The 138,021-nt window shown below is 38.8% G+C and overlaps 7 protein-coding genes and 8 pseudogenes across 7 annotated transcripts in view; 6 read left to right on the top strand and 9 right to left on the bottom strand.

Annotated features, from left to right (window-relative positions):
* The window catches only part of LOC131788613 (uncharacterized), a 1,801-nt gene extending 258 nt beyond the window's left edge, over positions 1-1,543 (top strand). Inside the window, exon 1 of the mRNA XM_066168672.1 lies at positions 1-1,543. This exon is cut by the window's left edge and continues 258 nt beyond it. Coding sequence (XP_066024769.1) covers positions 1-505 — 505 coding nt within the window. The 3' untranslated portion in view covers positions 506-1,543.
* A 28,076-nt stretch (positions 1,544-29,619) lies between these two features.
* Positions 29,620-30,814, bottom strand: LOC136281880 (uncharacterized; annotated as a pseudogene).
* A 433-nt stretch (positions 30,815-31,247) lies between these two features.
* On the top strand, positions 31,248-32,530 carry LOC131776113 (P2X purinoceptor 7-like). The gene is made up of 4 exons (XM_066168918.1): positions 31,248-31,323; positions 31,371-31,553; positions 31,693-31,825; positions 32,350-32,530. The coding sequence occupies exons 1-4, from the start codon at positions 31,248-31,250 to the stop codon at positions 32,528-32,530; spliced, it is 573 nt and encodes a 190-aa protein (XP_066025015.1).
* Positions 32,531-37,900: 5,370 nt separating this feature from the next.
* Positions 37,901-39,153, top strand: LOC136281879 (uncharacterized; annotated as a pseudogene).
* A 2,355-nt stretch (positions 39,154-41,508) lies between these two features.
* On the bottom strand, positions 41,509-44,708 carry LOC136281878 (uncharacterized). The gene is made up of 5 exons (XM_066168917.1): positions 44,540-44,708; positions 44,185-44,372; positions 43,512-43,987; positions 42,539-42,964; positions 41,509-42,085 (listed from the first exon to the last, which is right to left on the bottom strand). Exons 1-5 carry the CDS (start codon positions 44,706-44,708, stop codon positions 41,509-41,511), a joined length of 1,836 nt encoding a protein of 611 aa, XP_066025014.1.
* A 4,175-nt stretch (positions 44,709-48,883) lies between these two features.
* Positions 48,884-49,642, top strand: LOC136281877 (uncharacterized; annotated as a pseudogene).
* Positions 49,643-51,481: 1,839 nt separating this feature from the next.
* Positions 51,482-54,805, bottom strand: LOC136281876 (uncharacterized; annotated as a pseudogene).
* Positions 54,806-54,937: 132 nt separating this feature from the next.
* LOC136281875 (uncharacterized) lies at positions 54,938-55,705 on the bottom strand. The gene has a single exon (XM_066168916.1). The coding sequence runs from the start codon at positions 55,703-55,705 to the stop codon at positions 54,938-54,940; it is 768 nt and encodes a 255-aa protein (XP_066025013.1).
* Positions 55,706-58,943: 3,238 nt separating this feature from the next.
* LOC131779837 (ras-interacting protein RIP3-like) lies at positions 58,944-63,552 on the top strand (annotated as a pseudogene).
* Positions 63,553-63,747: 195 nt separating this feature from the next.
* LOC136282055 (uncharacterized) lies at positions 63,748-65,250 on the bottom strand (annotated as a pseudogene).
* A 12,769-nt stretch (positions 65,251-78,019) lies between these two features.
* LOC131778762 (mRNA export factor GLE1-like) lies at positions 78,020-80,595 on the top strand (annotated as a pseudogene).
* Positions 78,877-79,519, bottom strand: LOC136281602 (uncharacterized). Its single transcript, XM_066168265.1, has 2 exons — positions 79,507-79,519; positions 78,877-79,448 (listed from the first exon to the last, which is right to left on the bottom strand). Exons 1-2 carry the CDS (start codon positions 79,517-79,519, stop codon positions 78,877-78,879), a joined length of 585 nt encoding a protein of 194 aa, XP_066024362.1.
* A 285-nt stretch (positions 80,596-80,880) lies between the features above and the next one.
* On the bottom strand, positions 80,881-82,068 carry LOC136281816 (uncharacterized). Its single transcript, XM_066168838.1, has 2 exons — positions 81,405-82,068; positions 80,881-81,293 (listed from the first exon to the last, which is right to left on the bottom strand). The coding sequence occupies exons 1-2, from the start codon at positions 82,066-82,068 to the stop codon at positions 80,881-80,883; spliced, it is 1,077 nt and encodes a 358-aa protein (XP_066024935.1).
* Positions 82,069-92,601: 10,533 nt separating this feature from the next.
* On the bottom strand, positions 92,602-125,034 carry LOC131779838 (uncharacterized). The gene is given in 23 exon segments (XM_066168471.1): positions 92,602-93,390; positions 93,793-93,892; positions 93,978-94,074; positions 94,251-94,291; positions 94,472-94,542; positions 94,754-94,876; positions 95,571-95,761; positions 96,191-96,301; positions 96,468-96,771; positions 97,458-97,488; positions 97,622-97,640; positions 97,761-97,871; positions 98,028-98,206; positions 98,540-98,595; positions 98,788-98,870; positions 100,847-101,137; positions 102,102-102,368; positions 106,697-106,945; positions 107,828-108,002; positions 108,005-108,102; positions 110,985-111,239; positions 120,485-120,832; positions 124,903-125,034. Coding segments are annotated over 23 exon segments (3,333 nt in total). The 5' UTR covers positions 124,970-125,034; the 3' UTR covers positions 92,602-93,324.
* Positions 125,035-137,309: 12,275 nt separating this feature from the next.
* Positions 137,310-138,021, bottom strand: part of LOC131798505 (uncharacterized) — a 23,430-nt pseudogene continuing 22,718 nt past the window's right edge.

Here is a 138,021-nt window from a genome sequence, read left to right as displayed (position 1 = left end):
TGTAGACTGCACTGAGTTCCAGATGGAAAAGCCATCGTCACTCGATGCCCAATCTGCCTGCTATTCATCCTATAAGAGCACTAACACAATGAAAGCTTTATTAGGAATCACACCAAGTGGAGTTGTCTGTTTTGTTAGTGAACTATTTCCAGGAAGTACTTCTGATCTAGAAATAACAATGCAAAGTGGCTTTCTTGGCAAACTTAAAAGAGGTGACGAGGTAATGGCTGATAAGGGGTTTAATTGTCAAGATGAGTTAGCATCAGTTGGAGTTGTGCTAGTTAAACCTAATTTTTTAAAAGACAAAAAGCAATTTTCTACCAAAGAAACAGAACATAGTAAAACAATTGCAAGTCTCCGTGTCCACGTGGAAAGGTTAATGGAACGTATTAAAAACTGGCATATTTTTGATCGTAAAATTCCCATTTCAATGTCACCTGTTGCCTCTGATATATTAATTGTGGTGGCTGCTCTATCAAATTTTCTTCCTCCCTTAATAGACTAATTAGATTTTTTGTACATGTTCATGGTAGAGTGCATTTCATTGTTGATGTGTGAAACACTTTGAAAGCAAAATTGTGCAAATTAGTGCATGTTTCACTCTTATAATGAAATGCACCCAAGGTGTAAGATAGAGCAAAAACATGAACTTTGAAATGATATTAAATAGTTATTGACAAATATTTAGTATGTAGTGACAAATTAATGATATCACTGGACCAGAATAGTTTTTAGTCTTGCTATAAAACAAATGCAATTGACAGAGACCACTTTAAATATATGGTACTGTCATTAAACTGTTCAGGATTGAGCACAAAGCAAAATGAAACAAAACTATTTATTCTAAACATGAACAAAAGCTGCAGAATATAATACATTACATGATAATATATTTGCTTGACGTTTTGATCTGATAAATCTTTAAATTGTTTTCCACACATGTGCAGTCTACACTTTGATGCATTAACTTTAACTATAACTAAATATATTATACTTTGCCTCTTTTGTATTCTTTTGTCCAGTGACAACTATTGTGGTTTATTAAACTTTGAAATTACAATAACTGCACAGGTATTTAAAAGCCACTTATTTCAATAAATAGTGCCTGTTATTGTTGTTAGTATTTAAGCCTTTTTAAAGGTTACACTATATGTAGACCCATTATGTCCAAGATAATTAAAATTGTGCAACTTATATTCAAGACTGCAAGGTTTTCTTTTACACTGTTCTAAATGAATTCATTTAAATCAATTTAGGCACAGTCTATTCAAATCTCAACTGACATCTTGCTAACCCATATTTGACTCGAGGATATGACATCTCTGGTAAAACTTGTTGTTGAAAGAAATTGCAAAGTTTAGGAAGAACACTTTCCCAAAACTCAGAGTTGAAGTTGACTCGCTCAATGTATAGCTCATTTCCATTTGTTTGAGGTTCTTTCTTATCAAGCAAACCAAGATCTGCTTTTTTCTTCATAATATTAGCGCCGTTGTCGGGGTCTCTAAGATATTTCTTGTCAAGGCCATTTTCTACATAGTGTTTTACCCTATGCAAAACGATTTTAAATAATGTTAATGGAGTTCTAAGCAGACGATTTAATGTATAAAATATTTAAGTGAATGTGTTTTCCATCAGAAATATTAATGGTTTTTATGTAAGCAAAAGAAAGAGCTACGAAAAAGCTGAATTTGACCCTTTACCTGCTGACTAAAGCTGACTTTTTACCACTTGTTTTCGCTCCCCTACAAATCAGCCAGCGCTTTAGCTGTACCACACTGCATGCCTCTACATTTCTGTTTGGCAAAACAGCCCCAGGTATATCGTCTTCAGTTAAAATAAAGCCTTCTTCTTTAGTTTCTGAGAGCTTACTATCATTCGCAATGGACGCCATTTTGATTTCTGTCCAGCCAAACAATCCATGCATGCTTTGCGATCGCAGTTTCAGTCCCAGGCCCTTTTTCGTTTTGTTACCGGCGAATTCATGAACGCGTCACGCGTTGTGACTCGGTGTTAAGTTACGAGAGGAGCTGCACGTTATAAGGAATAGTATAGGGAACGAAGTATGGTCGATTTACAACGATACATATTTCGAAATATGAACATTTTTCTCGTAAATCAATAAAACTTACTCAGACCCTGTGTATCCGTTGTATTTTCTGGCGATTTCTGCCGTTTTAAGCTTGCTTAACATCACTGTTATTCACGTCATCTACTTTTATTAGGTTGGTAAAATCTGTACAGACATCACACCAACCAACTCGCGCGCAAAGTAAGAAGACTATATTGAAGGCTTGAAATAATATTGCGATCGCTTTTCATCAAGAAATGGGCCAGGAATATTCCACAATAGTGCAAATAATCGTGAAGGCGGATCGCAGAAAAGCGATTGCGTGACGCTCGGTAAGCTGTAAGATGACATGTTATTATACACCAGACGTAAAAACTCTTCAGATTCTTAGTCTGCATTTTATACCCTCTCTGCAGTCTGCAGTCTATATTTTGTATCCGGTCTGCAGTCTGCTGTCTGCATTTTGTAGTAATAGGTATCCGTGGCACCAATACAGTTTATTTTTGGTTACATTTATTCGCAAAACACACATAATCTACCACAAAATACCTGTGAGTGAGGTAATTCGACATTTTCGTTCTTTCCCACATTAATATTCTTCTCTCCTTTTGTAAGAATGTAGACATCACTCACAATGTTTCAAGTAATCCACCCACCCTACAAAAAAGTAACTCTTGCATGCATAGCATGCCTATGTTTTGAAATAGGTCTATGCCCTTGGCCAGACTTGAGCGCACTATTTCAGTATACTAGTCCGACACCCGTAGTATCACTACACTTGATTCCAAGGATCCACTACCATCCAGGTATCTCAGTTACCCTGCTCACAGGGTCTAGTATTCCCCTAAAATGTTGACTGGAAAGCCTCACTTTCGTGCACTCTGTAACTAATACATTTGTACTATGGTTCAACTGTAATAACAGCCATTGCTATATGACATGATATTGGCGGGAAATGTGTCTACTTCTAAAGAACAGCTGAATGCAGATTCGATGATTTAGGATACTTGGGACATAAAAACTGAAAGCATGTTTTGAATGAAAATGTTTAATGGATTGAAGAACAACCAATTATTAAACTATTAAATAAGTATGGTAAACATGAACTTTATTTTCTAATACTAGCAGGTTACAACTTACAAATTTCAATGTGCACAGTAAAAAATAAGAGGTTAACACTTTGAAGACAATTATGGTGCAGTCAAACTAATGGTAAAAACTGAGAGACTAGTTTAGCACTTTTATCTACTATCATCTTTTAGTTCCCAGCGGTTAACAGGGTAGTGGACACAATCACAACTGATTTGATTGAGAAATAGGGTTCATTTTTGTGACAGCAAGGAAGTTTTGTAGTGCATTGTTAAATGCTGTGTAGCTGTTAATTGTATCATCTGACTTGATTAGCAGCTGACCAACGATTTTGGTGTCTAAGGTTTTTGAAGCATTCTTATCTTGCAAGATGGACACTGGATGATTTTCACGCTATCTTTTAGGTTTTCTAATGTAGTGTTGCATGCAATACAGGACACAGTTTCCTTAACCCTTTGACTCCCAAGATCTGATTGTTAATTCTCTCCTCTAGTCGCGACTCATTTCCTTGTTAATTGGTTACGAGAATTTGATGTTCAATCAAGATATCTTATACCTGATGAGTTTGAGTAATCTCGCTACCTGTCTGCTGGATAACGTATGGATACTATGGGGAGAAGTTACATGTTTATCACTTCTGGGAGTTAAAGGGTTGATTTGTGCACCCATATATTGATCTACAATATATAGTTGCTGGAGCATTTAGGGAGTGTTGGTTGAGGATCTCATGAAAAATTTCTCCCTGGGTTAAGTCATTGGTATTAACATGACATCATCATTGATTGCAGTGGTGACTTTTTCCTGTTTTATCACATTTTGCCATGTTTCACTTTGGGATGTTACTTGTTTGACTGAGTGATAAAGTAAGTAAGTAAGTATCTTTATTTGAGTGTCAAATACATCTAGCGTCATAATGACGCTAATTGGGGACACTATATTAAGAAGTAAATTTAAAAAGAAAGGATAAACATTAAAATACAATTCTAAAAATGCAAAAAATATATGCTAGTAAAAAAAAGATGTGTCGTAAAGATACTTAAACCATATAGTAAAATGTGAATAAAATATTAGCTGTTACATAGAATACACGAATTACAGCCACTAGATTTTAAAATTGTTATGTCCATCTTACGAATGTTTCTTTTAAGAATAGCTAAAGATGACGATTCCCTAGTTTTTTTTAGATAATTTCGCCCATAGATGTGGTCCCAAGTACGTAATCGACTGTTTTCCAAACCTAACTGTTTTAAAACGTGGCAAGTCAAAGTCGGAGTTTCTCAAATTATACTTCTTATTACTCAAGCTAAACAGATCACATAGGAAGCTATGTGCCTTACTATCCTTCACTTTATACATCAGTATTAGTATATCCTGTGGTCTTCTGTTGTTTAGAGATGGTAGGTGTGCCTTAACCAATAGCTGCTCATACGTGGATGTTTTGTTGAGGAAGACAGCCCTTAGGGCTTTCTCCTGCATACGTTCCAGTTTTCTTTTGTCGGATGCCCTTGCAAAGTGCCAGATTTTCTGACAATATGTTAAGTGTGGTAATATTGAAGACCTATAGAATACTAATTTGGCTCGTTCAGGTACTAATTTCTTCATTCGCATTAATACACCGACTTGTCGACTCGCCTTTTGACATAGTTGACTGATGTTTTCTGAGAAATTTAGTTGATTGTCAATTGTCACACTCAAAAGCTTAAATTTATCAGAATGACCAACAATTTCATTTCCACATAAGATATCAATAGAGGTGCCATTTTCTTTTCCTCCAATATTCAGCAACATAGCTTGGTATTTCTTGCCATTTACTTGCAGTAGATTCTGCTCGTACCATTTTTAAATTTGATTTCCAGCAGACTGAATGATGATCGGCATACATTGATATGTTACAGCTCTTCATATTGTAGTTGAGATCATTTTGATAAAGGTTCCACATACAGGGACCAAAACAGGATCCCTGTGGGCATCCACGTAAATATTCTTTCCACTGGCTATAGACGGGGCCTTGCTGCACTCTGTTTTTTCTTTGGTTGAAATGTGATCGCATAAGTTCTAATGCTTTAGCAGAGAAGTTCTACGCTTCCAGTTTCTTAATTGGCAGAGGAGAATAGAGCAAGTCGAAAGCCTTGCTCATATCAGTTGACAAAACTGCTATGACTTTTCCACAATCTAATTCCTTTTTCCATTCCCCCACAAGCCGTAACAAGGTGGTGTCACAACTATGATTTTTTCTGTATGCTGTTATGTTTGGACTTAAAATAGGGTCCATGTGATTACTAATTTGATCACAGAGAAGTTTTTCATAGATTTTTCCAGCAGTTGGAATCACTGTTATCGGCCCATAGTTGCTTACATCTTGTTTATTTCCCTTTTTAAAAACAGGTGTCCAGGTGCCTCGCTTCCAATCCTCTGGCCATTTCGATGACTCTATAGCAGTGTTGAATATTTTGCAGAGGGATGGAGCCAGTTCGTTTGATAACAGTTTCAATATGCGAGGGGATATCTTGTCCTGTCCAGATGCTTTTCTTGGGTTTAACTCATTTAGTGCTTTTTGTACCTCAGCTGGATGTATTGTATTAAAACTAAATGGCTTGATACCAGTAATTGTAGATACAGCAGATCTTATTGCTTGAATACAGACGTGTATCAAAGTCATTCTCCTCAAGCTTTAAGATATTTCTGGCGGTACCATTGAGGGCCATTGTTGAAAAATAATCAGCAAATCGTTCTGCTACAACGGTTTGATCAGTTTCGACAAGATTGTTAATTTTCAAATGTTTTTCGTTCCCAGTCAACATGTCTGATTTCCTATTTAAGAAGGGCTTAAAGGTACTGTAGAATTTTCTTGGGTTAGTAGCTAGATTTTCAGCCACCTTGTTCCAGTACGCTTTAAGAGAGAATTTTTCTGGAGACCGCGTGAAATCAAAAAAATGTGGCACATGCCTAGAAAAAGCCCTACCTTCATACTTCGCTCAAACATACCTTAGGGTAAGTCTATAAACGTGGTATAATTTTTTTGTTCAGAACTGTTTTTATTTTCTAGAAAATCACCAAACACTGTATCGAGCCCCAACCGCCATAACAGTGGCCGAAATGAAGCCGACGAGTAGGGTAACAAAAACGTTATTCTTCAAAAGTGCAAAAGAAAGCAAGTCTTTCCGAATATTACCTATTTGTATACGAGGTATTAACAAATGATTTGAATCTAATAACGGGATTATTGACATAACTATGAATTATTGGCGAATATTTGAAAATCGCCAAAATTTGATTGATTAAAAATTTCATTTTGGAGCAGTGTTTCAATAAAAATTTTTCCTACTCGGTATAACGCGGAATCACTTGAGATGAACATTTCTGAAAATTGGAAACGATGTTCTTTTCAAGGGTATAAAAATTAATTTGGGGCTCTTAATTACTGCGAAGAAATAGCCCGATCTATTTCGTGCAAATCGCAACGCCGCCGTGTAAACAACCGCAGATAATCCAATTATTCTTTTATTATCGAAGCCATAATTTCTGCAAAATCTTACCGCTTTGAGCTGAGCTTTATCAGAAACTCAATATGTTACCCTTACCTTTTGAAACCAGTGATTAAGGAGTGATGTTTCCATTGTTTTTGTTTCAAATCGCCATGTTCACTTGAAAAGTGTTTACAACGTCCGGCTTGACCATTTACAATACTCGAAGCTGTTCATAAATCATCGCAGACCATCGCAACTCTTGACTTATTTCTGCTTCCATACAACTCCAGTATATACAAAAGTCTTTTTTGCACGATAAACCAATATGCTTTGATTGCTTACAGTTTCAGTTAAGAAACGTTTGGCTCCCCAAATGGCACAACGATGTTCACCAACGAAGTCGTGTGTCATCACTCATGTTTGTCACGCAATCACGCTAAACGTGCACAGGACACCCAGACAGGCATTCGTCTGCAGACATCGCTGTAACGAGTGCAGGGCCAACTAATATTTCTTTCTTAGTCAGTGTTCTGTTTTAAACAAAAACCTGCGCGAATTCACTTAAAAAACGCTGTAGATCTCTTTTGAGTGTTTTGAATCAGTGCCATTCTGAAAAACTACTTTTTGACGTTTTCGTAAATTTAGTCACCCCCTGGTACTGACTATACATGCGTTGTTATCGACTCTATTTCCACGACTTCGCGCTTGCAAAGATTATATTTATCAATAGGCACTTTAAGCATGACGTTTAACGGCAAACGGCAAACGCAAGCTTGCCTTTCATTTTGTTACCTATTTATGGAATTCTTAAAAAAATCCTGCACAAAAAATAAAATAAAATAAAATGACACGACAAACACAAACCTACTTAATTCCGTGTACACACGCCTTAAGACAGACGACAGAAATTGAATTTTTGACGTTCGCGGGAAAAACAAACGTCATGCGTAACCTCTCAAATGACGAACTTCCCAGTTAACTAAAACAACTGAAAGTTAATTGTCTAGTGCTCCGTGATTATATACATCACCTACGTGTCCCTAGTGGATCGATAAGGTCTACCATGACCTTCAGTGGCAGGCAGACAGGTTCCACGGTGGGGCGTTCTTTTCTAATGACACTGGAAAAATTCTACCGACTATGTAAACAGAACAACAGACTAACAATTTCGTGCTTTATCTAAGCACTTTGAACATTAAACTTCACTAAAAACGTAAATCTTCGAATCACAAAGTCGGCCGCTTGTATCAGGCCGCGAGACATTACGTGTTATTTGATATCGCCTGACTGTAGGTCATTACAATTACATTTTTTAAAGCTTTGGACTTACACAATCTCTGTTTTTTGTTTTTGTTGTTGTTGTTGTTGTTTTAAATTTTCCTTACGATAGCGTGCTCATCAATTTAAACCTTTCGATTTTGTACCTTGATTGCTACGATGATAATGGCCATCGCTAGAAACTTGACAGTTTTCTCAACTCGAACTCGGAAAAAGTTGTTTCCCGTCCCTTAATCAAACAATTAATCGGCCATTCTTTGAGATCCCGAATTCTCGACAAGACAGAGGCGGCGTACCCTCGGAGATTCAAGAAATCGGGGAGTTCCTCCATACCAGCTAACTGAATGGGTTTTATAAAGCAAAAAAAGAAAGAAAGAAAGAAAGAAAGGAAAAGAATACAGTGTCATATACTTTAGGTGTTTTCCTGGTCAATGAAACCAATATTCAAGCTACATGTAGTTCGTCACTGCTGATAGGTACAGCTAAAACAAAGAGCTTCGATCTTGCTCACGTAAGGCTGCTTACGATGAACGGAGATATTTAATCAAACTCACACCTTCGACCTTCAAAGATTGCTCAAGAGGTGTGGCTGATTCACACAGAGTAACGTTAACCGCGGACACTCCCCCGGAGGAAAGAATTGCATCAGACATCTGAGCGGGAGTCTCAATATCGCTGCCAGAATTTAGGTGAACTCTCATATGTGATTTGATCGTAGCAGCCTTTCTATCGCAAGGCCCTTTTCCCCCTTGGGGATCCGAGAAATCAAGGCGCTTTATGGATACGCCAAACTGCTCGCCGAGGACTCTTGCGCACACAGTGGTTGCTCCACAGTGATAACATCCGGCATTGTCCTGCCGATAATACACGGACGCTAGATTGGGTACTGTGATCTTTAGCTGCCGTATAACATCTGCCATCACTGCGAGTACAGCACAGTTGTCTTGATTGCACGGTTTAAAAATGTGTACAAATGTAAGCATTTGCATCTCATCCCCTTCGCGCTTTGTCGCTACTGTCACATGCCAGGGGATACCACGTTTCCCAAACCAGTTGGTCTGGCTCTCTCTGTACTTTCTGGGCAATATTTCATGGCCCAATCTTGCACCTGCAGCACTGAAGTTTCATCTAGTTGCTCCAAAAGCTCCACTCGAGCAGAATCTTGGTTGACAGAGCGAAGAAGGTGTGACTTCCAAGCCCAGATGGCTTTGTTGGCTTGCTTCACCCTGAAGAGAAGATCTTCCTTTTCCACAGATGATAGATTTTCAGTCTGCGCCGCCAGGCCTGCCTCAATTTGAAGTAAGGTCTCAGATAGTCACATGCGTCATTGTGGTCATGCTCGCAGACAGACTGATATGCAGGATCCTTGGGGTCGCTTAAGGCAAACGGTCTGCAATGATCGGGCACTGACGAGCTTTTAGACACATGCACCTGTGAATTTAAGCCACAGAATATTCGGATTTTTAGTGCAGGAGGTATTTCGATCAGTACAATTACTTTCAGTACAGCAATCAGGGGAGTTATTTGACAAATATCCAACTTCTGAAAGATTGAATCAATGGCAAACAACAGTTCTCTTTGTATTAATTTATTCCATTGTGTAAAAGCTAGCGTGCTGCAAAGTTATCCATCAATTCGCAATAAAGTGCGTGAATTACGTTGTTTAAGATTTTTTTTAATTAGGCCATCTTTTTTTCTACCTTCAGAGCAGCCCGACGAACTCGGCTAATTTTCGGTTGGTGTAGCCGACATACTCTGCATCACACATTTTTACAATTGTACACAACGCATTGTTGGCTAATTATAGGTGGTTTGGGCTCGCAGATCTCGAGGCCTTCACATATTTTGCGACTCTTAAACACAAGTTGAAGAGTGTGATCTATTTTTTTGCTTAGATCTGATAATTGCCTTTTCGCTGCGTCAGCTGACTTTTGATCTTTAAAAGGCAAAACCACTCGATGAACAGCATTTTCGTTGGTGGATAATTGAGCTTGCACTCCGGTTTTTAGTAAAGTAACGAATAAGAAATTTTACCTTAAATCTAAGAAAAACACTATTTCTGCAAAAAAAAAAAAGGATTAAGATACGGAATTTCTAAACGCTGCATAGAATTCGCAGTTTTGGTGGTTTTTCCTTTTCCGCATGTTTCGTATCATTTGTGACCATCGCCTTCTATTTCCAGGCTCTATGACAATGGCGCTTGGGTACCGGGCCTCCCAGCTCAGACTTTTTTCTGGATTTTTAACTGCTAGCAGTCTATTTCGTTTCCTAGCCTGCGACGTGATAACATTAATACGAATTGAGTAACAGCCAGCAAGCGGCGGCGAGGGGTGAAGCTGCCCTATTCCCTCCTAGTTTCCTCCCCTTATTTTCGTAATTTTAACATTCTTAACCCTATTCAGACCGGGGGTGCGGATTCGCCCCTTCCCCCCCCCTCCGTAATTTCCAGAATATTTGAGCAATGACAATGAAACTTAGAGGGTATATAGTATGTCTGAACATCTATCTTTTGGTATACGTCACGTGGTACGATGACGTCATATCTTGTGACAATTATGACATGTCCAAACAGCCGCCATCCGCCATCCTGGATTTCAAACTTTTTCAAAAACCTCAGAAAACCGCCACAAATTACTGAAAAGTCCTTAAAAACTTTAAACAAGAGAGGATAAAATTATCCTCTCTTGCTTTAAAAGGTTACCAAAAAGGCCTAAAAAGGTGAAAATAACTACATTAAACCTAATTTCCATTACTAAAAACACAAAAATTACAAATTTAGAAAAGATGTCTGTCAAAATGACATTACCATGGCAACGTTAAGTTCCCGAAACGACAACCTGTCATACCAAATTATTTCCAGATAAATTTTAGATAAAGCTGCCAAGTTTGGCAGCGTTTGGTTGATTATTGAAAAAGTTATAGACGCTCAAAGTCAGCGCGGGCACTCCCCCCCTGGTCTGGATAGGGTTCAAAGACCATAAACCGACTCTCGCCGTCTATTCTTTTTATCAGAATGACCAATCCAAAATCAGCAAACTCGTTCGACTCTGAACGAATAAGAAAGGGTATTGCTTTACAAATAGAAGCGTCCACCCATTGAACATAGGGGGAAGCAAAAAATATCGGCTACCTTCATGGAATAATCAAACGGCGACATAATAAATTTATACTGAACAAACGCGCTTGGAGCAGCTTATTAACTTGCAAGCTTGATCGCAGTAGAAAAGTTTGATCGCAATTAAACAAACAAAGTAATAAAACGTACCTTGTAGTCGCTCTTTAGATAGCGCTTGCTTTCCCTTAGGTTGGTTTCTTGCTGTTTTGCCCACCCCATCCCTTGCCCAGCGTCCCCAAGCATCTCGGCCACTTTGCATAAATCGTCAAATGCCTCTGCCCCTGAAGAACTAATGTAATCGAGTCCTTGCAAGGACTTCCTCACAGACGCGGCGCAGACACTTAAGATACACAATAGGGTGCTGCGACTGAGGGCTTTAAATCCTGTCTCCTCACAATACGCGAGGTACTACTTTACTAATCGTTCTGGAACCATGGTTCGTATAACGTTGGGAACTTTGATTGTCTCTTTTGATGACAACGTTATAGTCCTTTCCCCGAAGGGCAAGTCCTGGATAACATGTGCACTTGTGATAAATGTGATAAAGTGATCTATTTGTGCAGTGGAAACACGCATCATAGGCGCTTGCGCTGACGATACAGGTGCTCCTCTCCCGTGTGTCAGGCAATGACGTTTGGCCCCGGTAAAACAACAACTTGACAGGTCTGGTATCCAAAGTCGCAACTTCTTAAACAACACTTTATCGGCCATGATAGACAGAATTTGCCGACGCGTCTCCCAACATCCAGCAGCGTGGTAGCAATCAGCAAGCGCTCCTAGTAGGGTTTCCTCGTCACTTGACAAAGTTCTTTGGATGGCTTGCGAGGAACACATTGCCTGGAACAACTCAGCAGGACTTTTGGGCGCGATATCTTCCATTATGGCGGTCACACCTTGTCCAGCTTTTCGTATGTAGTAACGCTTCGTTCTCTCACTTGCGATCTCCCACTTGCGATCTCCCACGGAGTGTTAAGCCTAGAACGGACTGGACTGGTATCTCGGGATTGCAAATACTCGTTAAGGGCGTCAGCAGGTTTGTGTTCTGCCTGTGCACCGCGAAGATCATCGAACGTTACTTCAAAAGAAGTGCATGTGTCGTCACTTTCAGGAATGTAGAAACTTCCTCCTGGTGTTATGGGAGTACTGTGAGGAACACCAGCGTAATCCTCCCCCTCGTCCTACAAATGTAACCACGCGTGTACAGTAAACACCTGAATATAAGAACGTTGATTTCGGGCTTCTGGCTGATCGTGTTTTTGTTTAATGGGTGTTTAGTGGAAATCAGCCTGAAAGTGTTATTAAAGTGTTATTAAATTGTTCTTAAAATTCTTTCAGAAATAGTATACATTATACATCACTAGAGGTGTAATTAGCATACAATGTTTCATTACTTGCACTAAAAAAAAATTCAAATTCAAAATAAATAAATACTATCAATGATATAAGTAAATACGAATTTTCTTAGTTTTTCTAGACCAGCTTTCTTTTTCTGGTATCCTTTTTCTTTTTTAAACATAAAGAACATGTTTATTTTTCAGGCTGAATTTGTTCTTCAGTATATAAATGGTGTTTAATTGCTCAATTTTTAGCCTGATGTTCTTAATCCACGTGTTCTTTTATGCGGGTGTTTACTGTTAGTATTACTTTGCGTTTCTGTTTTTCTCAGAGAAATAAGAAAACATAAGTATGTAACTTGGTAGAAAGTCATATCGTGTTTAATTCCAAATGCTTTATTTGACTGGACTACACTGGCGCTCAAATTCTGAAGCATCAGGCACGGTGAGAAGTAATAGAAAAAACGAGATGGAGGCCAGCACAAATAGGAAGTCTGAACTTACATAAATTGACTTCCAATGTCGTGCATCGGCTTGAATGTAATTATTTAATATTGATAGCGCTATTCATAAATGATGGAGATTGTTTTGCCAAACAAACGAAACTGCTGGATAACTCCTTACGTTGAAATCTCAACGTGATCAAATAAGATACAACCCATAGTAAGTTTATGCAAGTCTACACAAGTGGGTGTCTATCAGAAAACAGGTCATGTTTAATCACAAATTTTCTTAAAATCGCAATTGATAATGCCCTTTCACCAATCAATCAATCAATCAATCAAAGTTTATTGTCTAACGTGAGGCATGGTTGCCCAATTGCCCGAGCCAGAGGCTCATGTATAAAACGGTAGACTATAAATTAACTATAATTAAAGCTACATTATAAGAAGTACTTATAAGTCAAAATAAATTCCAGCATGTAACTAACTCAATTAACACAGGCAAAAAGGAGAAGACTTGAACTGAAGGCAAAAGCCCAAACACAAGCGACAATGTCAACTGAATCAGATAAAAAAAAAAAAAAAAAAAAACTTTATAGGTAAAAATACATAAGTTTAGAGTATGAACGCGAAAATACATGTGAAAACTACTGAAACTACTTACGTACTGTCACTAAAGTGGCTCACCAAAGAAACATTTTCAATTCTTTTTGTAATGCCAGCTATGCTTGAGCTACAGGCTTCTGTAACCGTTATCTTGGTATCCGGAACAATGGCCGTCCTGCAGTCACGACAAATTCCTACACACACAAAAAAATTATAAATTATAATCGAACTGTTCGTAAAGTAAAACTAATTTATCAATACTAATGGCTCAGTCAATTCCAAGCCCGCTCATCCCCCGGGGCATTTGTCTTTTGATTTTGAAAATGTGGAAAATGCCCCACGGTGAGGCAAGCTCACGCATACAAGTAATCATTCCCAAATAAATGTAACTTCATTAGAACGACTGGAGCCTGCAACAGCTTCAATCGCTTTTTAATATCTAAAACTGCAACTCTTTTGCTTCCCGGCGTTCTTCTTTGCTTCATCTCTCGTTTGCACACGGAAACAACAGTGCAAATATTTGTACAGTGTTGGGGAAGAACCATTTACAGTAAACTCTCGCTTTGCGGACACCTCGCTATTACGGACATTCGCTATTACGGACAAAATTCAGATCCCCGACAAAAGAGGTTTGTCTGGAAATGACTCCAAGCATTACGGACTCTCACTAAAGTGAAAACCCGATATAACGATAATGCTGAAAAATAACCAAACATATCGTTATGTAAAAGGAGTCAAAGAGAAGCTGTCGACGGAAACTTTACAGATGCTCGGTTACTGTATTAATTCAATGTTTTGCTTAAATTGTGACTGTGTACTGTGTACTCATTCTCATCGTTATATCGGGAATATCGTTATATCGAAGATCGTTATATCGGGAATATCGTTATATCGAAGATCGTTATATCGGGGTTCTGTCCCATACAGTTTACTGTAACATTTGCAGGGACATAGAATATTCATCGTTATACCGGGAATATCGTTATATCGAGGATCGTTATATCGGGGTTCCACTGTATTACGGACACTAAACGACGTCCCGAGGGTGTTCGTTGTAACGAGAGTTGACTGAAAAGATCACGTTGTTTCTGACAATGCTTCACTAACCGGGCTGATCGTCTTTGGAAAAGGCCCCACACCGGGGTAGGGGAATGAGAATTAATAAACGAACGAACGAACGAACGAACGAACGAACGAACGAACGAACGAACGAACGAACGAACGAACGAACGAACGAACGAACGAACGAACGAACGAACGAACGAACGAACGAACGAACGAACGAACGAACGAACGAACGAACGAACGAACGAACGAACGAACGAACGAACGAACGAACGAACGAACGAACGAACGAACGAACGAACGAACGAACGAACGAACGAACGAACGAACGAACGAACGAACGAACGAACGAACGAACGAACGAACGAACGAACGAACGAACGAACGAACGAACGAACGAACGAACGAACGAACGAACGAACGAACGAACGAACGAACGAACGAACGAACGAACGAACGAACGAACGAACGAACGAACGAACGAACGAACGAACGAACGAACGAACGAACGAACGAACGAACGACCGAACGAACGAACGAACGAACGAACGAACGAACGAACGAACGAACGAACGAACGACCGAACGAACGAACGAACGAACGAACGAACGAACGAACGAACGAACGAACGAACGAACGAACGAACGAACGAACGAACGAACGAACGAACGAACGAACGAACGAACGAACGAACGAACGAACGAACGAACGAACGAACGAACGAACGAACGAACGAACGAACGAACGAACGAACGAACGAACGAACGAACGAACGAACGAACGAACGAACGAACGAACGAACGAACGAACGAACGAACGAACGAACGAACGAACGAACGAACGAACGAACGAACGAACGAACGAACGAACGAACGAACGAACGAACGAAAAGGGATAACAATGAGAATGCCTGGGGGAATTTTCGGGCTTAGAGAGGCCCTTTTACAGTTGCGTGCTTAGATACCAAGCTTTTGAGTGGAAGCGAGGCTCAAGTTGACCTTGTTTTGATACAAACCCTGTTACTTTTGATATGCAAATCCTTTAATTGTTATGCTAACCAGTTTTTTATCTCTATCGTGTCAAGGTCAACACAAACCTCGCTTTCATACAGAGACCTGGTTAAATATCACAGAACTGTAAAATGGTCTACTGACAGAGACAAAAACAGTTTTTTAATCCTATCCTCCCTTTCGCTTTTCAAATCACCTGCCCGTCCCCTCGCACCAACAACGCAACAACGCAACAACGTCCCCTAAATCTATCCATCACTCTTCCCTGAGAGCGGTTTTGCGGTGTAGTAAGTGGCCCTGAGCCCCTGACTAAAATAAATATCTCGGTCCCAGGCCGCATGGTGAGATAAGGAAAGAGGTGTATTAGTTTTTGGCGACAAGAAGTAAACAAAACAAAAAAAACACACACTGATAAAAAATAATTTGATTAAACTAGCTCACGCTACAAAATTAAATGGCTGGTTAAATGTGTGCTTCAGTGGTAGTACTAATTTAAATGTGCCAATTTTGTTTTTACTAGTAACTTCTTGTCCTGTTTGTCATAGCGTCCTATTGTAAATTAACAACATTACAAAGACTTACCAGACCCAACAGGGAGGAATATTCCCGTGCGTCGAAGGATTGCCTTCGAAAGCGCTTTGTTTATACCACGGTCACCCTTTCGTGATTTCCCTTCCTTGGCATGCCTCGATAATTCGGATGGAACACGACACCGTTGCGAGCCTCTTCGCCATCCAATGCCCAAAGAGGAGCGACGGGCTGGGCAGATAGTCATGTCCGAAATATTGGAAGGCAACGTGAATATCGATGCCCGTGCCCGTGCTAAAATGAGATCGACTTCCGATTCAACATCATTCACGCCCACAGCCTGTTTGTGTGCTGAGATGTCTTTCTCACATAAGCGCAGGGGGACTATAAGAGAAGCTTTTCCTGCAACTCGACTTCGCTTATCTTGGGAGCAGCATCCCCCAACTAGGAGCAATTGATTTCCATTTGGTACGCTCACCTCTTAAAAAAATCGACGGCCAAACGAAAACACCATTTTAGTTTGCTTTGGAAAATTTATGGCGCGACGCTCATTATATGGTTAGAAACTGTGCCTAATCTAATTTATTTTTTTAGCGCTGAGCATTTTAGAAAGCTACTCCCAATTTAATTTTTCCACTCCCGCACCTGTCTATCCTGCAAGCCGTCACAATTTACAAAATAGGATAACACATTTTTTTACGTCGTTAAAAATTAATGCAGTGAAATTTCCTCTATGCTGTAGTAACATACCTAATTCATTTAGCAGTCTAGGGTGACGCATGAGTGGTATCGCGCTTAAAAAATGCAAACAACGGTAATTTTAAATTCTGGATTTAAAAAATAGTCCCGGAAATAAAAAATAGGGGATAAGAAGGAAAGAAAATAAGAGCGTATTGGTAACCGAGCCTCCTTTCGAGTGACATGTTATTGCGTGACACCATCGCAAAAAACGAACGTCAGTGATTCATTTCATCTGTCAGGATGCTCTGGCTCGTTCTATAAAAAACAAACTTCCATTCTTATTGTGAGAGGAAGACTTGTAAATGTGAGTGTTCCAAGCTGAAATATGGTTATAACTGTCCAGCAATGCGACGTTTCCGGCAGGAACCTTCGTGAGATGTTTTCACTTTGATTTGGTATACACCGCCTGTAGTGCTGTACTATCGAAGCTGTTGTCAAGTCTCTTTATAACAAGATTAAGGCAAGAAACTAATCTTAGAAAGGTGTTTTTCGCCAGGTGAGCTTAAGAAATCCAGTTTACAATCTAGTATAGGTTAAAGCGATAAGATTTTGTTGGAATTATGGCTTCGATAATAAAAAGCCTAATTGGATTATCTGCGGTTGTTTACGTGGCGGCATTGCGATTTGCACGAAATAGACCGGGCTACTTCTTCGCAGTAATTAAGAGCCCCAAATTAATTTTTATATCCATGGAAAGAACATTCTTTCCACTTTGTAAAAATGCTCATCTCAAGTGATTCCGAGTTATACCAGGTTGGGAAAAATTTTTATTGAAAAACTGCTCCAAAATGTAATTTTTAATCAATCAAATTTTGGCTATTTTCAAATATTCGCCAATAATTCATAGTTATGTCAACAAGCCCGTTATTAGATTCAAATCATTTTTAATACCTCGTATACAAAAAGGTAAAATTCAGAAAGACTTGCTTTCTTTTGCGCTTTTGAGGAATAAAGGTTTTGTTGCCCTACTCGTCGACTTCATTTCGGCCATTTTATGGCGGTTGGGGCTCGATACAGTGTTTGGTGATTTTCTAGAAAATAAAAACAGCTCTGAACAAAAAATTATACCACGTTTATAGACTTACCCTAAGGTATCTCTGAGCGAAATATGAGGATAGTGATTTTTCCGATCATGTGCCACCTCCCACGCGGTGATAAAAAAAATTCGCTCTTAATTGCTTTTCTCCTCTGTTTAGTCGCTTCGTTCCTCCACTTCCTTTTTAACCTAAGATTAACCTGAGATTTACTCCGACTGAACCTTTTCGCAAACTTTCTCTTGTTCCTTATAGCTTCTCTCTATGCTCTTGTCATGTAGGGAACATATTGTGCTCTAGTTTTAATTTTTTCCATGGTACCAGTTAAGGGGATTTTCTGTAGCATTAATGGATGGCTCCTTCTTGTACTGAGAAACCTCTGTCTCGCAAATATCCTGTTCTGACTTTTGCTCTTGTACTGATGTAATTTAAACATCTCCAAAGAGACTTGACATTGCAATTGGCTTATCCTTAACTGATTCAGAGTCCTTAGTTTCCAGTCTTATTTTCTTAGCAGGACTGGGGAGAGGTCATCATAGCATTCATCAGGTAGAGTTGGAAGTGCTGGATGCTCTGGAGTAGCCTCTGACTGGGATACTTCTGCTTCATTAGCCTTGACAGCAGCTTTTGAATTGGCAGAACTAAAAGCAAAAACTGCTTTCACAATTAGTTCATGATATGCATCTAATATATCTTTATCACTTAGGAGGGGTGTTGATTTGAAGCATGGGTCAAGAAGTGTTGCCACTGTCAAATCTTTCTTGGTATATGTGTCCTGATATCTTTTTGAGAAATCATACACAACTTCTTTTTTCTTTCCTGCTCTATCAATGCAGAGTCATCATCCTTCTCCCTCATTAACTCACCATTTGGTGCTGCAGAGGTAGAATCATTGACAAGGTTGGCACACTTTCCTCACACAGTGCCGTTGTTGCAATTTTAAGTGGTGTTAAAACTACAACCAATTCTTCAGCAGATGCAAGATCTCTTTCAGACAATGAAGGAATATCTTTTTCCCTTTTACGGAGTTTCCTAAACGTCAGATCTACATAAATAGCAGGTTGCTGCTCAGGCTACCTACTTATCATGTCCAGTGCTGAATTCCACCTTGTCGCAACATCTACCAGCGGATTATGTTCTGGTAATTGCAAAAGCCTCTGCTTCTCTTTGAGAATTTCAGCTGCAACAAGACTTCTGTGAAAATAACCCACAACTCGTCTCATTCTGGCAAGGAGATGACTCACAGCGGTAATTTTCAAAGCTTTTCCACAAGCTAGGTTCAAGGTATGAGCTAAACAGCCTACATGTAAAGAAGTTCCTAATTCTCATGCTGCCACTGTCATTTTTGAAGCATTGTCAGTTACAGTAGGTGGACTAGGAGGAAGATTCCACTCTGTCACTGCTTCTCTTAAGACATTGACCATGTTAACACCAGTGTGGCTTTCTGGCAGGGACCTTGTCTAGAAGAAGAGATAAGGATAACATTTGAGTGTTCACAGTGACAGAAAAATATTTACCATTCAGTATTTATGCATGTCATATGACCACAATGGCTTGCTGGTGAATATCGCCTTCCCCAGGTCACTTCAGATCTACAGATAGTTTGTATTCTAAGAGCTAAACTCAATTAAAATTTCATGAGGAAAATAAAGTTGTTTTGTTGCCATGAAAATAAACTCCAAATTAATGATGATTTTAGATATATGAAATTCATATATTTGCACTGCGGTGAAGAGATGAAATTAAGAGGTCCTTGCAGCTAAGAACACTACTGAAACGAGTAGTTGAAAATAGGACCTGAAAAAAATTTTCAGGCCCGTACGGGATTTGAACCCACGACCTCTGCGATACCAGTGCAGCGCTTTACCAACTGAGCTAACAAGCCAACTGGGAGCTGGTCAATGTGTTAGTTCCAAATAAACCATCCAAATAATGAATGATGATTTTAGATATATGGAATTCATATATTTGCACTGCGGTGAAGAGATGAAATTAAGAGCTCCTTGCAGCTAAGAACACTAATGAAACGAGTAGTTGAAAATAGGACCTGAAAGTTGGCTTGTTAGCTCAGTTGGTAGAGCGCTGCACCGGTATCGCAGAGGTCACGGGTTCAAATCCCGTACGGGCCTGAATTTTTTTCAGGTCCTATTTTCAACTACTCGTTTCAGTAGTGTTCTTAGCTGCGAGGATCTCTTAATTTCAAACTCAAAATTATTCAACCACTAGGTGAAATGCACATAACCCTCTCTGCAATAATAATTTTTCGGAAAAAAGGACAAAATCCTTTCAAACACTTTGCTGAAATGACCGATCATTGGAAATAATATTATTTCACTGGGTTTCAATTTAATGGAAAGTTCATACCTGTAGGACGTTACTTTGCAACTTCCAATCCTTGTCAATATAGTTGCAAGTGACTGTCAAATACAATTCAGTGGCATGACTTGTCCAGCCATCTGTCGCTAAAGCCAGAGCAGCGGCCTCAGCAAGTTCACTTTTCAGTTCAGTTTTCTTTTGTTCGTAGAGTTCCAGCAGTGCCTTATCTGAGAAGTGCTGTCTGGAAGGTATTGTATACCTAGGCTCAAGAACATGAACTAGGTTCTGAGATCCTGAATTTTGTACAACACTGAATGAGCATAGATCTTTGAAAACAAGTCACAGAATTGGACCAGAAATTGCGTCTGCTCTGCTTGAATTTTGTGGCAGTCTGGCAGCAAGTAAGGTTAAAAGAGCCTGCTAGCCTGAATGATTACTTTGCTGTTTAGAAGCTGTCTGAGCATTCTGAGGATGTTGACTCTACGGCGTGCTGTGTTTTCTTCGCACGTGATCAGTTAGGTTTGTTGTATTTCTGCTATATTTCAATATCATTTGGCCAGGGCACAACTTGCATGCAGCTCTGGTCTTATCCACAAGGCTGTTTTCCATCTCTCTCTGGCCTTCAATGTGTTCTGTCCAACAGGTGGTAAGTTTATCAATGTCAACAAAGTATTTATGTGTGTTGGGCCGATTCTTGCATGTAACATACCTTTACAGAGATAATATTACATACTGTATTTTAATTTTGATTGAAGAAAGGATTTGTGTTCATTTCCATGTGATGAGAACTAAAAGTTCAGCTAACATAGTTGTTGATATTACAGGCAACCTCTTTCTTCTTGCATTATTTTTTTATATCTTCATTCTCTATTATTATATCAGCCTCTTGGAATATTCTTTTAACATGGATTCGTTTTGCTTCCGAAAAATAGCCTATGTAATCTCTTGGTGGGAAGATTGTGTGTTATTTATTGATGTTTCCAATTAAGGATGTGGTGGAGAGTTATGCAGTGCAAAACAGGGGAATGACCACAAGTTAGGGTTGTTTTGAAACAAACACAAAGGTGGAGGTACACATGAAAAGGCAGATTGATGGTAAAGAAGTAGACATGTAAAGAATTATCTGTAAAATCTGAAAAGTTCGGAGACGAATGATTCCAAAATTTCTACCTTGAAATGTTCTGGTATATTATTGGTGTAAATGTGCCTTATGGTTAGTGGTTTTACATGAAATTAACAGGTTGTATCTATGATCTTTAACAAATAAATCATGGAGAGAGGTTCCCTCTGAATTTTTTTAGCCAATTGCCATGAATTCAAATGAAAACACCGAATTGTCCTGGTTGGAACACTGGTGTATTAGTGTTCCAATCAGGATAAAACCTTTGACGCATTTGTCTCAAAGAGACATTTGGAGATTCATACATACCAAATATGTGTTCCTGTGGCAGAGAAATAAATCTTATGGCAGTAATTTCGATACCGTTGAAGTTCCTAGAATATGGGTAGCCAGGATAGAAATCAAGAAGAATGAATGAAGAATGCCATACCACCATGTGATCTTCCATTGTTATTGGTCATTCTGTCATCATTCTTAAACAATTTGTAATTATTTAAAGCATACATGTTGCCATCATCATAGTTGCTGAATCTTGTCTTTGAGAAAATATTGACATTGGTATTTAAGTTGTTCATATCATAAATAGTTGTTCATATCATGTAATTAGGAGATATGCATAAATCTAAATTGGCATTTCTCCATAACCGGTGCATTTCTCTCTGTACATCAGTGTTGACGGCTATTTTGTCTTCACAAAGATCTGTTATGTATAAACCTTCTATAGTTGTTATTCTACTCAAACCCATAGTGTGAATATGAGGTAACGTTCTGTTTGTTTAAAAATCTACATCTTTCTTTCAGGTTTAATCAATGTCCACCTTGGCCAATGCCTTCTACCAAGAGATGTCTATTCTCGTATCTTTCTTTTTACCTATATCTGCCTTGTCAAATGGTACCCATGTGATGCCTGATTTTTTACTTATAAGATGCAAATGAACTAATTTAATTACATCATCAGCCCCATTCGTTAAACCATCACCTGTTCTTACATTCATGGGAATGTCTGTCCCCTCACCCTCTGCAAGATTTAAAACTGTGTACAATTGACTGGTTTTATTTGGCTGATTATATGGAAATCGTTTCAATCTATTCTCCAGCCGCATTGAATTGTCATGTGCTTTGATTGAGTACTTTGCTCCAGACATGATGCAATAAACTTTTTTGTTAAATGCATTTACTTTGGTAAAGAACACTGTATTCAGAATTATCTATGTCTTTGAATATGTTACCATCCATAACAGGTCTGAGTTGGAAGAGATCACGAATGGCAATAATACACTGTACTTACTTCACTAAATGGCAATGAACTGCCTTTAAAACAATGGATTAAGGATTGACAATTTCAATCCTGCATGCCTCAGGGCATGGAGAGCTAATATGGACATACAATTTGTTTTAGATGTTTATGTTTGTGCTGTTTATATTGTAAATTACATGTACATATCAAACGCTCAAAAAGGAATAAGTGAACTCTTGTGACAGGCTTGTGCTAAGGCAAGAAAAGGAAGTTTTACTATTAAACAGCAAGTCTGAGATATTGGAAACAAGTTTATAGATAATGATGAATGAGTGCCCATGAAACTGTTTATCTTGTTTTACAAATTCCAATGAAGGAGTCGTCTTGGCAAGTGGTTTCCACAAATACCTCGTTACCCAGTAAGAATAGAATTTGTAAAGCCATTAAATGATTGGGAAGATACATATGGTGGTGGTGGTTTGATTAAAAGATACACTAAATGTCCACCAAGTCTTGAGAACGACACTCTAGCAAACTGGGCTGCTTAGTATGACTGTGAAAAACAACTCACATTAGATCATTAAATGAACTCGATAGTGATAATATTCCACGGAGGACAATGTTAATGGCATAAATGATGATGAATAAAAAATAAAAGAAATTGAACACCAAAAAAGAACAGAAAAGGAACAAAAGATATAATTTTTAGAAGTGTATGGTTTAATGAGGGGATTGATTCGGGGAAACATTTTCCTGAGCTTATTATGCTCTTTACTGCTTGTAGAGATGAAGGTCTCATAGATAATTTCTCTTCTTTAAAGAGTACTACTCTCTATTTTTGCTCCTAAGATACAACAACAAATGAGTTAGTACCTGAAATGCAACGATTATTTCAAAGATATACAAAAATATATTTATAGCATGGAGGACACTGAGGAACAATATGATTTGGTAATGTTATTTTTTCGGGTTAGAAGAGTTCAAAGACGGAGCACACGCGAGATGGCACGTCCCACAACGCGGATTGTATTAATATGAGCCATAGTAATACACACAACCGCTGTACACCAGGCGGGCTTATAGAATCATTCCAAAAGCTGAACAGTCGATATAAAAGATCTCGATCACTATAACACCTTTCCTGAAGACTTGTTGCACAGGATAACAGAATAACTCTCTTATAATCAAAACAGAACAATAGTAAATGCTCATAAGTCTCAAATTCAGTGTCCCTAGAACTTAACACCAGTAATCTTGTTAGCTAACAATCTGTCAACAGCAACAACAACAGATTTGGGAGAGTAGGATGATTGACGCAGCATAGGACTTGTGGAGGTAGGAGCTGTCTTCAATTAAGCTGAGTCATCAGGCGGATGTGAGCTTGGTTCAGGAGAGATAATTGGTCTGGGATCAGGATCAACTGTGGTTGCTGTCTCCAGGGATGGAACTCCAGATTTGTCTAGCTTAGACCCGGGATTGTTCTACAGAACATCATTCACGTGCCGCCCTCAAACTTGCCTGTTCCAAGTGAACTTGGCAAGAGTGTGATTAGGGGTGTTGTAACACAGTTCTAGGTTGCCACTTTTGCCTTTACAAGTGGTCACACAAGAATTGTCACCAACAGCAATTTTTCAGAACTTAGCATGCTTGTCATGGTGCATCATCACCTTTTCTTGCTGACAGGAAACACGAGTGGCGAGGTCTGGTCTCACCAGAGAGAGGGATGTGCACAGGTCTCTTTGTAGGAAAAGCTTAGCTGGGGAGGACCCAGTTGTGGCATGTTGAGTGCTTCTGTAAGACAAGAGGAAGTTCTGAATTTTCTGCTGCAGTGTGCAGGCTGGCTCAGATGCTGAGGATTCCAAAGAGTGCTTGAAGATTTGCACTAACCGCTCTGCTAGACTGTTTGAAGATGGATGATACAGGGAAACCAGTGGTGGTCTTCAAGGGACCAATCACTTCTGGCTGCTTTTAATGAGCATCAACTGTAATGAGGTAGTGGTTAGACTGATGGGTGGAAAAGTCTAAGTGTATGCACTGCCATGGAGCTGTAGGACATGACTGAGGGAAAAGTGGTGCTGCTAATGGAGCCTTCTGGCTCTGAAATGCTGTTTGCACTTGTGTGCTCTCTCCTTGGTATTTCTGTCTATTCCAGGCCACCATACATGACTGCAGGCTGCTACCTTCATGCGTGCAACTCCTGGGTGCACCTTGTTTAGCTCACTTAAAATCTGCTCCTGTAGGGAGGGAGGTATGGTTCACAGGCCTCACATTAGGCAGCCTTGGTCGACAGAGAGCTCATCCTTACGAAGTAAGAATCGCTTGAGCTCAGGAGTGGTGCAGAAGTGGGTAGGCCAAACATTTTGGGTCATTGCTGGATTCCGGACAGTTTGGCGTGCAGTTTCCAAGACAGAGAAGTGTGTTTGCTAACTTGCACCATTGACACCTGGAAGATTTGGCCTTGATGCTGGCATCCTTCCTGTATTGCGGTGGTAATCTGGACAAAGCATGGGAGGTGGCCACTTCAGTAGAAGGCTTGAATTCAATTTCACACTGGTATGATGAGAGGAGGAGGAACCAATGCTGAAGGCGCGCTGCTGCCAGAACGAGTGTGGTAGTGTCATCTTTAGCAATGGTTTGTGACCAGTTCGAAGGGCGAACGTTTGCCCAGACAGGTACATGTAGTACTTGGTCATGCCAGAAAATGATGGCTAGGCCTCCCTTCTCTATTTGACTTTAATTCTTTTTGGCTGAATTCAAGGATCTTGAGGGATATGCGATGGGTCTGTATTCTCCCTTGGGGAAGCATTGAAGCATGACAGCTCCTATGCCATATTGGCTTGTGTCACTTTCAAGAATCACTGCAAGGCTTGGATTGTCATGCACCACGAAATGTGAGGAAGAGAGGGATGCCTTTGCTTTGTCAAAGGCCTATTCATGACTTGAGGCACCACGGGAACTCCTGATCTTTCTGAAGGAGCTGGTTGAGTGGCTGGAGAATTGAGCTCAGATTGCGGATGTTGATAATTCTGTGGAGGGCTCTAAGTTGGGTGGAGTTTTCAGGGCATGGTGTTTTCTTGATGGCTTCAATCCTTTCCTCTGTTGGGGAGATCCCTTCAGCAGATATGACACAACACATAAAGGTTACTGGCTGCTTCATAAACTTGCTCTTGTTGAGATGAAGTTGCGAATCAGAACTGATTAAGCAACAGGGTTCAGATTCTGAATGTGCTGTTCATAATCCTGTCTCGTGATCAGAGTGTCATCTAGAATGGCTGCAACATGCTCAAGACCTTGAAGAATGATGCTCATTGTCCGCTGAAAAATTGCCGGGGATGATGCAATACCAAAAGGTAGCCTTGTAGTCCAATACAGACCAAAATGTGTATTGATGGTTACAAACTGCTGACTGTCAGGTTCTAATGGGAGCTTTTGATGAGCATTCTTTAAATCAAGCTTGATGAATCGTTTTCCTCCTTGCAGCTTGACAAAGACATTGTCAGGCAGGGGAATTGGATACTGAGGAATATTGAGTTGGGGGTTGATAGTAACAGCAAAGTCTCCACACAACCGCGTTGTGCCATCAGCCTTCGGGACATGAACCATAAGGGTTGCCCACTAGCTAAATTGGACCTTTTCCATAATACCATTGGATTCAAGTTGGTGATATTCGGCCTCATTTGCTTCCTGGAGAGCATAAGGTACTTGGCTTTCTTGCAAAACTTTGGTTCAGCACCAGGTTTCTTCTCCAATTTGGCTGTGATTCCTCCAGTGTGACACTGGATTGTGGTGTGCAATTGTGTCTTTACATCATGTGGGAGGTCTGCTCCTGAGACACGGATACTGCATATTGGCTTCCAATCCAGTTTGATACGCGAGAGCCAATTTCTTCCAAAAAGGGATGGTCGCAAGCCTTTAACCACAAGGAGTGGCACAGTGACATTGTGATTTTGGTACTTGAATTGGACAAGGAACTGACCAAAACTTGGACGCAGTGCCTCGTATAGGCTTGCAGACAGGTATTGGAGGGTTGAAGTGGAATCTCCTTGGAATGCCTGTTGTAAGTCTCCTGGGATATAATTGACACTCCAGCGCCTACGTCTAATTCCATTAGGAGAAGGATTCTGTTTAGTTCAATAGGTACTTCAATGCCATTGTTCTTTGTACTAATAATTTGATAATTTAATACTTATATAGCACAATATATGTATGGATATGATCTAACACGCTTTAACACAACTGAAATAAAATAAGTAAACCTTACAACTAAAAACAAAACATAAATTTGTGTCTGCAGATCTCGCCATCATCGAAATTACTATCTCAAAATAACCTTATCTAATACTTGCCATTTGAAAACTAATATAAAATACTTTGAAAAGCAAAATATTGATTATAAAATTATTAATAATATGATAGTATGATATGATAGCCAATGTAGCTCATGCAATACTGGCATGATGTGACAATAACGCAAATAGTTGGTATAAGTCTAGCAGCCACGTTCTGTACTCTCTGTAACTTGTCGATTTGAATTTTAGGGAGACCATAAATATACTTTCAGATCCTTCATATGTTATGCAGGTGATAATATGCTGCATTACACATTTTGGTAATGCGGGTATCCAGTTTCAAGTGTGTGTCCAGCCAAACCCCGAGATTCTTTGCAGTACTTACCGGGACAACCTTAGAATAACCAATGGACAATTCACTAGCACTCACTTTACCAAGCTGATGACGCGTCCCAATAACCATGAATTCAGTTTTATCGTCATTCAGTTTCAGTTGGTCTGTTAACATCCATATCCTGATGTCGTGAATAAATCTCTCCATTATTTTCATAGCATCTTGTTCCATTAAAGAATTGTCAGGTTTAAACGATAGATACAGCATATGCATGTACTGACGGCAAATGACGTTTGAGCACTTCAAATAGCTTACTAATGTACATGGTGAGCAATAACGGTCCCAGACAACTAGCTTGTGGGATACCGAGGGGGGAATGAAGGCTATCAGAGAGCCCTTCATCAACAAACACATGCAGAGAACACCCAGACAGATATGACATTAGCCACTTAAGGGTGTTACCAGTGATGCCCAAAGCTTAACAAAATATCATGGTCCAACAAAATGTCATGGTCCATGTTGTCAAATGCAACACTCAAATCAAAAAGGACCAGCAGCGTCACATTTTGATGATTGATGTTGATGCAGACATCATTCAAGACTATTAAAAGCACTGTCTCTGTGCTGTGGTCTTTTTTTTTTGTAAGCTTTTTTCATTGAATCAATTTCACTGTGAATTCCATCAACCTTTGTCATCAAAAACTTAGCAATTTCATTTGCGAGTTTATTTTTATCCAGGCGATCAGGGAATGACAGTTTATTCTCTGCTGTAAGAAGCTTCTTTGAACTTTCTTTGATCCTCGCTGTTTTCTTCCATGAATTGCGTGTAAAACTGAAGTCTTGCTTTATTCATTTATTTTTGAGAACTCTGTGGAAGTTGTGTTTTTCGGTTTAAACTTTTTCTGGATGTCCTTGCTGCGAAGGCCACAGACGAAACAATCACTTAGTGCTTCATTTAGATGTGTGCAGAAGTTGCAGTTAAAAGCGAGGTGTTTGAGTTTGGCGGCAAAAGTGGAGATTCTCTCTCCTTTCGGTTGGATGCAATTTTGAAATCAGGATCGTTCAGTGATAACAAGTTTTTTCATAGTAGAGTGGCCTTTGAGAACGGTTGCAAGATCACTATTTACTCTCTTGGACAAGTACTTGCCTTTATAAAGTAACATTCCCAGTAGATGCAAGTGACAACTGCAAAGATGTCTTGTTGTGAAATATATTGGCCTGACATAATCCGCAATTTTTATTGAATGGGATTTAGGGGTTACTGAAGGAATGGTTACTAAGATGAGCAACTGGTTTGGGATTAAAATGGATGTTTTAAGAATCTGAAACTTATAACTTAGGGTCTTGTATTTTGTCAGAGAAAGGCTGCTGGAAATTAAATTGAAGCGCATTGGGTGTAAAGGAAACTGACAGTAAATAATAACGACAAAGATTATGCTAGACTTTTTACACAACATGGATAAAGGGGTAAGTTTCTAAAGAAACTGTGGTGCTGCGTCGGTGGGAGAGTATAACAGGTAATTTAGTGTAAACAACTGGGTTGAAAACGTAAATTAACCACCGTAAAGGGTAAAAAAGCTGACGTTTCGAGCGTTTTCAACCCAGTTGTTTACACTAAATTACCTGTTCTTACACAACAATTTGTTTATTGGTATTTTAAAAAATTTAACTGTACTGGATATTACAAAGGTAGTAAATCCTAACAAGAAACGTAATTCAGTGACTTATCCTGACTGGGAACCAGATAAACATTTTCTATATTTTCCACCAGGACACTTTAATATACTAAACGGACATGTCGTCGTTGAGTTTTTAAATTTTATCAACTAAAAATACAGCAATTTTATTGCATTGGACATTGACTTGGTGGCTCCCAAAGGAGCCGTTGTTTTTTTTGTTGACGGAGCCCTCTAGGGATAGCAGGCATCATCTAATGCTAGCAGCAACAGCTTCTTCGTGAGGGGAAGTCGCTTCACGATCGGCAGCAGTTTCAGTGTTATTGGACGTTAAATTTCCATTCTTTACGCAAAAGTTAAAAGTATCCTACACAATACTGCCGCAATGACTGCAAAACATCTTAAAAGGACTAAAAGACACAAAGTTGCATAAATTTGCCAACTTTTTCGAGTGAGATTTTCATCCCCTCATGACCGGAATTTCCGAAAATGTTCCGGCAACTTCCGACGATTCCCCGAAGACTTCCGAAGACAACCGAAGATGTCCGAAGATGTTGCGATGAGTTACGAACACTTCCAAAGCTATTTGAAGCTTTTTCGATGGCTTTCGAACGTAATGAAGACGTTTGAATAGCAAAGGAAGTTTATTTTAGACGAGGAGGGAAAATCAGGCTCAAAACGTTTGATAAGTGAAACTGCTGTCCGTGCTAGAGCTAGCCTAGTAAGTTGTAAGTACAAAATGACCTCGACATTGAACCAATGCTGGATGTCTACTGTACATCGTTAATGTCATTGTATTTGTGGTTGCTATATTTAAAATTTTTCAGTACATGATAATGAGTTATCAATGATTAGTTACAGTTTCCATGTCACTGATTCCTATTTGAAGATAGAGGTGCAAGGGTGGCATTCTTAGCCTTATGAAGAACGTCTTTGCTGGGTTTGAAATGATGGCATTTGACGCTACGGAACAGGTTAACCTTTACTGCAATCAATGCCGAAAGCGTGTCTACCGTCATGGAGGAGCGCAACTCAGTTTTTTTCTCTCGTACCACTGAAAATAGCCTCTCATAGTCGGAATTACTTTTCGGAATAACAAGGAGGCCAGTGATAAACTTTCCTAGTAAGGAAATCTCTGCTGTCCTGTAACAGGATTTTTCATATTGAAAATTTCACACCACACCAGGTCCACCCTTCTGTTCACGAATGCTCCACCTTCTAAAACAGTGGATGTTTCTGGTCGTTCACTATCATCAAGAAGCTGGTACTCTAAGAATTCGTTTTCGAGGGAAGCCAACTCGTCTTCCTCCACCAGTCCTTAGAATCTCTCTAAGAGAGCGTAGATATTTGTGACATCTACTTTCGCTCTCTTTGTCACATCTAAAATTACGGCGTAGTTAACCACTATATCATTGTAAGGAAACTTATCTTTGATGTAATTCAAAGCTGTTGTAAAAAAGTCGCGGACCTCTTCATAAAAACGCTGCATTGCTAGCGTCCCTTCAAGGTCTTTACTTTTAATAAACTGTGTAGTTGCGAAACCCTGAGCTGAGCTGATGGTTACTAAGTTGAACACCTGGATTGGTATAGTCTATGTCAAGCAAAGATTCTGCATCACGGATGTATTGGAGTTTAATAAACCTTCCCAATAACTCTCTTGCCAATCAAGTATTTATACATTCGCCATCTTTGTGGATCATTGGCTCCTCACATTCCAACAGGCCTGTAAAAGAGTCAATAATTGGCAACACACTATGTAAGAAAAGCATGTAAACATTGGTCATGGGGTCGTTCAACCTATCCAACAAAAGAGTTACCTTGGATTCTTCCTTGTTCTTTTTTTCAGGTGCACAGGAAGAAAAATATGAATTTAGGGCATCATATTGTCTCAGAATTCGGTCTACATACTGCTATGCTTTAAAATTTTACCGTTTTGACACTACAAAACTCCTGGTATTCTTTCAGTAGATCCTTGTGCTTGGAGCTTTTATCGAAGTGGCAACAAAGGTCGATCACCAGTTGTTCAACATGTATGGATATTGGGAATTGGGAGTTGGGAAACATTTGCTTGAAAAGTGGACCGGCATGATCAGCCGCACTTAGAAGTATGTTGTGCTCAATCAAGAAACTGGTAAACAGCACTTCTGATTTGATCTGCTAAAACCGAAGAGACGAAAATGCTATAAAATACATAATCGTTTTGAAACCCAAACAATCTTGTCAAATTCTGACAACTGCTAATATTATTATGAAGCAGCGAAAATGTAAGCGGTAGATGCCGTTTTATACTTAAAGGGGAAGTACGGTCTAGAAAAAGTTTACCTATATCAAAAGTTTCTGACTTGTTTTTTCATAATTGGCAATTCATTTGAGCTTTAAGTGTATTTGTTGCCAGAAATTACGTTGAAAAAATTGACATTTTGGAATTGAAATCCGCCATCTTTATTATGACGTAGCTATGACGTAGCAATAGTCAAGCGTTGTAATGTCGACTAAGATGGATGAAAACATAGAAAACAGCGGCGAGGAGAGCGATAATGACTCAATTCTCGACTTGGATCTTAATCCAGACGGTGTAATTCGTCCATTCATGTTTGTGTGCAACATAGCTCATCTTCAGGAGAAGAAGAAATTTCTGTTGACAAAGAAACTCAGGAAGAGATACAAGAAGAGACATTTACGCGCTCACGTCTTGGAAATCGCGAATGGTGCTCTTGCGGCAACTGTCAAGAGATGCCAACAGAAAACGAGTGTATATGCTGCCAAGAAATGGATGTACTAGGTGATCGACTCGATCTGGAAGGTAATTAATTCTTCTCAAATAAAATCTTTGTTTCTAAAGTGAAAATTTTTTTTTTTTTTACAAAAGAACGGCGCAGTGCCCGCAATGGATTTATTTCACCCTGCTAACTGAGTGATATGAACTATCACTGAAATTGCAGGCAACAAGCTTCAGTGTATTACAGAGCACGGATCATTTGGACCCGTGTGTTTACTAGCGGACGTCTTGAGAACAGCCCTAGTTGGCATGCACCATGTGAGAAATGACAGACTTGAAGATTATCCGTCAAATGAGTAAGCACCGACAGAATAAATATTTTTCACAAAATTCATGCAAATAAAACGCTTTAGTTGTTTACGAGTTCGTGTGACGCGAACCCTAAGAAACAAATGCAGTGTTGTCAGCCCTTTAAATACAAGTGGTGTTGTAGTCTTTTGTCTGAAGGGTGAACTTCATCGCTATATTTAATTGTAAAGAGCCAGTACACCTCTTCAGTTTGTGCGCTTTGTTTTCCTAATGGAGGTAAATTATGAGTAAATATGGACGTGGACGAGACAAAATTGAAAGAAGGAGTTCTTATGAGAATCATCACATCACTTAATGAGGGAAAATAAGAAAGGGAAACTTGCTACATGTAAACAGAGCCTTAGTCAAACGGCGAGCCTCAGGAAGTCTCCCTTTGTCACACAATGTTAGCTTAAGATATTGATCTCATTACAAATGAGCCCCTGCTTGGCGAAGTAGAATTTGTTCGTTTCAACTGCATTTGTCTGGGTTCTGTACCGAGCATGTATCAATGTCTTTTGTTTTTTCCTAGGAGTATGCGATTGGCAGGTTATAGACAGTTTACTTGGTGGACTTATAACAGACTTGGTAAAGGGAACAGACGCGTGATTCCTTCGTGTGTTGTGGCATCAATAAGACCTAATTACCCAGATGCAGCAAGAAATTATACAGGCTTTAAAGATGCCGAGGACAATGACTCATGGCCGGGATAGTCACGTTTAATTAATAAACTTGTCTTTGTTTTTATTAAACATTCAAGGAGGTCCACGGCGCTATAAGGGTATCGGCTCCAGTTCCAATCATTAAAATACCTTCAACAGTCTGTTCCAAAAATAGAAAACTGACAATGTAAATGCTAGTGCCATTTTAGGCGGACTATTCGATTTTTGTATTTCTTTTTTTTTTTTCACTTGCTTAATTTTTTTCCAAATCTGGATACATGCCGTGCGAGAAGGTCCTCTTTTGGTGGTCGCGATTGAATTTACTTCACGTGGTCAATCACCAATGCGAGCTTCAATTTGTTTTGCTGCTATTACAGTGGTTCTTTTAAATAAAATTAAAGAAAAAAATACAATTCGAGTATGGGAAAGGTAAACATAGCTTTCAGTTTGAAGCAAAGGTCAAATATTCATACCTGAATATTCCGCTTGAAGTCGTCCTTGATAAAGTGATCTGAGCAGACGTAGCAGTTCTCGGGTTTCGGCAGAGCGTCCTCGCGTTTTATTTTTGCCAGCCAAATTTTCTTTAAATTTTCATTTACAGGTAGCTTGTGGAAGCTTACTCCTTTCCCTTTTGTATTTTTGTAAGTATTATGGCAGTTAACCACAAGACAGTTGACCATAGTTAAACCCTCATTAGAAATACTCGTCAGAAAGGTCAATCAAGTCAACCAGGTCAAAGCGATGAACAACAAGGTTTGACTATTGCTACGTCATAGCTGACGTCATGTCCAAGATGGCGTTTTTCTAGTCGCGAAAGTGGTAGATAAGAGCAACTTCAAAGCGCTGTTGTCGTAATTGCAAAGCAAACTGGACAAAACGGCAACTATTTTCGAATTCCTGTGGAAAAGTTCTATTAATAGAAGTAAAATTTTTCTAGACCGTACTTCCCCTTTAAAAATAACAATGCAATGAAGCAAATCCAGTTTTTCCAATATTAATCGAGAATTACACTAAAACTGTTAGATTATTCGCTCTAGATTTCTACGCGGGATAGTTGATACGAGTTGCACCCTCATCAGCTATCACGCGATAGAAATCAAGAGCGAATAATCATAGTGCTCGACCTCATAGTCAAATTGTTAAACAGACCTTTTAGTCCTGCTGTTATCCACCAAAAAAACACTGAATTGTTCAAATTAATGATAAAAGCATGAAACTTTACCACAACACTTATGACCCTAAGACTAACATTTTCTGATATAGGGCCAATCCAAATTAACTTCTGGAGACGAGAACCACGCATGCCAAAAAATTCGCTAACATGGAAACGAGGCCAAGCATAAAAAATCCCCTTAAACGACATTGCTTGGGGAAATTTGCGACAAAAGCTTTCTAACATAACCAATGAGTCATTTTCCTATCCATTTGTATTCATCTTATGCCATCACGTGACTATCTTCTTTGATAATTATCTTAATATTTGGGTACCCTTTGGTTAAATTTCGATGATGAGTGGTGTGTGAAATATAGAAAAAAAATTGTAGGAATACAAAACAACTCTACGATAGAAGTCCCGCTTATGGGTCACAAAACTTTAGTTTTATCATCAGGGCTGAGGAATCGCACAGCTTTAGAGATGTAACACTGTCTTTACTTAATACAGCTATTTTACTTTATTAAGTGCGCTTTCGATTCTTCACTTGAATATTACTAATTGTTTTAAAGCATAATTAGAGAGTACAAGGTTTTACCCTCAGCACAAGATATAAATGCTCTCAAAGAAAAATGAATGCCAGAAGCAGCATGGTCACAGGCAACCTTTTAGAGATTTGTTAGGTATTAGTACCCAGGACTCGACTCTTCTTAAAGATGGCAGCCTCCATGTGTACTTACATCTATTTCAGTTAGGTAGAAAGTATTTCAGATTTCCAATTTTAATATCTATTATTTTCTTAGATTACTGCCATACGAAATGGGTTATTTGATCCTTATCACAAAATGCCATTGTTAAAATTTGATATTTTTTGTAATGTTTTTATACCAGTAGATGAATAGATTAGTTTTTCATTGTATGGAGATTAAAAAAGTAAAATAGGGAATTTCGCCTTTTTAGTTAACCATGGATTGGAAGCGTTGCATCATTTGTCAGAAATCAACAGGAGAGAGCTTGCAGTGCCTTGCAAATTCTAAAAGGAAAAATGCTGGCACTGGTTACGTTTCATTTGTTCATAATGTAGAGGAATTCCAGAGGCTTGGAATAAAAGCGACTGACTGTGAGCCGCCAATAGATGAACAAACACTACTGCAGAACAAAGTCTGCTGGCATAAATCTTGTAGAGATCGTTTTAATAACACTAAGCTACAGCGTGAAAAGAAAAGAAGACTTGATGAAGATTCAGAAGTGGAAAGACACGAGGTAGAAGAAACCATTTCATCGAGTCCGGTTAAAGCGAGACGATCTAGTGTAGGACGTTACAACTCTCAGACACTATGTTTTTTCTGTGACGATTATGATAGTTCCAGTAATCTTCATTGTGCATCAACCCTTAATGTTGACAAGAAAGTCAGAGACTGTGCCGTTCTTCTGAATGACAGAAAACGCATTGCTTAGCTGTCGGCTGGTGACTTAATTGCCATGGAGGCAAAATACCATGTCAAGTGCTTCGTTGGACTTTACAATAGTGCCAGGCCTTTCAAACAACACGATTCAAAACCTGCCGATGATACGTTAATGGACGTTGAGGAGCTTGCATTTGCAGAGCTTATTGTTTATATTGATCAATGTCTAGAAGTTGAAGAGCCTGCAATACTATTGCTTTCAGATTTAGTGAGATATTATACCTCCAAACTACAAGAGCTAGATGTTGAGTATGGCAAAGTTAACGCAACATGGCTTAAGAAGAGAGTGCTAGCACCATTTCCCGACCTTACGGCGCATGTAGAGGGCAGGGAAATTCAACTGGTGTTGCAACATGAAATCGGCGGGATGCCGTCAAAGGTTAAAAAGATGGATTCAGATGCAGTTTATCTGGCTAGAGCAGCAAATATTATAAGGAGAGAGATCCTGAAAATAAAAAACTCCTTCAACGGCACATTTTTACTAGAATGTCAGGAGAATGCTGTTCCTGTCTCCTTGGTATAACATTAGTTGGTATGATAATCAAAGGTCCCACCACTAAGGCCGAACCTTCGGAAAGCCAGGCCTGTCTCTCTATCGCGCAGTTGATCGTAATCAACAGCATTTCAAGACCTCGCAATCGTCCTGAGGCCACTGGCAGCATACATCATATAAGATCAAGAGAGTACCCGCTGCCAATTTGTACTGCTCTGAAAATACATGGAGCGACCAGAGAATGGTCTCTCATTGGTACCTTCTATAACCTAGGAATGTGTATTTCATACGACAGGTTCCTCTCCATGTCTTCCGAAATAACGAACAGTGTAATTGAAAGGTATCTGCATGAAAGAGTTGTATGTCCATCTAAACTCAGAGAGACACTATTCACCACTGCAGTAGTTGATAACATTGATCACAATCTGAGTTCCACCCCCTCTCAGGGTTCGTTTCATGGTACAGCAGTTCCTCTTGTACAGCATCCTTCCAATGATGAAATGGGATCACCAAGAGATATCGACGTCTTTGATCCTAATAAGTCTCCATCACTAAGACCATCTCTCATCTGCCGTCAAGTTACAGCGAAGCTACACCTATGGCAGTACCAGGCGGTGATTCAAATGCACCCGAGGTACCAAAACAATAATTAGTATCCCGCATTTCCCTTTCAAATGAATGTGACCATGATGAAGACGACTGGCTCCGAAATACCCAGGAACTAGTTGCAAAGGAGAAACTTGAACCCAGAGATTTTGTTTCATGGGCGGCATACAGAGCCTCTAAATCTTAACTTTAAGCCTGCGATAATCTCCTTGCTGCCAGTGTTTGTTGAAAACGCAAATTCGTTTGCTATGATAGCGCACAGTATGCGTGTGGTTAAGTCTGCTGTTGAACATGTCAATCCCTCACAGACACCAGTCATCGCATTAGATCAGCCACTGTTTGCCTTAGCAAAGCAAATTCAATGGACCATTGCCGAGTTCAGCGAAGCGAACCTTGTCGTAATGCTTGGGGGATTGTACATAGAGATGGCTTCCTTAAAAATGCTTGGGAAGTGGCTGAGTGGCAGTGGATGGACAGAACTTATGCAATGCTGGAGTAGCAACACAGGGGGTAGCTGAGTCATTCCTGTCGGCCAGCCATGTGACCCGTACACGACGTGCACACCAGGTGACAGCTGCAAGTCTACATATTCTGATGAATAAAGCCTACAGTGAATATCAAGCCAAATCAAGAGAGAATAAGCAAGAGAACATGTTTTCGAAAGAAGAGTGGAAAGATGAAATGACAAAGAAGTCACCGCAGTTTCAGTAGTGGTCTTCAGTGCTAAATCTGGAACTAATCTGTCAGCGCCTTGTCAGAGCCTTCTGAGAAGGTGACTTCCCCATGTACATCAATGTCTTGTGAGAGATAGTGCCATGGATGTTTTTGATGGACTAATTACGCCAGGCGGTTTTCAGTTCACTACAGAGACATGCGTGTCCTTCCATTCATGCATGCAGGTGTGTACAAATATTTCAACAAAGGCTACTTTGTTGTGCACGAGACCACGAAGCTGTTCTCGGCTATAGCCTTTGATCATGCGCACGAGAAGGAAAATGCCAATGTTAAAGGGGAAGGAGGCTCAGTTGGTCTCACGGAGAACCCATCAGCTTTGAGAAGATGGATGGTAGCAGATCTTGAGCTCTCTAGGATGATTCAAGAGTTCGAAGGTAGCAACAATGAAACAGAGGAAAATGACCATCATGAGCAGAAGTCAGGTATCCAGAATGCATTCTGCAAAAACGTACTGAATACGCCATCGTCATTGAAGAACTTGGCAACCCGTTTTTGGAAGGAGGAGGAAACCTGATAGCGATCCATACCAGGGATATCATGGATGATACGGTGATGAAAACCGTTTGCAATGTTACAAAAATTGGTGAGGAACAGTTCACTTTGTTTTTCAGTGAGCGGTTCGTCGAGAGAAGCAAGCCTGTTACACAACCGCTCAAGAAGGATAATCTTCCCACTTTCACGTCCAGGAAAAAAAGACCGTTTCAAAAGAAAGGGCGAAAGTGGAAGTTTTGAAGGAGGACTGTGCTTTATTTTTGCGGCTTTAAATAGCATGTCAACTTCGTGATGGAAACTTGGAAGATTTCTTCAAGTATGAGAACCAACCATGGCGGCCATCACTTTCACAGCTTGGCCAGCTGAGAGGAGGACAGAAGGCAGACTTAGTGAGGTGTTTGCTCAGCACATCAGCACAGATTGCAACTCAAACAGTCGCTGATGCAGTTATTCTTGATGGAGCAGTTGCTGTGCAGATGCTACAACCAAGAATAGCACGCACGTTTGATGAATACTTTAGTATCGTGATCGCCCCTTACATCCTCAAACACTTTGAAACAGCGAGAGGGGTTGACCTAGTCTGGCATGTCTATCAGGATGATTCACTGAAGAGATCATCGCCAGAAAAGAGAGGTTCTGGACAACGGCGTAAAGTATTACCATCAACAAGAATTCCTGCTGACTGGAAAGGCTTTCTGCGAGTTGATGATAATAAAGACGAACTTTTCAAACTCATTGCAAACAAGGTATGTACTTGGTATTATCTACTTCTATAACAGAAGTGGGTCTTTCTTAACTGACTTCAAACACCTTATTATACACGGTTTAATCACAAATATTTGTATCTATTTTATTTGAGGTAGTTACGCTGGTGGTTCCCAAGGGTAAGAGCATCTTCTCTACCTGTGGTGAGGGTGTCATAGCGCGTAATGAAAGAACGGAGATCAGCTTACTTGCGTCTTGCACATATGAAGAGTCAGATACTCGCCTTATGGTCCATGTACTTGATGCAGCCTCAAGAGGACATCGACGAATTAGAATTAGAAGCAATAATAAAGATGTTGTTGTACTTGTTATTTCAGTGGCTGGCACTCTTCCAACAGATGAACTCTGGGTCACCTATGGACCTGGAAAGAATGTACAGAATATCCCTGCACATGCCATAGCAATGTCCCTTGGTCCTGATAAAGCCTCAACCCCACCAATGTTCCATGCACTAACAGGGTGTGATACTGTTTCGTTTTTTGGAGGGCGTGGAAAAAAACGGCTTGGGATGTGTGGAAAGTGTTTCCTCAACTGACACCAGTGCTAAAATTCCTCAAAGCGTCGCCACAAGAGATCGCAGAGGAATGCATGGCTGTGAAAGTAAACCAGGCGCGGCAAAAGCTCTTTTCAAAAAGAGCTAAAAGCTTAGACAGCATCCCTCCCACTATAGCCTCACTTGAGCAGCACGTCAATACCCTAAGCAGTGTTCCAAGGAGGCTACGTATGGGGCTAAACCCTCCTTTGTCAGCCAGGGCTTCCAAGCCCATCAGACTGGGGGTGGCAACAGCTCAACAACTCATGGTCACCATTCTGGACAGCCCTACCGTAAGCAAAGGAATCTTGTCACGAACTCATTCGATGTGGATGCAGAGCCTCATGTAGTAAAGGACGATGCAAGTGCTCAAAGGCTAATTTGACATGCACTGGTTTGTGCAACTGTGGCGCCAACTGCCAACAGCTATGAATATTAATTTACAACGATTTCAGTAGCGACTAGAGTAGATCGACCAAGAATTATGCATTACATCAATCGATTATTGAATTTTAGTTATATAGGAGAACATCTTAGGATTTCAGCTGAAGCACCGTTCAGAGAAGTGTAGCTGAGCAATTTACCACAGGTATCCCAAATATATCAACCAAAGCTTATTTAAAATAGGTGGTAAGTTTTACTACAGTAACCTAAGAGAATGTCAAATCAAGCAAAGATATAAGCGGCATGTTTCTAGGATAAACATGTTTTACCAATCGTGATTCAGAAAATAATGTAAACAGGTATAGTTAACGTTTAACCGCAGGGAACCCAAACATTATGACAAATGTCAAAGAGGATAGTCACGTTATGGCATAAGATGAATACAAATGGATAGAAAATGACTCATTGGTCATGTTTGAAAGCTTTTGTCGCAAATATTCTCAAGCAATGTCGTTTAAGAGGATTTTTTATACGTAACCTCGTTTCCATGTAAGCGAAGTTCTGACATGCGTGGTTCTCGTCTCCAGAAGTTAATTTGGATTGGCTCTATATCAGAAAATGTTAGTCTTAGGGTCATAAGTGTTGTGGCAAAGTTTCATGCTTTTATCATTAGTTTGAACAATTTTGGTCGATAACCGCTAAACTATTTCTTGCGAAAGGATCTTGCTTGGATGTAAATGGTAATTTGCATAGCCCTTCAGCTCCCTTCATCTTGCTTTCATGAAGAATACTTTTCATGAGGCGCTCAACATTGGCTCTCCCTGGGTGTGGACAGGTAACGTCTCGGTTGCCTATTACACAGTGAAAACTGTGTGGGTCGTTTAATGCCACAATGAAGCTCCACCCTTTGGACCATGCCTTTTGGAAACAACTGCGGTACTTAGCCGCCCCTTGACTTGCTTGTTTTGGCTTATCGTCAGATGGAATACGTGTTGATATAGATGCATGAGGTTTTGCAGAGGATTGAAGCTTAGATGATGGCGGGGGCGTACGTGATGAAGGAGGCGTGGTTGGTGACGGAGGTGTGGCGGTTGACGGGAGAGGTGTGGTTGATTGAGGTCTGGCGGTTGATGGCGGAGGTGTGATTGATAGCGCAGGACTAGCGTTTGATGGCGAAAGCTTGGCGGTTGATGGTTGAAGTTGATGGTAAGTGGTTCTTTCTGCTTAGTCGGAGAGGCAGAGTTTCCTGGGGTGCCCACCTTCCGTTTTGTGCCTCTAGACGTGGCTGTAAACCATTCTCCGCTCTCTCTCGGCAGGTAGAAGGGGCACAAAATAATTTGGACCCCATCGAACAGATACATTGGTTACAAGTGGACTTCGCGGATGCCGATGGTGTCACGTTAATGTTCCTGAGGGCCCTATCTGTGCCAGCATTTTGTACAGCAGGGTACTCCGAATGCACAGGAAAACCAAGGACATTGACAAGAGCAAAAATATGCCACATATTGGCAAAGGTACTGGATTAGATAGTTCTTAGTGCTTCGTTCCGGTAGCATGAAGAAGAATTCCTTGAGATAAAGTGGACGGAGCTTGGCAACAAATTTTTGACGACTGCATGTGCGCCCGTTAAAAATTGCAGATAATTGTCGTCTAAATCCTTTTTTTCTTTATTTGCTAACTCCAAAATTGACCGCATACGGAGTTCGGTGTGATGGTCTTCACTTCCGAATAAGATGGTGGAAACCGCCTTGAAAAGGCAGTTCCCATCTCCAAAGCACATCACTGGCCTCAATTCTTTTGGGGGTATCATCCAGATACAAGGTTGCCGCTACGATGTCAATGGCGAATTGGTTGGTTGCAGCCAATGTATATAATATCACGAGATAAATTTCATTTAGGCAAATATAATTGAACTTTTCTTTTACAATTCATGTCATTAAGAACCGAGAGGAAATCACCATGCTCCTCTCCTCGTAAGAGAGAGGATCTGCATTATTTAGCAATAATTTTAAAGGAAGATAATGATAAGGCAGCAGTTTCCAGAGCACGTTGTTCTTGTAAAGGAGGAAGCGGTGGACATTGCAATCATGTTTTGGCATTGTTATATCAACTAAATGATTATTCGTGTTTAGACATTCAAGATATACCTGTTATGTACAGTATCACTCGACAGCCATATCGAATCTAAAACCTCATGGTTTATTGCATCCCATGATGCTTATCATACTTTCGTGATAGCATACATGACATCTCCCTTTTTTTTTTAAACAATCAACAAAGAAACTACTGTGACAAACTGTAAACAACTGCATGCCAAAAAAAATAAATAAATAAAAGAAAGCTTAATCATAGAAAGCAAATGAATTCATGGTCAACATCTTTAACTTAACAGTTCCTAAAAGTTCACAGTTCATAGTCTTTCAGGTATTTGGGTTGCTTAACGACCCGACCTGACCGAGTACGAATTTCTGCTGGCAGACCATGGTCTGTACTTGCTCCTGGTCTACAAGGTCTGCTTTGGATACTAGTTGGGGTGGGAAGAGTGGCTTTCTGAGGTTGTGCGATCTGTGTTGCATCAGTCCCTTTTGCTTGTGAAACTCTCATGCGAAGATGACTTCGATTTCTTCGGTAGAATTTACCCTTAGGTGTCTGAACAATGTACGACCTTGGTTTGTGATGCCTGTTTACAATTGTAGCTTGGATCCAATTCTCATGATGCACTGACACCTTCTCACCTGGAGTTAAGGGGGGTAACTCTTTCCCACTGTGTTGGTCATAATAGGACTTCTCTCTCTCCTTTCTCTTTTGAAAGTGCTGCTGAATTTCTGGTGATTGTTGGGGTTTAAGCAAATCAACCTTTATTGGTAGGGAAGTTTTTAATCTTCGACTCATGAACAGCTGAGCAGGTGAAAGGTTTATACCATCCAAAGGAGTGTTTCTATAGTTCAGCAATCCCTTGTAAGGATCTTTTGTGAGTAGTCTACACACAGCGGGTGATGAACTCCATAATATTCAAACAGGTCAGTTCCAACTTTCGACCACATTCAGTCAGGGAGGTCTTGAATGATAATTGGCTCTCTTGGTTGAGCTCTCTGGAACTGAGTGCACAAGGAACACTGCGACACTTTCTCTTCAATTTGGGATGACATCCCTAGCCAGAAGAGAATGTCTCGGCCACGCTTCTTACATTTTACTACGCCTTGGTGTTTCTCGTGGATGAGCTCTAACATTTCTTTTCTCTTACTCTGAGGAACAATAAGCTTCTGTGCTTTTAATAACAACCCATCAATTTCTGAAATTTCATCAGCACGACCAATACTCGTGGACAGCTAATGGTAGCTCTTGTTTGTGACAAGGCCATCCATTACGAACTACTGTACTTAAGACTTGCAGGGTTGGATCAGCTGCAGTAGCTTGCTGGAATTCACAGTACCTTTCTTGTGAACTGGGAAGGTGAGCTGTAAGCTGAACTTCATTTACTTCCAAATCTGGGATGAGGCTTTCTTTAGTCTCTTCCAAGTATGCTCTGCTTAGTGCATCAGCAACAGAGAGTTCAGATCCTGGTACGTATTTCACCTTTAAGTCATACCGCTGCAATATCAGCATCATCTTCTGTAGCCTCAGTGGTGCTTCATGCAAGGGCTTGTTTGAGATGTATTGCAATGGCTTGTGGTCTGTCTCGACGTCTGTTGTTCTTCCATAGATGTACTGATGAAATTTCTGCACTCCATACACAATTGCAAGGGTTTCCTTTTCTATTTGTGCATACCGCTGCTGGGTTGGCGTGAGGGCTCTTGATGCATAGGCTAGGGGCTTCTCATCTTGCAAAAGGACAGCACCTAGCCCTTTGAACTTGCATCTACAGAGAGGCATAGTGGCCTACTGGGATTATAGTAACCAAGGATTGGTGTTAAGGAGACCATCTGCTTTAGCTTCTGAAAGCTTTCTTCTTGCAGGTGATCCTAGTGCCATGCAACATTCTTCTCTAATAATTCTCTTAATGGTGCACTTTCAGTGGCCATATTTGGCATGAACTTTCCCAGATACTGAATGAATCCGAGGAATGTTTTTCAGTTCCTTAGCATTCTCGGGGGTTTCATTTCTTTTACAGCCCTTATCTTTTCTGGATCTGGTTTTAAACCATCTTTACTTAGGACATGGCTAACATAGGGAACTCTTCTTACTTAATTTTTTATTTCTTTGCATTGAACTTGAGATTGACTTCTCTTGCTCTTGTTAACGCTTGTTTCGGTCTTGCATCATGTTCTTCATCATCTTTACCCCATATTAGGAGGTCGTCAACAATCACTTTTATACCTTCCATATCCGCGAGCAGCTCTGACATGTGATTCTGAAACACTTCAGGGGCTGATTTTATTCCAAAAGGTAACCTTGTGAACTGTTACCTTCCAAAGGATGTATTAAATGTGCAAAGCTTTGAGCTAGCTTCATCTAATTTCACTTGCCAATATCCTGAGGTGGCATCAAGGACTGAAAACACTTTTGCTTGAGGCATATCAGCAACAACTTCTTCTATAGTAGTCATCGGAAAGTGTTCCCTCCTGATTGCTTCATTTAAATCTCGCGGGTCAATGCATATGCGACGCTTGTTGGGTTTTACGACTGCTACCATGCTATTCACCCAGTCAGTAGGCTCTTTCTGCTTAACTACCACTTCTGCCTTCTCCATCCGATCAAGCTCTTCTTTGATTTTCTCTTTTAGGGAAACAGGCACTTTTCGTGGTGGATGTACCACAGGGGAAATGCTTGAATCAACTTTGATTGTGTGTTCACCTGGAAGGCAACCTAGGCCTTGAGATAGATCTGAGTATTGCTCATAATCTTTTGAGTCATTCCCCAAGGACACGTTGAGAGACTGTTGCTGAAGTAGGTGCACTCGGGCATGAAGACCAAGGTCTTTGCAAGTTTGGGCACCAAGTATCGTAGGGGGGCTTCCATTTCAACTACATGGAAATTTACTTGAAAAGTGTTGCCTTTACATTCACAAGGTAATGTCACTACTCCTTTGGTAGGAAACTGATGGCCTTAATAGGATTTCAGTTTGACTTGAGTCTTCACGCAGGGGTAGCGAGAAGCAAAGTCTTGCAGAACTTTAGCACCAGTATCTAGTTGGACCTTTACAACTTTGTCTTCTATCTTAAGGTTTTCACACCATTCACTTGTGTCTTCAGAATTAACTGAGGTGATGCATCCAATAAAGAACTCATCATCACTACATTCATCTACACAGTTCACTCTTTTCTTATCTGAGTTTTTCGAATGGCAAAAACTGGCAGAATGGTTGAACTTGTGACATTTTGAGCACTTCTTTCCTTGAGCTGGGCATTTGCCTTTGTCATGTTGATAGCCACATCTACCACAATCTTTTCCAAACTTCTTTTGAACAGGGGTTTTTATTTCTTTGTCTTCACACCATTTATGCTTGGATTTCCTGTTGCCATGGTCTGCAACTGAGCTTGTGATATTTCTTCCGTTTGGGCAATGTCAATAGCATTTTCTTGGGTCAGGTCCGAGCCTTCGTGAATGAGTTTTTCTCGTCCTTTTGACGAATAGCAGCCAATCACAACTCGGTGTCGCACCATTTCATGAGGGTCAGCGTAACCACAATCTTTAACTAATAGCTTCAACTCAGTAAGAAACTGTTCAAATGCTGTTCGGCTTGTTGCGCTCTCAAATGAAATTTATACCTGGCAAACACCTTGTTCGATCTGGGCTTCACATAGGTTTAAAATCTTGTGTAATACGTCTCGAGTTTCTTCGCTTCATCTGCAGTTAGTTCCCACGTATTGCATATGTCACGACCTTTGTCTCCTGCCCAAATCATCAAATAATTGCACTTTTCTTCTTCGCTTTTACGCTTTAGAGGTCCTCCAAACGTGAACTCGCAATGCTGCCTTAATGCTTTCCACGTAGTTGGCAGATCTTTGCTCGTCCAATCCATCTTTGGAGCAGAGTTTCCTTCCATGTCGTCTCTCTCGTCTGATGGAGAGTATAGCGAATCACTCTTGTCGTTTAGTGCCGTGTTAACTTTGTGTTTTGGAGGAATTCAGATCTCACTTCCGACACCATGTTATGTACAGTATCACACGACAGCCATATCGAATCTAAAACTTCATGGTTTGTTGCATCCCATGATGCTTATCATACTTTCGTGATAGCATACATGACAATACCTAATGACGTTACTTGTACTAGTCGCCCTCAATCGTGGCATATCCGCAGGGCTTCTTTCATCTGCCCTTTACCTGTGATGGGGATTCATTATGCCCGTGCTAAAACCGATTGTGATGAAGAAAGAAAGAGAGATCCTGTAAAATGTAAACCGGACGATGCAAGAAGCCCTGCCACGAGAAAAGGTCTTCCAAAGTGCCATATGATGGAAAAGGTCGATAATTTGACACGGAAAGAAATCCCTCCTCCATTTTCTTATTTATCAAGTGATCAAAAGCAATCCTTCCTGATGAACACAGTATTTGGAAACGTTCTGCTTGGTGCTTGCTTGGCATATCAGTTACAAGACCATGGTCGACCCAATACAAGGTTTGTTAGTAGCCTCATAAGGGGCAATTTTGTTGCAGACAATGTAACCGTGCAATGTTCTGAGTTTACTGATCTCCCAGTCGGTATTGACAACAGGACATCCTTCGATTTGACTGAACTGAACATGTTAAACCAGCCTGACTTGACTTCTATCTTCACTGACCACATAGTGATAGATAAAAGTGAATCTAACTCTTTAGAACAGAGAACAGTGTTGCAAGGTGAATCTGCTGAATGTTTAAAAAAGCATCAGTTCAGACTTACTGCATCAAATTTTGCAAACGTTAATTCAAGGATTCAGAGGCCTTCAGAGTCAAAGCTAAAGAACATTTTTTGCCCCAAGGATTTGTCTAACATACGAGCTGTTTCGCATGGGAAGGGAAAAGGAAAGATTGCATGAACAATATATGCCAGAAAAATGCAACAGCAAGTACCAGGTTTTGCAATATTTGATGCCGGCATCTCTGTTCATCCAAAATTTCCTTATCTCAGTGCAACCCCAGATGGAAAAGTGTTTGATCCATCATCAAGAAGCAAATTTGGATTGCTGGAGATTAAGTGCCTTATTCAAAACGAGGGAATATCAGATCCAGGCTTTTACATTGAAAAAGGCAGAGCTGATTTTTTTCTTGAGAAAACCCATTTCTATTAGGCTCAAGTACGAGGGCAGTTGGCCCTCACTTGGTTATCATGGTGTGATTTTTGTATAGATTTGTCAGACGTTAATGAAATCTGTGTTGACAGAATTAATTGTGATTCTGAATACTGTGAAAATGAGCTGTTGCCCAAATTGAAGAACTTCTTTTTCAATTATGCACTTTCATTCATTGCTGGGCAAGCAAAGAGAGCTCAAAGCTGTTGAGGAATCAATAAAGAATTAGCACTTGTAGATAGCCATACATAATCCTCAAGTAAAGCGAGTTTCTTAATTTTCATTTTTAAGCAGTACAGATACATCTATTTCATTGTAACATTCAACTGGTGTATAGTTTATCAATAAACCAATTTCAATACATTAAAATTCATACTTGGCTGCGAGGCTTGGGGGAATCAAACAAAAGAGATCATCATGAGGCTCAGTAATCAATAATACATTTCTTTTGTTTTATTCCCACAAGCCTCCGAGCCAAGTATGAATTTTACTACATCAAAATTGGTCTATTGTTTATGTCTTGTAACATGTTCAACTCTGCTAGCTGAATTAACATTTGAAAAAATGATCTATCTTTTGTTAAATTAAACTGTAGATAGAACGTGACGAAAAACCGAGAAGTTTTCTTAGAATACATTGTTTACTTAAATAGCTTTTTTAATGATATTATTAGGTCATGCAAGAACAGGGTTTTGAAAATTTGAACATAGGCAAGCCACTGTCCATATTTGGTTGATACATCCAAACATAGAAACTGGAATGATTGAATGAAAGATTCAAAACCCTCTAACTTTGCAAATAGTTCTCTCCACATGTATGCGATGCCTTGCAATTGTTTGGGTTTTAATGAAATCATCTTCTTGAAAACCAACCTTGTCTTTCGAGAATGGAAGGATATTAAGTTGCAAACCTAGTTTCTTTAAATCATTTTGAATATCAAAACCTTTGTTAGCCATGAATGCATCCCCTATATTTATTTCATGGACCATTACTTTTTAATCTAGGATATCTATGCAACCACTTCTTTGAACTATTTGCCTATCACTAATAGAACCCTCATAGAGTTGAGATATAAACATGATCCCCGCTTTAGGATCGACACCAAGAAGACAATTTAATGTTGTGTGAGATTTATATGTACTGTAACTTTCACTGTGCTTCTGAAGTGCACTTGGGACTTCAATCATCAGTTCAGTTGCATCAATAATCGCAATTTTATTTGGATACTTCTCAAAGAACTCTGCAGGTGCGTTTTTGTAAAATAATATCTCTGTGTGGCCATATTTTAATGCTTCCAAGTGTGACATACAGATAGTTTATCCAGGTAAGGAATATATTGTTAACCGTACTCTCGGCAATATTAAATTTTTCTCCCAGATCAACGACGCTTACACCCGTTCGAAGTTTCATTAGTACAAGAAGGTACTTATCCTCGACTGGCAGTTTGTGTGCTGCAGGAGGTATTAAACTAATGTAATTTTGCTCTTCATCGTTAAAATCATCTGGGTCGTCATAATCACCATCAAACATTTGTTTCTGTATCGGTGACAGTACTTTTTCTTGCTTCACTATCCCAGTAAATTAACAGTTTTCTATCTAGGTTTGGCAATAAAAACTGCAACGTGTTCATGGACTCACCATGAGAATTAAATCCAGTATAGTGAGTAAACAGCTTTTCTTAACAGAAGCGTCTTTTCTTAGACTGATTTTTATCTTTATTCCACGCAAAATGTGAAGGAACTGCACCGTCCTTGAGTCGTTTTTTCACTGAATAAGGATTCAGGTAGTCTTCTATCACGAAGTGTTCGCCGCATATCTTGATGTGCTCGTTGACGTTCAAATATCGAGGATCCCGTCTCATTTTTGTAATCCAAACAGACAATAAGGTCGGCCGATCTGGTGGTAATTTATGCTATGGAAGACCGTTTTGATAAGAGCTATTATAGCATTCTCTGGTGCAACAATAGTGAGGCATGGTTAATTCTGTTTCGGTCAAGCTACATAGCTTACCAACACATGTGTTTGTTGTTTTACTCAATTCAGGTCACGTGACAAATGAGCGCGCGTAAACCGAATTTGTTTATGATGTGTTGTTTTGTGGGCTTTGATTTTGAGGGAATGATGAGGGTGGGATATGGTTCAGTGGCTTCAAAGGGAAATACACTTTTCTCTCTATTTTTTTTTTCACTTGTAACTTGGCTGTTACTTTCTTGCGACTTCGCTGCGAATTTCCTGCTACTTTCTCGCGACTTAGCTGCGACTTTCCTGCTACTTTCTCGCGACTTAGCTGCGACTTTCCTGCTACTTTCTTGCGACTTACCTGCGGCTTGCTACTTTCTTGCAACTTAGCTGCGACTTAACTGCGACTTAGCTGCTACTTAGCTGCTACTTTCTTGCTACTTTCTTGCGACTTAGCTGCGACTTTCCTGCTACTTTCTTGCGAATTAGCTGCCTGGCAACCTTGCTAGGCCGCGTGTGTCGGCGCCCAGGTTGTTTTATTTGAAAAGAACGTGAACTCCTATCAATAATCGGTAGTCTGTTTTGCCTTGGCTGTACAGTATAGCTATGAAGTTTTTCGCCGTTTTCACTTTCATTATGGTGTGCTCTACGTCGCTGGCAGTGCTTCCATCTTACTCTCCTGCAATAAGGAACAATGCAATAATGCGTGACGAGATAATCGAGAACTATTTAAGTCTCGGGCTTACTGCACCAGAAATCGCATTATTTCTCGTAAGTGTACATGGTATCGGGATCTCGTTAAGACAACTGAAAAGAATACTCAGACGGTTGGGATGTACAAGACGCTGGCGTCGAAGTAATTTGAATGAAGTGGTAGAAGCAGTCGAGGAGGAACTGAGGGGGAGTGGAAGCCTTCTCGGATATCGAAAATGCATCAATCAGCACGGTCTTATTACTACGCGGGAAGTCGTTCGACATGTTTTGAGGGTTTTAATCCTAAAGGGGTGAAGCATAGGTCACAGCATAGATTACGTCGACGAATTTACAGGTGTAAAGGGCCAAATTACTTCTGGCTCATTAACGACAAACTAAAACCGTTTGGATTCTGCAATTAATGGCTTTAGTCGAAGGATCCTATGGCTGGAGGTTGCATCTTCAAACAACGACCATCGTATAGTAGCTCAATATTTCTTAAACTACGCAAGACAGTTAGGAGTTACGGCAAGGATTGTGCGTGGAGATAGGGGATCTGAGATCGGGAACTTAGCAGCTTTTCAACGGCCAATATGGCCATTGGGCTGTGTCAGGTTCGCAAAATATTCAGTGTTCTCAAATGTACATCGCAAGTCCATCTGTTGTAAGTAAAAATGAGTTTACCATAGAGAATACTGTGGAGTCAAACCAGGTCAGTAAAATATCCCACTTGAGGTGTAATACGAATAGGTAAAATATGAAAAAAATACTTGCAGGTCCTATGGGTATATTTCCCAAGGTAAGAAACACAATAAGGAAAAAAAGTCAACATATACATATAGAATGATACGTGGACATACACAGATATGGAATTTCTCTGCATATTTCACGCAGCAAACAAGTAAGATCTTGAGTTGAATACAAGAAGAGAAACTCTATATCTACAAGCAACATTCGCGATATATATCATGTTGAACATATATATGCCATATATCAGTCCCAACATTTCCCATACATCATATTCATCTATTTTGGGATGTTACATAAATCAGAAGGTAAAGGACTACATACATAATTTCTATATAGTGCTGAGCTGCATGCTAAAGGGAATGTGTCAACATGTCTGATACTGTATTACTTATAAAGTCTGGATTTGAGGTAGGGATTGAGGAATGGGCAGGCAAGAACCCAAAAACAGTGCTTTTAAAGACATCAACCATGTTTATTTCAAGTACATTTCATGGTAGGTATAAATTGTAAGGTAACATTTGACGCAAAGAAGTTTACTCTAGTTCCATATTTGGCAGTTAGCTTAAAAGACATACTCACCTTGTCCACTAAATAGGCAAAGGCTGCCATGCCTCCTCAACATAGCAAGTGCACGATAGATAAGCGTATACATATATAGGGTGATGATAATAGTGCCAAGATAGCCAGAACCACTTCCTGCCATAGCTACCATTTCCTTTCCCCAGTTCAGAACCTGTTGAAGAAAAAAGACAATTTAGGGCATGTGTTAAAAAAGACTTTCAAATGGTCTTAGCCCATTCATCTATTTGATTTTTTCCCAAATAATTGAACACAAAGTTGTGGTCATCATGAACAAAATCATTACTTTTTATCTCTATTTTATATAGTTCTGCTCTAACCTTCTCTTCTAATTTCACTAACTTTCCTTCTGTCAGATTCCTGTTAAGGTTTCAGAGGGATCTTACGATCTCTGCGCCTCCGCCTGCGCGTTAGTCGCACGACACGCCAGCCCGATACTTTGGTCTTAACATTTTCCCCCTCCCCACGCTGGGAGGTAGTCCTAGTGTGTTTCTAAATAAGTGATTAACAATTAATTCCAAGCGGAATCAGTTTATTTATTGGTCTCACGACAGTTTTGACGCCACACGGCAAAGGTGTGGCCATCACGTCCAGGATACACTTCAGCAATTCGTTCTAACGGCCAATGACCTCTTGGAGTATCAGGCTGAATCACAAGAACTACATCTCCAGCTTTTAGGTTTCGGAATTCTGAAGTCCACTTTGGTCGGCTGTTAAGGGCAGGAATACATTCCTTGAGCCATCTCCTCCACACTCTTAAAATTATGTCCTGGACTTTTCGCCATCGTTGACGCGGATGCAAAGGAGTGGTTTCAACGGACACAGGCGCAAACTGTCTCCTCATTTGGCCGAGTAAGAAATGGTTAGGGGTCAATGGAACATCGTCTCGTGGATTTGAACTCTGATAAGTCAACAGACGGGAATTAAGAAGGGATTCCACCTTAGCGAACACAGTGATCAGCTCTTAATCGCTTACAGACAACGGCATGAATGGCTTTCTTAGCAGCTTTCACCATTACTTCATGGGCTCCTCCAATATGTGGGGCACCTGGTGGATTGAATCTCCATCAGTCCAAGCTCCGCTGTCTTGCTCTGAAGGTGTCGTTGGTCTAACTGGCTGGCTAGTTTCTTTAACTCGCCCACTGCACCCACGAAATTTGTGCCTCTGTCGCTGATCACCTCTTAGGAACTCCATGACGACTGATGAAACGGGCGAACGCGTTTAAGAACGTAAATGAACTGCTCGAGTTTTCAAGCAAGTAAAAAGGCACAGCCACCTCTTCTGTCGTAGATTTCTGCGTCCTTGAACAGTGTACAAAGGAGCCTCGTTTTCGGGAGTGATGCCATAATCTGACGAGCTGTCTTCTCCTACATTCATTACACTTGGGATCCCACTCGCGAATCTCCTCGCGTGCGGCGATGATCCAAAATCTCTCACTCAACTGGCAAAGAATGAAGTTTACTCCAGCGGCATGGTTTCCTCTCTCGTGATAGTTCTTCGCGTTAAGTTTCATCACCCAGTGTACACGAGGCAGAATGATTGGAAATCTAGTATCACATGGGAGAAATCTGTGAACTTTAATAATAATAATAATAATAATTTATTTCTATAGCGCATTTTCCTAACGCCCAAATGCTCTACAGTGTTAAATTATTATAACCTATAATTAGATAAAAATTTAAAGTCTAAAAATATCCTTGTCGAAAAAGATAGGTCTTAAGCTAAGCTTTAAAAATAGAGACAGATACACTGCTTTTAATCTCAAATGGAACCGAGTTCCAGAGGTAAGGCGTGCACACTGAGAAAGCCCTCAGGCCAGTCAATTTGAGCTTGTGTGTTGGTTGCTCCAATAGAAGTTGGTCAGCAGACCTGAGAACTCACCTAGGAACATAAGGACTGATGAGCTCAGTCAAGTACGTTGGAGCCACACCATGGAGTGCCTTGAAGGTGTACGGTAAAATCATAAAAATAATACGCTGATGGACGGGGAGCCAGTGTAGCTCAATAAGTAGTGGTGTGACATGATCAAGCTTTTGCTTGCAAGGGATCACTTTTGCCGCTGCGTTCATAACATATAGTAGTCTCTGAATAAGATAATCAGGTAGACCATAAAGAAGCGAATCACAATGATCTTAGCGAGACATTACTAATACATGCACTAGTGATTTGGTTGAGTCAATACTAAGGCGTGGACGTATGCGACTGATGTTTCTGATGTGATAAAAAGCAGTCTTGCATAGATCATTGACGTGTTCCTCGAAACTCATGGTATCGTCGAAGATGGCACTAATGTTCCGTGCGCCAGTTGTGGGCTCGACAGTAGCATCACCCACAGTAATCGAATCTAATGGTGACTTAGGGCGATGTTTAGCATGCAGAACCAGGAGTTCAGTCTTGTCGTTGTTTAACCGGAGATTATTTAAAAGCATCCATTGGTTCAGCTCGAGCAAACAAACTTTAACCCTAGTGCGCGCAGACACAACATCGTCCATTTTAGTGGTCTTCATGCTAAGGTACAGTTCAGTGTCGTCCGCGTACATATGAAACCTGACACCATGGCGACGCAGGATAGCTCCGAGAGGAGAGGTATAGACCAAATGTAGGATTGGGCCCAACACAGACCCCTGGGGAAGACCGCAGGTCAGTTGACGATCAGAAGAACCAGTATCTCTGATTTGGACGAACTGTGAACGACTGGACAGGTAAGACTCAACCAAGTGTAGGCAGAGCCATGAACACCAATGCACTGGGAGAGACGCGATAGTAGGATGCCATGATCCACTGTGTCGAACGCTGCCGACAGGTCCAACAGTACCAACATTACACACTTTCCATCATCCAGTGCACGTAGCACATCGTTATGCACTCGCAACAGTGCTGATTCAGTGCTATGGCCCACTTTATAAGCGGATTGGAAATTTCTTCAAGTTTACTTTCTCGCAGAGGGGAAATGAATTAACTCGCGACTACCTTCTCGCAACATTTGGAGAGAAACATCAGGTTGGAAATCGGTCTGTGATTCTTATATAGTCGATAGCAAGTGATGGTTTCTTGAGAGAGGGCCAGACAATGGCTCGTTTCATGTCTGAAGTCAGCGTGGAGTTCTGCAGAGAACAGTTCACAACCTTCGTAATAAATGGAAAAAGCAGATCATAGCAGTTTTTGAGGAGTGACGCGGGTATCGGATCTAGCATGCAGGACTTCAAAGTCGATCTAGGAACCAGGTCAGACAGTTCATCACATGATACTGACTTGAAGTGATTAAACCCAGGGCCACTGTACAGCAGTTCAACTTGGGCGTGGTTTGTAGTACCCCTTTTTTTCCTGCAACTCTTCACGTATTGTGGTGATCTTTTCAATAAATTAATCAGCAAACGTATTTGTTTGGGACTCATCATCCATAGAATCAGGTAGTTTAGGTTCACTTTTACGATGAAAAAGTTTGTCAAAAATAGAGAACAAGCGTTTGGGATCATATTGGTTCTCGTCAATAATCCTCGAATAATTGGCCGTCTTTGCCTGCAAAATTGATTCATTTACCACCTGACACTGGTCAATGAAACGCTCGCGATCAACCGTAAGTCCAGTCCTTCGCCAACGTCGTTCAGTGCCCTTCTTTTTTGTTTCTCCTCACGGATGTCTTCAGTGTACCAAGGTGCTGAAGGGCGATTCGTTATAGTGCGCGTTTTCAGGGGTGCGTTCTTATAGAGCAGGCCAATCAGCGTGGTATTGTAAAGCGTTAAGGGAGACTCTAGATCATGACCGGCTTCATCGACTGTGCTAATTAGAGGTGAATCAGAGATGTCGTCTCTCAACTCTTGGAGATCAATTGACTTCAGTTTTCGATAATTGACTTCTTTACGCTCGAACGCTTTTTTAAGTTGTACCAGAGAACAGCTGACAACGTAATGGTCAGAAATGACAGGATCAAAAACATCAAAGTCCCGAGCTGTACTCTCATCATTTCTGGTGATGACCAGATCTAGGGTGTTACCACTTCTGTGGGTGGGAGCCCAGACGTGTTGCTTCAAGTTAAAAGCTTCAAGTAGACGGAGAAACCGTTGTGCAGATCGATCACTAGCGTCATTTACGTGCAAATTAAATTTTAATCAACCATCACTCCGGATAACTCCATCGTCGCCGATGCAGGGGTTAAGCTTTATCAACTGGCTTTTCTTTGGTATCGGTTTCCTTGAGCTCAAAGCGGCTTCCTCATTACGGAAAGCTTCGCACTCTGCTACGCGCAGTATTTCCTCTTCAGCATCCTTTATTTCTTCGAGCAACAGTTCCATACTTGCATTCCTGTTGTCTCTGTTGCGCATGTTGTGTAGTACTCTTCTCACTCTCGCGTCAACTCAAACCAAACGCATCCAACTGGAATACCGTTTCGGATCAATTTCTTTCCGAAGGTTACACGTCATAAGGGTTGCACAGACATTTGTGTCCTCTTTCCTCTTTGAGGTTCTTATCTCTGGCATTTTACTAGGTCTATCCGGGACTTTCATCTTTGACCACTCACTGAAATAATTTAAAAGCCAATTAGGGCAATTCCACCACAAGGAACATTCGGCTAACTCTGAAGGCGAGACCCCTCTTGTGCATAATTCGGCTGGATTCTCTACGGTAGAGGCATGCTGCTACTGCGACGGTTCAGTGAACATCTGTATTTCACCAATGCAGTTGGCTACGAACGGTCGGAAGTCTCTTCCGCGCCCTCGAATCCACCATAGGACATCTGTACTGTCAGAGTAGAACGTCACGCTCTGCATTAGTGCTTCTAAGACCATCAGCAAGGACTGTGTTAAATGCAGGCCTAAAATCACACCCATGAGTTCCAGTTTGGGTACTGTCATCGGGGTCAACAACGCCACTTTACTCTTAGCTGCAATCAGGCGACTGGTTACGGTATCATTATCGTATTCGCAGCGCATATAGACAGCTGCACCATAAGCTTGCTGAGAGGCATCAACAAATATCACAATGCACTTCGACTTGACAGGCTCTGGACGTCGTAGACACCGGGGAATCTTCACCTCTTGCAGACTTTTCAATTGCTCCAACCAATCCCCGCATGCAAATCCCAGCAGGTCAAAAATCGTTGCTACTTTACGCAGGACATTTCGCTTCGTTGTCTGAAATTCTGGGGGAACTGCGGAAGCGGTGACGGTAAACACATCTTTAGTACTGTTCCACGAAATTCCAAGTCTCTTCGTTATCGGATCTTGACCGCTGTTAATCACGATCTCTGTGGTGCGCTCTTCTGTCGGTATCACTTCAATAACTTTCGGTGAATTAGAGATCCACTTCCTGGCTTGCATGTCGGCAACTCCCCATAGTGCTTTCAATTGACGGTACAGCTCCATTCCTTCATCAACATTTTCAACACTGTCAATAGAATCGTCCATATAGGTTGACTTAAGGACGGTCTCAGTGCCAAGGGAATAGTGGTCTTTACTGCGACTCCATAGGGGCGGAATTCTTTCCAAACACTACACGGCTCGAATACGTCTGGTTCTTGGAATACGTCTGGTTCTCGATTAGGGTCGAGGTCTCTCCAAAACAGTCGGAAGTGGGATCAGTCCTCCTCCTTAATATCCATCTGGAGATACATTTCTTTTATGTTGCAAGCGACACGAAAAAGATTTCGACGGAAACGGGTAAGGACGTTGAAAAGATCTTGCTGTAATTTCGGCCCAACACGGATCAGTGGCACAGTAGAATACGATTCAAACCTTCGATGTCAATTTATCCATTCTCACGACCAGAAAATGGGGCAAATACCATACGTTAGCTGGCGGCTGTTCTTCTGAGGGTACCTTTCGTAAGTATCCCTTTTCAACATAGGCCTGAGTAGTTGCTTGATATTCTTCAGCAACGCGGCTGTTTTTCTTGAGATTTCTTTTAGTGCTTCGGAGGCGAGAGAGTGCCATGGGTTCAGTGTCAGGGAGATCGGGTTTGTTTTCTTTCCAAGGGACGGCTACAAGACATCTTTCATTTTCGTACTTGAAGGAATCTTTCACTTTGCTTAAGGCTAGTCTTTCTTCGGTGAGTACGGGTCTGTCATCGCAGTCTGTGCTAGACATCTCGATTTCCCATAATCTCTTCAAGCTGTTGTCGACTTCACAACAGGATTCTTTTCCCTCGCTCCATGAAGGTTCTCTAGTGAACAAGGAACGGATAACGTGAGATCGTGTTCTCGCGGTCTCGTTTTCGTCAGGCGCACCAATACAGCTCCACCTAAGTGGTCCGAGTCGGGTGATAGGTCCGCCATTTTTTCCACGGAGATCAACGTGTGAATAATGGACTTCAGCTTTATCAATGCCAATCAAAAGATCGACGAGTCCATCATTTGCCGGCTTGGGAAAATTGCACTGTGTCAGATGCAGCCATTTATTCTTATGGTGGTTCCAGTTCACAACTCTGTAATTGCCAGTGACTTTCTGCGGACACGTTTTTGCTCTTATTTCCTTTGAAAACCTGCCATCTACACTTTCGATTTCAATTTTTATTGGCATGGACTCTTATGTTTTGACGGTGTCATTGAGCACATAAACTTGAACTTTTTCGAATATCTCTCACGGTCTGTAACTTTACCACTGTAATTCTAACAAGGTCAGCAAACTTCTCCAATGCGTAAATGTCGTTAGTTCCTATTAAAGGCGCTTGTTCTAGTTGATCCAAGTAGGCTCGCAGAAGCCGGCGCGTACCTCCACACTTCGTTTTTAATATCTCTTTGGCTTCCTCGCATTCGTGGACGGTGACTCCGAAACCATGGATGTCTTCCCAGGTGTTCCCTGTAAGGCATTAGAGTGGTTTAGCAAGAGGACGGGAAGGTTATTTCAGAACGGGAAAGAGCGCGGATAGTCTGGACACGAGTCTAATACGACTTCCGGTGATGGCGTTGCCGGTCTCGCACAAGTTTAGGACAGCATTTGGTAGGTTTTCCCGTCCTCATCAAGACGCCTTGAATTTGCCTTCATTAAACCAGTTTAAAAGGTAAAAGAATCGCATAGAATTATCGAAAAATAATTTCCAGGATAGGTGTTTCTCACTGTAGTTTTTTTTTTCTGGGCGCGTTGTCAAAAGTGCTCTGCTCAATTAATTAACAACCCATCATTAATATCAGGCCTCTCAGATGGTTTTTTTTCCCGAGGTATGGGTTCTTCTCTTTCACAGTTTTTGTAATGTTTAAAAAACGAGCAGGAGTGTTTTATCGGGTTTAAAACCACGAGGCGTGACCGAGTGGTTTTTGACCCGATAAAACACGTGCTGCGAGTTTTTTGAACGGCTTCAAAAACATTCTTGGAAAAGCGTGTGTCAAGAGAGTTCATAACAATTATGCTTTTGTGAACGTTAGAAATTAGCATACGAGAAAAACATTAGGGATTAAATTAGTATGCAAGAAAATCAAATCTCACACGTGTTTTGTACTTTTCTTCTACAAACCGAAGAGGACATGGCGTCCTTTTCCAGAGCTTTTCGGAAGCCTAAAAATGCGGAGGAAGAGAGGAATTTAATCGAGAATGCTATCCCAAAGTCAACACGTACAGTGACAGTGACATTTGTTGTGTCAGTTTCTGTGTTGATAATTAATTAATATTCATTAGTCACGTGCATTGTCTTTATATCTGATAAAACACCGCATACTAATAAGGATGAGGTTTATCGATATAAAGTCACTGCACGTGATGTATTATCTACCATTTGATAGGTTAATGAGCTTATGAATTATTAATGAGTTTTTGAACATCTTTTAAAGGTACTCTGACAAATCTTAGAACAATAACTTTCGCAATTTATCGTGTTTTAGTATAAACAGCATGAGAAGGTCGAGCAGTCGATACAATAAAATCGATGCAACTTTTTTTTCAGTGGTTGTTGATGCTATTTTTACAATGGACGCAAGCAGCTCAGAAAGCCCTGGCCTAAAGAAAAAGTGAGGATGAAATTTAATGTCTTATAAATAAGTTTAAACTTTTTTTTAGAGTGCAATTTTGAACGCGAAGAAATTAAAATATACAAAACAAATTGAAAATATAAAATAATGCAAATTAGCCATGTGTTTTACCAGATGACACAGTATTTGATAATAGGAGTACTTTGGCAGAATATTTAGTTGTTTTAGCCAATCTTTTGTTGGAATGTTATATTTTATTATACAGCTTCCACATGTACAGGTCTCATCACAAAATCTTAAATATATTTCTGATTTATTGTCAGGAAGATTATATCTGATTTTACACATTTGTGTTAGTCTGTTCTTCATAGTCTTTTTTCTAATGTGACCCATCCTAGTTCTCTAATCATATCTGTTACACTGGCTGTGTTAAGGTTAGACAAGATGAGAGAGAGAGTGGTGGTGGAGATAAAGAAATGAGTGAAGCTGAAAAGCTGGTGGAGGAGTTGGTGGAATTGGAGATGGAATCTGAGAAGACAAAGGAGCAGAAGGATGAGGCCAACAAACTGGTAGAAGGGAAGAAAAAGAAGGCAATAGAGATGAGGGAGAGAGCAATGGAAAGGTTCAGTCAAACCAAAAAAAGACAAGAAGAAACAGAAAAGGATGAAGGGAAAAAGGAGAAAAAAAGAAGAAGATCAGGAGAGGCAATAGAGTAGTTGAGAGAAAAAGGAGAGAATATGCGAGAGATGAAGGAGCAAGAACTTCAAGAAAGAAGGGAAGAACGAGAAGCCCAAAGAGCTCAAACTGAACAGTTTATGTCTAAAATGCAAGCTCAAAATGAGCAAATGAAATTATTTCAACAACTGCTGCAACAAATGCAGCAACAGCAACAACAGCACAGCCAACAACAACAACAACAACAACAATTTGCCATGTTGCAGCATCAAATGATGCAAGTTTTGACACATCAAACTGTGTTTCAGCAACAATTTAAGATAGATTAAGGGTTTGGGTTTGATGTACATCAGCATTGAATGCAATGTCATTATCTGAGTTTTGTATGTTATTTAATTTTTAATCAAATAGAGTATATTTTGTATTGTAAAAGCCAATTATAATGATTATCTTTATTTATTAAATAAAATTTTTGGGCAGCAGGCCATTTTACAAATAAAATAGAAAATTACAACTTTTATCATTAAAATACACTGTATACAATCATAAAACAAATGTTGTGTTTACCAGATAAAGTAATTGGTACACGTTAACCAGGGGCCAGGGGTAATACACTTTTGAGCTATGAAAATTTCCATTACTTTTCAAGAACTTCCATGACCTAAGGTAGCAAGTGAACTAATTGATTAAATCCACGATGGCACAAAAATTTGCATAAATGTCACAAAAGTATTAAGTGTAAACAGAAATGTCCACACATGTAGATTGTGCTGATGTTTATTTCTACTGAAGAAAGTATTTTTTCACTTGTCAGCTTATTTTACAAATTTGGATCTACAATCCTTTGCACTCATAGAAAGCCCTAAAAAAAAGGTTACAATATACAAGTTATTACTTATACAATTTTCTTTAAATTTTTAACCCTCCAACATCAGTATCTGTAACTCTTCTATTGGCTAAAGTACAAAATGAAACAAATTCAAATTATTGGAAGTAGTCCTGTAAAGAAGGCGGTTGAACTTTAAACTTTTCTGACATAATGTTACTATACAGACAGGTCAACGCATTTTCCAAAGGGCACAGACAATGTTAAATTTCCCCACTGAACTCAAGTTAATTTGTAATTGGCTTTTAAAATCAATAAACTTAAAATAGTTTGTAATATTACCAAAAAGCCACTCAACTGCAACTCTTACTTCACTCATGGCCGCATTGCACAAAACCATTTGTGGAGTGAGTTGAATGTTTTTAAAAGGGGCCTGAAGGTGAACACCCAACGGGTATGCAGGATCACCATAAAGACAAAGAAGATTCCCATTATGAAACGCCACCCTCCGAAACTCATTGAGAATGCCTGTTTGTTGAAGCATTGTGCTGTTGTGTCTTTTACCATCAAAGGGGCCATGAAGGTTTGCAATTAACCCGTTTGGGATGACAACACTGAAATTTATGGAATGTATTCTCTTGTGGCAATTGCACATAACCCTTTGGTTTTTCTTGTGGCCTCGCTATTCCACGCACAGTACCATCAATAAATCCAAAACAATTTGCCTAATGGAGCACCAAGACGTTTAGTCGATGCTTATGATTATCGTAGATAAAATCAATCGTAGTGTTGAAGATTAAGCAAAGCTCGGTCGGATTCCTGCCAAAGCGGGGTACCATGTCTGTGTATCTACAAGGGTATGCCAACCCCTTCAACAAAATGCACAGGCCCTCCATCCCACTACATACTGTTCTTTGCACGCAAGTAATTTTTTCCGGAATTCCTAAAAATTCACATAATTCAGTCAGATGTTTCTTCGCAAATCTAAGCTCGATCTTGCACTCCACATCGCTCCTCTCGTCTTCACTGAATCTGGGGAATTTCCAGTATGGGAAAATAGGTTTTGACGAATAGGCGTCATATAGAAGAACAAATTCGTCATCGTCAATAACATCATAGAAGCTGCCTGTTAACAAAGCATCGCGCACGGAGCTTAAACCACCACTTGCCATGATCTGCGATATGGGAAGCTACCAAGGAGTCGCATTACAGAGATCACGAAAGCCGTTCTCTCGAAAACAACTCGCATGAAAAGATGACGAATATTACACAAATTTCACAAGAACACATTTAATGGGCTAAATTCTACAGAAATTGAAATAAAACTGCCCTCCCAAATGTTGTTTAAATAAAAGTAGAATTTTAAATTCACCTCATTTGGTATCCAAACCAAGTTCTAACGAATAACTCGTGCCGTAGTCGTCTTCGTCGGCGTTTGACCAGTGGTATACAGTAACATTAATTTCGTTGCCCTAAATTGTAGCTGATTAACTTAAAATTTACGACAAGAATTTTAACGATAGTCAATTGATATTCTAGAACAAGAATTTGCTGCACGTTTCCCTTGCTAAATCACTAGGGACTTTAAGAACCGAGGACGCGGTAGGTCGGAGACGCGACCGGAAGTGACTTTTCCAATTTCGGATGAAGAGCGCATGTGCGTGGCGTTTTCTCCCGCTCTCGAGAACGCGGACTGAAGAGATTTGGCGTCGTCTTGAAAACGTAAGTAATGAGCCTTGTTATTTAGAGCAAAACACTATAATTAACCGTCTATCGCAACTATTCTGTCAATTGGAACTTAAAATTTATTGCCTCTTCATGGGTTAGGCATCATTTTTGAAACTAAAAGGACCAAAGTTGAATGGTTTAAAACGTTTTCTTTCCTCAAGGTGAGCAAGCTTATGGTGAAGTGAATGTCGTCTAGAAGATCTTCAAAGTAAGTCATCTAATTATCCTTGAAATATTTCCCAAAGTCTCATTTTCCTTCACAGTTAAAGGAAATTATTACTGCATTCATGCGGCTATTCTCATGCATGATACAATTTAGTTATCAGGCGTCTTATCATTCTACTTGGTCTTCATTTTGTTTTGATTAATCCAAAGAGCTCCAATGTGAAATATCAGAATAAAACTTTATCGGTTGTTCCATCAACGGATGATCGATTTTAGCTTCATAAATAATTTATCTAAGACTATTCTGTTTATCAGTTGAGTCTCTACCAGATCCAGGCTTGATAATTCATGATGATCTGAAATTGAATTTCCTGATATTGTGTGATTAAAACTCAACTAGACACAGCGTATTAAAGCTAACTTTCAAAAACGCCCACTATACTGACTATAAGAGGAAACATAAGTTTAATTAGTTCTTTACCTTGACTACTGTCATAAAGCGTAGCATTTCAAAAGGTAAGACTTTGACATTTCTGCCATTGTGTTATTTTCATATTTTTATTTCTTTGAAATTGTTACTAACGAGCCAAGTTTTAGATAATACTCTGAACTGAAAACAAATCAAGAAAAATCAGAACTAAAAAGAGATTTTATTTGAGGTTAGATGTTGTTGCCCATCTCATGTGAAGTTTTGATAATTGATAAAAAGTTGAATGCATTATTCCACTGCTGTTAATCTTAAAAGTGTAAAGTTATGGGTGAGGTCCCCCTCACTCAGCAAGGCCGCTCTTTAGATTTGTGAGCTTTAGATGTCATTAAAGAAAAATCTCACTTTTTTGAAAAAGCATAAAAACTAGCTTTGAGATTAACAGCATTTAGTTTCAATTCAAAAGAAAGGTTTTTTTTGGAGTGAATTTTATTCTAATATTCTCTTTGTTTTTGTTTTCACATAGCAATGTAATGTACTGGACTGAACAGCACAATATTATACTGTGCAGAGAAGGTGTTTGAAAATCCTTACATATACAAAAAGGGGACTCCCTAGCGCGGTGAAACTTGGAAGAAAATTGTAGATGTTCTAAACAAATGTGATTCCCCACAATTTAATTTTGACCACAGAGCCATCCGGGACCACATAAATGTCTTGGTAAACAAGTACAAGAAAAAAATCAGAGCTGAAAAAAAAAAACCTTCAGGAATATCCCCAGATGAGCCAAATGAATTAGATGACCTAATACTTAACAAATAGATTCCAAGTTGCCGTGTGTCTGTTCAGTAATAGATCACAGATGACGTCAAAATTTGGTAAGAACAAACACATTTTGACGTATTTTGTGATCTATTATTGAACAGACGCACGGCAACTTGGAATCTATTTGTTTTATGTAATAAAGAATTGAAAAAAGTTTTAATGATGACGTCATCTATACGTCTGTCCTCCAATAGATCATAAGTGAGAACCAATCACAATGCGTGCATAACTGAGCTTATTATATAAAGCAAATAATTGCACTTGAGAGAGTTCTCCCACAGATACATGTAGTAAGGATAAAGCTGACAAAGGTAAAGCAGAAGATGCAAGAATGAAAGCTATGGAAATGCTTTCCCAAAGCAAAAAAAGGGCTTCAGAGGGAGCTGAAGAGGGTGAGGACAAACCAAAACGAACAAGAAGAAAAACTGGAGATGCCATGGAGTTTCTAAAGGAAAGAGCACAGAAGTGTGCAGAAATTAGAGAAAAGGAACTTGAGCTGGAAAAGGGAAGACAGGAACAACAACAGGCTAATATGCTGAAGCTAATGCACCAGCAACAACTGCAAAAACAGCATTAGTTCCAGCAACAACAGCAACATTACCAGCAGCAACAACTGCAAAATCAACAGCAACAGCAAAAATTCCATCAGCAACAAATGCTCATAATGCAGCAGGTCATGGGCGTCATGAGTAAAATGCTTAACAAGTAGACATTAAATTTTTATTTCTCAATGTTTAAATTTTTAAGATTTACATTTTCACAAAATGTTGAATTCAAAGTATTATTTGCCACCCCTTTGTTTAGATCTGCTTGTCGTAACATTCCCGCAAAAACTGTTCAATCAGGATTTTATGCAAGATTTTATGCAAACTTAGGCATTGACAGGTGTTTTTCTTACAGTATTTTAGCTAAAGTAATCGATTAGTGGTGGTGGACGATGGCCAAAGTAGTCAGCAGTCGTATTGCGGTAAAGACATGTTAAAGCATTCCGCAAAAGTGCACAAACAATGTACATTTTTCCTACATGGCTAAGGCCAATTTTGAGATTTTTTTTGTAGTCTAGAAACTTGAAATAATTTATAAGGTCTCCAAACTACCATTCCACACTTGTATGTACAGAACTCATATATGCATTAAACTCTTCCATTTGTCTTGTTAACACCCCATATCTGAAGGGGCACTGCAGATGGGTACGTAGAGGATATGCCAGATCCCCGTAGATACACTCTCTTGTCCAGCAGGGGAAAAGGCGAACTGTGCCAGGTCAACATAGAGGCCAGATGTGTCCAGCATTCTTGCATCATGCATTCGTCCCTCTGAACAAGAGCAAAAAAATAAATTTTGAACCACAATCAGTTACACATTGGCTGGCTGACAAACTGTTACCTATGTAGACCATTGATTAGCTTAGTAAGTGAGTAGGCCAAAAACAACATAGGATTGGCTGGCTATTATTCTTGCAGTCCAGGTACTTATGGCCTATAAGTCAGAATTTAGAATTCATTGGTCTGTGGTGACAGGAAAACCAGTTCCTCTAATAAAAATAGGGAGTGGGAGCTACTGAAAATACCTCTGATTTGAGAGACCGGGAGGAAGTCATCAAGAAACGTCAGCTTAACCTTATGAGAAAAGAAATCAATCTAACTTTTAACTTCACATAAGTGATAAAAATGTCTATCCAAGTAAAAACAGCTTCGGCACTATCCCACTATAAAAAATGAATGAATATAACGTTAGCTACTGGTCCAAACAGATTGCCAATCAATCCATTTGGTAGGGCCAAGGATTGAAATTTAAGAGCGTGAACACGCTTGTGGCCATTATAAACAGCTCTCTGATTGACTCCTGGTTTTGATATGGGACGAACTGTTCCATCAACAAAGCCGAAACAGTTGTCCAAGGCGGCACCTTTGTCATGAAATGCTACAGAGTAAGTTTGCAGTAGGTTAGGAGACATAATGAAATGATTCCATTCGGTAATCCTGTGGCCATGAGCATTGTACATCCATTCAGTAACTTCATTGCTAATCATGCTGAGCTCGGGTACTGATCGGCCAAAAGTAGAAATCATATCAGACAACCTACATGGATAGCTAAAACGCTTTAGTATAACACAAAGTCCTTCTGTTGAACCACAAACGGTACCATTCGGGCATGTGAAGGTATCAGGCATCTGTAAAACATCCACCAACAATGAGATGTCACTCTTTTCAAATCTGAAGTCTGCCTTACACTCTGCGGGGTCTTTGTTTTCGAGGGAAAATTTTTCATAATCCCAGTGGTGAAACGGAAGGTTTTGGGGAGTGAATTCTTCATACAGCACGGCAAGTTCTTCGTCATCTATTAGCTTTTCTTCCAGAGAAAGGAGCAAAGCTTCCTGTAAAGTCTTAAATGAGTTTTGAGTCATTCTTGTAGGGAAAGGTGAAAAGCGTTTTCACTGTTTTCCAGACCATAACTATTAATCTAAATGATCGCGTTGTTGATCTTAACTACATATTTCCCGCGCTTAGAACGCGGTGCTCGCCCCAGCCCCACTCTCGGTCCTAACATTTTCCAGACCACCGCGTTCTCGTTTCTTAAAGTCCCTACTTTTCAACACAACGCGACGGCGTTCTCGACCCAGTTCCTTATCGGCATTTTTGTTGCGCGCGCCGTTCTGAAATGACATTCCCGTCCTCTTGCTAAACCACTCTATTGTTGCAGCCTTGCCATCTTCGAGTTTACTGGCTCCATTGACTCTTCTACCAGACTATTAAAGAGGGCTCAAAAATCTTCAAACTTTCTTTTGTCACCACTGAATGTTGGAACTTTTAACGGCTTCAAATATCGGGTTCGGTCGTTGTGGCTGTGGTGACTCGTTTAGCTGATCTTCTCGGGCCGATTGCTCGTAGCAATCCGTCGTGTTCTCGCTTAATGGCGTTATCATATTCATGACTTTGCACACGCGGACTTTGATCGCACTTTGTCCCGCTTCGATCGCTCTTTGTACGTCTTTTTCGATGGTTTCTGACCCTTTAAAAGCTTCGTTTTTCCCAGTGTCATCTCCGACTTCGACATAGAAGGCGAACAGTTCCTCTAAAATTTCTTTAGCGTCTTCAAGGGCTGCCCACAACTGCTCAATCATACTTTCTATGCCCATTACTTCGGAATCCTTCACCCATAGTTTTTCTAACTCATGCCTGAGTTTTGTCACTTTTGTCTTTGCGGAGCGTTTTCTTCTTTTAATCTGAATTAAGAGAACGTTGTTTTGCCTCTGTTTGTCGACTCCATTCACTTTGGTAACATCGCTGTCCTTGGATTCGGAAGCCATACTGCGCAACTTAGAACTCAAAAACTCAAAAACTCAAAAACTCAAATCGCAAATGAAACCTCAAACAAACACCAGTTCATACCTTTCTCCCATCGTGGTCGCCAGAAATGTTCGAAAGCGATAACGAAAATCTCCTTTGAAAGCAGGCACGTTTAATCGGTAAACAGACGGTAAAACGGTAACGGCTTAAAATACAAACTAAAAAAAAAAAAACCTCCAAAATGCGACTAAAACTTAGAAAACATACACGCGAGAAATCGTACACGTAACTTGCTTACGAACTAGTCAAATTTAAATGTCTCAGTGCGCGCGCGCTAATCGCACGACACGCCAGTCCGATACTAGAGTGGTTTAGCAAGAGGACGGGAACTTCATTTCAGAACGGCGCGCGCAGCAAAAATGCCGAGAAAAAACTGGGTCGAGAATGCCGTCGCGTTGTGTTGAAAAGTGACTTAGCAGTCGTTTCAACGAACCGTCCACGTTATGTTTGGCTCTTTAGGATCGTTATCATCTTCGAATTTTCGGCTTCATAGACCACTTGAAGGACAACGAAATTATCCTCTGTGAGAGTGTAACAAGCACAAACCGAGGATAGTTTACTACAAGTGAGTTGTTAATATGAATCCACATGGGCGATTAAACTTTGAAATTATTTCATTCCAGTTAAGTCTCGAGTCTGTAGATTCATCTATCAAATTTTAAAGCCCCTGTCATTTCGATTCGTGCTTCTAGATTTCAGCACTACTCGTTTTTCTTGATAATTTTGTAAAGTATAATTTGGAATTGAAATCGTCGCCGTTTTTTCCCTTGTTTACCGAATATTCTATATAATCATGACAGTACACCTCTTTTAAGCACCACCTTCTTAGAGTTGCAATGCATTTTGAACGGAGTTATCAGAAGTTATGGCGAAAACATGTAGAGATCAAGCGACCCAACGATAGAGTTGTTTACAATGAGTTCCCGTTTAACCATGAACGAATGAAATGCACTCAAACTAGTCACCAACGAAACGGTTAGACTGAGGAATCAGACTTCGTTCCTGTTTTATTTTGTTTTTGTTTAATTTCATTTTTTTAAAGAATAAATTCGTTCAAGACTGAATCAAATTCATAGATTTAGAAAGCCGTGCCGAAATCAAGTTGATTGTTATTTTCTTTCGTAGATGACTTTCTTGTCTAAGTTTTTACCGGCGCTGATCAAAACTAAAGACATAAAAAAGTGCGAACCCGAGCTACTCTCAAATTTCTTTTTATCTCTGACTTCAATTCGCAGAACTCTTTTTAATCACGGTTAAAACGATAATAACATCAAATAACACCGAATAATATAGCATGTAACCTCCGTGTTGTTTCATTTTGATAAACTTCGACATGAAGCAAGTTTAATTTGTTGATGAATTAATTCACAAGAAAATTAACAGCAGCCATTCTTAGAGTTTTCATACATGACTTAAGAAATGTATCAAAGAAAAGCCCTTACGTTGCTTAAAGCCACGCTCAATTACAAAAGGTAACTGAGCCCTAAAATCTTAGATCGCTTGCTGACGATCGTGTTTCCTTTCGGGAATCCAGAATAAATGTAGCGGTAAATTTTCACAAATTCACTGAATAAAACAAAGAAAGGAACCTGGTTATCCTGGAAATGAGTTCTGAAATCATTCCAAACAGCATTATCTCGTTTATAAGTGTCCAATGAACGCAAATCTTAGGCGTTTTGATCACGACGGGAAAACCAGCGAAATGACGTCCTGAACTTGATGGGGAGAACGGCAACGCTAACACCGGAAGTCGAAATAGAGTCGTGTCCAGATTATCCGCGCGCTTTCCCGTTCTGAAATGACCTTCCCGTCCTCTTGCTAAACCACTCCACTTTCTTTTCTTAACAGCTGATGTATCACAGGATTATAGTGCTGTTTGGATGGATTGTTTACCTGATCGGCCAAGACTATCCAAGATAACGGAATTACTGTAGGCAGTGGAGGACCACCAATGCTAGGTGCATGTGCATATTTGTTGAAAACAAAGTGCTTGACTTCGGCATTGTTGGCTTTGTTTTATGAGAATCAAGTTTTTTTAATAACCTCTTGGTCCTATTGTTGATTGAAGAGTAAACCTCTTCGGACGATAGGGAATTCTTCCATAAAGCTGTTTACCTTTTCTGCATCGGCTTTTCCCTGGCAAGACACCAACAAAGACAGGACGTTCATTTGCAAAGTAAAATTCCTGTGGAAAACACAGGTTTAGATCATTTGCTTTGTGCATTCCTTCAAGATATCCCATCTGCATGTAAATGACTCGCTCCAAGTGAACTTCGTTGCAAAAATTGATTTGGAGTTTTTTTGCGAAACCTCTCCAGCTCTACTGTTCAATTTCTGATGAACAGATTTGCGTGAGAATCTTCATGCTGAAACTCCTGTGCTGGGGTAAAGGTCATTTTCGGCAAGTTTCTCCAGAACTTTTTCTTCAAGTGAGCGTTTTTTTTTTTACTTTTCTCAGCCTGCCACCACAATTTTTTAGATCCATTGTGTATCACAATTTTTCAATAAAGTAACATTTCCGTTATCCTCAACCATGTCCTTCCCATCTTCGACTTAACACCACACACAATACGTTTGAGCATTCTAGTTTGCAAACGAGGTGAAAATGGCTTTCCAGAACTTTTTCGCGGTACAATGTGATTTTACTTCCTCTTTTGTCTGAAAGAGGGATATTTTACAAACCGATTGTGAAAAAAGCATCACAACTTAAAAAGAAATTGTAACTTTTTAAAAGGAAAACAGTGACACCTTTAAATATTTCTCAGGAAGAAATTTTTTGTGTACAAGGCGACGATTTAGGCGCCAATCGGTATTTGTGGATGGGTCTTTTTTCCCGCGATTTTTACAACCCTAGATGTATTTTATTGGGAAAAAATGTTTATGTGTGGAATTCAGTAAAGTTTTAAAAAAGACAAAAGTCATTCAAGTTCCTTTTCTTGTTTTTTTGTTATATAGTAACATGTCTATCCAGAACAGTTTTGATCAATATACTATTTATTTACTTGAATGTGTACTTATATGTGTAGTGTTGTTCACATCTGTAAAAATATCTTTTAAGGACTTCTTGTTGCATTCTCGACAAGAACAGTTATTTTCAATCTGATTTATTGAATATTCTCTAAATCACATGGCACATGATGGAAAAACTAAAATGAAAAATCAAGGACCAAATAAACAAAAATGCTTGAACAAAAGATTTGAGAAAACGAAATAATGTCGAAAGAAGCGATCACTTACGTTGCCGAACTCCTAAGAGAGTAAAATACGAGGTATTCTACTGAGCTTAATGTTCTACATTGATTTGTAGCCTCCTCATTTTCTTCTGCTGTATTTGATTACATTGCATAATTAGTTTTTTTTGGCAAATGCTTGAATTACAAGCATTTATTGACGAAATGTTTAAGCATAACTTGTGTCACACTCCTTGCTCAAGGACTTTGCATCCCTGCTTTGGCTACGTTTCTTCCAGTGGATTCCAACTGTGTAGTGACTTTTTTTCATCGCCAAGGGGCGCATTGACTAGTCGACCTCCAAATCTCAACAGTCCTTGCTTTAGCTGTAGGTTCAGCTGTTGTATCGACGCACCAGCCTTCTGAAGAACTTTCCCACGAAAAGCATTTCTTTGAAGAGTGGAGACATAAATCTGAGCCTCTTTCCTAACTTCTACATCGACATCTCTTAAGACTGGAACTTCAATCATTTTGGGCCAGTGACTCTCGTTTTCCCACGGGAAGGCCCTTACAACCAATGGTCACTCCTTAACATGGCATTTAACTTTAGTCTCTTCTACCCATCATTAGCTGGGTTGTCGTTCCGGTTCACATACTTCTACTAGGAGGGTTTAGATCCATTGTGTATCACTCTTAGACGATTAGACTCGAACGTATGGAATCTCCTTGACTCGTTGTTGATGCACTTCAGCACGGATGTCAAGTTAGTCCAATAGCAAACATGGTCTATTGCCATGTTCAATTCTTCTCGAATGATCTTAGAAAGCCTCACAGAAATAACAGCCGCTGTCAGCTCCAATCTTGGAATTGAAATTTCGCATACAGGAGCCAATCTTGCCTTCCCCATTACAAGTACATGTACACAGTGAACTTGGTTGGTAACATCTTTCAAGCGGAGGTATGTAACAGCTGCATATCCTTGCCGGGAAGGGTCTGAGAAGAGGTGCAACTGTACTTCTTTAACATCACCAAATCCCTTGGGTTTACTTGTATTTCTTGCAACTTTGGGAGATCGTCAGGCCAGCGCTTCCATTGCCCGTTGTTGGCTTCCTCTAATGGATCATCCCAACTTAGCTTCTTTCTACTAAACGTCTGCAACAGCAACTTAGCTTTCATAACATATAGAGTGATTAATCCCAAAGGATTGAAGAGGGAATAAACAGCAAACACAATTCCTCTGCGAGTCACTGGTTTCTTATTCTCTTGCTTCAATATCTTCTCTAACACTTCCCATACAAACTTGTCTTCTTCTATGTTCCACTTTAGTCCAAGAGCAGTCTCTGTAGTAAGTCGCTCAAGCTCTAAATTAACCACCGATTTGGCTCTTTCCTACTCCGGGATTGTCGCTATCACTTCTCTGTCGTTATTGTACCACTTTTTTAAGCAGAATCCGCCTTTCTCCAGCAACTTGCGCAGTTGACTTGCTAAACTGATTGCTCTCCTTGTGGTACTTGTCGACTACATCATGTCGTCTACATACATGTTGCAGTTCACTGTCTCTATCACTTCTTTGTCAAACTCGTCCTCATGCAACTGCGCTGTCTTCCTTAGACAGAAGTTAGCAACACTTGGTGGAGATGTAGCACCAAACAGATTTTTAACCATTCTATACTCCTTTATTTCCATCATTAGGTCCCCGTTTGGCCGTTAATATCACAAATATGCCAGTTTTCTCCTTGAAAAACAGCACGACGTTTCAAACTTGTTGAAAGGTGGGAAATTATTAAACACAAGGTTTCAATCAAGCAGTGGCAAACAAACAGGTATTCCTTGATTCCTTGACTGAGGAAAACAGCACGACGCTCCAAACTCGTCGAGGGGCAACAAACAAAACAAACAGAAGATTTTCTTCCTTGAGGAAACTGCACGGCTACTTCTCCAAGCGAAGCGATCCAAATTCCAACACAAAGAAACAGTCGGTGCTCTCCCTGAGAACTAAATGCTCCAAATCCTTGAGCCGAAGAAAACTTTTCAAAAATCGCAATAATGATGTCATTACAATCACAATCACTTTAGAGAACTGTTTTGCAAACCAAAACAGCTACACGAAGGGAAAACTCTTTCCAAAAATGTCAAAGCACAGGCAATCTCCAAGAGATTGTCATGTGACACGCAACGTAACGTAAAACTGTTAATGAAACTCAAATGGAAATGAAACGGTAGCCACAACCAGGCCATCATCCATGTAGAAATTTCTTTCAAAGAACTTCTTGATGCCGATGTTCTTGTCATGCTCTACTGTTTTCCTCAGTTCGTAAGTTGCTACAACAGGACTTCGCCAGTTCTCAGACAGATGGACGGTCTTCTGAAATTCCGCAATTGACTTCGACGGGTTGTTCTCCTTTAACCACAAGGAGGGAAGGAAGTCGCAATGCTCTGGTGAGACACGGAACAAATGGAACATCCGCAGCCAGGTCTTCGTGTTGAAAGCGGACTAGCACTCCAAGTGAGGTGTTCTTGCTGGGTCCAGTCATGGAGCTTGGAGGTGTTGGAACACATGACTATCTCGTACTCCTCCCCTTTGCCTGCCAGGGGAGTGAATTTAGGCTGTCAGCGCAAGTAATCTCTCCAAGATCATTGGCTGATCTAGATCTAGGCTGGTTCGGTCTGATATTGTTAATCTTAATACAAGCTTTTAGGCCTACAGTGCTTTCTTTGGGCCATTCTTAAAGGCTTGCACTTTTTAAAGTTTTGGTACATCTCTCCCAATTGGAAGGTGTAACTTAGCCACTTTGTCCGACAGGGGAATCTCAACATTCTCAGGCCTAAATTCAGGATAATACTGAAATGTCACTTGATCATAAATTCGCTGATATTATGAATATTTAAGAGGTATGTTAGGAGTGAACACTGGGCTCAGTATGCTACTGGATATTGTACAATCTAAGCTCCACGTTTGTCTGTCTGTTTTTGCTCAGATATTGTTTTGATATTCTTATTATTATGGCCTGTATCAATCTAAGTAAGTGTTAAATATCGTGTGTAATTGTTTTACTTTGAAATGTTCAGGAAAAGTGTTATTTTTAAGACCTTCCTACTTCCTCAGAACTTGTGTGATGAGCTTTCGTTGTCGTGAAGGCGGGCAGTTGAATACAATTTCAATATTTCAGCTTCCTTATCATTATTATCAAAAGCATTCCAGGATAAATCACCTATTACTCTGCATTTGTCGAAAGGTGAACTAATTAATGGTGATGATTTGACGTTAACAAAAACACAACTCAAAAAGATACAAAAAGCAATGGCACTAGGTGTTGGTGTTGACATAAAGATAAGCAAAACACAGATCAGACATGTTGTGCAGCATGGTGGTTATCTGTTCAGCACACTTGTTAGTTTAGGTTCTAGATTACTTCCAGTGATTGCTAAAATGGTATTACCAGCTCTTGCAACTGGTGCTATAGTTAGTCTTGGTGGTCTAGCAATGGATAAGATAACAAAAAGAGGAAAGGGACAGACAGGTGGTTTTGTGATCCCCGTTGACAGAATAAATCAACTTTAATCAGGGAATTCCTTTTGTTATCAAACCAACAAAGAAACAGAGCGGTGGATTCCTTGTTACATTGCTTGCAAGTATTGGTATTGTTGAAGGCATTAACAGGTAAAGGCATGCAGGATTTTATATAATAACAGTTTATTCAACTCTCCTGCAGTAACTTACTGAAATAACAAGTTATAATACCATGAAAACTTAATAAAATTAACTATTTACATTTCTGTATACATTAAAGAGCCTATGACACGAATTTTTTTTCGCAAATATTTAGTTTATCATGTGTACAAACCAATTCCGATAGAAGAAAGATTTAAAAAAAATTAAAACTCGGTTTTTTGGGCCTTAAAGTGCTCTTATTTTGTCTTAAGAGTGTCCCGTAGACTGGTAACGAATTAGTAGCTGATGACTTAGAAAACTGTGGAAACTCTCTGTTGACACTTACAAATCTCTCACATCTCTTGTAATTTTGCATCGGTTAGCGTTGAAATACTCTTGAAATAATGTCCGATAGCGATGTATACCTACCTTGAGCAAGCTCTACCGAGAGTTTTGATACATCGTACTCAAGTAGTAAAGAGGAAATGGAAGTTGCGAATACGATTCAGCTCTACGAAGGAAAACCGCGTGCATCATACGAAAGTTTCGACGTAGACTGACTAAGACGGTTTCTCGCGTGCGGTGTTCAGGTCAAGATTAGAACAAAAAACTCCCATGGCGAAATCTCTGTTTAGAATGGGTAGCTGTGTTCGTTTTTGTTGACATAGCATTTTATTCTTTCGCACCAAGTGCGGCGAAGGTTCCCCTTGGTCAGTGCTCTAGAGTTTTGTTGCTGTACAATGATTCCCTTAGCAAACCATAAGCTAACTTTTGACGAAAGTATCAGCTTTATCACGAGGCATGATGATTTTGTGCCGAGAAGTCATCGGGCAGTTTCAGTGCAAGTTACTCCTTTCCTCAAAGATTGCAAAGGCTGATGCTGTCGTCGTCGAGCCGGTCAAACGGAAAACGAGCGAGTTTATCCGATTCAAGTTAACCTCAAATAGGGATTTTTAATGGAGAAAATTTCTTTAGTTTGAGCGCAGCATTGCCATATGACCCATTTCGCTCAATGGCAAATAACTGACATCAGTATTGTAAATAATAACGTATGCATCGACTTTCACACAGCGCATTGATTCGCTACCATCTAATTCGATAAATTTGTTATTTCTTTATTTATCTCGTTGCAGTGCTGTTATCACAATAACATTGCTACTGTTGCTACTTTTAGTTTCTTGAAGGCAGGGGGGAATTGATGGTTCGTGGGATTTATTTTCGGAAAGTTAGGTTAGAAGAATACACGGCCCCTCGACCTTGTGTTTATGCCAGTATCCGCCAGAGGTTTCGCACTGTTCATGCAATAGGATATCGGCCAGGTCAGGAAAGGGCTTGAAATTTATCACAAATTATGTATTTCTACTAACAAAATACGATGGAAACTACAACGTGTAGGATTTTCATACGATAAGAAAAGCGCAAATGTCGTCATGTGGAAAGACAAGGGGTATGGGGACATTTCAAGCGCGTGAAATAAACCTGAACAATAAGGAGCTCACCATTCTTCGCTTGCGACATGTCAGCCGAAAGTAATGTTGAAAAATCGTTAACGGTGTGGGAACAGGCTCCTTAATCAGCATTCTTTTAAGCTGAATTCTTTGGTTATCTTCCTCTGATTTGTCAAGTGGTATGTGTTCGTAACAGACGTCTTCAAGAGCTGGTACGAAGCATAAGGCCGACGACATTGAAGAGTAAAATCTCGATGTCGACGATCGAAACGCGTCCATTTTGGCCATACAGCTAAATCCTTTGGAAAGAAGTGTATGAAAATACCCGGTATATGTGTATTATTCTTTTAGCTAACATAAGTTAGCGCCACGCAATACGTTCGTCGTATCTTCCAGATTTCTCCTTTCTCCACCGTAGTTGCCGACTCGTCTAGACAGTTTTCTACGTCATAACGTAACATGTAATGTTACATGATGTAACATGATCGTTTTGGCTGTGCGCTTAATGAGGACTCTTTTTGGCCGCCAAATCGTACTTTCAATACACAAAAAAATGGTCGAGGAGAACTCGCTAGGCGCTTAAATCTACTATCTCTAATTTTGAATACAGCTATCAACCAAAAAATGCACAAGAAAATTTCGTGTCGTAGGCACTTTAAGTACAAATTATATACACCACACCAGAACATGCATCACATTTGTTAAAAATACTTAAAAGTGAAATAGTCTTCAGTGCGCTTCGTTCAACGTTGATAGTAACGTTTTTGTAAAAGCACAGCTGGTTTGATTTGTGCCTAAGGGTGTAGGGAAAGGTATCGTTTAGGCGTGTTGGTAGAAGGGGATGAAGAGGGTGGTTTAAGTCCTTTATTTTGCACAAATACCTTTTTACATATCTTATCTCTTCTACACGCAAGGGTCTCCACCCTCGCTAACTCGAGGGGAATCTGAGTAGCTACCAGCACGTGGAGAAATTATCTTAAGCGTTCTTTTCTGTATGGATTCAGTTTTGTTAGACAGATAACCTGGAATGGATTGCCACACAGGCATGGCGTACTCTAGAACAGATCTAACAGAGCTTGTATAGACCCTTAACATGCTATCTTGATCAACGCCGGCTCGACGTAGAATACGTAGGGAGTAGAGCTTCTTGCAAGCTTTTTTATATATGTGGTCAACATGACTATTCAACGTAAGGTCGATATTGATAAATACTCCTATAATCTTGTAAGTCGATAAACGTTCTATACTGTTGTTGCCTACAACTAATGGTCTGAGGGTAAAGTTAGGATATAACAAAGTTAATTAACATCTCTTTACATTTAATAGGGTTTAGTCTCATATTGTGATCCATAGAAAAATTGTGAATGTCAGATACGGTCGAATTGAGCAGACTGGTAGAGTTCCTGGGTAGTATTTATCCCAGGAACTCTATCAGTCAGATATGCTCCACCTCCTCCTCCTCCTCCTCCTCCTCCTCCACTAATATCAGATGGTGGTGGCATGCAGGTTAGAAGTTATGAGGAATCATTAGTGCCATAAAGACCACCTCCATTTGCTGGTTGTTGGAATGAAGGGAGAAATGTGGGAGCACCACCGTCACTTATTGGTAACTGGCCTAATAACAATAGTACCATAGGTACTGGTAAAAAATAAAAACCTCTAAGGGAGAAGGACTACTGCTGGGAAAAAACTAACCATTCAACGGAATCCCTTTAGTTGGTGTAATGTTCTAAATAAAGCATTGTCCAATTATGACATTATCAACTGGGTAAAGTGTATCGGGATAAAGTAGTTTATGGGTGTATTCGGTAATTTAGTGTTAATAACTGAGTTAGAAACGTAAATTGGCCACCATAAAGAATAAAAAAAGCTGACGTTTCGAGCGTTAACCCTTCGTCAGAGCGATTGGAGGAATTGTGGGTTGTGTGTGGCTTTCTATGCAGAAAGTGGAGCAACGCTATTGGTGGGAGTATGGTGACGAGAAAACAAGAATAAATTAGTTGAATGAAAAGCGCTCGTTGATACCGTGGGGATTAAGAGTGCCGATTTGAAAGATAAATTTTTGTTCTAGACTTTTGCGGCTTTCCGAACGATTTGAATGAAATAAGTGGGGGTTGCGAAAAGATAGTACTAGTCTCTGAATCGTTTTGGAGTAATTTAGAGTTTTTAAGAATGATAGATTTAACCGCGTGGTTATGAGGGTTAAATGTGAGAGTGAATGGAATGCGATCATTGTTTTCCTTCTCAGCCGTTTGTAGTGCTGACTGTCGATCAATTTGTTGGGCACGGTGGTGGCCCGCTTGAACTAAAGAAACAGGATAGCCACGTTTATCGAAAAACTGGGAGGCATTGTGTTAAATAACCTGCTATACTCTCCCACCGACGCAGCACCACAGTTTCTTTAGAAACTTACCCCCTTACCCTCAGGATATTATGTGATAAACTTAGATGAGTGTCGGTCCTGGTACACATTGGGTAGTTATGAATATTAAAAAGAATATCATAGAATATGAAAAGAGACAAATGAGATGAAACGTCATATTGATTTAAGTAAAGGTTATCACAGCAGTCGAGTAGGTTTAAATATGTACTCTCTTCCAACTGGTGAATATACTGTCGTTTTTGAACTGTATTTTCCTTCAGCATCAATCAACCATTCAACAGTCCAGATATCAGCTACCAGTAGTATTAGGACAGTTTCAAGAACATCAACTAATTTGTTTAGTGATCACAGCCGAAGTATAATTCATTTGCACAAGTACAATAACACAACTCTCAATCACCTTATGACTGACATGGTTTTGAAAAATAAATCCGGCATCAGTTATACATAAGATTTAGTCATTCTTGTCATAGTTTATGGCATCTCAGGGTTTCATAATAATGTTCTGTTGAGTGTGTGGGATAAAAATCATGAAATAACGAATGGTACTCTTAATTTCATCACACCTGATAAAAAGACCAAAGAATTGAAAATACAAGATGCAAGTAATGATGATAATCCTATTACAGAGAAGGTGTTTGATGAGAAGACAGGATCTGTTTTCTATTACTGCAACAACCTAGAACTAATAATGAGACTTTTGTTAAATTTCCAACAATTTCAGGCAGAAATACATTTGTATCAAATAATTCACACTTCAGTGTGAACAATTAGAAAAAAATCAGAAAAATTAGTCATTCAAGTGAGTGGCATTTATGGAATGTATTATGGGCAAGACGCACAATGCTAGGTGATATTACGGAGCTTAAGCAACCACGACGACTACCAGGACGACGACGACCGGAAGTAGGATGAACGTTAGTGCGCAAGCGCGGCCCAAACATTTCGTCGTCGTGCCAGCGTCGACGACGTCAGAAAGAGTTGTTTCACGTCGTCGTGAACGTGGGAAGAAATTTGAGTTGAATTGAGCACTAAAAGGTACGAACTTACTACCATTTGCCAAATTTGATATAACTGGTTGGAGTTTTTATTGTCTTGTGCCGTTGTTTTAAGCTCTTATGTTCGGGTCAATTATCACAAACGGCTTATTTTAAGTTTTCCTTTTTTGCACAGATGGCGGCAAGTGTGAAAACTGGAGAGAAAGCAAACACGTAAGCAATTTATTGACGGAATTTAGTGAAAGAATGCTGATTGTGATTATTTTTGAATGAAAAGTTTTAGATAGCAGTACTATATACCTGTGAATTCGGGTGCAAGAAAATATAAAGTAGGTAACTTGTAGATTCGATCTTTTACTTAATTAAAAGCGTCGAGGGTTTTCATCAGATTGCGTGTTTACATTACTCAAGCCTTTTTCCCTCTCTGGTTTTGTAACTTTATTTTCGAAATATTTCACTGACTATCCGGCTAAAAAAAGATTCCCTTGGCCGTGAATGTGAAGAGAAAATAATCTTAAAGGCTCGGCATTCTAGGCTGACCGCCGATTGTTTGTAAATGTATTGTGAAATTTTAAAAAAAAAAAACGATCTCTGGCTAAAACTTTTAAAAATACGAGCTTTCGGCTGTTTGCGCTACAGCCTTCAACGGGTAAAACGATAAAAAGATAAGAAATACTAGGTGTGAAGTACAAAGTAAAAAATTAAAAATGCTGATAACTAAGAATGTTTGTTAAAAAGAATGTTGTATTGTCCGGCCAAAGGACAGGAATTGTTGTCCGCATTGGGAGTTAACTTGGAATGCCACGCTTCTAGTGTTTTTCTTGTTCTGAAACCGCCTTTGTCAATAATAGATGCATTATCAAAGTCTATTGCGTGACTATTGGCCCAGACGTGATTGGCAATTCTTGAGCCTTTTGCCGCGGTTTTCACATTTCTGAGGTGTTCTTTCTTTCTTGTGTTGAAGGCCCTGCCAGTTTCACCAATATAACACCATGAACAGTCACCACAAGGAATTTTATAAACAACATTTGTTTACGATTCCAACGATGGTCGAAATTTTGGGGCCGGGAACTGTTGTTGAAGGGTGATGAGTGGTTTGTTCACCACTGTGATGTCGTGTTTTTTGAGGACACAAGTCAGAGGTTCTGTTATGCCCTTAATGTATGGAAGAGAGGCGAACGACTTGCGTGATTCGGACGCCTCGACCATCTTGAAAAATGTGCCAACAAGTTCCTCCGGGGACAACACTGTTGAGCGTCGGGTTTTTTTGGCCTGAATGTTTTTAATGAAATTCGATGGATAACCATTAGATTCAAGTGCTGAATAAACTCGGTTAAGTTCTCGTTCTTTTCCTTCGGAGAAGTTGGGTAGCTTTAGGGCTCTGTGTAGAAGAGTTGCTGCTGTGCTGGCCTTGTGTTTATTATCATGGTGAGAATTGTAATCTAGATATCTGTCCGTGTGCGTAGGCTTTCTGTAAACATCGACAGCGATGGTGCCATTTCTACGGGTGACCAAAGTGTCGAGAAAGGAGATCTTATTGTCACTTTCAATTACGATGGTGAAAGAGATGTTGGCGTCAATTGAATTTAATGTGTCATGGAAAGCTGTAAATGTATTGTTGTCGTTTTGCTTGCGTGAAGTAGAAAGCAACCTTATTCAAACCTGAATCCTGCATTTATCTGGTGCAATATCAGGTTTGTTTGTGAGTTACACCCCGTAATGTTAAATGGGAAATAATCTCCGTAAAATCTAGTGTTCTTAATATTTACGGCGGGTAAAAGAAATGTGAAATAATCTCCTCAAAGTCTAGTATTCTAAATATTTACAGCGGAAATTAATACAACAACAAAAAAAAATACAACTCGCAGAACAAATTGCAAATGTAGGAGGTCGGAAATAAAATAATTTGCATTGCTTTCGATCTTTTTATTGCGGTAAATTTTCCCTTAAAATTTAGCCCTTTTAACAGCAAAGTAATATGAAAAGATTTTATAATATCAAATAGTGGATTAATTAAATTTTTATTTAGCACAATCACTCACAAATCCTTTTCTTATCTACTTTGGCAGAAATCCAAATTTCGTGTGGAGTAATGACCACGATATCGTTATGTGTCGAGAGGTTCTTCAGATCGAGCCCTACCAATTTAAAATCAGAAGTCCAGAAAGGGGGCAGGCCTGGGAATCTTTGGCAGAAAAGTTAAACGAAAATTCATGTCCAAAGTTCCGGGTGACTGCAAGGTCCGTACGAGACCGCCACAACCTCCTTACCAAGAAAATGGCTGCAAAACTAAATAGTGAAGAGAAAGCTAGCGGCATTCAAGTTGAAACTTCAGAGCTTGATGATCTCTTAGAAGAAATCCTTGAGAAGGAATAAGCTGCTAAAGAAAAGTTGGAGAGTGAAAACCAGAATGAGAAGGCAGCAGCCGAAGACATGCGAAAGAAGGCTCTAGAACGTATGGGGCAAACTGCGAAAAGAAAAAAGGAAAGTGATGACTCAGTACCAAAGAATCTGAAGAAGAAAAGTCGAAGGAGCACATCAGATGCTGTGGAATATTTTAAAGAAAGGGCGGATAAAGAGATTGGTTTGAAAGAACAAGAACTGGAATTAAGGAAGAAAGAACAGGAGAACATAAAAGAAAGGGAAAGGGAAAAGAACCAGAATCAAGAAAACCTGATCTCCGCCATGGTCAAACAACAGCAGCAGCAACAGCAAATGATGATAATGATGATTAATCAACAGCAGCAATAGTCACAGGCATTTTTAGCTTTTATGCAAAAATATGTTCCAAAGTAATTTTTTCACAAGTTTGTTTGATGAACATTATTGTTGAGTTAAAGTTGTGCATCCCTCCCTTGATATTTTCAAATCTTTTGTTAATAACATTTGTTCTAAAGATGATATATTTATTTCATCACAAACATTTTCAAACTTATTGCGATTATAAACTTTACAATATTTATAAAGTGCTGAAGACTATTGTTATGAGCTCTCCTTTTGATTTAAGAGCAAATAAACAGTAAACAAATGAAAATCTCATGAGAAAAACTCTTCCAGTGTTGGTGGGTCAAGATCAAAAAAGGTGACCGTTTCGTTGCCATAAAGACAGGTAAGGGCATTCTGGAGAAGAGCAGAAACGATATACATTTTGCCAATGCTACTTAGCCCAATTTTTAAATTTTTCTTGAAGTCCAAGAACTTAAAGTAGTTTATTATGTCCCCAAATAGCCATTCAAAAGAAGATCTTACAGCACTCATTGCAGTATTGTAAGCCTTCATTTGATCGGTTAAAACTCCAAATCGGAACGGACCCTGAAGATGGACTCTAAGTGGGTACGCGGGATCTCCATACAGGCACGTTGGTTGGCCACCATGGTCAAAGGCGTACTGCTGTAGGTCTCGCAACAGTCCCGAATCTGCAAGCATTGATGCATCATGCTTTCTGCCTTCTGAAACAAGCGAAGGATACAAAAAAGTTACAAAAAGTAATTCATTACTATTTTAAAAGACAATTTTTTTATTTGAAATCGCAATAACGAAAATATAGCTACATAGTTCACCTACGGGACCATACATGTTTCCAATTAAGCCATTTGGTAACACAAAAGACTGAAACTTGATAGCATGGACCCTCTTATGTCCATTGTATAGTATACGCTGATTGTCTCCTGGTCGAGCGATTGGCCTTACAGTGCCATCGATGAAGCCAAAGCAGTTGTGTAAAGGTGAGCCTCTTGCCGTAATGGCTGCTGCGTACGTCTCAAGGTGGTCGGGATCCAAGATCTCAGGATTCCAATGGGTCAATCGTCGGCCATGGACATCAAATATGTAGTCGATCAAATTATTTGTAACCATGCTGATGACAGGGAATGGCTTGGCAAATCTATGAATCATGTCCCCGTATCTGCAAGGGTAGCTTAACCGTCTCAAAAGCATACATAAGCCCTCCACACCGCCACAAGTAGACCTCTGGTCACATCGTAAGGTCTGAGGAATTTGCAGAACATCGGCAAGTCGGTACACATCTCTTTTCTTGAAACGAAATTCAGCGAGGCACTCTGACTCGACCATCTCATCTAAGTCGAATTCCGCGTAAGATTCGTAAGGAAAATCCGGATTTCTTGGCTCGAACATGTCATATAGAATCAAAAGTTCCATATCATCAATAAAATTAAATCCATGACTGAGAGGACATAGATTCTGAACGTCTCTAAACGATGTCATTTCTTGACAAATGCGAGGCTGCACGAATATATCGAACGTCGTCGTCCTTGAGCAACTTCGCTGCTTAAGTTTCATTTTCCCGCCTAAAACGAAGTCCTCGGTCCAGTCTCTCCGCGCATACCTGCCGTCGTCGTCCCCTAGGTCGTCGTGGTTGCTTAAGCTCCCTATTATACCACCAAAAAGAACAAGAACTTCTAGTCGTTATTCAAGATTATCATCAACATATGTGTCTTCGGCTTGTTCTGATTTCCAACGATCATGTCGATGGAAAACCCTGTCCTTTACTCCATTATTTGCTGCTATAGTGGCTCCCCAGATCGTAGAGAATGCAACCAAACTTGGACGGTTCAGGTCCGAGACTTTGCAGATCCTGGCGAAAAGCCCCTCTAATAGTAGAACCACTAATTGGCTTATTAGGGGCAACAAGCTTTCAAGAGCCCTTTCCTAGAAATGGGCTTGAAAATAACATCTTTTGAATCAGCAACTCATCGAGGCATGCAGAACCAGACAATTGTGAGGTGACGACTTCGTCGCCTCTACGGAGCTGGTCATTCTTGCTTTTAAATACCTTAACGACCATGAAACCTTATTTAAAGGAAATATCACTTCTAATTCTAGAGATATCGTCAAACCTAAAGAAACCGGCCGAAGATAAAACATACATGGTAACATTACGCAACTCTACAGGGTTGTCTTGGTCTGATTTGTTAATAATGCAGCGGATTAAGGTGGCCAAATAGGTTCGTTATGATTAAGGACATTGGTACCAAGAACTCTCTTGGAAGCCGTCCTTACAGCTTCCACAATTGGATCATGAGTTGGGAGGCGGTTCCTGCCACGTCATGGGCCCATTCTAAGCCATAGAAAGCAGAATTGACCGAGCAAGGGGAGTGGGTTCCTTCTATAATATGTTGTAAATACAAAGCCACTTGCAAAGGACCGGCGGGAAAGGCTTTCCCGTTTAACCTATCGTTTGCAAACTGCTTCCATCTGCGGAAAGCATGATTGTATGCCACAACAGTTCCATTTGCTTTGGAATAGAGCAGAGTCATCTTCAGTCGATCTTTCAGTCCCTCAAGCGAGTTGTCAACCGGTCCGACCCTGGATGCCCAAAATCCAGTTCAATCCAACAATAAATAAATAAATAATTGTATAAAAATAGTATCACCGGGAATAATCAAACTCCAACAGAGAAATACATGGACAACTGAAATCTGAAAAATGGACCACAAATGGGTTCCTTTAATTTCAAACAATTCTGAATAAATTCTGGACACAAACTCGTGTCATAACACGATATTGACAAGCAATATTATGACTCAAGTCACTTCAGGGCTAACAACCCATAACCTAAGTACACCGTCTACAAAACACATTCCAGAATCAAAAAGACTCCCACTTCTTACCGTATTCTCCCGTGTGCTCTACCACCCTAATTAACAGGCACGGCAATGGAACCCACACAGGGAGAGAGGGAAATTAGTTTGACCCGTTACACTAGCGACTCTTTTCACATGTACTTTCCGGGGAGGTTGACGAGACAGTAGTTCAATGAGGCCAGCGTTTAACTTTTCAATGCGTTAGTCAGCTGTTTTTATATTCCCGTCCATAGTGCTGAGAGTCACAACCAACCAGGTGATAACTTGGACAGGCTCCTAAAGGGACTTTTTCTCATTTGGAAAAAAATCCAGACATGAACATATCTGAATGGACAACTAAACAGTTAATCAGACATAGTTTGAAGCTACACTGGTTTGCAGATTTAATGAATGTAACCGAAGAAGTTACAATTCATAGACCCAACGTTTCGACACTCCTGTTTAGTGCCTTCATCAGGGGTGATCTAAACGCTGCAACAAGAGGTCCTTTTATATGATCACTAATTAGCGGCCTTTTTTCTGACGAGGTGTAAATAGGCGTCAGGAAGCAGACCGCCATCGTCACGATTTAAAGGAGCGTGGGCGGAGTTAATGTGCCAAGCCTCCAAACAAAGGCGCTGGTGGTAACGCCGATTAGTAGTGATAATTTTAGAATTATCCCACCCAATTGTATGGTTGGTTACACCTCGTCAGAAAAAAGGCCGCTAATTAGTGATCATATAAAAGGACCTCTTGTTGCAGCGTTTAGATCACCCCTGATGAAGGCACTAGACAGGAGTGTCGAAACGTTGGGTCTATGAATTGTAACTTCTTCGGTTACATTCATTAAATCTGCAAACCAGTGTAGCTTCAAACTATGTCTGATTGTCCACCTGGTTGCCGTGTGAACTTTAATATATTTTAAACAGTTAATTTTGAGAAACATTGTGTTCCCCCTCCTAAGCTGTCATCAAGGAAATAGCCAAAGGGATGCCCTGGCTCCTCCACTATTTCTGTAATGGCTTCAAAATTGATGTAAAAATATATGGAGCTGAAGAGAGCCTGAAAGAGAGCACAAAGAACTGAAAATATTTTGAAACCCCATTGCCAAAATCCTGAATAATAATTGCTTTAAGTAATAATTACGATCAAATAATTGCGTAGCGATACCCAAAATCTTCGAATTTAAACTTCTGCTTGTGTATAAACTGTTTGACATGTCGAAGATCCAAAATAAGCCTTTGCTTTCCCGAACGAAGGTTAGAAACTGAAAGCGGGTTAATGATATCGGGCTTACAAGCAGATGAATTTTTTTCTCTCAAAAAAAGGGAATTTTGCAACCCTGCATAATAACATTCGAGATGAATTGCAAAACTTCCAAAGTATGCCAAAAATCTACAAACTTTCTAAGTCTTCCATGTATAGATGAATAAGTCAAATCAACTGCTCAAGAGTCTGAATCTTTGAAGGAATCTAACATGAAAAAATCAGCACAAGCGGCAATGCTAGGGTCCGAGTTAGTAGCACTGTCTAATTCCGCTTGCACAGGCAAAGTAATAACTTCAATACTACCAGAGGAAAGAAATACACCTGAGTTGTGGCGGTCCTCTAGTCACTTTGTTGATGGATTCTGCTGGGCCATTGTTGGACAGGATGCGCGCCAGTGGCCAGATTTACCACATGCAAAACATGTCCCAGGTTTGAGTCGGGGCAAATAACCAGGCACAAGTGCGGGAATAGGTCGTAGTTGGCTTGGCTTAGTAGACTCTTCCGGCGCCGAGGATTTCTTCTTCTTTAATGCGTTGACAGAAGTACGAGCGCGCAATTCAGCCTTGAAAATCTGCTTCTCTACATCCAAGTCATCTGCCTAACTGTGCTTTTTATATTCATTGACTGTCGCCAATCCGTAATCTGACTTGTCAGCTAGTAGAATGTGTTTCTGTCACTCAGAAATTAATGTCTCACCTTCTTCTATGCTGGTTTTGATCTTCTCGAACTGTGAATTTTTGGCGGCGGATTTGGCGCTCTCAAGCGTCTCGCAAAGCTTCCGGTTAAACTTGAACTGGTCCTAGTTCGCCTTTTTCTTAAATCTATGAGACTCGTTGAAAGTGTGGCGCTTGATCTCCTTCGTCTGGCTTTCCACCGATTCTTCATTTGACTGTTTGATCTGAGAAACAGTCTGTTCCAAGAGGCCTTTGAAAGAATCGAGAAGATTGTCATTGTTAGCCTTCATTAGAGCTTCCATATCTTCTTCCTCAATCGGCAATACTATCAGTCGCATTGTGACAGCAAGAAGAAACGACCGGAAAAAGGCCTCTTAATTTGGTATTAGCCAAAGGTGCAAGGTTGGTTCTTAAGCTTAGATGAACATCACGTGCTATACTCCCCCTCATATACCACTGCATCATTACCCATAATGCTCACACCAAAGGCCCAGGCCTTGTCACATCTCGTGCTGACAAAATATTTATTTCTGCCTTATTCGCAGACTCAATCATCAGAAATACCATCTACCTTGTCAAATAATATTTTTTATTTTTTCGTTTTAGCATGTAGTTTATTTGAACCAAGTTTTTTATTCATTTTACCAGCTTTTTACTTTCTCCTTCCAATTCCTGGACAGACATACTCAACAAGTCCTCTAATGGAACCAATTTATGTTTCTCTATTGCTTATTTATCATCATTTTTGAAATTCTTTTCTACATCAAATGTAATTATTTCAGGTCTTGATGCTGCTTCTTCTATAGGGTTAGGTGGGGGTAATACCTGTAGTAGGGTAAGTATATCAGTCATAGCGTTCTGGTTATCCTGTAATTGTCTTATAATCTGGTTCTGGTTTTTATATATAGTCTTCTTCACCTCTTTATGTGCTTCAATTATTAGTTTTCATTCTTCCTCTCTCCTTGTTTGGATCCCTTGTACTTCATTAGCATATCGTTTATAACTTTAGACATACTTCTACGCATACTGGCGGCCTTTTGACATTTGTTAGCATTTGCTTGCAGTTCAGTAACATCCATTATATTATTATGTTACATTAACCTGATAAAAAGAGTTATAGATGGAATAAAGAAATAAAATAACTAAACTGTATATATAAAGATTCCGAATTATTACAAAAACAATAACAACAAAGTAAGATAGCATTGAATGATATATTAAATGAGGATTATAAAATACTCATCTGTATGTTTTAAAACCGACCATCTTAAGAATAGTTTTATTATCTCTTCATGTTTCAAAGCAACTCATTTATAGTTTAGGGTTTTCCAATTTTGCAGCTTGTATTCTGATAACTTTTTTAGCTGCTTATCTCCTGTTTGCCTTTTTTCATCCTCTTATTGAAAATAGATTTGTTGTGATTGTATTTGTATAATTTTTTTTTAGTAAATAAGAAATCCAGTTTTCGAACCGCTATTTATTTATGAATTAATAAACTTTAAACTTCTGTGACATGGCAGTAATATTTCTGGCCTATTCATTTTGGTAGTCAGAATTGAACTGAGCGATCTTCAAAGATCGAAGTTGGAACGAAAATCTGTTTAGTTTTTCCTTGAAGTCTCCAACTCATTGAAATTAAGTTGACTTCACGATTGAGATTTTGTAATACCTCTTTACAAGGATGAAAAGGGAATGCCCTTTATGAATTTTAAAATAGTAAATGCCAAAAACTTAAAGGTGGAATTTTAAAAACTGTTAAAAACTGGCATATCTATTCACTGAGATTTCAATCATTAGCTGGCACACAAAGATATAAAAGAGGCTTTATGAGAAAAACCAGGGCAATAAAATTAAAGATTCAGGAGAAGCATATGACATTAACTAGTTTACTGATGTTCTCACCTGAATTCAATCTGGAAGGAGAACTCTGCAACACTTCTGTTTTATCTTCTCATCCTTTAATTAAAACCAAATTTAATTATTTGCAGGCAGGTTAAGGAGGAAATTAAAGGAATGTATATATGTTACATGAAAAGAAACCCGTTGCAATAAAGTAAAGCAGAAGCATATTGCTTAAATGTCTATGCTTCTGAATACAGCTAGAAAAGGTATTTTTTAAAGTGATTATCTACATTTGTTATAGACAAAGACTTTCACTCAAGAAAAGGAGCACTGTGATTGGTTGATTCTTGGTTACGTGCCCCTGATCAAATTCAAATGTATCCGACCGGAATACGATTGCGTAGTTGTTGCCCCCTAGCACTGTCTCCTTAAGGACCATACATTAACTGTGTAATGTAAACCGGGTGCAATATACGGTCGCGAAAGCAACTTTATTCTAGCCTTCCTCCTTGAAGGAGGCCTATCAAGCTCAGTGCCTCCTTGAGCCATAGGCCGGGCTTTTGGGTTAATAAAAAAATCAAAGTGTTATGCCAGGCTAATTTCTCGAGAGTCAATTAAGTATAGTTTCCTAAAATCGTATGGAAAGTTTAAAATGTGTTTCAATTGTGCTACATATACGGATTTATCGTTCTTAAGTACTGATGAAATTCCGAGAGTGTGACTCAATTAATTCAAAAGAAAATATCCAGGCAGGTTACAGAAATAGTTCACGAATTGTAAACTGATAATGTGTTAACAAACCTTCCCGAAATAATGGTGCCGATACGAATTTATCGTTCATAATCACTTATGATATTCCGAGATTGTTAGTCAATGAATTCAACAGAATATATCCAAGAATATTACAGAAACGGACTCTCAAAAACTGCTCTTGAGTTCGAAAAATGTAAACAACAATTATTGACGCCAGCCAATTGTGCTTACCAAAGTGCTTGTGAGCTCAAATTGCCAGGAACCCTTTTAACTACACGATCACCGAGCTCGGACGCTTCTTGCGAAATGCGATGACTGTCAATTTTAGAGATTGATTCTTCAGTTTCCAGCATTAGGAAAAAGTTATCGTATCTCAAGCATGTTTATCATAACCCGAGCATTAAGTACGCCTCGAAATGTTTACTACTATTTCTAGGCAATAATAATAATAAAATATTTATCACTTAAAGATACATAAAAGGAAACGTCAGAGGACGAGGACGATAAAATAAATATACTACAATGTAAAATTTAAGAATAATTAAGAAATGGCTTAAAAAAAATTACAAAATTTTACAATACTTTCTAAGTTTACTTTGAAAAATGCTGGAATCCTGTTTTAGGAGGAGCGTTCCTCTGTTTAGTGATTCTAACAAAGATTGAGTTTAAAGAACAGAGGATCAGGTTCTGGCACCCTAATCAGCCTATCTTATTTCTTCAGCTGAAATTCTCAAAACCTTTGAAACCTGCATCTATAATGAAAATACAACAGCTTCAGGGGCCCATTAAACTACTTGGATTTTCGATAAAGGGGCTCCTGGTGAGAAAACTGTCCTCTTGCCATCAATACGCTGGAGAATATGATTAGAGTACAAACCACATTGATAGGGCCACAACCATTATACTTTGCTATCTGAAGCTGGTTTGAAGGGTTACCACATTTGACTTATTTTGGGCGCAGAAACCCTAGGAGGCTTCAGTACACTTCAATTCTTACCCTTCATCTTGCCAGCTGAGAAAATGTGGCAGTGTTTTGTTACCGGCTTCAAAGCAGCAAAAAATTCAGCGCAACAATCCCAACCTTTTCGTCGGATTCACAGCAGTCAAAGAGGACAGTCATTTAACAGCCTCCATGATCACTTGCAACGAATTGCTCACCAGCATGTTCAGCTAATGTAATATCCACTCTATCTCTGTACAAATAAACAAATATTTCTTCAAGTGCTTGAAGTGAACTTTTTCTCTTGTTTAATTGAGTTCTTTTTCAAATAAACAACTGAAGGTGGCCTTTTTTTTTTTTTTTTTTTTTTTTTTTTTGGAATTTGGACTCTGAGGTCGCTTCATTGATCACTGTATCAGCGCTACTTTTTCCACCTGAGAGGAACTCAGTTATTTTCAAGTACTGTCAGTTCCTTTCATCCATCCCTAAAATAGTTCAGGGAAATTTCCGACACCTCTTTGACTTCTCTAGAAATAAAAAAAAAACTGGCACGTTGCCTCTGATTTGAGGGAAAAATCAGAGTCGTCACTAAATAAACGACAAAGTCTGAGAAACTGCGAAAAGAAATGGAATACTTGACTTGTAATGGATGCAAAGATTAATGCAACAAGTAAGTATGTGAATCTGAATGTTAGAGGTAAACAAACACTTGTGCAGAGACCGTTGCCTTCAATTGAAATTTTGATGTGTAGAAAAGCCAAAGAAATGTTGGAAATTTCCCAGGTGGTTGTTAATTGAGTCAGCTCATCTCTGGTAGAGAAGGTAGCGCTGATACAGTCTTCTCTTCCCTTCTTTGGCTACTTAGGTTTCCTGATAGGGTCAGTTATTCAGAGCATGGGTTTCAGGGGGAGGTAAGGGAAATCAGTCATCGCTAACTAAGTATATGGAAAATTGACTTAAGTTATATCATGAGGTAAAAAGGGAAAAGCGAAACATTTCTATCTTAGCAATATGCAAGGAGTTTGTCATCATGGGCCTATTTATGCGGCTTAACTTGCCACGAGTCTCTTGTAGATTAGTGGTAGAGCGTCCTCTAGTACAAATTGGAAGGTCGTAGATTCGAGTCCTATAAGAAGCACTCAGGTTTTTTTTCTTTATTTTTCCCGAGTTTGCCTGCGCCATTCACTGAATAACATCCTTCTTTAAAATCACCTCGCTTAGAATTTTCGACATTAATTTAGATCATCATCGCTCGTAAGAATCACATATCAATAATCATAAAGTTTATCTCCATGCACATAGTTAAGCGAGCTACCTTGCCACAAGTCTTCTGTACCTCAGCGTTGGAGTATTCGAAGTACTGAACGGAGGGTGGTAGTTTCGATTCCCAACTGGATAAAATGGTACGCGCTTACTAACTAGCTATTTTTTATTAAATTTCAAAATCATAATATAGCATTTCTAGTCTTCTGTTTGGTTCCCTCAACTCTGGTCATCATCTCATACACAACCTTCTATGGAGAATGATTTATCCAATTGTCGCTCAGCTGAATCCACATTTGGATGGAAGCAATCACTTCTTTCTGTTCATTAGAAATGAACTAAAGCAAATGCTAGTCAACGTTATATCGGTAACAAAAGGTAAAAGTCAAAAAGTACAATATAACGTTATTGAATGGTATTTATCTTTTAAGTTTTACTTAAGGAGTTCGCACTAGCTCCGTCCGAACAAGACTTTAGGATAAGCATGACGTTTTATTGATTTAATCGAATGTTTGTCTCAGTAGGGTTGTAACTGTTAACTCGTACACTCGGAGTGAGAAATTAAGCTCAGGATATTGAAACGAAAGCTATCCTCGACTACAAGCTTTGCTCCGTTCAAGTGAAACAAAACACTTAAAAAACTGTGCACAAAATTATATTTTTCGCTTGTTAGTAGTCTGGAACTCAAACACACCTAAACGCTTGTCTCGTAAGTATTGTATGTCGTACCCTTTAACGTGTCTTGGATCGGAGATTACTTTTCATCGTGTCCGGCTGTGTAAATTGCCGGCGTTGAATTTTAATTCAGCTTCGAACGTAACTTAAACGTTGCTTATGTGATTCAAGTTTTGCCGTTTTGACGACCGGATGTGACTTTGACTTCTCGTGGCTTTAATTTGAAGAAAAATTGAGAGTTAAGCATTATCAAAAAGTGAAAAAAATTAAAAAACTCAACAATTCCATTGGCTCTTGTTGGATACGAGACTGGTATCCCAACCCATATAAAGTGCGCGCTCATGGAACAGTTGTTAAATATAGTGTACATAATATTCAGTAATTGTACGAAAGACAATGGTTCTTCAATTACGGCTTACGTCCATTTTTTAACCAAGACCACTAAATTAAAAAATTGCAGAGACTTGGAGTCATCAGCCTGTTGTTGGTGTTCAATTAGTAAAATTGAACGAAATAAATGAGCTGGTGATAGTTACAGCGAAGCAATACGCGACCCGACCCAAACCTCCCCCGCTTTTTCATATATAGATAGATAGCAGTGTTCAAGAAGATTGTGGACTCCTCGACGTGTGCGTGACCAGCGGCGTTAAAGAATAAAATTAAACCTCAGAAGACTTTCAGGTGCTATTCACTTTTAAAGCTGAAAATATTTATATTAGCAGTTCACAAAAGTTTTTGTGTTCAATATTGTTGACTCACTGAGTGAGACGTAGAGGCAAAGTGAATAGATAAAATCATTGTCATAGTTTTTTTGTTTTTTGCTTTGTTTTTTCTTCATTTTCCGCCACCGTAACCTTCATACTTCTCTTTACATTTGATTAAGAAAGACGTATTCAAATATTATTTTTAACTTCAGCCGTGTGTTATACCAAAAGCAGCATATCAGAATGAATGGGAAGATACTTTTTTGTTACGTGAAATGGGGTCTACGCATCTTCGGTGTGTACCGTTTAGTTCAAGACACTATCGTAAAACAAAGGCTTCCCAGTTGATCGCCTGATGTAAAAGCGAACCAGAAGTGATTTAATTTGTGTTCTGTTTTGTTGTTTCTTTTAGTCCTATCAGACCTTGTATTTGACAAAGTTCGACATTTGAAGGAATGTTAGGATAAAACTCATTCCCTCTCAGCAAAAAACCTGCAAAAAAGTTATATAAAAAATTTCGGTGAATTCATTTTGCAAAGCTAAGACGAACCCCCTCCCCCCCCTCCATTTCACCCCCTCTCCTCTGTATGCTGGAGTACCATTTTACTCCCAGAAACAAAATAACGTCAGGAAATATTTCCAAACAGAAGCAAAAATCTCCTTCATTTGAATGTTAAGACTATTCCTCAGGTATCCTCTGCTCCAGACTGAAAGAGCGTTGTTTTCATATTAAGTACTGTTTCTAGTGCAATTACTTAGTGCAGCTGAAGAAAGAAGGGTTTTGAGCAAAAAGTAACCTAGTTTATAATTATGTAAAATTGATCGACTCTTAACCTCAACTGAGAGTGACAGGAGAACATGGTCTCCTGGATGCAAGTCTCCTGAAACACGTACAAGCGATTTTTTGCACTTCCGGAAGCTGTTACTTTGGTTTTGTCCTTCCTTCAAAGGATAGATCTAGAGAGATGGGTCAAGATGTAATAGATCAATGTCGTGGAGTGAAAGATGTAAACTTGTATAAGGCATCATCATGCAGACAGAGTCAATTTTGAACTTTCTGACACTTTTATTATATAAATATATATTTAAAAAAAATTAAAGCCATTATATTAGCAACGTATCCAAGAAAAAAGACTTGAACACGTACTTAAGACCAGTTTCGTTGAGTAATAGTATCTAGTACGCGAAAACTATCAGGCGATTAGGCCAAACAACAAACTTTCCTGCAGATGTAATGTGCCACGTATAATTTTGATTAAAATACCGTTAATTTTATTAATACTTTCAGTGTAAAAGTATTTCGAGTTGGTATCGCATGTAAAGGCGGTCTTGGGGAAAAGAATTTATGCGCACGATTAGCTTTCCTACAAACAAGCGGGTTTTGCGGCAAAAATATTTTTTAGCAATTTACACAACTATGGCATTCAGAGCGAGATCTCATCATCAACTCATCATTGGATTTCTTTTTCGCGCTGTCCTGCCTTTTAGAATGAGCCACAAAATAAACTGAACTCAAACGCCTGTGTCGAGGCATACATGTAAGTACTTAATATGTTAAAGAGAAAATGAGAGTATATTTTATTGGTAAACTTATAAATTCGCTTCAGCGTTTAAGAATATAAAGTCAATTGTATTACAACGTTCAAGCCTAACTGATTAACACAACATGGCTATTTCTACCAAGTAAGCGTGTAAGGAAAAGATTATTAATCCCTGAAACTTGTCTGGGCGAAGTGTTCAAAATGGTAGCCAGTCATACACCGTGGACGTGTATATAACTACACTATTAAATCCTCAACGTTTGCATACAACTGCTTGTCGTACATTGTCATGTTGATCAGCTTCTACAGAGAAAAATATTAATCAGCATCATTAAAAAAGGTTTAAGTGGTTATCCTCACAAGTGGTCAGGTTTTCGCACCAAAACAAATTCAAGGAGGAAGTATTTTATGGCGTCGTCATCTGCTACTCAATGCAGTTTTGCAATCATCCTATGATCTTTTAAATAACCATAAAGTGTAAATTGTCATTGAGACATTCTAGTTCACTTCTTTGCTGTTTTTCATGGAGTACTCGCTTCAGTGACATAACAAAAAGATGCAATCCAAACTTCGTAAAAATTACAAAGATGAGTACATAATACTACGCTATTTAGGCTCAATGCTATTAAGTTTAACCCTAATTAGCTAAGCCTAAGCTAGTCGGTCCTTGTGAAAAGAAACTTTCACATTGATCAAAGTTCTCACCTTGTGTAGGGTTTCCATGTCCTTAAGCTGATTTTTCAATTCAGTAAAAGTTGGTCTTGCATCTGGGTCATTCTTCCAGCATCTCATCATGATTTGATACCTGGCATTGTTCAAGTGATCTGTTTGAGATTTGAAGAGCATTTCCTTGTACAACGAGAGAGAACGAGGTAACAAAGAAAACTTACAATTTTTCATCGACATGTTGTGGCTTAGGCATCCTGTATCCATCCTGGAGTAAGTTTGCAATTTTTCTTCCATCCATTCGTGGGTAAGGTGAACCGCCTGGAAGAACCACAAGATCATCGAAATATAAACGTGACAAAAAAAAGACCTTCACTAAAACATACCTGTGTCAATTGATGGAGTTCGAGGTTGCATGAGGAAGCTTATTACGTTTGTCTAACTGAACACGATACATTGTTTAATTAAGAGCCTCATAAACTTCCATTCGATGTTACCTATGGTGAAAATCTCGTACAACAAAACTCCATAACTCCATCTGCAGAAAGACAAATCAAACGAACATAAATTAAGTGACTATTGACATAAACTGTATATAAACAGTATATACGACGAATAAAATATATGTATTCTTTGACAAAGCATAGAATTCAATTCCAGACTAAAATTGATAAAACTTGTTGATAAACTGCTACGGGTTATAATCAGGTATACTTACACGTCACTTTTGGTGGTATATTTACCATACAATAAGGCCTCATAAGCTGTCCACTTCACGGGAAGACGGCCCTAAAGATTTTAAATATCACTTTGTGAAACAGCTCGAGAATTATAGGTAGCGACTAGTCAAAAACAGTGATATTTAAAGTTGTACTCGTATACGCATGGATAATGTTTTCATTAGGGTCCCAAGGAATTCATGATCGAAATCAGGAATATATCAGCATTACAACAACAATGATTGTGAAAGATCGCCCCCAATCCCTTTTTTCTTGAGTACCTTAGTCTTTCGTTCATAAATATTTTCCTGCTGCACATCTCTGGCCATTCCGAAGTCTGTCACTTTACACATTTCCTTTTGTCCAACCAACACATTACGGGCCGCAAGGTCTCGGTGAATAATCTTGAAAGGAATTGATGCAACAGCAAAAATTTGCGATTGCAGAAGAAAAAGAACTGAAATGAAATGGTTCGGGTAGGAAAATAGAAATATCTACAACATAATATGGTGTGCGTATTTCTCTTTCTTCCAGATGGCAGAAAATTAAAACTACTACAATAACTCCTCCATATTCCAAAGAGAAGCAAACTACTTTATGTCTGCAATACGTGGTTATTTCAAAGAACGCTTATCTTAAGATTTTAATCGAAATAGGATTCTGTAATGGAGCAGTTTAGCGACAAAAGATGAATTTTTTAATTTGAAGTTTTTATTCCTTTTCTTCCTTGTCACTAAAATGGATGTTTGTTGTACACTTGGTTTAGGCTGAATATCTTAAAAGATCCTAAGCATTCACGTCTCTGCCTTTGCCTGCACGAGAAAAATCCAGATATTTTATTTCGATGGGGTGCACTTGCAAAGATGCACAAATATCGCCATTCTCACCTTGAAATAAAACTTATATGATGACGTCAAAATTGTGAGGGTTCCTGGCCCTAAAGAAATAGCCTCATCAAGACGGTTGGAATACGTTTGTAACTCCCGGGCGTGATCTTGTGAAGACATTATATTCTATGAAAGACAGCGCTTAACATGACGATAGACCTTACGAGAAGGTTTTAGAATTGTTTGTCTTTTGTGTTTTTAATTAACTTACAGATTTTGCGGACAAGTAACTCATTCCATCAGCAATTTGCAAAGAAAACCTCATCAGCTGCTGCGACGTCAGATTTGTTTGTGGTTTGATATCCGGGTCTTTGTAGTAAGTGTCTTTTAATCCACGGCTCTTTCTCAGGTAACCCAGCAGATCCCCAAAAGGCACATATTCAATCAAAACCAACAGCTGTTCTGAAGAAATTAAACAATTTAGTTGATATATTACTCTCTCTTAAAAAAAATTAGCAATAATTAAAATAAATAAATATATACCCCAGTCGTGGTCAACACTTGAAGAAATCGCACGAAAACAAGAAAACCTATGTAACGATCTCATAAGAAGGGACAGACCAATTATTCCCTCATAAAAAGCGTTTCTGCCTATACAACAGAATGATCTGCCCAGTGGCAAATATTCGGTCTAAGTCTGTCACTAAATCCAGGAACGTCTGTGTTGGCTAAAACAAGATAAAATTACCTTATGCGATGGTTGTTTGTTGTGCTCAATTGTGAAGCAGTAACTCTTCCATTGAAGCAAATTATCGACGAAAAGAAAGCGTTACAGTGTAAATCAGGTGAAAATGTGTACAACAAAATTAAACCCGCATAACCAAAGCATACCAGATTCAGTAACACATCCCAGAAGTTTAATGACGTAAGGATGTGGTTTCAGCTGCTTCATTGTGTCAAGTTCTTTCATCAAATCTCTCTTGTCCGATTCAGTAGCGTTTGCTGGAGCATTAAAAACAAGGAGTAAAATTTGGTTAACGGGAAGCATATCGAAATACCAACATAAGTTATGAAAAGGCAAATAGCTAAAAAATTACGTTAACCCGGTAACAATTCTTGAATGTCTGTAGGCCAAGACTGTCATTCAATTTACAGTACATGAGCTCACTTTTAAGCATCTTAATAGCCACTGTGGTCGTCTCAGGACTCCCTGGAAGTCCTACTGCTGTTCCCTTGGCAACCTGACCAAAAGCGCCTTTACCAATTATTTTTTCTATGGTCACGTGATGTCTTGGAACTTCCCAGCAGCGTGTTGACAGATGAAGAGGCGCGTAATCAGCACCTGGAGCGGTACTTTGTGCTTTTCTATTATCTTTGTTGACTTCTATGAGATCCATGTATTCAGCAGGAGGCTGGGTGAGTTTTCTTGAATCGGGCTGACTTGGTTCGATATCTTCTAATCCTGTTTCATTCTATTAAACCAACACACCGTTGGTTATAAAAATCAGTTCACCCATTTTTCTCAGACAAACGTTTATATTCTTCCATGACAAGAGATGAAAAATAGTTTATAATCTCTTGTTCTTATTATTACTAACATTTTTCATTACTAACACTTTGCTATCACTAACATTTTGTTCTCTGCTTTTGAAACTATGATGTTCAGTGGAGTGATCGAGGCTCATAGCATATTCGCCGACGCCACAAACTGCAACATGAAGATTGTCGATTGGTGGTGCAATTTTTGACAAATAAACGCAGGAACAAAATCCTGCTGCACTCAGCTCCTAAACCCAGCTTTAGAAAACAAAGCATAAAGAAAATAAGACGGCCAAAAATGCGCGAAATCAATTGTTTAGAAAGCAAATATCAACCGGGTGCAGAACAGTTCGCGATCATTGAAGTGAAGGACAACCGAAAGAAAATCCATGGAGCAGCTTAGGACATGATCCCAGGACAAAGACCTTATCAAGCCTAACTTCCTCCTCTATTTCATTGTATCTGCCACTGATGCAATATGCTTTTTTATGTAGAACTACATATTTTTTCCTTTTTATTTGCTGCAAGCGTTTATTTTCTTATAGAAAGTAGAGGTAAAGTGAGATTACATAATATCTGGCCACACAAACATGACCTCAATGTCTTAGTTTTAACTTACGTCGCAAACACCTCTTTCATCTTCATAAGTCCTACAATTGAGAAAGCATAGAAATAATTATAAAACGCTTAGAATTTCATCAGTTTTGATTGGAATTTTTTGTTAAGATGAAACCATATCTGGTACGTTACGTCGACACAATCCTACTGGCAGCAAATTCTTACCTCTGTTTCCCTACAGCGCCTGAAAAAGGATGAAAGGAAAAAAAGACCAGTGATGTGGATGTGGGTTAAAATTTGCTTTTGCTTTATAATAAATCTTACAGCCAAACCTTCTACCACAGATTATGGTTCTTTTACCTACCTTTCTTATGTAGCCAGATTATGTAAATAATTAGAAGAAGGATTGTGAAGGCAAGAACCCCAATTATGGCTAACAAGACGTTGTTAGATGGGCAGTTGCATTCTTCAGGACCTTAAATAAAACAACAACATCGAAAAAAACAAAAACATGGAAATGTATCAGTCACAGAATAAGTTGTTTAATTAAACAGATACGGAATACAATTATAAACAGTCCATCTTCGGAAGAATACGTGTAACCATTTAACGATTTCTTTGTAAAATTTACCTTTTGTTGTGCTTTCCGAGCCATCCGTGGGTATTAAAACTTGTTTAATTGAGTCTGGATTGACTTTAAAACCTCCAAATTTGTCTTGCCTTGCAGCATCCGACAGGAGAATCAAAACATTGCTGACGACTACACTTTGATTGAACCTCATCATGAAGTCAAGAACAACACTGCCACACCTGGATAAGGGGGGGGTGGGGGGTGGGGGGGGGGAGGGAGAGAGCAAAGAGTATTATCACACATATTTGTACTTTGGTGACGTTTAAGTGTTAAAATGTATTGAGATTTAACCAATGTAATAAATTAAGGTAAATAGAATTAATTCGTATCATTCTGTGCCAATATATTACTGTATATTAAATGTAAATTATCTTGCATTAAATAAGATTTGCTAGAGAAGAAAAACCAGTTTTACCGCTAAAATACAACACACTGAGAAAAAGCTCCTCCCCCCTTCCAAAACACAAATTTGCGTTTGTTGTTTCAGTGTGAAACAATAACCTGTAACTTACCTGGTGTTCACAGTGTTGGCGGATGAGCAGCCAAACCTAAAGGCAATTTGACAAGCCTAAAAGGACATATCAAGAAAAAAACGTATATTCAAATGCTTGTCACATATTGAAGATCGTTAAAAATATCTTTTTTGACAGAAATATTACGATTTCATTCAAGAACAGATTGATGAAGATTCACTTTTCATGATAAATCTCATGGCAGTATTCCATAAACTCCAGTATAAGGATCAAGTAGATTATCTCACCATTTCTGGAAATTTCGCAGCAACTTCTGAACGTCTGCTACAGTTCTCCTGTATTGTCGCTGTCAGGTAAACTTCTGAGCTTACTGTTTGAATTGGGGAAAAACAAAATACGACTGAAAATAAACGTTTGTTTGTTTGTTTGCACAAGAATTATCATTTGAACTCCTGTGTAAAAAACAGCCTTTACTTACAAAGAACACTGGCCTAAAATGTACGAATGGGAGGCCAATTTGAGAGATATTTTTTTTCTTGTGTTCTGCGTCACGATGGTGTTCTCAGAATCGTTCCCCAAGTCGTCTTCCTTTTTCGCCGAAGTATAACTTTTTGAAATAACCGCAAGTTATGACATAGATGACATTGGTGGAGGCAGTCTCAACATTATTTATGAAAGGAAGAGTTTTGTGTCATGCACGCAAGGTGAAAGCCTCGGGTTGATCATTTATTTAGAAAGTATTTCTGACCAAATAGTTGTCTATGTTTTATGCGAAAATAATATACCAGTTTTTGGATTATTTTGAAGTAATTTAAATTTGTTAGAAGGACAGGTCTTGCCGGTAAAATGGAATACGATCATTTTTTTCCTTCTATGACGTTTGTAGAATGCCGACTTTCGATCAGTTGTTTAAGACTCCCTTGAATGACAAAGGTAGGAGAAGAACTGGCGTATTACCGCTGACATCTTGGAAAATCAGAACTGTCAATATATAGGCTATGAAGCCTAAGACATTGAGAACAAGGAATGGTATTCTTGAGATGTGATAGATTTGAAGATGACAAAACTATGAGACATCGTGGGTCTGTAGCACACCCACTGATGCATAGACTGTTATCTGTTAACTTTGACTTCTAGAGAAGCCAAAGAGGTGTCAGAAATTTCCTAGATGTATTTTAGAGCTCAATGAAAATAACTGACCGCAATTAAAAAATGACTGAGTTCCTCTCTGGTGGAAAAAGTAGCACTGATACAGTGATCAACGTAGCGACCTCAAATTCCAGCCCCCTATTTACACCTGGTGGATGACTCTATCTCTTTGTAATACATTTGCATGTCAAGGGTCGATTCCCTGTCATTTTAAATAAGTCCCGTCTAGGAATGCAATTTCTGAATTCAATATCTTTCACACAGCCATCAGCTGGGAGTGTAATCGCTGCCGTTCGTGAAGATTCAGAGAGACAGACAGACAGACAGAGAGAGAGAGAGAGAGAGAGAGAGAGAGAGAGAGAGAGAGAGAGAGAGAGAGAGAGAGAGAGAGAGAGAGAGAGAGAGAGAGAGAGAGAGAGAGAGAGAGAGAGAGAGAGAGAGAGAGAGAGAGAGAGAGATAGAGAGACCAAAGAGTGAAAGAACTTAAAAGGCGTGGAGCGAGTCGAGAAAAACGCGAAATGGGGTTTGATAGGACGAAGAATAGGCAGAACACAGAGCGAGAGGAATACGATAGAGAACAAGAAAAGGGTAAAGTAGAATGGCGAATATCTAGAGAAGACCAACGTGGGAAGGGAATACAAAGAGCGACATTCATGAAAGGCCCATTTCTTCAAACTTCAATTCTTTGGTCAAACGATGTGTGGAAATGGTCTCACTGCCTAAAGGGATAGTTGGTTATTGGGCGTTCTGAATATGGCCTGTAAGGGTTAAGGAAAAATGTATCCAACTAACCTAAAGGTCACTATCTAGCGGCTGTTGTTGTTGCTGATTCATATAGCAGATTTTGAAACGTGAACATCAGAAAATAAAAAACAAACGACAAGGCAAACAATACTTGATAAATCAGGTAACATTTACGGAACATAACCGCGTAGGTTGTCTATTGTTCTCACCTACGATCATTGTTTTTTCATTGTTTATTATTATGCTTCTTCAAACGTAGGTACCTCTAAAACAATTATCACAAAGGGAAAGGAAACTGGCCACTAAGGAGGGGACAAACGCTGAAAATCGAAAATCTTATAATGCAGCAAGCAGATAACGTTGTTAAAACTGGGTTACTCACAACATATCTATGTTGGCGAAAAAATTATTGGTGCAAAGTGCTCAGTCACGATATCACTTTTGATTCCTCACCTTCAAACTTGGTCTTAATGTTCCATACAGTAGGATCCCCCTCGAATACAAAATTTCTGGAAAAGAGTTTCACTGTGTAGTTAGTATCTTTCTCCAAACCAGGAAACGAATAACTTGTCGTCCCAGGATCGGTGATATTAACCTCTTTTATCTCAGTTCCATCCTTTTGTAAGATCATTTGGAATCCTGTAATCGGACTTCCTCCATCATCAGCTGGTGCAGTCCATTGTATTGTTATAGAAGTTGCTTGAATGACTGATTCTGATTTGATGGATGCTTTCCCTGGTTTCTCTACATAGTGTCATAAGAAAAGAGATTATTTTGAGTTTTGTCACAACACTAAGGATGAATGCAAGTCCCCGTCTTCTCACAGTTTATTATTCAACTTTCATACACTGTTCGAATTCCGATTTTCTGATTAGATGATTTTACCACGTGATACTGGGTTGTGACGAAACAACCTCCTCGACGTCATTATCGTGGTGCAATAGTCCGTGAACTCGTGCAGGTAAATCCCCATAGTTCATTCGCTGAGTGCGTTAAAATGCAATTAATGAATATAAATGTAGCTACCGGATACATTCAGCCAAGAGACTCGTAAAAAGTGAAAAAATTTATACTCCATGGTTGAGGAAGTTCCCTATAGATACCCGCATGGGAAGATGTCATCAATCTGCCTGAAGTTCAACGCTCTTTGTGACGTGTTTAATGCTACCAAAGGGCAAGGTGTCGACAGTTTACTTTAAACCTTTTTTTTTTTTTTTTTTATAAATTTGGATGTATTTCCCACTAAAAGATAAGGCTAACTATATCTGGCATAATTCCACTATTACGCCGTTATACCTCATTGGGTAACGAACGCGAAAAATATGTGTAGGTCAAACGCAGCTAAAGAGGAGAAAAATGCGAACCGAGCGCCCAGATAAGGCCGCAAGATGTATGTCGAGATCTAGGCGGCCAAATTGTTAGTAAATGAAAGAATAGTAGAATGATAAATCCCTTACTCGATGGTTTAACATAAGCTTATTTTTTTCCACACACCTATAAGCCTTGCAAAATATCTGCACACATCAAATGTTAAACTATCAAATGAGATGTACAAAGTGAATAAGTTACTCTGTCCAATACTTTGTAAGAAAATTTGGTTTTTTACTTCTACTGGAACTGAAACAGTGATAATGAGCAATGGCAAAAGAAAATGCTGACCTTATATAGAACTTCTTCTTATCACAATACACTGATCCTTTTTACTTACTTATCTGATTTATCTTTATTGATTTTTCATCAGATGGAGGAAGTCCATTGGCAGCAATGCACTTGTAATCACCGAAATCTTGATCACCCCTGAGTGGCACTTGTACTTCGTTTTCTCTGGCTGTGACATTGTTTATTCCACTTCCTTTAGGTTTGTACCAAGAGAGTGTTGGTGTAGGAACACCATCAGAAAGACACTTCAAAGTCACTTTCTGGCCAATCCAAGACTTCTTAGATGACGTGGTGACATTTTGAATTGTGGACGGGTCTAAGAATGAATACAAATGCAATTAGCAATTGAATAACGAATTGGTGATACTTCATATGAATCAGAACATTAATGAGCTTTATCATTCCACTACTGTGTCATTTTACCAAATAAAGTAACGAGAAAGGCAAAATATGCCACATTATTGTTTTTTTAGAGGGCACGGTAACGAATCCTGCAATCTGATTGGTTCTTTACCCGGTCAGTATTTTCCTATCTCTGCCCACGGGCCACGGTAACGCTTTCGCGAGTCGCCGTGTACATCTCAACTTTCGTTGCCATTTTTCATAAATATACCTCGTTTTGCCCGCTGGGCAGTATTTTTAAGCAAACACATCGGTCACTACCTCAAGCCGACTTATGAATCCTCTCTTTCTCTCTCTCAAATCAATTTAGTTGACAAAAAAATATTGGTTTCAGAATGAATTTGTATAGGCAATGGTGTCATTACGTCGGTTGACAAGCGGCCTAAAAACCGTCTGCAATTGATTTTAATCATTCACAAAAAGTACTTAGAAAGTTAAAACGTGAGGTATTTGGTTACAGGTAAACTGAACAATGGAACTTTCATTCATTTAATGTCTGAATTTTCTCAAACAATTTGTTCGTAGTAAAAGAGCGAGCGAAGTTTTAATTTCAGTTCGACAATAAATATACGCTCTTGGTGAGTCTTTCAAAGTCCGTTCAATTTGGACATTTGGACCATAAATTGCACAACAGAAACTGAAGGAATTTATTGAGAAAAGGCCGCATTAAATCCCCTTGTGTCTCGTTGGAGTGTGCCGTTCGAATTCAGTTTTTGTGGAGGAAAGACCAGATTTACACACGCCGTTGCAGCAAACAAACGAGCAAACTCTCACAACTTCAAAATAAAAATTTGAATTTACTCACAATTACTTTCCTCGCCGTTTACTTAATGAACAGAGGTAAATCTTCGTACATGAATGAATCGTCGATGAGAGTGAATAATACTTTCCGTTATATCATTGATTGTTTTGAAGAAAACATTGTCGTGACAGTCCTTGCCAAACTAGTTCCGTTGTTTTTCAAATCTTCTTGCGCTTTTTTTTTCTTACGCGCTCTCTAATTGACAGGTGTCAGATTGTGGCAGATACTTGTAAAAATAATGTTTCAAAGTTTGTTTGGAAGCCTTTTAAATCATCTTTATCGTTACGGAAATGAAAATGTTTCGCTGAGGCATCTCTCTTTAATTTGCATCACCGCTATTTTAACTACCATTTACTCACTCAAAAATTGTTCAGTTTATGGAAGATCTTGCCGTATTTACTGCCCTAAATCATTCGGGTTCTTTTGGAAAGAATTTCGTCAAGTTTAAAAAACAATAATTATGTTATTTACCGGCTAAGGGTCGGTCCGTATGGTGAAAAACTGTGACCTCGGTCTTGAAAATGCTGCCCTCGGCCTACGGCCTCGGGCAGTATTTTCAAGACCTCGGTCACAGTTTTTCACCATACGGACCTCCCAGCCGGCAAATAACATATATGTATTACATTTCAGAACAAGGCAAAAATACGTCGCAACATATTGGCAGCACTGAACGATCCAAACATTGTTTTTTTTTCGTTTTTTACATTTGACTTTTAAAGAAGCGAACTTTTAAGCACAAAAGAACACAAAGGACATTTGAATGCTTTAGTTCTGGTTGTTTCCATCTTTCGCGCATATCTTATGCAATGGATATGATGCACAGATAAAGCCGTAGGATGTAATTCGCACACTAAAAGTTAAAATACTAAAAACTGAAAATAAGAGTGGAATAATATATCTCTTATTCGAAGGTTTAACACATAACACAAGCGGAAATCTTGCTTATTACTTGTATTTTTTCCTCGCCTATTCAGGGCTTGGAAAAATTATTTCGCTCCTAGAATAAGATGTATTTTTTTTTCAGAGGGCACGGTGACGAATCCTGCAATCTGATGGGTTCTTAGCGCGGTCCGTATTTTCCTATCTCTACCCACGAGCACGGTAACACCCACGTGAGTCGCAGAGTCATCCGCACCTTCGTTGCCATTTTTGCTCTGACGAAGGGCTAACGTTCGAAACGTCAGCTCTTTAACTCTTTACGGTGGCCAATTTACATTATCACCTTAGTCGATAATACAAAATTACCCTGTTATACTCTCCCACCGAAGCAACACCAGTTTCATTAGAAAGTTACCCCCTTTATTCAAGTAAAAAGTGATGAAGTGAGCATAATCGTACGCCGATCTTCGGTGCACCACACGAGGAATTACACGAGGGCTTCATGTGGGCTAGTAGACATCACGCCGCGCAAGCAAAGACTTTGCAACCCGCGTTTTGAGCGGAAAATCATACTGATTAACTTGTAGTTACAGACACCACTAATTATCGGTATTTTGCAATTCTAATCAATGTACTTACAAGTAACAACACTAAGCTATGTCTACCGGAAGAAATCATTTAGTTTAATTGTTAATGCTCTCGAGAGAAGGTTGACACATAGGAGAAAAATTGGCAGAGCGAACAGTCATACCAAGCGACACCAAGAGAAGATATAAGAGAAGCCCATACACTTCCGGAGTACTGTTTCCCCGACTCACTGTTCTCAGGTGAATACCCTACCATTGAACGCTGATATCTTAACTCGAAGTCGTTTCTTTAATTTTGGCTCGTTTTCGCAAACCAATATTTTAATTCATTTCAATAGAATATCATTTCAACTGATACTAACATCATACACTACATCTGAAGAAGAAAAGTTTCCCTATCCTCGAAAATTTGTTCAAAATATCAGGAATATCAACAGAGGTCTTCATCTGCCTGAAAATACCACTGACTAGCACATATGCTGGTCACTTTGTTAAGTTGTGAAAACATTATCTCTCAATTCAGACCCCAATTTTCCCCCATACCCCACCCCAGCTGGTCCCCTTCAATAACCTCTTTGACAACGACTGCAGAGGACTTTTTGTAAAGTGAAGGGCCAGAAAATAAACTTACTGACGCTCTGCTTTTAGGCTTGGCTAAATCTATGTATTATGTGAATTCTCTCTTGTTCGTTGTGAATGGGTGAGTAAAGTTTTCAGCTCTGCTACAAATACGCTTTCAATAAGTCTTTCCAAGTCCGTTTTTGGACATTTGTACTGTAAATTGCAGAGCAGAAACCAAAGAAACTCACTGAGAAAAGGTCGTATTGACTCTTGTTGTCTCTAGTAAAACTGTCTCAGATGAATTTAGTTTCTGGGTGGAAGAAAGACCAGATTTACACACGCCCATTGCAGCAAACAAACGCGCAAAGTCTCACAACTTCAAAACATACATTTGAATTTACTTGCACCTACTTTTGTTGTCATTTACTGACCGAACAGAGGTAAATCTTTGTACATTAGTTGTTGATGGAAGTGAATAATACTTTACCTAAGTACATTGACTTTTTTTGAAGAAAAAATTGTTGTGACAGTTAATGAACTTTTTTTCGAAAGTGTACATGCACCTTTTTTTCAAGTGCTCTCTAATTAACAGGTGTCACATAGTGACGGATACTTGTAAAAATAATGTTTCCAAGTTTGTTTGGAAGCTTTATAAATCACCTACATCATAAGGCAAATAACAATGTTTTGGTGAAGCCTTTCTCTTTAATTTGCATTACCTCCATTTTAACTACAATTTACTCGCTAAAGGTTTGTTCATTTTATGGAGGATCTTGCCATAATTACAGCCCTAAATCAATTCATGTTCTTTAGGCAAGTATTTTGTTAACTTCAAGGAAAAATAAAAAATGTTCATAACCAGTCTAGGTTGGTCTGAATTGTGTGTCTTGTGTCTGTCTCATGTACTGCCTTTGGCAGTACTAAAGACTTTGGGCACAGTTTTTCCCAATACTGACCTCCCAGCCTATGATTAACATATAATTATTATCCAACTGCACCTAAGAGAGTACAAATAATGCACAGATCGAGTTTAAAAATCTCGCCATAGTTGGACAGTTGATTATTTTGTACAATAATGAAACCTGTTTTAAACATGGATTGAATTTACACAAAAAAATCATCCTTAGTTTTAATCGAGTCGCTCCGCTTTATATGACCATTCATTACAGGTGGAAGACAACACAAACAGGCTGTTGTCACTCAGTCAAAGGTGACCACGACCACTTATTAGAGGTGACCACTATAATGAGGTGAAAATTACAACAATTAAGTAGAAAAAAATTTGGGACTCTGGCAACTGACCACTAAATACAGGGTGACCGCTTAATATAGTGCTGCTTAATATAAGTCTGACTGTATCATTTATTCAACAGCTGTGGCAGCTTTTTATGACATATTGAAAAAAAGACTTACATTGCACAGTGACATAAGCTCTTACTGTCTTTTCCTGTGTCACTCCATTTCTTGCGATGCAAACATATTCTCCTGCATCTTTCCTTTTACTACTGGGGATGTTCAGCTGTTTGGTGTCTGACAACTTAATCCCAGATTTTTCCCATCTTATCTTAGGTTCAGGAAAACCAGAGGCATCACAGCTCAAAAACAGAGGAGCTGAAGTGTTAACTGTTATATTCTGTGGCACTTCTGTGAACTGGACAGGAACTGGAAAAAAGGAGAGGGACAAAAGAGTTTTCAGACCATAACATTAGAGTGCGATTTGGTTCAATATCATCCACTTCATACACTAAAAAAATATTGAAAAAAAAAAAAAAAAAAAAAGGAAACAAACTTTCACTTTATCAGCTAATCATAATTTGCACAAGTTTTAAAATATTCCGATGAAAAGCAAATATTCTGATGAAAAGCATAAGTTTACAGTTTTTAGTGGACACAGGATAATTGCTTCAGCCCAGCAAGCACCATGGGGTGCCATTCCTGCCAAATCATTGTTTTGTTTCTATGATGCACTTGTGAACCATAATTAGGCTTGGTTCGTTATTATTAGACACAAGTTCATCATAATAAGTTATTGGTTTTTATTATTAAGCACCTGCCATTTTGTTATTAGGCACAAGCCCATCATTATTAGGCATCTGTTCATCATTATTAAGTACCAGTTCATTATTATCAGGCACAACTTTAGCTATTATATTAGGCACTCATTTACTATTAGGCCCTGGCTAAATTTTCTGAGACAGGCATCCTTCACCACCCCTTTTCCAAAGTACCTTGGGGAGGAGCATTGTGTGGAAAGCTGAGGGAGTCAACTCTTCAGTTGGACTTTTTTTTTCCTTCCCCTAACCCACCTCACACTCTGCACTCATTCCCATTACTCCCAGGAAAAACCTGTAAAGGGAGGGAGGGGGGGGGGGGGGCAGGCACAACCGTGTCAACCTTGTTACTAGGGTCTCTATTCTTCTCTGGTCAGGGATGTTATAATTCAGAGTGTTGGAAGTTTCATTGATGCAATGTAAAAAGGTAAAAAATGTTTTTTGGATTACTTGTCCAAATTACTTTAAAATGCTCAAATACATTTCTACCCACCATTTATGTTAAGTCTCACAGTGGCTTCTGCTCCATCTCCAACAGCATTATGTGGGACACATTTGTAATCACCATGGTGCTGAGATCGGTTGACGTTATTGAGAGTATACTCACTGTTGCTGTTATTACTGAGGAGGTAGCCATTGAAGTAGAACTTGTAAATTGACACTTGTGGCAGTCAGCAGCCATAACTGAGCACTTGAATGTAACTGTATCTCTTTTAATGATGGTATTTTGTGAAGCATTGGTAGTGAGCCTTGCACCTTCAGGTTTGTCTAAAAATGTAAATCAAAATCAAAATCTTAGTCTCTATTTATTTCATGACTCACACATTTCCCCTGGTTATATTAATCATAATCCCTTGTAAAAGTCTAGAGGGGGTACGATAATGCAATAAGGAAGTATTAATCTTGTGTGTGGGTTAATCTCGTAAAAAAAACATCAAGATCCATTGTTCAGCAGTGCAAATAAGGTTGGAGTCAAATCCAGCAATAAGCTAATTACTGTTAATGCTGACAAGGACTTGTTTGTCAAGCTCCTCATCTCATCCAATCTGCCTGAAAGATGTGCTGAGCTTTGACTTTGACAAATCCACAGGTTGTTTCTTTTCTCAACTGTTTTGCTTGATATAACACTTCTAAAGATGGGTTTTATTGTGATTCAATGGGAAAACGAGAACAGCGCGAGTGTTGCAAATGAAAAGAAAGTTGTTGGCGCCGTGGAATTAAAAGAAGGGACAATTAACAGTTGACATATTGACTGGTTCAAACAACGATCGAGTGGCCATTTATAAAGCTAGGATTTTGAAAGTTTGTGGTGAGTACAAATTGCGATATTCGTTATGTGATCAAAATCTTACCAAAGAATAGATATAACGGCTTGAATTGAGCTCACATAACGCTCGGCGCAACTGAAACTCGAATAATTCTGAGAATCGAATTAGTCACTTGCTGCCGTTTCCTACGCTTACACTTTACAATGAAATAAATCTATCAGTAAGGTTTCAAGATTACTTTCGTCACGTTTGGGAACATTCTGACCTTGCTTTGCTTTGAAAAATTCGACTTAAGAGAGAGCAGAATTTAAATCACTACCTTCTTTGTCAAATTTTTGATAACATGAATTATTCAGGTTTTGTCTTTCTTCTATTCTTTGATATACAACAGCCAATTTTTTTAAACTTTGAGCTATATTACACTGTAAATGGTCTGCATAAATAATGAAGAAAAAGTAATATGCTGAGTTGTGCTGTTATTCTTTAAAAGTGTTCGGTTAAGAAATTTGTTAATGAAACAACGTCGAACACATGCTGGTTCATTGCAAATAAATTGGGAGTTCTTGATCACATATAGTCTGTGTATTCATGTACTGTTTGATGTTACAATTGGAGGTGTCAGTATGTTATATAGCTAGTTGGAAAGTTTTGGACCCTCAGTGGATTGATGGGGTCTATAAATCACCTAGAAAATTTTATCCTCTTAATTTGAAGGATTAGGTTACAAAAGGAATTGAAAAGATATCCCATCTAGTACATTTCATAAATCTGTGGTCTCCAGTGTTAAACAGGATCCCACTAAGGATTTTTCTGAAAGTGGGAAGCCATCTAAAATTTTATGCAGGGTTTATACTAGGATTGGCATGATCCCAAGTGCAATCCCGCCTGAGATGTGATTTCCTGGGTGGGAAACTATCTGAAATTTAAGGCAGGATCCCAGGAGGGATTGGTGGGATTCTGGGTTTAATCCCGCCTGGGATGTGCTTTCCCAGGTGGGATGCTATTAGGAATTTAAGGTAGGATCCCAACTTCAATTGGCGGGATCCCATGTGGGATCCCATGCAGGATGTTCCATAATCCCAGGTGGGATCCCACCTGGGACACACCTGGGATCCCAGGTGGGATTGGTGGGATGCTATTAGGAATTTAAGGTGGGATCCCATGTGGGATCCCATGTGGGATGTTCCATAATCCCAGGTGGGATCCCACCTGGGACACACCTGGGATCCCAGGTGGGATTGGCGGGATGCTATTAGGAACTTAAGGTGGGATCCCATGTGGGATCCCATGCGGGATGTTCCATAATCCCAGGTGGGATCCCACCTGGGACACACCTGGGATCCCAGGTGGGATTGGCATATTTTTACCTGGGAGCTATTTCGATTCCTCCAGGGTCATATGGTATGTCACATGACCTCAATTTGCACATCCTGAGTATGATTGGGATAAATGTTGTTAAGATGTAACTATAACTGAAGGTTTCTGTCATAACAAGTGAATAGTTTTGGCATTACCAGTGGTTAAATGGCTGTGCCTTGTTTCCATGAATTGAAAGGGTGACATACAAAAATGCCTTCTTAACTCATAACTAATTCTCAATTCAACTCTACAAACTACCTCCCAAACCAGAAAGTCACGGAAATCAATTATCAAAGCACAGCATTTGTCTTTCCTATCTCAGTTTGTAGATGGAAAAAAGTGAAGGTTGTAATCACTCAGTAGTAGAGTCCATCACTTTTGTATTATTTAGCACTCAAGTATTTAGTATAAGGTGGCAAGGCCTTCAAATTATGAATTATAAAATGGATTCTTGCCCCAAAATAGTATATCTTTTTGAATGCCACACATGCAAATATGTGCACAAATCTTAAGCATGTGGTTTTAGTTTTAGCCACTTTTTTGCTTTTATCTACTTATCTCAGCTATCAGTAAAACACTGATATGTGAAATTTATCAGCTGACACTTGGAATTTTGGCCAGTTCTCAGATTTCCATCAAGCTTCAACCAAGGCCCTTTGCACTAGCCTTGTGCACTATAGTCAAATGGAGTGAATTTTGGGTTGTCACAATGACTCAGAAGTGGCCTTAAGCCATTTTCTGAGTTTAACACAATCCAACTGAAGCAACAACTTGGTAAAAACATTTTCATGTCCTCCTAAGCAAAATAATGTGAGTAATTATTACACTGAAATTCAAGTGTCCCAACCAGTACTTAATTAGGACCAATGCATACAAAGCCAAAAAGGATTTGATGTGGAATTCAGTTTTCTTGCACTTTTGGACAGATTCGTCAGTTTTGTGTAACTGACCCTAATAACAGGAGTCGCACTGTAAACTTTAATTAAATTCAGATATAGAAAATTAAGGTTAAAATATACTTACAGTTAACTACAATTGTTGTGTTAATGGAGGTGACTTCCATTGAGTTATTGGCTTGACATGTATATTGTCCTGCATCTGTTCTGTTTATATTATTGAACTCCAAAGATGCAGCTTCCTTCCCTGAACTTTTCTGTACTCCATTTCTAATCCATGCTACATATGGTGGTGGTTTCCCAGAAGCTTTACAGGTTATGGTGGCATTGGATCCTTCAATGAAATATTTTCCTCCTAAAGAGAGGTTTATAAGTAATGCCTCTGAAAGGTAAAAGAAATTATATCATTCCTCATATGGTGTAGCAAATCTTACTTGGACTGAGTCCTAAAATTTACCCAGTTCCAATAAGATAATCAAAAGTATCCAGCAATTGGTCTCCAACAACCAACCTAGGGAATTATGGGATAATTCAGGAAGTCACTCATTAAACTAAGGACCCTGGCTTTAAAGCTACTGCCAATTTTCTTGATAAAACTTTTGCTGCTGCACAAACAAATAGGAACAGAGCCAATCAAGCCACACCTCACTTGGAACTTAGCCTGAAAGAGGATCTACTAAAGCATCCCCAACGCAGAGAATTGAAATTTTGATGAAAGAGAAACCATGAATTCTTTGGGATAAAAAGAATACACCAGTGGCATGCTGAATGCTGCTTGCCATTACCTAAAGTTAAAAGGAGAACGTACTAAACTCCTTGTATTGATTGTTCTTTTATCAAACATTACATAACTTGATTGCTCATTATGATTGTTCTGCAAACTAAGGGAGTTTGCAGAAGGGAGAGTTTCTGACTTTTCCTTTGCATTTTGAAGAATCATACCCAAAAATAAACCGTTAACTTATTTCCTGCATTAAGAATAGATTGTACAGAGACCACTGTTAACAACTTGTGCTGAAACATTTTGCTACTTCCCAATAGAGAGTTATCACTCAGCAAATTAAAAACATCCTCAACCTGTCGCAGGCATTATATTTACAATGAGGCAGAGTCATTTCATCAGAGCTCTACGAACACACTTTACTCCCCTAAAGAGGAGATTGCAAAAAAGTGTTCCCAAAACTTATGGCAAGATAATTTAGGTTGGTCCTTAAAACTAAAGTGAAATCAGCCATAGCTGATATGAGGCAAACAGGCTGATGAAATGTTTATACAACATGGTCCAGTCTTAGTTTTGGTGAAAATGCAAAACAGGCAGTACCCAGAACATTGGGTGGGAAATACTTGAGAGCAAGAAGGTGGCTTAAATTCCCACTAAGTAGTTCCTGGTAATAAGTAGCACAAGATTTGAGCTTGTTTGACATTACCAAAGAACTATCTTCCTGACCATTAAGAGATGCTGATGTTTATTAAGAAACTACAGAAGATGATGGGAAAGGAATTGCAGAGGTAGAAAGTGGAGAGGCAACACCAAAAATAGCTACGTGATTCATCTTTGTACTGGAAGTAATATTCTTGTTGCAGACTAGAGGTTTGAGTAAGAAATGCAAAAAATAACTTGCTAGCCAGAGTACCTGAGAGTATTGGTGAAAGGAGGAAAATCTAATTTAAAGACACAAGAAAAAATTTGATTTTCTTTAAAAATGGAGTGGCTTGCCTGAAAAGTTCCAACATCTAAAGGTGGATAATACTACTTGCGCATCTTAAAATATTTCCATGTTCCCACTTGATGATTTTAGGCCCTATTAAACTTTGTATAGTTTTTAAGAGGTTCCAATTTGGAGCGCTTCCAACTGAAGTTGTAACAAAGATATCCTTAGTAATATTAAGTGTATGTGATCAATGTTTACTTAACAATAAAAGAATTTTAGTGGGTCCAGATGTAGCTTGTCATCTAGGTAACAATAATTATTACAAAATCTTGCTAGGAGTTTATATTATAAAAGAAACCAGAAACTATTATAGAATTCTAAGTACTTTGGTTTAGATTTATAATGGTCTATACTCGAGACTTAGAGGTGCTAGCTCTGAAACATCCCCAGAAATCTGTCGGGTTCAGGAGCCTTAAGAGAGTTACATAGCAGAACCAGTTTCATTGTGTTAGTGTACGCTAACTTGATCCACCCCACAATCCAAAACATGTAGCTTGCATACAAACATGCAGTTCCCAAGCAAAATGAGCTGATCCTACATGAAATTATAATTAAAGGATACAGTCTGGCCTTTCAATCAGATATAGTGACAGCTAAACACCATCAGCGCTAGATATTACAGGCTGCATTAAGTTGGAAGACCACTGTCATGTGTTTGGCCTTATGTGTGCAAACAGCTGCTGCCTTTAAAATTGAATGGAGCTATCGGGTTTTTCCTGAGTCCATAATAGACATCTCAACTGACTAGAATCTTCCAGAGTTAACAGGGACAGCATCAAGCTGGGGGTTATCTCTATGGGCCAAAATATTCAAAGTGTTAAGCACTACAAGGCTTTGAGAATGCATCATGTCCCAAAAGTAAGAGAAATGCAGTGGTTGTTTAACACCTAAAATACTTAAATTAACATTTAAGTTGGCCAGGAATACACATTTTTTTCTATATTTAGAGTCACTTGAACTTGGAATCTGGGACAGGAAATGGCTATAGGATGAGGAAATACAGAAACCTACTGAAGAAGCAAAAAGCTAAAAAAAAAAAAAAAAACCTCCCTCCCCCTGATGTCATCAATGACATCAGCAGTAAAATAGTGGAAACCTTATGATGTATGCCAAATTTAAGCACTCTACTGAGCTAAATGATACCAACATAAAAACAACTACTGACCTATCTCAGTCATTTCCATAGTCACCAAAGTGTTTGAAAGGATTGTGTATGATCAGTTTTATGAACCCCATAAATAGTGAAGAAATCATAGTAAACCACAATCTGGTTTCAGCCCTTGCGAACTGAATTCCCAGTTTTCTGGGAATTCCTAGGAATTCCTAGGAATTCCTAGGAATTCTCAAAAATTCCCAATTATGCAAATGACCCTTGCAAACTGAATTCCCAGTTTTCTGGGAATTTCTGGGAATCTCTGGGAATTCCTAGGAATTCCTAGGAATTCCTAGGAATTCTCAAAAATTCCCACTTATGCAAATTAACTCTGATTTTAAAAGCTTGGAATTACTAGGAATTTCTGGGAAAGGAAGACTCCAGTTTTGTGCGGACTTGGAATCCCTAGGAATTCCTAGGAATTCTCAGCTTTACAAACTACCTATAATTTAAGAAGTGTGGAACTCTTGGGAATTTCTGGGAATTGAATTTGAGGCAATTTAATACCCTGAGGTCCACATAAATTCTAAGAATTTCTCAATACCTTGAATGTGAAGGTTTTAAGAAAAAGAGTAATTTCAGAGGCTTAAAACTTTGGCTCAGTAAAAGGTATGCTATACAAAACTTACCAAGAGATATACATACATGTACATGTTTATTACTTAAAGATCATGAAATGTATTACTCAAACTAAGTTTTAGTAAATCTTTACATTAATATGGATTTTCTCATGAACCAGCTGTCAGTTATGTTAAATGGAAATTGCCAACTTCCACAATAATTAACAATAATTACATTGTTATCTTACTTCCCTAACCTACATTACTGGTTGCCTTTGTTAGAAAACCTTGGAACAGTCAAGCTCAGTTGCCTCAAACGCTGTCAGAGACTTTTTGTTGACAATACTTTTAGTAGAAATTTCATGCCTTAGACAAACAAATTCAACACCTAATTAATCTTTCTTTTTTCATGATTGTTGTTTCTGCTTTTTTTCAGTTTTTTGCTCTATTTTCATGACTAATTGCTGTAATTTGTTTTGCTGTTTTTATTCTTACAAAACATTTTTGTAAGAGTTCCAATACTTGTGGATCATCCACACACTTTGCAAACATTTGGCATGCAGACAAGACAGAGGTAGTCAATGTACCCTTTGAGGAAAAACACCTTTTATATGACGTCTTCAATTTACTTTATTTGAAACTCTGATCTGAAAATATTTGTCAACAAGACTTGTTAGTAGTGAGAGGTACCAACCAAGTTTCCTTTCATAACTTAATTTCTTAAATGTCCCAATCACTGGATCTCCCAAACAAATATTACATCTTTTTATTTTTGGTGCAAATTACAAGTCCTTCTTTATATAAAAATGAAAAGTGCTAGTCATACTTCAATAATAACAGCTCTTAAGTTTACTTGTTGTTCTTCTCTGTCTGTCAGCTATCAACAAAATTGTTTTATACTTCGGGCAGTGCATAACTATTTGTGGACCAGAGTTCCAACGCACCTCTGTAATCGCATATAGCTACTCCTGTCTCTTGTACAAATGTTTCTCCTTTGTAAGACGCACTGACTACTCTGTTGTCAATACTGCTTTAAGTTCAGTGGAAACGACTGACTGAGGAATCGAGATGGCGGTGTTGGAACGTGTTGCTGAACGCTTGCTACGGTCACGCTTTGTAGATTTAGGTACTGGTACACTGGGATCATCTATGTATCTCTTGCACTTCCGAATGTGGTATCCTTCTTTTATAAATATGAGGGTAAAAGACGATTTGTAGTCGCATTCAAAACTGTGATTGGCTTGTGTTATTTCTCACCTTAGCCATTAACACAACTCAAGTGAGTTTCGAGTCTTTGTTTCCTCGACAACTTTCGGCCATAAATCGAGCATTTGTAATACGATCGATTCTTGTCGATTATTTCTACATAGAGTGAGCTCACATCTTTATTTATATCACCAAGCTATCCATCTTCTAGAAGCAGAGAACCGGTCGGATAAGTCAGAATAAAGTTGGGCGCTTCTCTTAACACTGCAATCGGCAAGCCAGCGGATTCACTCTGCTAGCCAATGACAAGTCCTAAAAGATCCACGTGATCATGCCCGTGATCGGAAACAAAGAAGACTCCATTTGGCGCTCATCTTTGAATGTACTTTTCATCGGTTGATCGCTTTTCTCAACTGTTTTGCTTAATATAACATTTCTAAAGATAGCTTTTATTGTGGTTCAATGGGAAAACGAGAATAGCGTGAGTGTTGTAAAAGAAAAGAAAGTCGTTGGCGCCGTGGAGTTAAAAGAAGGGGCAACAGTTGACATGTTGACTGGTACAAACAAGGGTCGAATGGCCGTCTGTAAAGCTACGATTTTGAAAGTTTGTGGTGAGTAAAAATTGCGATATTCGTTACGTGATCAAAATCTTATAAAAGAATAGATGTAGCGGGTTGAATTAAGCTTACATAACGCTCGGCGCAACTGAAACTAGAATAATTCTGAGAATCGAATCGGTCACTTGCATGCCGCAGTTTCTTAAGCTTATTATGCTTTACAATGAAATAAACCTATCAGTAAGGTTTCAAGATTCCTCTAGTCACGTTTGGGAACATTCAAGATTCAAAATAGGAACTGTTATTAAACAAACCTTATAGTACATAAAGAAGCCCTCCTTGGTAAAAACAAAATAATGTATTCAGCCCTTTTTTAGTAAAATCCATGAGAGAGATGTACTAACTCCAATATGAAAGTCACTCAATATAACAGAGATTTCTCAATTTGAGAATCCAATGAATGCCCTTTTCCTCATAGCCATCTTAAAGCCTGGTCTGAGCTTTAAATATACATATTTTAATATATTATTTTTTTTCAAATTCAGATGTCAAGGAATCCAGATACAAAATGGTCAAGGATCTTGTTGACAACCTCATTCAAGGCCAACTCATTGTGAGCCCAGGAAAAAAAATACAAACAGTACAAACAGCAGCTAAGTTTGCAGTTTAGGATAACTTCATTCTAATTTATTGTTACGGTTAAAACAAGATTTTAATCAAAAAATCAATTTTATTTGTCTGTAATTAGCCCCTTCACTCCCAAGAGTGCTTGGTTTTCAAATATAACTTAAGATATTGTATTTTATGGAAACGAATCAACAGATTTTATTCACAATTTGTGTCAAACCAAATTTAATGATTGATTAGAACTATTTTATATGAATAGCTGTAATGAGGATTAATCCGTATGAAGTTTTCAAGAAAAGAAAAATAAATCAAATTCCATCCTAATATTACCACACATTGATGTTAATAATTAATCAAAAATATTTTACATGTAAGCCTTAAATTAAGCTTCTAAATAAATTTCATTGAATACTTGAATTTTAGCTGGGTTTTTTTAATTTAAAGTATTTATTTTATATCATTAGCCTCAAATTTTTGCTTAAAATTCCCAGTAATTCTTAAACATTCCTAAAAATTCCCAAAAATTCCCAGAAATTCCCAGAAATTCTCAGAAATTCCTAGGAATTTTTTAGATTTACAGCTTTTCAGGGAAAGTCATTGGTTCTCTGAGTTGGAATTCCTAGGAATTCCTAGGAATTCCTAGGAATTCCAAGTCCTGTTGGCTATAAACTTGGAATTTCTGGGAATTTCTGGGAATTTCTGGGAATTTCTAGGAATTTCTAGGTTTTTAGAACCAGAGTTGTTATGGTTGGGAATTCCTAGGAATTCCTAGGAATTCCTAGGAATTCCCAGTCCGAATTTACCGTGAAAATTCACACCTTTATTCCTAGGAATTCCTAGGAATTCCTAGGAATTCCTAGGAATAAATTCCTAGGAATTCCTAGGAAAATCCTAGGAATTCCTAGGAATTCCAAAAGCCATTTCGCAAGGGAGGTCTTTACACTCAACTGTTACTGCTCTTCTTCATTGAAGCCACTGACAGTTGGGCATTATAATATCAATCATAGCTACAACAATGCTGTGGTGTTTCTCAACTTAAAAGAGGGATTCAACACTGTTGATCACGAGGTAATACACACTAAAATGAATCAATGTGGTATTCAAGGAAAACTCTTGATTGGTTTAAATCATATTTGAGGAATCACTCACAACAGTGCTCAGTTAACGATTGTCTCTCTGACTTCACCAATCTTAAATGTGGTGTGCCACAGGGAACGATCCTTGGCCCTCTTTTACCTCTAATTTATATTAACCATTTTCCTAACTGTCTATTGTTCAGTTTACTTAGAATGTATGCTGATGACACCCACATCACTTATGCTTGCTCTGATTTACATTTTGATCCAGTCTAGTCTATCTCACAACCTTGAAAAGCTAAGCAAATTGCTTGTGTCTAACAGACTTACCTTGAATGCTAGAAAAACTGAATTTATGTCGATCTACTCTAGGCAAAGATTAAGTACTCTATCTGATACAATCAAACTTTCCATAGATAATGTTCCAATTGGACAAGTTTCCTCTGTGAAATCTCTTGGAATATAAAAAGATGAAAATTTAATGTGGCATTATTCCCACATTGATAAACTGTGTAAAAGGATGGCTACTGCTATTGGAGACTTAAAGCGAGTTAAGCCATTTGTGCCTCAATCCACCCTACTCAATACCTAGAACTCACTACTTCAATCTCACTTTGATTACTGCAGCCTAGTCTGGGGTAATTGTGGCAAAAAATTATCTATAAATCATTATAAACAAGCTACAAAAACTACAAAACCGTGCTGCACACGTAATAACTTCATCAAACTATGATGTAGATGTTGATTCCTTGTCTCACAAACTCAGCTGAAAAGACTTAAAATCTCAATGGTTTGCAAGTCTTTCTACCATCTGGTTCCCGAATATCTCACGTCTAAATTTATAGAGTGAAACGAATCAAACTATTCTATGTGGGGCTCAGTAAACAAACTTGTTGTCCAATTTCCAAGAACTAACTACCTGAAAAATAGTTTTAGTTATAGCGGCTCAACCGTTGGGAATAGCTTACCCTATAACATTAGAGAGTCTGGTTCATTAAACCAATTCAAACACCTTCTCTATCATAATTTTTAGACACTGCATTCATGGAAATCAGGTTTTTACGGGGCATATTGGTGTTAGTTCATATAATGTAAGGATTATGATCTTTAGTTCTTAGGATGTTAGTCATTGTATTGGAATTTTTTGTACCTGATGAATTCTTTTTTTTTTAACTGTGTATAAATAATGATTAAATAAATAAATGAATAAATAAACATGGAAGATCCCATGTCATCTGGAAAAGGCATTTAATCACTTGATGATGAAATGTAGGCAGGATAAAAATGAAATTCTTTTGAAACCCATTGCCAAAAGGATCGTGATGAACACACTTAAGTCAAACCCTGCAAAACTATTGACAGTGCATGGGACATCTTGGATATTGGGTTAGCAGACAGGAGCAGACACTTCTCCACAACAATACCTTGTTTCATAATAGACTGCATTCTTTATGTCACACCTTTTGTCCAAGGGTAATCTACACTGTAAACAGACAATCAGCATTTTGGTAGAGATGAAAGGAGAGAGACTACCCATCACATCTTCTAGAGGCCTTTTTGGGTTCTTTTTGATTGCAAATGGCTTTCCACAATTGCAAATCCAATATTGGCAAATTTTTCTTTTTCCATATGTTTTTAATTCTTGAAATAAAAAGTTAGACAATACTTTGCAGATATATCAAACCTTGCAAATGATTTACAACAGGGGGTGGATTTGATCACGTCACAAAGCTTCAATTCATTCAGAAAGTTTGTTTTCCATTTCACAGCTGTAATTCTCATTGCTTTTAAGGAACAAGAAGTCACATTTATGACTTAAATAACCAATCCATTGAGATTCAAGTATTCTTAAGTATATTTACAGTACTTGCAATTTTAGGTTTCCATTAGGTCTGTATGTATCTCAATCAAGAGGGTAAAGAGGAAGCATCAAGTAACAACATCTGCTAAGAATAGCATTCCTACCTGGCCACATTAATCATCATTGAAATTTTTTTCTGTTTACAAGCTCAGCTTCTTTTAAGCAGCATAAAGAGCTTAGATTATAGACTCTGATGGTTTATTGCTTTCATAACTTAAAGGAAATTTTGCTCTATTGCTCAAATCTTTCAAGTCTTGCCTTGCACCTTGGTGTCAGAAAATTACTTGAGGAAGTCACCATTCTGTTGACTAAATTTATATCTGCAAACCTTGAAGATCATAATCCTCAGAAAGCAGCAAACAATGCAATGCCAACTTTCATTCCCTTTGGCAAGTCACTCTAAAAGGCTACAAAAGCCACATAGTTTTTTTTGTACCAGCTGCCTGTGATTGGTCATGTAATATTTTGATCTACCAAAATTGTACAACCAGTTGCATTTTTTCTAGTTTTGTCTGACCATTTTTAGTTCAAAACTTTGCTGAGAGGAAATCTCAGCACTCATATATCTATGCATCATAGAGCAACCCAGTAGTTGGTGCAAGAAGCATAAAGCCATAACTCTTTGAGTTCTTACTGATGAGAAACAGCAAATTAAAAGGTAGAATTTCTTGTCTCCTTTTAGGAGTGTGGTGTCACATGCCAAGTAAAGGTAGCACTTAAGTATTCCCAAAAGTTGGGTTAGCTAGCCAATTTCAGCCCTGCATATAAAGGTTTACACAAATTTATGCTATTGTTTACTTTCACCAGATCTCAGAAATATGAGAGACATGAGTTGAGTGCATTTGGTTTGTGTTTGATTATTAATGGTCACGTACCTGCCACAATAAGCTTAACTGAGCTTTTAACCTCCCCTGCAGGGTTTTTCGATATTAGACATCTAAATTTGGTATTGTCTCTAGGGCTGATGTTCTTGATAATCAGGGTAGCTCTTCCTTCCACTTCAACTCTTCCTTTGTAAGATGAAGGAATAGTAGGATGTTGTTGCACACCACCACTGTTGTTAAAAATCATTATTACAAATTTACCATTCACCAGAACACTGTAGACAATGCCTCTAATTTTATTATGTGGACCAGCATAGTTCCACACCAGCTTGGCATCACTACCATTGTTGAAGTAGCTTGGATCAGAAGGTTCCTGGGTGAATTTCACATCCACACCCCCTAAAATAGACAACCATAAACATACAATTCTCAGCCCTTTAGTTACATACATAAGGATTATATTTAAGAAGAAGCTGGGCTTAAATAGAGTCCACCATAAAGGCACTTTAAGTGTAAGAAGTAACAACAATAATTTTTGCTTCTTCACTGAATAAAACAAATAGATTCCATGTTGCTGAGGCTCTGTACAGTTATTAATCACAGAGGATGTCAAAATGTGCCAAGAACATCAGTTACACACTCAACTGCACTTCAAGCTTGCTCTGTGCATTTAGTTAGTAAAAAATAGTACAATAGTGAACAGTTCTGTTGCGCCATTTGCTATTTTGCTCTGTTTTAATAACTGACAAGCTAACAAGCTAAGCTGATCTCATGTGCCACTTTTTTGTTCTTACCATATTCTGACATCACATGTGATCTATTACTGAACAGATGAACAGCAATATGGAATCTATTTGTTAAACAGACAATATTAATGGAAAATTGTGGTGGATTTCTTCACATGCTTTTGTATAAATTGATTGCCAAGCTCACTGGTGGTTATATAGCCACAAGAAAATGGCTTCCTGCTTTGCTGTGTTAAGCTGGGAGAAAATAATTTCAATAAACGAAGCAGCTGTCACAAAAAATACAAAACAGCAACCAAGTGTGCTTTGATAGCATTGAATGGTAAATTAACTAACCTTTCAACCCTTAATTTCTACCTGGAAAAATCAGATTTTTCTTTCACTGCATTGTAAAGCATTATATACAGGGGAAAGATGAAAATTTGACTTTTTTTTGTACCTTTGTGTCATCAACATTCTGATGTTCTACTTATCGTGATCCAACCTATGCATATTTCTTGTCCTCCTTGTGTCACATGCCAAGTAAAAGTATCACTATTGTTTCTAAAAGTCGGGTTTAAGCTAGCCATGCACTTTCAGCCCTGCATATAAAGATTTGTGCAAATTTATTCCATAATGTTTACTTTTATCTCAGAAATGTGAGAGACACAAGTTTAATGAATTTGGTTTGTGTAATAATTGTTTAAGTATATAGTAATTGCTCTACAGGTGCTTTCAAATTCTGTTATAAATTCTGTTATTAAAGAAAGGATTACCCAAATTTTGTTACAATTGATTACTTGTATCAAGATGAGCCAACAGTTTCAAGAGGTTTTTTAAATTAGATCAGCAAAAACTTCATCCCTTTGTTTAATAAAGTGTTCTGCTAATCTTTTAATATCTTTCATGCTCTTCAAAGTTTAATTTTCTACTATTGCTTTTATTACTTCCTCACAAACATTTAATTGACAAAATACAGGGCAGCCATTTTGAAATTTAGTGTTCTCACTATAATCACCCGCACATGGTGATTATAGGGAGATATGATGCAATCCTTGACCAATAAGAGCATGCACATCTCTATAATTACCTGAGCAATTATACTATGATATTTAATCATCGAAGTCATCACATAACACAAGTTAAAACAACAACAATAGCAAAAAGAACAATGCAATGATCAAATGATCAATCATGTCACATGCACATGATTATCTGGAAACTTCAGCACATTTAAAGCTGACATAAAAATTCCAATGTTATTATAAAAAAGATATCAACCACAATTTTCTACTGTCTAGAACCTTGGCCATAGAAAGGATGTCAACAATGTTCAAAACTGTTTTGAAATCACACAGCTGCTCCTCCTTTAGCTTTGAATATATTTGACTTCATTTCTATATAATAAGCTCAATTCTACATGCATTTTGATTGGTTCTTTCATGTACTTATGATCTAGTGGAGGACAAATCCATTAGTGACGTCACCATTGATAAATTTTGCTTCTTCATCAATAAAACAAATAGATTCCATGTTGCTGTGGCAATAATCACAGAGGACGTCAGAACATGCGAAGAACATCAGTGACACACTCATCTGCGCCTAACTTGTTCTAGGCATTCAGTGAGTAAAACATAGAACACTAGTGAACATTACTGTCATTTCCCTTGCTTTCTCACTCCTCTGCTACTGTTGCATCTAGTTTGCTCCATTTTCATAACTGAATGCCTGGAACAAGCTTAGCTGTTATATGTGCCCCCTTTTTTTTACTTACCATATTCTGACATTACATGTGATCTATTACTGAAGAGATGCAGAACAACATGGAATCTATTTTTTAAATACACAATGGAAAATTATGGTGGATTTGTTTCAGTGCTTTGTAGAAATTGATTGCCAAGCTCACTGGTGGTTAGCCACCAGCCATTCACCTCGGCTTGAAACATTGCATGACAACAAAATGACTTCCCACTTTGCTGTGGTAGACTATGAGAAAATAATTTAAATAAACAAAGAAGCTTTCATGAAAAATAAAAACAGAAATTGGTAAAATATGGTTGGGAAATGTAGAAAATATAGATGGTTCATATTTAATGAGTGCATGTGATTTATATTCACAACATGTGTAGATTAAAACAATGAGCGGGAACAGGCGAGTTTTTTTCTATAAAAATTGTAGATGCAAACTTTAAGTAATGTAAGGAATTGCAGGTTGTGTGTGTTTTATATGCAGAAAATGGAGCAACATTCACGATTACTGCTGGGAACAAAGTAAAGACAAAAACGAGGAATAAATTAAATGATTGAAAAACGTTTGTTAAAGCCATGGGAATTATAGTGCCAATTTGAAACATAAATTTTTGGTCATTCACATAAGCACAAATGAAATGACAAAGGTGGACCATAATACTTTCTTATCAGAGTCAGAACCTGGAAATTTTAAAGTCTTTTTTACCATTTTGGAGGAGAATACTCTTTAGTTCCTTGGATTGTAAATGTCAGGAATTGTTCAAAGCAAAGATTTTGATGAAGATTGTGATCAGTTTGCATGAGGTGAAATCAGAGTGATTTTCACCAATTTTCTTAAAATCCAAGTTTCTCTGACATTATCTTCATTAATTAATTTAACTTGTTTACACAAACCACTGACTACTTGTTTTTAACCCTAAAGTCATGATTCTACAGTTGTAGGCAACCAGCAAACATTGCTGACATTCACTTTCATTCACTTTGGCAAGCCCCCACACTACAAGGGTAAAAAAACCCATGTTATTGTTTTTACTGGTCAAAAATTTCACCTTCAACTTGTGATTGGTCAGATGCTCATTTCTCACTTGTGAGAAAAACCATCCAACCTATCAGAATTTGTGAAGTCTATTACAAATCAATTTTTTTTTTCAAATTTAGCTAGGAATAAATCTCAGGGTGTATATTATAAGCCCACATGTATACACATGCATTTCAAAAATTTTGGTCCAAGTAAAACTTTCCCTTTTTCTAAATATACAACAAAAATAAGTAGCCCAAGACTACCGGCGTGGAATACCACAACCATTATGTACATAACGCTAAAAACTGGTCAAGTCAGTAGACATATCATACATGTAGGTAACTGAGCAAATAATGCTCAATTATCCATCCAAGTGCATTATGTAATTTCTTTACAAGATTGCTGCCTGGAGGAAAACTCACACTCAACTTATATTAGCTAGCAGCTGAGGTCATTCTTTGAACCAATAATGAGTGGAAAAATTGTTAACAGCTCTTCCCAATGATGAGTGATGGATGCCAAGGAAGAGTTTAGGTACGGCAACTCTTTTCTGGGTTTGCATGGCCATCATGTTTAATATTAGTGGAAAGCCATCTGACAAAGCAGTAACTTTTCTCATGGCTAAGAATACGACTCACACTAATGAAGAAAATAGTGCACCTCTCAGTTTCAATTTTGATGTTATATTCTGAACGTATAGTATTGTTACACTTGAAGCATAAAATCCTTTGCTCTTGATTTCTATCGCATTGTGGTTATTCAGACTTCATTTATCACGTGATTGAAATCCCAACAACATATCTTAAATCTGAAATACAAAAACTGCTAAAAGCCTCCTTGGAGTTCGGAAATCATTTTGACAAACATCACGGTCAGAAATAAAGGGTCGGCGTTTTTGGTGTCTAAGCTTAAAATGGCACACGGTAAAAAGCACAGTAAAATCCTTTGTACGGGAGAATAAATTTCACACGTACCTGACCCGTTAAACTTTACCAGTAGAAGAAAGAGTAGGTAAATTTCATAATCACGGAAAGACACCATCTTATCAGACTTTCGCTTATGCTTCAATGAGGAAGGTCGTGCCTAAATCTTACGGAAGTCCCTTGAAGGGATAGAAGAGGAAGCCCCTCTTCGTTTTGAGACTGGGACCGAGTGTCACTATCACCCTTCCTGAACTTGTCGACCGTACTGAGTGTCTCCAAACCGAAGACCGAAGACCGAAGACCGAAGACCGAAGACCGAAGACCGAAGACCGAAGACCGAAGACCGAAGACCGAAGACCGAAGACCGAAGACCGAAGACCGAAGACCGAAGACCGAAGACCGTTATTCCCACCTCAAACTACAAAATGAAGATCTCCGCCAAAACGCTTTACTTGACGCTAAAACACTGAATTCGATGGGGTCTTTGTTTTGTAGTTTTACCCGCCTCAAACTAAAAAACGAAGACCCTCGCTGAAACGTTTTATTTGACGCTAAAACATTGAAATCAATGGGGTCTTCGTTTTGTAGTTTTACCTGCCCCAAACCACAAAACGAAGACCCCCTCTAAAATGCCGGTGTCCATTTTGTAGAAATTGCCGACCTTCACGTCAAGAGACTGTGAGATACTACCATACGACAAAGAAGTGTCTAACCAACAGATTTCCTTTTTTTTCGGTTGACTTCGTGGAAATTCCTAATGATGTTAAATGTAGCCTTCGAAATTCACACAAGAAGTATCTCACAAGCGAGTTTGGGCTGATATTCGAATAAAACGTGAGACTACGTTCCTGTTTGTGAACGGACGTTTTTAGTACTTGTGCCTCAATTGCCCTACAACAGTTTTAAATTGAGTGTCCTAGAATCATGAGCGAAGGCAGCCTAGTGGACCCATCACAATTTGAAGTAATTACATGCAAACGGCGCCAAACGCAGAAAAATTAGCGCATTTAACCAGCGTTTTGGTCTTGCTTCTAATTGAATGAGAAAATGGCTCGAGTTTTTTCAACCAGCTATACATACGCAAATTACTTTCGAGAGCATGTAAACTTCGCATTGATAGTTAAACTGATTATGGGGACATGACTGCTTGCATATTTAGTTGTAGAATTAACTATCGCTGTTTGAGTTTTGTTTAACTGTCACTACATGTAGCAACCCCATGCAGTGAATTCCTCATAGGTTAAACTTGTTATCACGAAAGTTAAACGTAAGAGTTGTTCCTTGATTTCAGTTTCCCGGTTTTTCTTGCTTTTATACTGAGCTAATTAATGTTCGTGCCGGCCGGCCGGCCCGGGGCGTTAACCGTAAGATGACATATACCTATGGAATTTGAGTTATTTCATTAGCTTCCAACTTAACCTTGAGCCGGTAACGATGGAGCATAATCGTGTTATATGGCTTGATCGCGAGCATAAGTGGATGGAACTAATGGATTTTCACATACCAAGCAACAAATCGGTGAAAGGATTGTTTGTCAAAATGTACACTCAGAATTAGTGTACAACGGAAAATAAACTGACCAAGATAACATCCTAACTGCTAGGATAACCTGTTCTATTCCATAAAGGTACATCAAAGTTATCCTGGCACGCGTTTACGTTTACCGCTACTTTGTATTAGTTGTTGCGACAATAATTGTCGAACAATAAACTCTGTCGCTCAAGATTTTTACAACTCTGAAAATTAATGTCTGAATTCAAAAGCTATATTAAGGTAGACTCTTCCAATACAGAACTGGCACATTGCAATGGCTAACTTCTTATTCCGTTGCTGTTGGTAAATAAAACTGTTAAATGACAGCTGCCAAGTGCGACATTATGGTTGTGTATCACTACTGCCAGTCAATAACGCTTTAAAGATGAATTACAGTAAAAGCTCTACTAAGCCCCTAGGGGAGCTTAATTAATTTCAGGCCTTAATAGAGAGGGGGCGCTTATTTCAAATCTTAAAACACCGTTTCCGTCTTAAAATGGTTTTGTACAAACTCAAACAACTGCGGTGAAACTTTAAATGTCTCGAGTTATTTAATATGGAGCAGCCAACATTATTATGTATTTGAATGTATATTTGTTTCAAAACAAATCAGATGGGCCGCATGAAGTGGATTTTGTAATAGGGAATAAGTTGGACTTATTACAAAATCTCATGTCCCCAAACGGGGTGGGTGGGGGGGAGGGGTTAATAGAAAGGGGGGGCCTTATTACAGAAAAAACGACTTCCACACGGAGGGCTTATTAGAGGGGGGGGGGGGGTTAACAGCGAGGTAGGTTTTAATAGAGATTTTACAGTAAAACAACAACCAGATTAGAATTTTTTGATGTCAACCTTCGGGCCTATGTATTGCAAGAGCCCTTTAACTGAAACTAGTTGTTTCGTACTCGTTTAGTAGTTTTAGGCGGCGATTTCTACAAAATGGACACCGGCATTTTATAGAGGGTCTTCGTTTTATAGTTTGAGGCGGGTAAAACTTCAAAACGAAGACCCCATTGATTTCAATGTTTTAGCGTCAAATAAACGTTTCAGCGAGTTTCATCGTTTTTTAGTTTGAGGCGGGTAAAACTACAAGACGAAGACCCCCATCAAATTCAATGTTTTAGCGTCAAGTAAAGCGTTTTAGCGAGGGTCTTCATTTTGTAGTTTGAGGTGGGCAAAACTACAACACGAAGACCCCACCGATTTCAATGTTTTAGCGTCAAATAGAGCGTTTTGGCGAAGGTCTTCGTTTTGTAGTTTGAGGCGGGCAAAACTACAAAACGAGGACCTGGTCGATTTCACTGTTTTGGTGTCGAAAAAAGAGTTTGAGCACATTTCATTTAATGGATTTCCAAGTCTTCGGTTTGGAAACACCCCGACCGTTGTCGGCAAAAATGCATAAACAATATGGCGGATGTTGCAATTTATGGAAGAAAACTCGATCTAACCCATAAATTTGGGACATTTGCACGAATTATAGAAACTATCCTTTCGGAGAAACGTTCCATTCAGCGTAAACTGTGCGTGAAACTTGCGAACGTGTCGAACGAGCGTGACTCGATGGCACCGATATCAATCACGCGTGCGTATGAAGCTGAATTAAAGTTACGCAAATAAACAATAACTTGTGACAGACAGTTTTCAACTCCTCTTTCCTGTTTATCAACAGTGGATTCTTTTCCAAGGGCCACTACATATAATTAAGGTCGGGTTCCGCTGATCTATCTCTGTGGGGCCGTATTCCTGGGGCCGGAAATTGAAGTCAAGCGGATCACAAGCGAGATAATTACGCAATCCAGACGTGCAAACTCAGTTAGTATATAGCAAGAAGTGCGGGAAAATCAAATCGAATCAATTTTTTAGATAGTAATTTTCCTCAAGATTACCTCTATCTTAATATCAACTTCGTGTATCTTCGAACCATGTCATCTCTAAGACTTTCAGTCTTGTGCCCGAAGTAAAATCGGCCGAGAAGCTACTGCACGAACACGAAATAGAAACGACAACCAGCTTTGTTATGTATTACAGCTACGGTGTTAGTAAAGGTTAGTCTAAAGTCAGAGGGGCGTCTCAGATGAACTCTGGTTACGAGAGGGAAAGTTAAGTGGAGGGATGAAGGGTTGTGAGGGTTATGGGGAGACCAAAAGGGGAGGGGGGATCCAAACATTTTCTATTAAAGGAATTAAATAAACTGCAGATAAAATCTACTCTTTATTTTGAGTTTTAGAGACAGGTGTGTAATCCACTTACTTTCTTTTTGTTGTTGTTGTTTATTTCGCAAAAATTGGAAAAATGGAATAAAATAAAACATAAAAGCACTATTGAACTTCAATAGCTTCAATGTGGTGGTTAGCCTGAAAAAAGGGGGGTTGTATGTGGTTTTCGATATGCTACTTCAGATCTGATCCAAAAGACAATACATACAGCACATGCCTCCCGCACAGACTTATTGACTGGCTGACTGGCTGACTGGCTGACTACCAGATCAAATTAATAAATGATCATTTATCATGAATGACTGAATGAATAAATGTCTCTTCAATGCCCTGTTGATTTGTCACAGAGGTATTCTTTTAAGATCCCCAGACTTCAATGTTCCAACCAAGGATCACATATGATGGAGTTCCTATTATTATCTATGAAAAGCGTGTGTAGGCATGCAGTTGATAAGCAACGAAGAAAAAATGCTAAGGTGACAAACACATGGCGTTTTTGCAGCAGTTCTAAGAATAACAGCAAATTATAGTTTTCGCAGTTCAAACTTTTTTATCATGTACATGTGGGAATAAGATGGCGGGCTTTTACTGGGCCAAATCTCTCTAAGCTGACATCGCTGCTGATTTGTTTGTATCCTACAATACATTTCTTTTAATTTACACCAATTTTCTTTGCATATTTCAATGTGATTGTAGGTGGTGCATAATTTTTCTGCAGTTTGTATTGATATATTTATATACTTTAGTTCAACCTCCCTCCCTGGAGGTTCATGGTCAGTGTCTGACTCTGCATTCAGGAAGGTTCAGGTCTCCTCGTCAGATAAAAAGAGGGTTTTTCCTGACTGGTAGCAGGCACACATTTGTAACTTACGCCAGTGATCGTAGAACTGTAATTCAGAGTTTGTTGTCAACATTGTAATTTTTTCTTGTTGCTGCCTTTGCAGTATTTATGTGATTGTATAAAAAAACGGGAACTGATGTTTGCTTTACGCTGGGCCTCTATCCAGTACAGCAGTCAGTTTTCCTATTTTACAATGAGAGATTTACTGTCTCGACTGTCTACCATTTCACCTTTCTGCTTTCCAAGGAGTAATAATGACCGTGTTTTCTGTTTCTGTTTCATAAACGATGATTGCATGGCAGAATTGCTTTCTTTAACTGATTTGAAAATTCCTAGCAGTAGAGGTACAAGACTAAATAAAAAAAGGTCAATATGTTCTTGAAAAAACGATTCAAAGAAGTGTTAGACTAATTTGGAGTGCAGCAAAGTAAAATTTGGAGCAAACCACAGTAAATATTGGGCAAAGTCGACTAAATATGCAAGCTGTACCTCTAGCCAGTAGTATTTTTGAAGCCTCCTAAGATCCTACCAGCTAGAGGTACAAGACTGTATTGTTTGTGAATGTTTAAGTCTACCCTCCCCACCCACCTTGTTTGAATATCGGAGTATGCGTGTCGTGATGTTAATAATCAAAACAACGTGTTGGATTCCTTTCAAAGGTGTTGTTTACTGTTTGTGTTAAATCCGTTAATACACTACAAAGACCAAATGAAAAAAAAGTAAATGTAGACCTATTCTCGAAAAAAAGTGATTCAAAAGAATGTAAGACTGATTTGGAGTGCAGAAAAATAAAATGTAAAGCAAACCATAATAAAAATAGGCAAACACGACTGATCTTGTGTGGTGTCGTCATGGACGAAGTCAAGCAGGAGGTATGTATTTATTTATTATTTATTTATTTAACTTTATTTATACACGGATCAAACATCAGGACCTAAAGTAATTACTAAAATTGCATCAATTACATTATTAAGATACTAATCTACTACTAATTAAATCTAATTACAGAAAAATAAAAACAATGATGAAGTGCCTGCTTTCCATGAATACTGTGTGATTAATTAACTTATTTGTTACCGAAAAGGAAACCCCTTCAGCCGGATTTAAAACTAGCATTAGTTTGTGCTTGCCACAGATTGGTAGGTAAGCTATTCCACATCACCGCACCATTATAGCTGAAACTGTTTTTTAGAAAATTGGTGCGGGGGAGTGGAACAGCTAATTTGCCTTCACAATTCCTAAGAGAATAGGCAGATATTGCTCTCGTTTTTTTAGAAATATGTTCGATAGGTACGTTCCAAGTTAAGTTTTCATCTATATATATTCCAAGAGGTTTCGTAAATTCTATTTATTTTATAGAATTACTGTCAATAGTAAAAGACGGGAATCTATTACAAGTATTTAACCTTTGCCTTGAACCAATCAACATAAACTCAGTCTTTGACTTATTAAGAGTGATTTTATTTTCCGATAAAAAGACAGTCGTTTTAGTTGAATCATCGTTCATATTTTCCTCCACATAGGCAATATCGTTACTGGCAAAGGTCAAACGAGTATCATCCGCATATATTCTGGGATGTGAGTTAGCAAGACAGTTCGGTAGATCATTTATATAGAGTATAAAGAGGAGAAGTCTAAGTATTGTACCTTGAGGGATACCGCAAGTTAAAGGTTGGCTATCTGAGAGAGAGCCATTTACAAAGCATTTCTGCCTACGACGGTTCAAGTGAGATTTAAACCAGTCAGCCAAGTCGCTTCTGACACCGTAGGCTTTTAATTTAGATAGCAATGTAGAGTGATCAAGGTGTCAAAAGCTTTCTTCAGATCGAGAAAAATCACTGCATTAACATTACCTTTATCGATATTAAAAGCCCAATTATCTGTGGCTTCGGGTAAGGTGGTAGCAGTTGAGAGAAGGGAACGAAACCCTGACTGATTACAGGAAATTAGATTATTTTCAGTTGAATATTCGTAGAATTGATTGTATACGATTCTCTAAAAGACCTCAGCCACAACAGGAATTATAGAAATTGGGCGGTAATTATTTAAATCGGAATGTTCTCCCTTTTTAAATAAAGGAATTACTTTTGTGGATTTCCACTCAGTAGGAGAAACGCCGGATACAATAGATCTATTGAAAAGGTTTCCTGGAAAAACTAGATCAAGGATCACTGGATCACCGGATCAAGGATCACCGGACTAAGGATCAAGGATCAAGGATCAAGGATCAAGGATCAAGGATCAAGGATCAAGGATCAAGGATCAAGGATCAAGGATCAAGGATCAAGGATCAAGGATCAAGGATCAAGGATCAAGGATCAAGGATCAAGGATCAAGGATCAAGGATCAAGGATCAAGGATCAAGGATCAAGGATCAAGGATCAAGGATCAAGGATCAAGGATCAAGGATCAAGGATCAAGGATCAAGGATCAAGGATCAAGGATCAAGGATCAAGGATCAAGGATCAAGGATCAAGGATCAAGGATCAAGGATCAAGGATCAAGGATCAAGGATCAAGGATCAAGGATCAAGGATCAAGGATCAAGGATCAAGGATCAAGGATCAAGGATCAAGGATCAAGGATCAAGGATCAAGGATCAAGGATCAAGGATCAAGGATCAAGGATCAAGGATCAAGGATCAAGGATCAAGGATCAAGGATCAAGGATCAAGGATCAAGGATCAAGGATCAAGGATCAAGGATCAAGGATCAAGGATCAAGGATCAAGGATCAAGGATCAAGGATCAAGGATCAAGGATCAAGGATCAAGGATCAAGGATCAAGGATCAAGGATCAAGGATCAAGGATCAAGGATCAAGGATCAAGGATCAAGGATCAAGATCCGGTGATCCTTGATCTTTGATCTGGTGATCCGGTGATCCTTGATCCGGTTTTTCCAGGAAACCTATTGAAAATGGCCCTTCATGTTTTTGATCAAATAAAATTTAATCAGTTGTAGGGTTTGCCTGCAATGTGTCAAATTACCAGTGTGGACTTGATTCTTCTCATATATCAGCTGGTAAAAGATACTAAAATTAGATGACCAAAAGAAAAAGTACACATCATCAAAAAAATCACACTTAATCCTTTACACCCTAACATCAGTATGTGTATTCTCCATACTGTCTCTACCTTTCGTAAGGTGCTAACAAGGAGAATTTGTTTAACAATCAAGAGCTTTTTTAGTTGGTGATCATTTCCTTTAAAATTTGATGTTTTCACATGTAACAAGATGATCAAGCTGAAGATAGCCTCAAAAAGGAGTGAACTTCACTGTAACAATTAGGTGACTAATTTGGAAACTTGAGCACTTGGTAAATAACCTTGGCTTGCAGTTCTGACGATTACAATTTGCTGGGGTAATTGAAATGTCATTCTCCACACAGGAACTTTCCACATGACCTGTTCAGTCATATGAAATGAGATAACTTTAGAAGAATGTTATTGTGTTGGTAGAACTATTGTAAGTACAGTACCACCTTGTGACAAAAATTAATGATTTCCTGTAAGCATTAAGGTTAGGGAGAAGTTATGGTGGTAATTGACCCTTTCTTTGCTAGGATGCATAGTGTGTAATGACTGTAATATATATCTTTTAGCTTTAAAACTTTCAACTTTGTATAAATTGTAACTGTTTGCCATATCTATTTCTCTGTACGTTAATCCCTCAAAGTTGAAGCAGGTGAGTCAATAACCTGACTTCCTTCGTCTGGAATTGTGTGATAATATAATTTCGCTGTATAAGTTACCACATTGTAACATGTAATAGTACTATTTAGATTGCATTAAATACTCTTTCTCAAGCTTTCATTAATGCATGGTATTTCTTATCAATGTTTATACCCAAACGAAACTTTGATATACGGAATTGGTTTCAAGATACGGGAGTTTTAAAGGGCTAGAATCCGGAAAGGCAAGGATCCTCCTTTTATTTAGACTGAAATCAATGGGGGCCCTCCTTTTTAAATTCAAGTTTTTACTTTGACGTGCCTCCTCCCCTGTAATGTTTAGGGCACATAGATGAAGAGAAAATTGTTTGCATTTTAACGCATGAAAGTTATTAAGGCTCAATTTTCCAAACTGCAATTATAAGTCATGCTCAGTAGAATATAATTGTAACTGATCCTGACATCATACACTTCATCCGAAGAAGAAAACATTCTTTATCTTCGAAAATTTGCTCAAAACATCAGGAACAACAACGAGGATCTCAGGCTGTTTAAAGATACCGCTGACTAGCATGCGTGTTGATCGCCTTGCAAGTTGTGAGAGCATCGTCCCCAGGTTCCAGACCTCGTCAATTGTTTCCCCCCTCCCCAACTTCCGGACTGGGCTGGGTTTTTCAAAGCTGGGTTAAGATAACCAAGGGTTAGTGTGAACTCTGATTTCAGATCTGAAAGCTTTAAAAGAAATTCAGTATAATTCTTTTTGATAAGAATTTGATGATTGGATGCTCGAAATAGAATAGAGGAAATGATCCCAAAAAGGCTTTCGAACAAAGGAGTAAAGAAATCCAGATTAAAATTTAACCCTGTGTTAGCACTAATCCGCCTCCGAACAACTGGGCCCTGGTCTCTAAATCCCCTTGAGGAAACTCTTCTACAATCAGTGCTGAAGAGTTTTTTACAGTTTTTATTCAGTATAATGAAGGGCTTGGCTAAATCTATATTATATAGATAGTTAGCAGTTTTCAAGAAGTTTGTGGACTCCTCGACGTGTGCGTGACCAGCGGCGTTCACGACGAAAGGTAAACCTTAAAAGACTTTCAGCTGTTATTCACTTTTAAACCTAAAATATTTAGATTACAGAGCACAGAAGTTTTTGTGTTCAATATTGTTGACTCACTGAGAAATAGAGGCAAAGTGAGTAGATAAAATCATTGTTCTTGTTTGTTTGTTTTCTGCTTTGTCTTTTTCTTCATTTTTCGCCACTGTGACCCACATACTTCTCGTTATATTTGATTAAGAAAGACGTGTTCAAAGATTTCTTTTTAACTTCAGCCGTGTGTAACACCAAAAGCAGCATATCAGAATGAAAAAGAAGATACTTCTTTGTTACGCGAAATGTGGTCGGAAGTTGTGAGATCTTTTTCTTAGCACTTTCTACGCATCATTAGTGTGTGCCGTATAGTTCAAGACACTATGGCAAAACAAAGGCTTCCCGCTTGATCGCTTGATGTAAAAGCGAACCAAAAGTGATTTAAATTTTGTTCTAGTCTTTGTTTGAGTTCTCCAGATTACAAAGTCACTTCGTTTAGGCGCTTTTAGAAAGGATAAATGGCGGAACGATTGATTCTCCAATAGATGCAAATGCCCGATTTCCAGCTCACCTGCAATTTCTATCGTCTTCAAACTAAACTTTTGAAGTCAAATTTCAAGTCAAAACGCTTCAGTAACAGCTTAATTTACCGTCTTAGCAGAATACTCTAAAGACCGAGTTCTCCGTTCTTCCCTCCTCGTTTATCGTTTATCGGTTCTTAGTAACATCCCTCCAGAACATGACATTCTGTTCCATTGTTTACGTTAGTATGCATGGTCATGCTGATACTGATTTGTAAATGACATGTCAAGCATACACATAGCATGTGCTACACTGTTAAGAATGAGGATTCAAGAATGATTTTTCATGATTTGAAAAAAGAAAAATTACCAGCACCCTTTGAGTTTAGTGAAGAGCATATACGCGACCTCTCAATATCAATGAAATTAAGGGTTTGATCCTTTGAGCTTGGCGGGAGGTCCATCGTTTAGTCGCATCGCTTTTTATGTTGCGATTTTAGAACTAGCTGTCGCTTCAGCGAAGAATGTGGTCGAAGGAATAACCACCGTGTTTGACGAATGTATGGTATTGATGACCAACAGACTCGGACCTCTGGTCAGAGAAAGCATCTCGCGGTGGAGGAAAATGAAAATTAAAGGAATGTGTAGGAATATTGTATGTATAATGTCTACGTAAACTTTCAGCACACTTGACTACGTAACACAAGTGAAACAGAGTCATTTAATAAAAGGCACTGGTGTAGACTTTTTGGGTTTGTAAAACTGATGATCAAAAACGAAATAATGAAATTCTTCTCAGAAATCGTTGTAGATAATCGGCCACAATTTTATGACGTTCTTTCTCGATAGAAAGCAGAATGAATTGTAAAGCGAAATCAGATTAGACCTCAAATCAGTTTAGACTAAAAGGCCGTTTGATAGTTTCTGTCTCTATGTAAAGCTGAATGCCAACCATTTGATAGCTGCAACGGTTACTAATTATTTTGTTAGTTGATTATGTCCTATCTCGGGAGAACTGCAATCTAAGTGACTCAAGACTATCAGCGTAAACCCCTATCGAAGTGAAAGAGAAGAGGATAGGGTTCTCGTTGTGATTGGATATTTTGTAAGAGAATATCAATTATTAACTGCTGAACACAGCTGTTAAGGTATGATTTAACCGACAGAAAGAACACTTATGATACTCCTACAAACCCAACTACCTTATCAAACAACGTGTAATATTCTTACCAAGGAGCGACTCCTAAAAGCAGTACAGTAATTATCCTCATTAAACTTACCTTATCCTACGAAAGACTACAACTTAGCTCACCAGTGACACAATCTTTGTATCAGGGGTGGACTCGTGATGTCGTTTAGAATGGAAAATTTGATATAGTTCGACATTTGCAGAAATGCTAGGATAAAACTCATTTTCTTCTCAGCAAAAACCTTCAAAAAAACTATATATAAAAATTTCGGTGAATTCATTTTGCAAAGCTACGACCACCCCTCCTTCCCCCTCCATTTCACCCCTCTCCTCTGTGTGCTGAAGCATCATTTTGCCCTCAGAAACAAAATAACGTTAGGGAATATTTCCAAACAGACGCTAAACTCTCCTTCATTTGAATGTTAAGACTATTCCTCAGGTATCCTCTACTCCAGACTGAAAGAGCGTTATTTTAATATTAGGTACTGTTTCTAGTGCAATTATTTATATCAGCTGAGGAAAGAAGGGTTTTGACCAAAAGGTAACCTAGTTTATAATTATGTAAGATTGATGAACTCTGAACCTCTACTGAGAGTGACAGGAGAACATGGTCTCTTGGATGTAAGTCTCCTGAAACACGTACAAGCGATTTTTTGCACTTCCGGAAGCTCTTTTACTTTGGTTTGGTTTTGTCCTTCCTTCAAAGGAGAGATCTAGAGAGATGAGTCAAGATGTATTAGATCAATGTCGTGGGGAGAAATATGTGAACTCGTGTACGGCATCATCATGCAGACAGAGTCAACTCAGAACTTTTCAACACTTTTATTATATAAAAAAAATTAAAGTTATTACATTAGCAACGTATCCAAGAAAAAAAGACTTCAACCCGTACCTACAACCAGTTTCGTTGAGTAATAGTATCTAGTACGCGAAAACTATCGGCCTATTAGGCCAAACAACAAACTTTCTTGCAGAAGTAATGTGTCAAGTATAATTTTGATTAGAGTTCCGTATAAAAGTATTTCGAGTTGGTATCGCAAGTAAAGGCGGTCTTGGGGAAAGCAATTTATGCGCACGATTAGCTTTCCTGAAAACAAGCGGGTTTTGTGGCAAAATGTTTAAGTAATTTATTAAAATTGTACACAACTATGGCTTTTAGAGCGAGATCTCAACATCACCTAAGAATTGAGCCAGAAAATAAACTGAACTCAAACGCTTGTGTCGAGGCATACATGTAAGTACTCGATATGTTAAAGAGAAAATGAGAGTAAACTTTATCGGTAAACTTATAAAAGCGTTTCAGCGTTTAGGAATATAAAGTCAATTGAATTACAACGTTCCAGCCTAACTGCTAAACGTAACATGGCTATTTCTACCAAGTTAGCGTGTAAAGAAACGATGATTAATCCCTGACACTTGTCTGGGCGAAGTGTTCAAAGTGGTAGCAGGTCATACACCGTAGACGCGTATCTAACTACACCATTAAATCCTCGACGTTTGCATACAATTGCTTGTCGTACATTTTCATGTCGATTAGCTTCTGCAGAGGAAAATAATATAATAATCAGCATCATTAAAAAAAGTTTTAAGTGGTTATCCTCATGAGTGGTCAGGTTTTCACACCAAAACAAATTCAAGGAGGAAGTACTTTATGGCGTCGTCATCTGCTACTCTTTGTGCGTCTCAATGCAGTTTTGCAATCATCCTATGATCTTTTAAATAACCATAAAGTATTAATTGTCATTGAGACATTCTTGTTCACTTCTTTGATGTTTTTTACTAGCTTCAGTGTCATAACAAAAAGATGCAATGCAAACTTCGTAAAAATTACAAAGATGAGTACATATTACTACGCTATTTAGGCTCAATGCTGTTAAGTTTAACCCTAATTAGCTGAGCCTAAAAAGAAAAGAAAAGAAACTTTCATATTGATCAAAATTCTGACCTTGTGTAGGGTTTCCATGTCCTTAAGCTGATCTTTCAATTCAGTGAAAGTTGGTCTTGCATCTGGGTCATTCTTCCAGCATTTCATCATGATTTGATACCTGGCATTGTTCAAGTGATCTTTTTGAGATTTAAAGAGCATATCCTTGTACAATGAGAGAGAACGA

Source organism: Pocillopora verrucosa, chromosome 6 (assembly GCF_036669915.1).
Source record: "Pocillopora verrucosa isolate sample1 chromosome 6, ASM3666991v2, whole genome shotgun sequence".
NCBI lineage: Eukaryota > Metazoa > Cnidaria > Anthozoa > Scleractinia > Pocilloporidae > Pocillopora > Pocillopora verrucosa.
This window is presented reverse-complemented; position numbering and strand designations above follow the sequence as displayed.

Coding starts and splice junctions, on each gene's coding strand:
- LOC136281878 (XM_066168917.1), bottom strand. CDS start 44,708: ATGGTGCGACACCGAGTTGTGATTGGCTGCTATTCGTCAAAAGGACGA. Junction 44,373..44,539: donor AGGAAATCCAAGCATAAATG/GTGTGAAGACAA, acceptor CGAAAAACTCAG/ATAAGAAAAGAGTGAACTGT. Junction 42,965..43,511: donor TTTAATACATCCTTTGGAAG/GTAACAGTTCAC, acceptor GCCTCTCTGTAG/ATGCAAGTTCAAAGGGCTAG.
- LOC136281816 (XM_066168838.1), bottom strand. CDS start 82,068: ATGACATCGTTTAGAGACGTTCAGAATCTATGTCCTCTCAGTCATGGA. Junction 81,294..81,404: donor AAACATGTATGGTCCCGTAG/GTGAACTATGTA, acceptor CGCTTGTTTCAG/AAGGCAGAAAGCATGATGCA.
- LOC131776113 (XM_066168918.1), top strand. CDS start 31,248: ATGGATGAAAACATAGAAAACAGCGGCGAGGAGAGCGATAATGACTCA. Junction 31,324..31,370: donor CTTGGATCTTAATCCAGACG/GTGTAATTCGTC, acceptor GCTCATCTTCAG/GAGAAGAAGAAATTTCTGTT. Junction 31,554..31,692: donor TGATCGACTCGATCTGGAAG/GTAATTAATTCT, acceptor CTGAAATTGCAG/GCAACAAGCTTCAGTGTATT.
- LOC136281875 (XM_066168916.1), bottom strand. CDS start 55,705: ATGGACGATTCTATTGACAGTGTTGAAAATGTTGATGAAGGAATGGAG.